We start from the raw sequence: 144,179 nt of genomic DNA, 5'->3' as shown, positions 1-144,179 counted from the left end.
AGGGGAGCAAGAAAGAAATGGAGTGAATTTCATAAGAGTCCAACAATACCCATGTTGGATGAAGAACAGAGACGATTTTTTAAAATTTATCTTGATGTTGCTTTTGAGGGAATTTTTGGGAATATGTAGATGAAAAACACAATTTAGTGGCATTTTTTGGATGTATAAATAGGAAAAGTGCAGCAGCATTAGTTCTTGACTCAAAAGGACGGGGACCTGCTCATTCTGTAAGTTATCCTATGTCACCTCCACCAGACACCCATGAAAAAGCATTCCCAGATTTCCTGGCTTGATCAAGCCTCCAAAAAAGGACTTTCACATCAGGTTCTCTGTTCTCACAAGAGGACTTGGCAGAGCAGGGAGTGTTCCTGTTCCATGTGGGTCAGCCGTGGGCACCATCATTCAGTGATATGAAATCTTTTGTGACAACTGTGCTGTAAACACATAAAATATGGAAAGAAAAAATGTTCTGATGAACACTAAATTTATTAATAAATGGTCAAACAGGGCTCAGAAGAAAAGGAGAAGGTAACTTATGCATCCTTGTGTATAGAGAGTATAGAACATTCAAAAGAGTAGAAAGAGCATTGACCATTCAATAAGACTTCCACCCTTAAATAAGTAAATATCCTGCAGGTACCTATTATGAGAAGACAGGAGAATATTTGTGTTTGACAATTTCTCAGCTGTCAAGTAACTAAATCCTATATATTTATGACTGCCTCAGAAATATTTCTGAGAACTTCCCCACATTTCTACAGCAAGTAATGGATTCTCCTCTTTGCACTGCAGCTTATTCAGAAGCAAAAGCTACCCTATAGAGCTAGATAGATTGAATTTTGTGGAATTTCTCTCTCAAATCCATGATAGGACTCGAAACAAGATCCCCTTTCATCATTCCCCTGCTTACCCCAGGCATGGGGGTCTTTTACACTGGAAAATGTGACAGAAGCCATTATATATCCAATATGCTGACTTTACTTGCTTTCTGAAACCCGGTTTTGTGCATAGCAGGGAGGATATTCCACAGTGGCCAGTTCCATGGGCTATAAGGCTGCTTTTCGCTGCCGCAGCACTGTAAAAGAGCCATGGTGTAGCTGGGAATTGTGCCTTGCAACTGCCTGTGCCACTGGGATGCATCCCTTTGGAGGGATTAAAATGCCTAAAATGAGGGATGTAATGTAACGAGAGAGCACATGGAAAGACAAGAAATATAAAAGGGAGAAAGGGAAGGAAGTGATTTTGAAGAGGACTAATAAAGTATATGTCACCCTGCTGATTGCTTTTTCTTTTCTTTTTTTCTTTTTTTTTTTTTTTTAACTCAAAATGCTTCCCACTCTCAAGTGTCTGACTTGTCAGCAAATGTATTGCATTGAAAAACTCTGTTAGTATCGCATTAAAAAGGTGAAGTTTTAAAAGCATTTTGTCCCATTATAAATTTGAAGTGATGAAATATAAAAGTAAATATTTTTGCCAGTCTAGTCTGCCCTTTACAGTCCTGCTTTCCTCTAGAGAAACAAAATCTGCCGGCTCTGGATTACATCCATTTGCAATTGCCAACAGATTCTCTCTGATGAATCTTCAAGCGGTTGAGTCAGGTTGGACAGGCAAAATGTCCATCTGTACCATCCCTGATGGATGTAACAAAGTTTGGAATGCATTCACAGTACAAGAGCAGCAATCAAGGAAGCAGAGAACTAGTAAAAATCCTGATCTTTATTTTATGTTATATATTTTTTAGTCTTATTCTATTTTAATTTCATTTATCTTTTAATATAGATTGAATATTTTCTGCATTTCTCTGCGTGGGAAATAGAGAAGTACTTTTCCAAAGCCCAACAGACAGGAAGCTTAGGGGAAAATTTTTTCAAAGCAAAGGCAAGTGTGGGATTTAATCGATCAGCTTCTGTTGATGTTTCTGAGAGTCATGCAGCTAAAACTCTGTATGCTGCTTTGAAAAGATACCCCTAAAATGTCATAAATCTGGTAGGCAGACAGCTGCAGGAGATAACAATGGTACATCCCTGTCTGTCTAATTTTAGGAAGATTACCTTAATTGTATCTAATGACAGCATTTTTTGGGGGAAAATATTTCTATCAAAAAAATGCTGTCTGTCTAACATTTCCTTTAGCAATGCTACAATTTTTTTAAAAAATCTCAATGTATATCATTTGTAGGAAAATTTTTGCTTTCCTATTTATATTTATATTTATATTTATATATCTATATATATATATTTATATTCATATCTGGAGCATAAACTAAGTCAAATCAAAATTTTCAAATATAATGGTTCAAAGCACTTCCCTTTGAAGAATATATAGAGTACAAAGAAAGGCTTAGTCAGGGAATAACACTGTGGTCTGAAATAATTCAGACTGAATTTGACCTTTGCTGTAGGTTCCTGCTCAGCACGACTTATAAAAGCCATCCATGAGACCTCTATTTCTTCTCCATGGGAGATGGAGGGGACACAGAGCTCCTGCAGAGAACAGCAGAAGAGAGACAGCCCATGAAGCCAAAGAGAAATAGGAAGTGATTCCATCTTTACTCAACCCAATCAATATGATAAATCTGGAGCAAAATCGTGATTGCAGTTACACCGTGAACTGTTTGAATAAACTGAATATTCCGAAAGTAATGGTGTCTGAGCTTGGACCTGTGTCCAGACAGAACCCTCTTTTGGTTGTAGGTCTGGGCCCTAGTTTCAGATTGGTTATCATCTTGCTGCCTATAAATGACTTCTTATAATAAGCTAGGCTTGTTTTAAAATGTACTGTAGGAAAATCCATAAGGGACCATCTTACTGGCAGCTGGCTGAAGAAAATTTGAGTTATTTTAGTGAAGCTACCTCACCATAGATGATGAAGTTGTTTCCCAGAAGTGTTCCTCAAGGTGGAATTAGAAGAAAGAAAAGGTTTAATGACAAATCCACTTTTTCTGTCTTACCCCAGCCTTCCCTTTCTCTTTGGACAAATGCAATCCTTGTCCCGTTTATAGCACTGTTTATTAAAACTGATTCATATGTTGAGTCTGAGCAACCACTTCTTATCCAGGCAACGATCCTGCTGAGTTCAAAGATTTCCACTGATTCAACATAAGGTGTTTAGGGGCGTCTTTTCAAAGTTATGTATCAGTTTAGTCACATCGTTCCTGCTAACATCAAGGGAAGTTGGCTGGAAAAATCCACCATGCAAACTTTCTTTGAAAAAATTACCCCTAAAGCATCCCGTCTGCTGAGGTTTGAAAAGGGACTTCAATCAATATATTTGTTAAATGAAATGCAAAGAAGATTCATTATTTGTGCTCTGGATACTCTTGCTTTATAAAGGCTGTAACAAAGTAAAGGTTAAAACATAAGGGTTCTTATTCTGTTTGAATTAGTCTTCAAATGTTTGTCTAAAATACTCATATCTTTCACTTTAAAAAACTGGATATAAAATTTCATTGGAAGAACTTCTGTCAGGTGACTGCTTTTTAAAGCCTTTTCTCCAGCCAAAATGAACACATATATGTTAGTGAGGGCAGGTGTATATTTTTATGTACTTCATTAAAACTCCTATCAGTTCTAAGGATTTTGAACCACAGAATCAAAATTTCTTAAGTGCTTAATGAGAGCCACCTCTTCTAATTTCAGATATTTAGAGGTTTATTGCCTAATTTCAATCACAGTCTCAGACTTTTCAGTATTTAATGGAAATTAAAACTTTAATAATTCCATGATAAGATAAGATATATGATATGATTATGATATGATATGATATGGCATGATATATATTACAATCAATCCTTAGTCTAATATGGCAGCAATTTTTTCTAGGCACTGACTTTGTAGTTTGAGACCAAATGTAGTTTTACAGGTGACAGCAGTAAATTTCAGCTGTGGTTTAAGTCATCCTAAACTAGACACCTAAACATACTGAAATGCATCACACAGTAATGCCTATTGTTCAGGTTCCTGTTGATTATAAAAGCAGCTTGGTTTGTGATAGAGACACATTCAATTTAAACTGCTGAAGCCAGATAATATTTATTTTGCTATGAAATTTATTCTCTCAAATTTATTCTCTCAACTTTCCCTTTAACTGTAACAGAAACCCAGGTAAATTTGAATACTAAGGTTCCCACTTTCATATAAACATGTACCTTAGTCTTTTGTCAAATATAAAATAGAAGCATCATACAAATCTACTGATAAGAGAAGGAAATTCTCTTCTGTCTCATCACTCAGCACAGAGAGCAGAGAGATTCAAAAGTTAACCTGGATTTTTGAGTGAAAAAACTGTGACAATGCTGAAAGACAGATGAGCAACATAAATGTGTATTTTTTGTCCTCTGAGTTACTTTTCTGGTATCACGACTTCGTTTCAGAAATACAGCAGTGATATTTCCTGCAACATCATTAAAATCAGAAATGACAAAAAAGAATCATAGCATGGTGTGAGTTGGAAGTGACCTTAAAGATGGTGATGTTTCAATTTTTCTGCTGTGGTCAGGGAGACCTTCCACTGGACCATGTTCCTCAAAACCCCACCCAGCCTGGTCCTGAACACATCCAGAATGGGTTTTCTGGGAAACGTGTTCCACTGCCCCATCACCCTCAAAGCAGATATTTTCAGATGACATTTTTAACTCAAAATGAAAAATTTCTGGCGTCTTACGTTATTTTATTTTCATATGTGAAACCTCATCAGATAATGTTCATCAGTTTACCTTTTCAATATTTCAGATTCCTAAGTTACTCTGCTAACTTCTCATGCTGTTGCCTTGCTGAATGATCTCATCTAACACCAGCAATTTTCTGGTGAAAATCACAGTGGTGTGACCAGTGTGAAAACTGGATCACAGGAAATTTGGTCAAGTCAAGGTGCTTGATCCATATTACGGAGTGCCAGCTGAATAAAGTGAAATGCAATATTAAAGAGTCTTCCTGGGAATTGGAATGGGAATGTGAATAGGAATGAGAAGGGGAAGGGAAAAGATCTGTGGCCTGTTTCCCCTAGTATCCCAAGAAGGTTCAGCATGCAAAAATGACCTTTTGAAATGTGCTACCTGATTCACTAAATTATGATGGTCATGCTTATTAATAAGTTGTGGTTCTTGGGATGCAGGGCCAGGAGTTGGACTTAATGATCCTTGTAGGTCTCTTCCAGCTTGGGTTATTCTATGATTCTACAATACTATGAATACAAATTAAATGTGAGACTACCATACTGCCATAAAGAATCAATCTCTCAATCCGATTCTCTCATTCAGAACCTGAAGTGCGAGCTGAGGATGGAGATGACCAAGACAGGACACTGCCACAAGCACCACAAGGTTTTGATGTGGCTGTTTATTTATTTTGTTGGTAGAGCTCATCATTCCTCGTTCACATTCTGCTTCTCTGCCTTGCCCACACATCCTCCCCCCATTCTCTCACTTAGATTCACATCTCTCCTTTTTTTTTTTCTCCTCTCCCAGTCTCCCTCATGTCAGAGACCTGTGCAATATCATTTTCTGCATAATGAAATCTAGAGTGACATTAATGTAAGTGTAATTTTATAGTGGGGAATGGGCCTAGCTGATTGTTTCTACCTGCTGTGTTTTGATGATAGACATTGGGATGTCACCATCTGTGTAATGAAATTTCACCTCCATAATGGTTCAGATTATCAAACATTCTTCCAAGCTGTCTCACAGAAATTTATTTTTTTATTTATTTATTTACTCAATAAGGATGGTGAAGTTGCTCATCTCTGAGAAGCAGAAGGAGGGTGGGAAGAGGCAGGGGTGGATGGAGAGGGGGACAGCTTCTGAAAAACAGCCATGACTGGAAAAAATAATAATAATAATAAAAATTATCATCATGCCAGGGAAGAAAATGAGATTGTGTCATCTCTGTCCTCAGTACTGTGTCCATATTCTGTTATTCCCCCTTCTCCCCTAGCAAGAAAGAATAAGACGCCAAAACCATATTCCAAACAGAATCCTGGCAGTCTAAAGCAGCAAGTATTGATTCTCGAAATTTTACAGCTGTGGTGTGTCTTTGCTTCACTCATACCCAACTTCCCCCGACATTGGTAGGTGCTGCATACCGTGAGAGAGTCAAACTTTTCTTCCTTCTGAATGTCTGATGTTGTGATTACGAGGCTGAGTGATTTACATTAAGAGGAATCAGAGACGTAGAGCCAACATTTCAAATAATGATAAAAATAATTTCTGCATGCCTTACTGCTTGGGAGCAAGAGCTAGTCCAGAAGATCACTTAATCCTTGCTGATATTTCTGTTCTGTCACTTTCATATCTATCCTTCAGAGGGTCTAGTTTCTAGGATCTACCTTTTCCTCCCTTTCCTGCTGAGAAAAAAACAGTGTTCTGGAGACTAGAATCAGAAGTACTGTGTTTCCCGATGAGAAACTTCTATGGAGCAATTGCATACCTCTTTTTCATTGCCCTCTCCCTCCTCCTGCCTCCCAGCCCCCTTCTAATGTCCTGTCACCTTTGCAGAGAGGAAAGACACAGGTTTTTAGAGAGGAAAAACAGAAACACAGCCCATCAGAGCCACAGCTAGAGCAGGAAACCTTTCTCTTTTTCCAGTGGAATTTATAGCCTATATTTACTTTCAGGTGTGTCACTGTCTCAGCAGATCAGATGCTTTTAGATGCACTTTGTGCCTTCAGCCTGAATGCCAAACTCCAGAAATCCCACAAAACAGGTGCACTGCAGCTACCTGGGACATAAGTTTGAGAAACTCCAGAAATGTTATAAATATGAAATGCTGCACTTTGACACTGCAAATCTAAAATGCCCAGGGAACAATGGGTGGATCAAGTGTGCAGACACTTCCCCAAATGTAATATTCTCACTGTATGCTCTCATGCACAATATGCTCTCATGCACACAAAATTTTTGCCTGGAAAACCATGGGTGTTCATGCTCTAAGAGATCATTCCAAAAGATGTTAACTAATTTGACTCCTCTATTTCTAATAACACATTAAATCAGCTGTAACATGTGCCCGTGATAGTAAAGAAACACAAATCCCTACATCTGGCCAAGTGGAGTGTGAGAGCTCACCAAATTTTCATAGATGATTTTGCACTACAAAGAACTGGAGAGTTACAAAAATAATTGTTTTTTAAAAAGATTTTTTTTTTTACATCTTCAGAGTGAACAGAAAATTCCTCCTCCAAATTTTCCAGAAGATAATTTGTGTGAATATTCACTGTTTTACGTTTGTCTGGTTCCCCATTTTCTGAAAGCCCAATAATCATGTGGAGCAGACCTTTTCCATGTTACATTTTCTTCCTCCAGTATAGGACCTTTCTTTTTATGTAGAAATGGGATCTCTTCATGTCTCCTATCTTGCTTCACGAGACAAATAGGCCTGCAATTTTTTTTCTTAGAAGGAAACAGATTAAAAAATAATATCAGCAATAATAATAATAATAATGACAATAATCATATTATAAAAGCACTTTGTTCACTTTAACTGTAGAATTTTATTTCCGTCACTGACTAGTTAACATTTTATCCCAAACTTATGCAGAGCTGACGTAATGGAAAAAGATGCTGGAAGGGCTTTTTTTTTTCTCCCAGCAAATCTTGTCTGAGAAAGAATAATTATTCAATTCTAAAAAAAAAAAGTTTACTAAATTGAATAATTCTTCCCCTGATATTTTTTTTTTACTTCCCACGATTATTTTTAACTAGTCTAGATAATGACATTATTAGCTAATTAGTAATAAATGTCAGTAATTTTATTTTACTGAGACCATTTGAAGTAGTGTGTATTTATGCAAAATGCAGATTGACTGAAACTTAAAGAGGTATCAAGTTCGTTTATGCTCCAGAGATCCTGCACTGAGCCATTGCAGCACTTAGACCCAGCTTCCACAGATGGAATAGGGACCATGGATGGGTAGGCTCCCAAAAGAAAAGTAATTTTTCCCTTGATTAGAACTCTTTTACTGTAGTTCTTGGCATATGGAAGACAACTAAGTTTCCTCTAATCACAGATCATTTTGGGCAAAGAATTTGGGAAGTGAGTCGGGCACTGCCAGTCCTAGATGATTCAAATGGAAAAGGAAGTGAGACCAGGGCTCCTTTTTTCCTTTGCCACTGGACCTGGCCAGGTGTGGCTGGAGGGAATGTTTAAATCAAATGCAGATATCACAAACTTATTCCTCCCACAGCAGCAACCCAAACAACCACCACAAGTACCTGCTGTCTGGGTCTTATTCCTCTAGGAATTTTGATCTATCTTCTTCAGCTTAACAAGGACACACAGTGATAAGGCAAAAGGAAATGCATTTTAAGACAAAGAGGATAGGTTTAGATTAAATCTATAGGAAGAGACTCCTGAGGATGCTGAGGCTGCCCTAGCACAGGCTTCCCAGAGAAGCTGTGGCTGCCCCATCCTGGAAGTGTTCAAGGCCAGGTTGGATGGGACTTTAAGAAACCTGGTCCAGTGGAAGGTGTCGCTGCCCCTGTCAGGAGGTTGGAAATTGATGACCCATAAGCTCCTTTCCAATCCGAACCATTCTGGGATTCTAGGAGTCTATGCACTTATTTTGAACTTAACTATGAACTTATGCACCAAAAATAGTCTTATGCTTTCTAGCCCAAAATGAACCCTCCATGGGGGATTCCTATGATTTCCTTCCTGTGAAGAAGGAAATCATTACAGAATTTCTTGGTTCTTTACATGGACGTAAGACAGTAGAAATGTTCTTTTGAAGTTCCCAACTTCTTTTTTTTTAAAGAAGTGACCTGCAAAGCAAAATATTGCTTTCCCTTTAGTAAGCGTTTTAGCTTTGTGTCTTAGGTATTTATGAAATGAAAATTCTAGTGGCAAATCACCATGTCTTCCACCACCAGTGTACAGCAGACAGGAACACTGAAGGCAGGAGGAATTTCTGAGGTCAGAGGCTTGTGAGGTTCAGGGCAGTAGAATCTGTTCTTGGTCAATTACTCCATCCCTACAGACGTGCAGTCACCATTCAGCTCTCCTGGGCGAACCCCAGCAATTCCTTCCCTGTTATGTGCGCAGATCATAGAACCATTTAGGCTGGAAAGAACCTCTGAGATCATTGAGTCCAGCCTTTGACTGATCACCACATTGTCAACTAAACCAGAGCACTCAGTGCCACATCCAAAAGTGTTTCATGAACACTTCCAGGGATGGTGACTCCATCTCAGCTCTGGGCAGTCCTTTCTAATGTTTAACAGCCCTCTACATGAAGAAATTCCTCCTGATGTCCAAGCTGAACCTTCCCTGATGCAGCTTGAGGCTGCTTCCTCTTGTCTCATCACTGGTTGCCTGGGAGAAGTGGCCAAGTCTCAGGTGGCGGCATTTTTCTCTCAGGGAGCTGTGCAGAGCCACAAGGTCACCCTGAACCTCCTTTTCCACAGGATGAGCCCCTTTCCAGCTCCCTCAGCTGCTCCTGGTGTTCCAGACCCTTCACCAACTCCACTCCCTTCTCTGGACAAGCTCCAGACCCTCAATGTCATTCTCGCCAGGAGGGTCCCAGAATTGGACGCAGGACTTGAGTTGCAGCCTCACCAGTGTCATGCACAGAAGGAGATGCGCTCCGCCAGCAAGTGCCATCAGGAGAAATCCATAATTCAGAATACTCAAACAACCATTTGTAACAGTTTTCTACTCTCTGTCATCTCGAGTTCTTGTTTTTGTTATTCCTACTGCATTAGCAGGAAATCTGGGCATATGCCAGCTTGAAAGACCGAGAAGAGACCTATCATGGATGGCTCGAGAGAGACATATGCAACTTGAGAGCAACTGTCTCCCACCTTCAGCCCGAAGGGAGAAAACAGGAATATATTAACCACCAGCAACCTTTAACTAAAGGGCTCTGCATTCCTAATCAGAGTAGCCTGTGACAAATCGGGGAGTGTGTCTGTCTGTGTATAATTGCCTATATTTTTTGGTACATAACAAGACTTTAATAAATAAAATATTTATAGGAAATAAATGAAGGGATAATTCTTGGGCAGCAATTTTTAAAGCTGTCAATAACTATTGTAAATGCTTAGTGCTTCCTTCAAGAAGTAAATTGTACCATATTAACCATGTATGTCATGGTTTGAGTCATCAGCCTCTAAACCACAGATTTGCCAGAAGCTCAGAGACTAAACCAGGGGAACAACCATTGCATATTTGCCTGGTTGCTGGTTGTTTTTTTTTTTTCCCTAAGTATTTTTTCTTTGACCACTTCCATCAGCAGAACATCAGGCTGGTGAGACCTTTGATCTGACCCTGCAAGGCAGGTCCTGCCATCCTCAACTATTATTACCAACACTGATTTATAGTCCTCTTGCTTTTATAATTTTAATATGAATGTTGTCCCCAGTTGCTATGCAAACGTACAATCACAGCTCTACTGGATTTATTTTTTCTGCGAACGTGTTGAATAAACCCACAGCAGAAGTTTACATTAACCCTTTGGTCATTTAGTTGCTGTTGATAAAACAGAGGTCTGGGTACTTTCCATAACAATTAAACTTCTACTTGCTATTGGACGTCCACCAGAAGGGAAAGTGTAACATGAACAATAGAGAGTGACATTGATGAGGGCTTTGAAAAGGCTCAGGTTCACCTGGTCTAGCTTTAGGTGTTTGCCTGTGTCACACAGTTCAGAACACAACTGAGTTGACCTTCCTCAACAAGCTGTGAAGACAGGTCAGGAGTTAACACATTTCTCAGGCAACGTTGTACGTGCTTCTTTTTGTGACTGATTATAGGGCAATTTAGGATGATTGCACTCCTAATTTGGATCCCTCAGTTATTACTCAGGGGGATGAATGGGGGAGTCCTGAGACCAGCAGAGGTCATTGCATGAATTTGCAGTAATGGAAACAGTGAACCCAGATATGTAATACAAGTGCAAAACTAAAAACACATCAGAATAAATCACACCTTTTTTTCTGTCTTTGAGAGAATAAAACTAGCCTAATGTCAAAACCAAAACCGACAAATTTTATTAAAATAGGGGACTCTATTATTTCATACAATGGGTTGTTGGTTGCTTTTTTTACACCAGAGTTATAAAATTGTATTTTGTTGTTGTTTTTAAAGTGTTTTTTAAGGTATAGCAGTGATAATAATGAAATAAAATATAGAACACTTGTTGGGTTTTGCTTTCATGACAAATAGGCGCTGACAAATCCATGCCACATTACCATCCTTGATTGCTCTGATGGAACTCATTTTCATCTCCTGTTCCTCTAATTACATGAAAATTGCATACTTTTTATGCATGACACATTTTCTGCAGCTTTAGAGAAAGGTTTAGAAGGGAAAAAAAAAACATTTATCAGTTTCTATCCCCCACTCATAAAGGCTATATGTCATTTAACCAGCGATCAATCCGGCTTTAACAGCCAGCTTTCTATGCTATTGTTATAATCAGAAAAAGAAAGTATATAAAAAATATGGTTTTAGGCATGTTTTTCCCCCTTATCTCTAAAGAATGGATATTTGGAGTGGTCTTGTCACCAGTCTGTTATTCCCTTTCCAGCTCTACCTTTGCTGATTTCAGATTTCAAAGCATGGATGAATGGTTCAACACTGGAGTAAGTAGAAAAGATTAACTTTAAACAATAGTACCTCCTAGGCTTTCCCCCTGTTCCTCAGGTTTTGTTGAAGATTTATATTAATAGCCAGATGAGAGAGGTGAAAATCAGCATCATCGCTGCAGAGACATTAAAAAAGTAAATGGACAGTACTAATAAATTACAAATACAAGGATAAATTAGATGACGCAAACCTGTGTTTTAGTTATTTGTTTGCTTTCATGATGGAAAATTGAGGGGTGGAGGGGAAATAAAAATTGATGTGGTCAGCCGGTATTTAACTGGAATGGGTTTGCACCAAGGGGGTGCATTTTCTTCCTTCCATGGTGATAAGTTATCTGGGTATTTTTATGCTGACAGTAGCTCTGGTGGACAATACAAGCTCCAGTCACTTGCAGGCCCCTCTGTGGCTTTGCTGAAAATCCTCATACAAGTTGTGTGTGTAAGCAGTGATCACCCCTTGAGCTTTGAAGACAAATGTGTTTCAGGATGTTGCTGTTTTTTTGGGGTTTATTTCTACGTTACTCATTATTCATGCTAATTCTTACGTGTCAGAAATATCTAGGAGCAGGGGCAGTACACACAATTAAACTCAACAGAATGCTCAAGCCCCTTTATGAGTCAAAGGCTTGCTTGGACCTTGGATGTTCGGAGTACTCTACCTTCAGGCACAGGCTAAAGCTGAGAGTCTTGCTAGAATAAGTGGGATAGACCCACGCTGGATAATGGAAAGCAAGCATTGAAACTCTCGTGCTATTCCCCCATTGTATCAGTTCCTGCAGAAACAAAATCTGCACAGACAGAGCAAAGTAAGGCTGTGTGACCTGCGGGGCTGTCAGTGCTGGCAGGCAGCGAGGGCACGTTGGTGCGTCCGGTGACTGACGTGTCTGACTGTGCCCTTCTGCCTACTGCTGCACGCAGAAAAGGCTCTTTTGTGCAGGGAAATGCCTCTCTCAGGAAACCCACCGTCCTTATTCGAGCTTCACATTCAAGAAAGTGCAAGCCTTTTAAACTTCAGAAATGAGACTCGGTTCTGCAGATTTTTTTTATGAGTTAAAATGAAAAGGCGATCTTGGCGATAAGAGCGCAGGGAAGTGAGAGCTTCCTGCAGCATGCACAGTAAAATGGCGAGTCAGAAAATGAGGCTGGTGAGATACATCCTGAAGAAAGAGTGCCATGCCATGAGCTCATTCTTGTCTGATCTGCATGCAGTTTATTTCCGACATAAATCATTCACAAATAAATAAAGTACCAATTTGTCCCTCTTAAATACCCATCCACATTAGAGTGAGACTTCTTTCCCCTTTCCCTCAGATTTGTTTATTACACCCACTGGTTACATCATCTATTAAATTAACCCCAAATCTAGTTCTTAAAAACCTGTGTAACCTTGAGTAAAGTTATCACAGATGATAAAGGCATCACAGACAACTAATCCAACTTCACTTCAGTCCCTGCAATGCTTTTATCTTTGTAATTTGTTCTGGTGCTGGGGATGAATAAAAAAGAAGATTTACTAATCACCTGAGAAAAATTATGCACACTGTGTTTGTGCAAAACTGGGGACTAAATTTTGCATACTCTTCAGAAGAAGGACTGTCTCCATCCAGGGATGAAATTTTCAGTGAACTTGATAGAATTATTGTTCTCATTTTATCAGAGCCAAGATTTAATTCTGTGTTTTGTGGCTTGTATAATGTTTAGTTCACCGGGGCCCCTACGCACTGGTAAAATATTGTCAATTAATAATAATGAATTTGTTTATTTTCTTTTTCTGAAGCTATGAAATGGAACCTTTAAATAATTAACATCCACTCTGTTTTTTAGAAAAGTCTGTATTTTCTATGTGTTTTTTATAATGACAATAAGAGAATTAACTATAAATTAATACATTCCAGAATGGAAGTAGCAATGAGGTTTATTTAGCTTTACAAAGAAAAAAAAAATCATGCTTTTGTTTTTATGTCCTTGCTATTAATGTCCTAGATATTGATACATGGAATTTCTAGTTTTATAATGACAATTATTTAGCTAGTGGTGTTAGTGTTCTTTGAGGAATATTTCAATTAGGAAGTCCATACTGAAGTTGGGCTTGCAGTCTTTTTCACATTAGACCATACAATTGACCAGTAGACATTTACAAAAACACCTAATGATCCCAGAGTTTCATAAATGAGATATAAATCTATGCATATTTGAAAATTCACGCACCAAAAAATGCCTGATGCAAGAGCTTCCCCTAACTAATCTCTGGAAATACTAAATGAATACGTATTTCAATGTCAACAGGAGTATGCAGCTTTGAGAGTGAAGAGTGTGACAGCAAAATGATATATTTTCAGAGAAATATAAGCAATGCTGTTTCTGTTACCAACAGTAATGATTTGTTTGATCTCTGATGAATTCCACTGTGTTTCTATGCCTTAGGATCCCTGCCTATAAAGATGGGTTCAAAATTCTTGATGTGAAGACATGCAAATGATTCTCCTTGCGATGAGGAACAAATACAATTATTTCTGAAGTGGCATCTCAAGCAATTTTGTTCTTAAAATTTCTCAGAAAGTTAAATAATATATAATTATAGGCATTAAATGTGAGGGAACAAGGTTTTTAATGCTCTGTAAAAGCCACATGCACCTGACCTGATAATGTCAATCCTGTACTGTGAACTCCTCTAATCCAGAACCATCCTCTGGGGGTAGGATAGAAGGGTTTTTTTATTCTTGTTAAAGAAAGGGTATTTTCTTCCATGATGGAGAAAATGTAAAGCCTGATGAACCGAATCAGGTACATATCATTTGGCTGAGTTGAAAGAAAATCTACAATTGTGCAATTAAAGAGATTTAGCGAGAAGATCATGGGGGGTATAATTAGGAATGATGGGATGAAATCAAGGAAACAAAAATGTGTTAAAATATTACAGCGTGCACCTTACTGTGAGATCTATTAGATTATGGAAATATTTATTGCTGGAATGGGTAAACCTCTGGGTCTACCAAGCAATGAGTAATGAGCCTGAGTGCTGGGCAAGAGCACCAGGACACGTGAGCTCTTTCCTGATTCTCCATCTTTGGCAAGCTGTGAGGTCCTGCAAGGGCCAGATATGTACAACAGAAACTAAAGTCACAGCAAAACTGCTGATTTTTTATTGTCTTTTTTTTTTTTTTTTTTCCTTTAAATGAAATGCAGAGGCATAGCCAATGCAATGGACAAGAAAAGCAAAACATGCTACTGAAACAAGCCATGGTATAGAGACACATCTGAGCAAGCATTTAGTGAGTATCCAAAAACTGGCTGACTAGAAGTCATGAAACTTTGATCAGAAGATCCAACACCTTTCTGCAGATCCCCTTAATAAAAAGGAGTAGAGCTTTTTCCCAAACCTATGTCTAATTCTGCAACATAGTTCTTTTATTCCATTGTCTGCAAAAATTGACTGATTATTTATCAGCAATTCAATATTTGACATTTCTCAACAATGATTAAAAATTCCAGCGAAAAAATAAAGTCATATGCCTTCTACTGAGGAAATTAAATAGAAAGGTATCTCATGAGGTATCACTGAAACTGATGAGAGCTTTATTTTCCAACATCATCATCATATTCAAGATAATAAAGCAGTAAAAACATTAATAGTGTATCTCAGCTCTGTTATAGGAGCAGATTACTTCTGAGGCAGGGTCAGCATGTGTTATGGTCAGTGAGGAGTGATGGATGGGACCTCATGTGCTTAACTGTGGGCTTTTTAGTTATGGTAGTAAAACCCTGCCCAAGTAGGGCTGTGCTGTGCAGTTGTTTGTACACAGCTGTATAGAAAATCAGTGAACAGCTCCAACAGAAAAATAATTTAAGATGACATTGCAAACAGCAGAATGCTGCCCATTTCATGTTTGCGTCTGTTGTGACTTTCACTGAGGGCAACAGCAGATGAAGGTGCACCAAGCCTTGCAAAGTCATCACTTTAAAGAAATTAAAGACTAAGGAAAATCTTTCTATATCTGGGGCCATAAGTCAAATACTCACATTAAAAATTAAGCCTCTGACCTCAGAGACTGAAAAACCATTTCTCCCTCACTCTCTCAGGTGCCTGAGCTTTTCAGCCATGCTGTTTTATTCACAATAAGTAAGGTAGAAGGGAGGCCTCAACATAGCTTAAATATCTCTGTTATTCATAGTAATAATGCATATTCTCATGGCATTCTCTATGCATTATAATTGTAATTATTAATAGTAGTGGTAGTAGTAGTATCATCATCATCATCACTACTGTCATCATTATTGTCTTCCTCGGTGTGTTTTTTCTGAAATTCTTATGTGACACCAAAACAGAGTACTCCTGCAACAATTTTATCTAGTCCCAGCCACCCAACTATTCACAGCATTCCCACAGATAATGTCACAAGTGTGTAATCGTTGATGATTTAAGACAAACCTTTTTATGGTTAGGAGAACCTTTATTAGAAACAATTTTCTGAAAGCTCTGAGTATTATTTTGTTTGGAAAGTCAGGGAAAATAGTAAAACAGGCCAAGAGCTACCACCTAAGTGCACATTATTCAGGATATCAATAGACTCTTTGTTATTCTTCAAAATTGTCACTGGTTTTATCTCACTTGAAACACTCTGCTCTTACTTCAGTGCACACAGGGTCATCAAATTAAAATTATTTATTATTCATCTTTTTTTTTGTATAAGAACCGACCATGTTTTTTTTTTCCGGAGCACTTTTAGACTGAAGTGGCTATACATTAAAAAGGTAACAGTATGAAAAGAAAGTATTACTCAATTTGCAGGTATATGAAAGAATGAGAATTGATGTCTGAGCCTTAACTGAGCTCACAAGGCCTGAAGTGAAGTCACTTGTCCTGAAGGCCCATACAGCTGAAAGACTATTTAAGGTATTATTTATTTTTTGTTATATGTTTTATGCTTACAGCATTGGCAGTAAATAAAAACACTGAAGAAGAAAACAGTACTTAACGAGGAGTGGATGAGATTGAATGTGACTGTTCCAGACCTGTACAAGAGGCACTGGCCCATTAAATGAATGTGTAGAGCTACTTCTTAATGTGTTAGCCAAGTAATCAATTTCTGAAAATACCAAATAATTTAAAAATAGCCCTGTCTGACCTGAACCAGTGCTGGCATCAGACCAGGCATTTCTCAGGCACCTACTTCTTCCCTTAATCAATCAGTTCTGACATTTTTCCTTTTTCCTTTTATTCCTTCTTCTCTCTCCCTGTTTTATAAACCTTTGCTTGTAAAATTATTTGTCCAGCCAACCTCAAGAGACAAAATTCTTAAGCTTCTTTTAATATTCCATTAGCTTTGAAGCCCATTAACACGTTGGAGTGGTTGTAAAGGGAGAATCAATACAGCAGGCACAGCACGACTCTGGAAACCAGGACCCTGGGGGTCTGCCCGTGGTGTTGGAACAGCTTTGCTCCACAACCTTCAGCCAGCCACTTAACCTCTTGATGCCTCAGTTTATTCAGCTGTAAGCAAATGCAACAACATTTGCATATTGCACAAAGGTCTTGAGAAACGTAATTTGTAAACCTTGGGCGATGCACACCCGTTCATTCCCACTCAGACTTGCAATTCTCTTACACGTGTCAGGTGAAAATCTGAGGCAATTTCAGAAAATATTGCTTTTGATATATGCTATCAGCTTTGAGATCTTTGAATTAAATAAGTTTTTCATGTCCAAGAGTTGAATCCAGTGAAAATACACAGGGATTTTTTTCTTCTCTTATAAAGGAACTGCATTAGAGAAAGAAAAAAAATTAGAAAGAGTGGTGGACCAGATACAAAGATCTTTGTTTCATGGTGGAATTTATTGCCACTAGAAGTTACTTGGACTAGATTTTAGCAACTACAGAATACACTAGATATGTATACACATCATAAATATCCCTTGACATCTGGAGTGAAATTTCAATTCACATTTGAAAGGGATGTAAAAATTCATTTATATATTCACAAAGTAAGCTAGTCTCTAAAATTAGTGATCACAACATAGGAAAGTAACCATGTGGAAAAATGTTCCATCAAACTAAAACCATTAGTTTTGAGTGATTTATGGGTCTTAGTCAATACAATAGCCAATATAACCCTACTATGTTACTATATTCCAATCAATGCAATTGAGGCCCTGTTTTTTCCCTGAACCATTGGTGTGTGTTGGAAGGGATTTCCCTGCACAGCTATTTTAGAGACCTATGTAGCTCTACTAGAGTGTTTTTATTATTTTGTCTGTGACAGACCACATGGAATCAGAGCATCTGCTGATGATTGTGTACACTTCCATAATCTGTGTTTCCTTGTTGATTGTTCAAATGCATCACAGAATCATAGAAAAGTTTGGTCGGAAGTGATCTCAAAGATTCTCTATTTCCAACTCACTGCCCTGAGCAGGGGGGCCACTGACTGAGTTTAGATTGCTCCAAACCTCATCCAACCAGGCTTTGAGCACTTCCAGGGATGGAGCAGCCACAGCTTCTCCAGGCAACCTTAGCCAGGGTTTCACCACCCTCACAGGAAAGAATCTCTTCCCGATATCTAATCTAAATCTCTCTTCTTTATCATAAAGTCATTCTCACTTGTTCTATTTTTCTGTGGAAAAATCATTCTCCCACATTTACAATTCCCTCAACAATAATTCCTATGTAATCCGGGTTCAGCTGACTTCTAAAGAAACAAGCAAGGCAAAACCAGGGTTTTTTTTTGTTTTTCAATTCACCTTTCTGAGAGAAAGAGTAATTCAATTCCTTCTAAAAGTACTAAAAAGGTTAGAGTTGAAGGATGGTAAATTTTTACTCTAAGAAATATTTGAAAGATTTTATTTTGTGGAAGATGACATTTAAGAAACTGAGACTTAAGAGAAATTTTCTGTAAGGATAATCTATAAACTTGTGTTATTTCAAGTAATTAAACTCAAACTCTCAGGCTGAAAAATTTCATACCTCTTGTCTTCTGTCATGTCAGGACAACTGGAAGCCTAAACATGGCTTCTATCAAGCAGAGAAATGTTAGGGGATACGAGAAGAAAATGTTAGGAAATGGATTTTTTCTCTAAAGATGCTGTAGCCTGAATTGTCCACAGAAAGATGGAATATTGACCCAAAAAGTGGTCGCAGGAGACAAAAAAAAGCTAGTGCTTGTACCTAGGGGATCAGTTCACAGCGGAATTGTGACTCTTGTTCAGTGGGTGATAGTTGCCAGCTGCTTCTCTCTTGGACCACATCAGCTATCTTTGATATAAGTGAAATTTATTGAGAGAAGGAAAGATTTTTCTTTTTTTTTTTTTTTTTTCCTTTTTACGTTTTCTAGACATCTATTTCAGTTTCTGTCTATGGCTGCCCATACTTCCATTTTGAAGGGGGCTGAGAGTTTGTGCACTGCCATATCCATTATTTTTCACTTTGTTGGTTGCTAAGCAGTCCCTTGTTGCTAAGTAGGGTATGAGCACTTAATTTACTACATTCTTTTTTCTCGTACCAGATTTCAGAAATTGCAGATCCTGTTTAATCAATGTGTAAATGCATGCTTTTGATGTATTTTTCCTAAGAGCAATATTTTGATCATTCTTAATGATACTTAATGAAGTCACCGCATGATTTCTGATTGTACCTAATTGAAGCTTGTGACTTGCATTTCAATGCTATCATCTTACAGTTTTATGTCTATCAGATGAAACTTTACAAGGACCCAAATAAATTAAGAAATATACTGACTTGATGCATTTCTTGGAATTAAGTTGCTTGGAAAAATACGTATAAATTTTCAAATTAGTTGTAGGGCAAAAAGTGTCTCTTATATTACAAGTGTGATGTGGAAGAGGTGCAGGAAATTGAGATGTTTTATTGTGGTGGATTGTTAGCTTACATAAAATGAGCTAAAACTGTAGGACTAGTTCTTAACAATAGTGTTTTAAAAAGCTATAAGAACACTTAATTACATAGAATTTTAATGAAAATGTAAGTTTTTTATAATGCTGAAAACAGATTGGCATTGTAACAATATGACAAATATATGACAGACATGTGACAAACACTGCCCTTAAATGCTCGTAAAGTAAAATACTGATTGCACAAATATTTGCTATCAAGAAGTAGTCCCACAAATTTGGTAAAGTCACCAGATCTATTTTTGTGACAAAATTTGGGAGGTCTTCATTATCTGATGAGTTGAGTGTCCAGTTTAACAAAGATAAGAAGGGCAAATGAGTATTTTCAGACTAATAGAAAAAATAAGCATCATACAGACATGTCCCCTCCAAACTTAGAGAAAGGAAAGAGCAAGGTCCTGGAAATATCTTTCCACAGAAGAAATATTCCGGTGTTCTTTGACATCTTTCAGTTACCCAGCTGATTATAATTTTTAAGAAAATTGCAATTATACATGGCATTGCTTTCAAGTCTCCTGATTTGTGCCAGTATTTGGGTTGGGGGAGCCCTTGTGGAGCCTTTCTTTAATTTGCCATCTACAGATAAGCCACAACAACTGGTTTCAAGTGGGAAGAAGTCTATTCTTCTTTATTACATCAGCAATCAAAGTCAGTGGAAGAGATCTTTCTCCTTATCCTATCATCACTATTCCTACTTCTATTTGCCCATGTTCCTGTTGATTATTTTTTTGGTTTGTCTCTTCTGCTCTTCTACAATTGAGAGTTACATAGTTAAAAAGGTTTCTTAAAACAAACAGACCAAAAAAAATTTAAAAGAGAAAGTGCTTTAGCAGGAAGATTGGAAAAGATAAACCTTTGTTGTCCCTTCCAATCTGACCGAGTCTGTGATTCTGTGAAATGTTCAACAGGAAAAAAAAAAAAAAAGAAAAACGAAAAAATAAAAAATTATGAATGTAAGAGAGGATCATTTCAAATTTTTAAGAGATGTAGTCTTTGGCAATGGAATTTACAGACTGAGACAGCCAGAAAAATACATAAAATGTCCTAAGTAACAAAAAGCATTTTCAGGCTTTTTAATAAAGGTGCTGTCTAAGAGAAAGTGGTAAAAAAGAGAGCAGTTAAATATATGGGTGCTCTTAAATCCTGTAAGTGACTTCTGACTCACAGTGCAAGTCAATGGACTTTGCAAGTTACTTATGCTCGAGCCACGTGGCAAATCTCAGCACTGCATAACGCCACATTTCAAGCGCTCGGTTGGCAGGATGAGTCAGAGCTCTTAGCTGGGCTGTGACAGGGCTGCTGCAGAGCACAGGGAGAGCTGACTTAAGAATACGGCATTCAAAAGCCACCAGGAGTCAAGAGGGTCTGCTGCCTGCTAACTTCATAGTCAGAGCATGCTTGTGGGTCAGCTCAGTGGAGCAGAAACTGGAACCGTGTTACAAGAAATGTCTAGATCTTTCTGCTTGTTCAGTTTCTTTATTTTTTCCTTTTTTTTTTTTTTTTTTTTCAATTAGGACATGAAAGATCATTAAGGGAAGAGAAAAGAGATATCTATATCAGGCTTTATGCTTACTTAAAGATGCAAAGTGAAATAGGTGTCCTTGTCCATCCAGACTCACCTCTGCTGCCACTGCACAATGGCACTGAACTTACACCAATCATTTTTCAAATCAGTTATTATTTTTCTCCCCATTGTTTTTGTAGGAGTGGTTCTCCAGAGAGGTTTCTAATGGGCTAAATATAACTTATTCATGGTCATTTTTATTGATTTATTCCATGTAAAAATTACCTTTAGCTCAAGCAGCTGCTTTTCTTCTCTCCCACTCTATTTCACACCAGCTTTAATTTTGCTTGGTTCAACGAAAGAAATTCCTTCAGTGTTGTCTCAGAAGATGAATGCTGCCTTTTTTCTGACCATCCTAGTAATTCTGTGACTTCCTCAAGGTATTAGATCAAATTACTTTTAAATTAATGCCCACTCTGAACGGTAAAATTGAGATACGACACCAGATCACTTTAAACATTGAGGAGAACATAACCTCTTTGGTCTATTTGTGGATAAATAAAGGACTCATCTGAGTTGCTTTGAATTCACAATGCAGTTGATAATATTTTGGCATTGCCCCTGTCCTGGCCAAAGAGCATTGGTCAATTCTAGCACCACTGATTCTACATCAGTGTCTCCATCCACCTTGTTCCATATTGCATTCAAAATGAAAGGAAAAAAAATCAAAGATTGGGTTCCTGCTAGTACTATCATTTCAGACATTTTCAAATCACTGCCTAATCAGCTCCCTTCTTGTTTCAGATTGTCAAACTCCTGAGCAAGCTATTACTCTTCCTTACAATACTAATGTTTCTTTCCAGATATACAGCATCAGCAAATCCTTGGATGATGTGAATCATTTGTTCTAAGACATGCGTGTGGAGAATATGAATAGAAGACTAAATTGTTTTTATTCTGCCCATCAGAAAATAATATTACTTAAAAAAAGAAAACAACAAAACAAATAAACAAACAAACAAAAAAAACAGAATAAGAAACAAAGGAAATTCATAATCTGTGCTACACACCAATGTACTTAATACTCTGCATACATCAAGCAAAGTCTGGAAGTCTTTCTGATGGTTATGAAGGAATTAAGTTGCAGAGCAGGAAGATTTTTTTTGTGCCTGGCCTTAAGATGTTTACACCCTTTTTATTTTTTTCCTAGCATTTATCACAGCTAATAGATGGAACACTAAATTATGGAAGAAAAATGAAAGTCTAAGACTTTTGAATCTTTCTGGGAAGTTTGTGGGGAGTCCTTGAGTAACACAAGGCAAGCACGGGAGCAGAAAGGAAAGGACAGGATGGGAGGAAAGAGGGGAAATTTATTGGTTAGGGTTTCTGTTGGTTTGTTTGCTTGCTTGTTTGCTTATCTTGGTTTGTTTTTCTAACAGCTGAAAGATCTTCAAGAAGTAAGTCCATTTTGTATGTGAAGAAGGGAGAGAAAAGGACGTTGAAGTTTGCTCTCTCCCCTACCCCAGTCCTGAATATGTGGTAGTAGGCACCAGGCGAATGTTTCAATCTTCCTGTTCATTAACTTATGAAGCTCTTTTAAAGACATGAGTTCAGACTGTGCCAAATATGTGCTGGGCTTGTAATGAAGACAAATGCCCACTTGAAGCTGAGTTCAGACTGTGGAATTCATTTCACTGTGGAACTTTCATCGCTGTTTAATTTGGTCACCCTTGTTAGATCTGGATTCTGACCACGGACTTAGAGGTGGAGCTTCAACAAATTCTCTGCTCAAAAGCTGATAGTTAAGGTTTTAATTGCTGTGCTACTTTTACTGTCAGCGTGTCTTGCTTTACTGCTAATGTTTCTTTGGTTTATCATCTCCTAGAATGAATTCCACATCTTGTTTTTAGCTTCTGTGTTGTCCCAGAACAGCTGAAATGTCCGAAAATTATTAGGATCTGTGCATTGTCTAAATAAGAGCATTACTGGAGTAGAAAATTCCAGAAAGAAACCCTCAGGGCTTTTGGGAAGTTATTAGATACTTGAACAGGATGCACAGTTCTCTTATGGCTGTAATACAACAAGGAACTGGCTAGTTCACACACTACTGATTTGAAGCAAGATTGCTTAACACTGATAGCTCTTAGTCTAATATCTCTGAATCTTGAATTAAATTATCTTATTTTTCTGGTCTCAGGCCATTGTGATACATGACATGGAAAAGATAAAAGAAGCTACTTCAAACAAGGATTTACTTAATCAGATATAAGTTATAAACAACTTTATCTGAACTACTCAATTACAAAGATCCTTGTGTAATCAATGGAGAAAAATAGCCACAGCTCAGATACAACTTTACTATTCTGAAGTAGATCTACAAAACAGATGATATGTGGGAATTCAGAGTATTTTATTCCTCAAGTTTTTTAGACCAAGGAGATGAGCTGCAGATTTCTACACTGTAGACATATAATGTAAGGAAAGCTGAATCTCTCTTCCTAGGTAATTTCCAAATGAACTTTTTTCTCTTTCAGGGTAGTATTCCAGCAAAAAGGAAAGTAGAGATGAACTAAGAATTTTTTTTTTTTTTTTTTAACAGAAATAATCACATCTTGAAGCTCATTACACATGTAATCAAATACATGGAAGGAATCAAGAATAATTGAAAAGATATGGAGGTGAGTGAATAAACTGGGCAGAATCAGTTAATGCATTCCCTAACTATATCTTTGTTTATATTATGGAAAATACAAATAATTATTTTGGTTACTCAGCCAGGTATTCCAACATCTGAATGAAATAAAAATCTTTACACCACGATGTGAGGGAGTGTGTGCCAATTTTCGGTCACAGATTTGATCTAGACTTCAGGCTAAGATACATAAGCAAATAAAAGTTCTATTATTGCATTAAAATCTACAGTAAATTTTAAGTTTAAAAAGTCACATAAAAAGCACAAAAAACAAACAAAAAACCCACAAAACTCAAAAACCCACCAAAACAAACAAACAAGCAAAAAAACCAACCCATGAACCAACAAATTAACTAAACCCCAAAAAGTGTGTTTACAAAATAACAATATATTGCTTAGCAAGATCTCAGGCAAAATCTATTTTCTATAGAACCTTAAAAGTTGTCTTAGCAATAAAATTCTTTACTCTGTCAATGCTTGCTCAAGCCTGGGAAAACAGGTAGTTCTGTAAATACAAGTCTACTCAGAGTAAATTTAATGCTCTTATTATAGCCTATCATTATAATTAGTAGAGCAGTACTTGATACGTTCTGACAAGGCCTGATTCAAGGAAAATGGGTAGAAATTCAAAGAAAATTCCTCTTAACAATCTCCCCAACTTTACAGAGCATATCTGAGAAATTTCTCTAAATAATGAAAAGTATTAAGTATTTTAGTGTTTTGTTATCTGCTCTATCTCAGGCATTTCCTAGAACAGAGGATGATATGAACTATTATCTAAATTTACCTTATTCTCTTCAGTAAGTATAAGGAAAATCTAGACAGCTCTCAGTGAGATAAACAATATATGTAACCAGTCAGATGAATTTCGCTCCTCAACAAAAAAAACAAACAAACAGATTTAGTGAAGCACTTAAATGTGTTAAAATTTCACCATTCAAACAGTTGTAAATATGGATACAGACATGTTTTAAATACGCATATATCATTCATATCAAGTAGAGTTGCTTTAGACAGTTTCCAGTATAATCAAATGCGTAGCAGGTGTAAACACATATTTTTATAGCTCTCTTATTTCTTGTCTTTTTAAAAAATCAATTTATTTTTAATAAAATAATAAAGAAAATGGTTTCTATTACAAGAGCAGGGAAATAAGTTCAATAACTTAACCTTTCCCTTCTCCCCACACAAACTCATAAAAATGGCTAGGCAATGCAGTTAAAGACCTTGCAGACTACTCAGAATATAAATAATCACATCTAGTACAAATAAACAAGCAGTTGCATTGTTTAACAATTAATGCCCAACTCATGAATAAGAACACAGAACTGAGACAGAAATATTTAATTTTGTATTATGGAACATCATTAGGAACTATTTGATAAAACACAAATGTGATAGAGTCTCTTAAAATGCATAACTTTCACATATGATCAGTTCTCTCATCAAAGCACTTTATTCTTATGCAAGGAGTTTGATAATGATGGAACTGATGACGTGCAGCATTTAAAAAATGGGGTTTATAATAGGTGTAACTCAATGGCGAAATTTCTTTTGTTGTCTCTTTTACTGTTTTCTTGTTGAAGATTCTTATTGTGGGCTCTGGCAATTTATTGCTTAAGCTATTTCTTCTGCACACAGCCTGTGTGAAGGAGGAAGTGGCTGATAAGAAAAGGAGGTGGCTGGTACACTCTGGGCTAAATTACTCTACCTTTCCAAACAGGATAGGATGGTATCTCTTTACACCCTCCTTTTCTGTTGTTTACAGTAAGAGAGAGATTCTCTGCTCATAAGAAACTTCTTTTACTTCTGTTCGTTGAAGATCCAGAGAATTCTCAACCCAGCTGTTTGATGCATTGGAATCAGACCCTGGCAGGGTGTAAATGCCTAGTATGTTAGCATAATCCAGATAAATGTTAGTCTAATCCAGAGGCTTCTCTGTCTTGGACCGCAAGAAATGTGTGGGGAGTGCACAAAACTTGATTCATCTGATGGCTCAAGGCATTCCTCAAATGTTTTCCTCAACCCTCATCTTAATGATTTTGTTAAAGATCTTTGTAAAAAAAAGTGACTTGCTATGTGTATTCACCAGAGGCACAACATGGGAAGGAACTGCAAATGCAAATGGAAGCTGGAATGCTGCAAAGAATTGTGTCCTCTCAAAAACCTGATCAGTTGAAACTGGAAAAAATTGGAACTATGTCACAACAATGTGCAATATCAATGAAAAGATCTGGTATAAGGAAGAGTTAAGATGTGCTGAAAACCAAAAACTTAGACTACCATGCCTATTTCAGGTGAACAGAGGCACTATTTTACAAGAGTAAATAAGAAAATAAAGTCTTTTTTTCCATAAAATACTGAATGAGGAAGTGACTCCCAACTAAATATTGATTATCTCATAATGGTGGCAAAAAATGACTTTGCATGGGAAATCATAACGTTTTTTTCTGAAACATTTATAGAAACAGAATTTTAGGCAGAATGGTCCAAAGGCAATAGAATTGAGATTAAATTTAATTAATTGCAACAGAGCAAAATATGTCCTTCCTGGAATAAGATGTAACCAGCACACCATCCCAAGGAAGATTTAACAAGAAGTGATCACTCTTTATATTTCCGTTCTCCTTCACCACAATGGTGAGACTTTGATCCTGCACAAAGAAGTTTCAATTGCATTCATTAGGTATATTTGTAAAATTTGGATTTTCCATTAACTGAAATACCAGAACTGTTTTTGTTGGCACAGTAAGACCCAGCAAAGTGTGCCTGCAACCCAGAACACCATCTGTGCCTGGATCTGTTGGAACGAGTCCAGAAGAAAGGCACTAAGATGGACATAGCACTGGTGCATTTCTCTTGTGAAGACAGGATGAGAATTGGGGCTGTTGAACCTGGAGAAGAAAAGACTCGCAGGAGACATCAGAGCCCCTTACAGTACCTAAAGAAGCTACAAAAAAGATGGTGAGGAACCTTTTGTGAGAGTGCGTAGTGATAGGATGAGGGGAATGACCTCAAGTTGGAGGAGGGCAGGTTTAGATCATGTATTTGGGGGAAGTTTTTTTACTGTGCGGGTGCTGAATCACTGGAGCAGGCTGCCCAGTGAATTAGCCATCCCTGGAGGTGCTCAAAAACAGGCTGGGTGGGACACTTAGATACCTAGGTCAATGGAAGGGGGCTGGAATATGACGACCTTAAGGTCCATTCCAACCCAAACCATTCTATGATTCTATGATTTGTCACAAAACGTATAGCAACGACAACCAAAAATGTTATTATTATGCACCCTGTGTGCCATTTCAAAGAATAATTACACATCCTCTATTTAGGCACTCTTTGAAAAAGCTTTTGAAAAATCCCAGCTTGGAAAGGAAAAACTTCTTGACCTCTTCTAAACAAACACACAAGAATCCAGATTTGGAGCAATCATCCTCATGTGTCCCACACATATGTTTATTGAAGCTGGCTTTATCAGTTAAAATAACACCAATAGTTTTATGCCAGCAAAAAATAAAAAACAAAAACACAAAAAACCCAAAAAAACACCAAAAAGCAACTGGGAAAAAAATCTCCAGAAAATATTTCCCCAAACTCTCATACTCTTTGTTACTCTTCAGTATGCAGTTTCAGCCTCTTTTGTTTCCATTTTATTTGCTTTGATTTATAAGAGTTTTTATTACACAGATATTTAAAGAAATTAATGTTTAATGTTGTTTATACAATAACTCATGGGGCTGATGCAAATTCTATTGAAATAAAAAGTGAATCTTTTCATTATTTCAGATTGTATTGGATTAACCTTGAAATCCCCATGTGTGAAGAAAATTTATTATTTGTTATTCTTTTTTGTTGTGTGTGTGTGCTCAATATTTGTTGTTCTTTGTGCATTATTGAATTCAAATAAGAAACTATAGCCATACTATATGACTTGTCTAATCTCTTGCAGGCATCATGACTAATCAACACAGTATGTTGTGTGATTGCAATTTTCAGTCTCTAGATCTTTCCTGAATATAAGTTTATTCTTAACAAACAAGATAACTTTTTCTAAGAAAGGTGATTTTCTTCCCTAATGTGTTCTAATGGCATTTTAGATTGTTTTAGAGTTTAATAATAGTAGTAATAATATTCTCAAAATTTAGTGAAAGCAGTTGCTGGCACTACCACCAGTGAATTTTAATGAACAAAGAATTCAAATCTGACTTCAGGTATTCATTCTTGCACATAAAAGCAATGAATGGAAAAATAAATTTTCTCTTTTATTCAATTACATTAATAAAAGTACGTTCATCTGGATATTACAGAAGTAGGAATAACTTCTTCTTACAAGAAGTCCAAGAGATCCATTTTGAAAGCTCAGAACTGAAATATTGTCATTTTGCACAACCAGAAAATACTGATTACAGAGCCGCTGTAAACCCTTAGTAAAATCTTACCTGGTGTAAAGGTATCTTGTGCTAGGGGCACAACAGGATAGACAATCTCGATTCCTAAAAACAAACATTTCTCTTTGAGAGGAGAGTGACAAGAGATGGAAGAGGGCAGCAGCAGTCATAGCCAATGTCATAAGCCAGTGATGTGCAGAAAAAATTTGCATGACTGTTAATTCTATAGACAAAAACTCCAGTAATGATGAAATTGATTAATATTTATGACTTAGCCATACAAAAACCTTTATCAGAATTAATGTATGAAAAATAAGCAATGGCTATTTTGTGTAGGTCTGAGTTTGTTTAAAACGAAATAAAATGGAGAATACTTGAATGATTTCACAAATTTATTTAAAAGTACTTTTTATTTTGTTGTATTTCTATGTTTAAGCTGTATTTATGTAGAAATTCAACACAAAATATTTTAATATATTTTGTAAAAGAAAAAAAGAAAAAGTCTTTCAAGCCAATCTAATGTTTTCCATGCTTTTATTTTGTCCAGGAAAAAATACCATTTTGTTGATAGGACAAAATGATTGTCTCCTACTGAGAGGGAAAATTAGCTTTTCTTCATTTCATTGTTGTGTGAAAAATGAGAGCGTTAAACATTGTCTGAGAACTTTAATTCCTAAATTAAAATTATTGTACTGCACTCCCTGTTGTAGTGGATACCTATTCCTCCTATGCTGTCAGCCGTGGTGGTGGAGCACATCTCTCCTTTAATGCCAATGCACACAAAATGTGAGTTTTTAGAGAGTCAGAAGGTGGATCTTTAACCTGTAGTTTTGGATCCTGTGTTTATTCCACTAAAATATTACAACGGGAAGTTGACCGACTGAAATACACACACTGCTGAATGCTTCATATCTTTTCAACATCTTTATAAATACTTTGATTGTGACCAACAATTCAACGAGATGCCAAAGGTAGAATTATGTCCTCTGAACATCTGCTGATTTTGGAGCAGATTTGACAAAAACAGGTCTGGAGTGAAAATGTCAAGATCCAGGACTATTCACATACATAACCAGCCTTGCAGAGCTCCATAAAGAACTTGAGATCCTCCTTGATTTAGATGCAGCAGGATCAGGTTTATATTACTGCAGAAGACATAGTAAATACTTTATATTCTTCACAAAATATCAAAGATAATTCACCACCCTAATTTTTTTTTTTGTTTGCTTGAGCACCTACAAATTTACCTACCTGGTAAATTTGCAATTTTTAACCTACTTTATTTGAAATCTAAAAATTCACTTCAGAGATACAAACTAAAACAGTCAGGAACAAAGGAGAAGGGGAAAAAAAAGCTACTGGGATCTCTGCAAGGAATATTTTATCCACATTAAAGAGGCATGGTTAATTATGTCAAAAGAAAAATAATGCTTCTACTTTATATTGGCAAGTAGACCTGCAGATGAATCTGCTCCCTCTGACAGTGGATGGTCCATAATTTGGGGAGACACGCTTGAGTGCTCTTCATTGAGCTCCTGTGAGGAACACGAATCAAGATTATCCCAAGAATTTATACCACAGCAGAAAAACTGAGTAAGATTAACTATGTGGCTTCTCCAGGCATGTTAGGAGAAAACAAAACAAAACAGACCAAAAAGACCTGAGTGTTCTGCTCAGATATTACAGATATGTTTGGCATGGATCTAGTAAGTGCAAAGCACAAAAGGGAGCGAATATATTGAATTTGTCAAGCTCAGGGAGAAAATTCTGGACTACTACCCAGACTAGCTAAACCTCCAAGGCAGATTTTCTGTTTTTTCTGAACATATCTGACTGCACTACAGTCTAGCCTAACATCAGAAAAAATAGTGCATTTTTCAGCACCTGACTCCCTTTCTCTCTAGCTAAGGTTGCCCTAGTGCCACACCATCTTGCACAATATTCAGTGATTTTTTTTCTTGCTTTTCTCTGTGAATTGATTTTAATCCCAAATAATCTAAAGAAGGAGGGATTATAATTTCAGCCACAGGTTCATGAGTGATGAGAGCACACCATAGATGTATAAGAAAGAGCTGTTCTTTCCAGAAATTGAATTTTTTGAGTGAGTAACTTCAGTTTATCATGTAATTACCATTTTGTCATTTACTGCCCACATGCACACACATAAATATACATATCCACACATTCATGGATATGCATATAAAAATACACATCCACACATGCAGGGATATACATGAATATGTTCAGATACAGAGTCTAAGGTTTTGGTGGGCATCAACAAACCTCAAGCTCTGGACAGAACTGGAGTTTACACTTGCTGCTCAAGCTGGGAGACAGAAATAACAAGATAATTATCTTGTGATTACACAATGCTTACCTTGCACTGCTTATATAGCACGAAGCTGACAGATAAAATGCAGCTACTCAAAAAATATATGTAGCAAACAATGTGCTTAAAATAAAACCAGACCCTTTCTTCTGGCCTTTGCGTTTTTTTTTTTTTTTTAGTTTGCATTCTGTTTTCTTTTCTTTTTTTTTTTTTAATTTAGTAATTTACCACGCCATTCCCTTTATCAGCTCTTTGTTCTGCTGACTTATGGGCGAAACAGAAATTGGTGCAACAAATTTGCGGTTTTAACAGGTTTATTATTACATTATTCCTTTATGGGGTCTTCTACGTAATTGCACAAAATGATGTTATAAATTCCCACCGGAAATACTGATTCTTCTGTAGCCTGATGTCCGATGTCTAGAGGACATGAGCAGCGAGTCTCCCTCGCCTGCTATTAGCATGCCCACACGTTCCCTTTTGGTGTATTAGAGGGCAAAGCAAACAGGGGACAAGGACTAAGCCATCCAAATGGATGGAGGGAAAGGGAGAGAAAGGAGAGAGAGGATTTGAAAACAAGCCAACAAGCACTTACAGCAAAACTAACTACCAGCAAAACATTTCCTTCACAACAAAGGTTGAATCAAAACCCTATTCCCCCAGCATATGAATTAGAAGAACAATCGTGTGATTATGATTAAAAAAAAGAGCATTACATTTTATGTTCAGCTATAATTGGTATTTATGACAATTTATGTAAACAGTAATGAAGCCTATGTGATTTTTGCAGGGAAATTGCATTATGACACCAATGATCGTTACTGTTAATTTTCCTGAAGATGATGGCAATCAGCAGGCATAGTTTCATTGTAAATAGGTTAATTTAAAATTCAAACGCTGCTGGTATTTCAAAATGAGTTCACATTTGATTTCCGAAAGCTTTGGCCCTGGCTGTCAGGATGTCAGGGAAAGAATGTTCCATTACAAAAAGAAAGAAAGAAAGAGAAAATGAGGATGAGAAAGAGAGACTAAATAAGCTTTCTTTCAGAAATGTGTTTTCCCCTGCTAATTCAAATATTTTCCTATATGTGATGTGATCTGCTGTTTTTTACTGATTGTTTTTCACAAGTTCATAGTGAAAAGAGGTCTCACCACGTCTAGAAATAGTGGGAGAATGTAATAGTTTATCCAGTTAAGTTATGATGGCTTTGCAAAAGGTCAGTATAACGGCATCCTCCACCTTAAGTGGAGAACAGAGGTATCATGTTTCTTCGCACAGAACACCAAAACTCACCTAACAGCATGTCTTGCCTCGTGGCAATTCATCTCAACACCTAAAAATACCCCTTTTCTAAGCACATTGATCTTTCCACTACTTGTGAGTAGTAGGGTTAAATACACGTGAGTATAATCAAACTCACAGCTCTGCCGCGAGAGGAATTGCAATATCATCTCCTGTTTCACAGAAGGGAAACTGAAGTGAACTAAAGTCTGACTTTTTAGTGGCCAGTACAATAGAGAAAAGGCAACTGCACACTCTGTGAATTCGGGTCGGAGAGAAAATGGGGTTCCAGCTACACTTAGAAGTCCTGAGATAAATGATTCCACATCTCTCTTCATGTGAAATATCACCAGATCCTTCTCTGCGCACATTTTGATAAATTATTCCAAAATGCATTTTCTGTGTTTTCAAGCCCTTCTACCAAAGCTGTTTGAAAGCATTGTATTATCCCGGATTGATTTGAATATGAGTACCTAAATGACAGATTTCTCCAGAAGAAGGCAGAGAGTGAGTAAGCATGGAGAGATCAGATAAAGACTGCAACCTTCCACTCGTCTTCAGCACAAGGTCACTTTCAAGGACAGCCTGAACAACTTGTTCACAATCTAAATGACTTATTTAGATTAGAGTTTGCAATGTACATAGGCAGCTTTTATTTTTTTTTTATTCTCTCTTCATTGCCAGGTAAAATGTTTGATAGGGATTTCTACTGTAACCTTTCATATTTCATTTATTTAGAAGAACTAAAATAATGAAATGCCAAATGAATTAAGATGGTATTTCTTATAATATCAAGTGAAGACAATTTAAATAGTCCATATTCACAAGCTTGCAAAGATGAATGATCTGTTCATTTGTTAGTGTAAATGGGATGCATTTGTTAGCTATTATTTGTTGTGTCTTGAGAATTTTTTAAGAGTGAAATTTAGTCAGATGCCCAAGATGGTCCAAAGAAATATAAAATTGCACTTTGAGAATTACAACTTCTTATTTTGACCATCTTCCCAAGTGTGAAGCTCTTGGTCCTCCTGGTCACTTCAAGGGGAATTAGGCAATTTTTTTTTTTAAACTCTGCTAGTAATCTCACTCATATTTTTAGGGTGAGAGTTTCATATATTTTTTTTTCTGGAAAAGGTAATGTCTGGGATTTAAAAGGAATTATGGTATCAAAATATATATCCATTTGAAACAGATAAAAAATAGGTCTTATTCCCTTCTTCTCTTTAGAAATTCTACATCACTCACCAAAAATGATCCTCTGATTTTTTTATTTTTTTTTTTTTGTAGATGATATTTTTTTGGTCATATGATCAATAGTCACAGTATTCATCTTGTAGAACCCTCGGGATATTAATTGTAGTTTCATTCTGTGTTCTCAAAATCACAGTAAAAGTATCTGAAACACTATAGAAAAATAGCAATGGGTGATGTGGAGTTGTTTCAGCCAATATTTTATTAACAAATTTTAAAAAGACAGCAATTTTATAAAACATCATTATATAATAATAGTTGTTTGGATTAGGGTAGCATTTAGGGCCCAAAACCAGAATATAATTCCATGAAAAAAAAAAAAAAAAGATTTTTTCCTCAGAGGAACTTATTATTTATGCAAGTAAACAAAAGAAAATATAAAAAAGCAAACAATGGGTAGAAAATGTAATGGAAACAAATCAACTTATTAAAAGCTTTCTGCTTCCATTAGATACTGACATTACTTCTATTATTTATTTGTCAGATATAGTACTTGTGACAAACACCATCAGAAGACGTCTCAAGAAGGGAAGATTTATTCAGTACAGAATTAGTCTGTCAAATATAGAAACAAAAGGAGGCAATAAAGTAGGATGGCAATGTTTCTCAAAATCCTATCCCATCCGCTTGCTTGCCTAAAATTTGGGTATGAGCTTCTTCATCTAATTGACATCCAGATGAGTTGCATCTAGTGCCTAATTATACAAGACAGGAAATAATTTCCTGCCATGGTCAACGGAAACAAGCAGAAGGCCCCACATCCTGACCCATCTCAACTTCTCACTAAGACATCGCCATAGAACTGGATGAACTTCATCCTGGATGTCCCTAATCCTCTCCATTAGTGGCTGAGTAAGCCTACACAACTCCTTGAAATTACAAGCCTGGCTTTCACGTGGCATTAACCCCATTTTTTTGCTCCAACAGCAGCAACCTAGCCATGTTGTACTGACATGGCTGAGAGCAGGTCACACAGTTTGCCATGAGTTTGCAAAGACTTAAGCCTGGGGTTAGCAAGACCTCTTGTGTTTGATCTTTTCTTGACCTGCCTACTGATCTGTTTTACTTGGTTTAGCTATGAAGATATTTTCCTGTAATTGACCAGGTGTCTGTGGACGATTTGCTTTGCTTTTGTTTACTCCCGTTTTGCACAACCAGTTAAATGCAGATAGCAGGAATAAGTAATTTTGCTGTGTAGAATGAGGGATTTATGACTATCACAATGGCATAGTGAACAGAAATCAAGACCTGGTATCACAGCAGAGGGCTTGAGAAGTGGGGACATGGGTTGTACAGCAGAGAAGTACAGACATGGATTGATAAGATATAGGGCACATGCTGCCTCTTTTGTCCACATGGATGTTAACAACTTGTTGATGCCAGTTAATGACAAACTGACCTGAAGCTGCAAAAAAACTAGCTTTAGGGGTAACAAAGAGAAGAGAGAAAACGCATACAATTTTCATTGGAAAAGGGAAATATATAGTACATTTTGCTGTAGCATGGCATCACAAGCAAAGAAGAATAAGGTGTAAAATATCTTTAGAAAGATGTAAAAATAACTCTACGTAGATCCTAGAGGGAGGAAGAGGAAATGTAAAGATCAGGATGATACTTTTCCCAGCTGAGGACTCAGGATGCTGAAGGCTCACCCTAACCTCTCCTGCCATCACCACCATACCCAGCAGATTAAATCTCTGACCTGGGGATGCTCGGGAAGAAGGTAAGTGTAACATGAGGAAAAGGATTGAAAACCCAGAAGTGTTTCTTACAACCAAATATGCCATAAAATTAAGGACTTTTAGATCTGATAAATGATAGAATGTGGTATTTTAAGTTATAATTGGTGAAGGATTCTACCAAGATCAATATTGAGTGTTGTAGCCTAAAATCCTATGAGGAATTGTTTATATTGCAGTAAAACATATCCTAGGGTTGTGGCCAAAATTCTGACATTGTTAATTTCATTGGCCCTTGATTTTCACCTGCCCATCCTTGTTTTAAACAACTTAAGCACAAATCTTTATAAGTTGCTGGAAAAGAAAATGAGACTTTACCCCATAATGTAATTGGTATTGAATGTTGTGGCTGAATAATGATCTCCAACAGATAGCAAATATAAGTATTCAAGCAAAGCAGACATGTTTATTTTCAAAGCTGGAAACCATTTTTCAATCACAACATTCAATTTCTTTTTCATTAATTTCATTACAGCAACATGGTTCATTGCCAATGAAAGTGCAGATAAATAAAATAGATGAGAGTGACCCACAGACTCAGAAAATCAGATGCTGGTGGTACAAGTTAAAAGATCAAATAATCACCATACAAGCTTGGATGGGTGGAAAACTTTGGTGATTAGGTAAATTTTACATGGTTATGCACTACACTTGTGTGAGTCCAAAGACCATCATCTGGACATCAGAATTTCATCAAGAGCAATATGACTCCTAATTTTGTTCAACAAGTTACTCTTTACCTTAACATTGACAATTTAACCTGAGTAGACTAAAACCCACCTGAGCTGCACAATTGGCAATGGGCTTTTTGGGCGTGGTTCTTGCCTGCTGATTATTGCTACACAGGAGCCCATATGTAAATAATAAGCTGAAAATATACCTTTTTAGAATCTCAGCAGCAACTTAATGAAAAAGGCAATGGAATATCTGGAAAGGAGTGAAAGGGAGAATAGTTTATGTTTTACTAGTCTTAGTAACACCTCCCACTCTTAATTTTTTATCAAGTTTCAGTGATGTCTGGGCTTATCACTGTAGAATCTGCAGTGAAACGATCTCATGCTCTGTTCTGTCCTCATTTTGTTTTTCTCTGCCACTGCAAAATGTGGCAAAGGGAAGCATCGGTATTTTGAAGATGTACCCTGTACTGACATTAAAATGAATTCTAGTACAAATTCTAGCACTAATTCTCTTTGTGTGAATCCTCCTCTACTCACATCCTGGCATTTTGGAGTTCACCCTCAGTACCTACCATCCACCCAGTGTGAGCACAGGTGAAGGAGCACATACGGCTAAAAAACAAAAAACAAAAACAAAAAAAAAAAAGGAACTTTTATTTATTATTCATCAATCTCCAGGGCTTCTTTGCCACTCACAGTTAGCTCACTTGCAACAGACACCATTTACCATTTGACAGTTCAATTCAGGTACATCTAACAGAAGCAGTGCTTGTTGCTAGCACTCATGTATACCAGAACAGTCAGTATCTCTCAAGCATGACATGCACATTATAGAGCAAATGCAAATGAACAGACCCTGTTGCAAAGAGCTTACAATCTAATATGAAGGAGAGAGAGAAAGAACAGCAGCATTGGGTGTAAAGAGTGGTAAGAGAAGAGAAATATTGCTAAGCCAAAGCCTTTGCAAATCACTTCTCGCACACTGTGAAACCCTGGAGTGCCTTAAGATCATTGCACATGTGCATGGATATCACTAATGGATACAACTATATCTTATAAAGTCGGTGCTAGGGCTGGAAAATTCTGTAAATTCTAAAGTTTGGCCGAGACAGGGATATGTGCTGTCATAATAAGTCAGATTACCCTCCTTCCCCATCCACATTGGCAAACATTTAGGGATGTGACACAGATGAATTCAGATGCTGCAGTAATTTGAAGGCAGGAACTTGATCCACAAAAGAAGATGAGACCAGATGTGCAGTTGAGATAATTGATACCTTTGCAAGAACCTCTGTATCATCTGGGAAGGACTGTAGTGTTCAAGTGAATTTCTCAATGACTGGAGAAGGGTAAATATTGAATTTATCTTTAAAAAGGGCCAAAAATATGACCTAGATATTTACAGGTTAGTTGGCCTTACTTTGATCTCAGGAAAAGAACATAGAGCCAGTCCATTTTAATTGTGTTTTTCACAGTTAAAAATCTTTTGATTTTCTTTGAGGACAGAAAATCTACTTAGAGATTTAGGAAGATCCACAGAAAATTCTCATGTGATATGAGGTCCTGTTGCAGTAATGCTCAATAGAAAGTGAACATTGTAAAATATAAAATGTATAATGCTTGTCTTAGCAAAAGAGGGGGAAAAGGGGAGTTTATAACTGTGGTTATTTTCTGGCTCCTTCATTACATTCCAAATATTTTAAGTAATAGAAAGAGAAGTGTCAACTGCAATTCCTCATGAATTAGTAGTTATTTCTCACAAACATTTTTACTCAGACCATGTGTTTGTTCTTTGTCTTTGTACAGCTTTCCATCACAGCATCATGCACATTTAATGAAGAATTTCAATATTGGCTAGGGCTTCTGAATGCCAGACATCTCCATTCTGTGCCACTCACTATTACCCTGCTTTATGGGTGTTCGGTCAGTGTTCAGTTCATGAAGCTGAGTTCATATCTGAGCCAATTTGAACTAATTTTTTGAGACACTGTATCAAATGATTTACTAAAATCCAAATATATTATGCCAAATGCATTCCCTTCAGCCACTAATTTTGTAATTCTGTCATAAACAAGCAATCAAGTTCGTCTGACAAGATTCGTTCTCCTAAAGCCCTGCTGCTTATTTATAACAACCATCCACAAATAAATGAAAGATGCATGCACCAAAAATGGAATGAGGCCGGATCCTACAAGATATGGGAAGTTGAAGTTCAACAGAGAATAAAATGTATGGTAAAGCAAGCCACTGGTTAGATGAGGAGTGCTCTGAAACAGACACTGCAGAGGAGATTGGTAGTCTTGCCAGCTACTGAAAGAATTTAGATTTTAGTCAACATAATCTAGCTTAAACTATCTCTTTATTTTCCTATTTATATTTTCTCCTTTCTGCCTGTAAAGACTGTATGTATCGCTAAAAGCTGTGAAAGAATAAGATAATCTTGTTCAACTGATGTTTTGTTGAGGGATAGGGGAAACAAAATTAAAATGAGAATAAAAACAGAACCCACAAAACCAAACCAAAACAAGAGCAGTATGAAAATATATGAAAGCCTAATTTATTTTTTCAATTTGTTTCATAGTCTAAAATGAAAAGGTAACAATGAAAATGGTTATGTATAATATTTTACTTGGAATGGGAAACATTTTTTCTACGACAACATCTGTAATGGCAATAGAGAAATTGCACTTCAGCTCTTTTTCACAACTGGTATTATTTTCCATTACCACCCCTATATATTAAAGCAATGGTGGTCTCTTGATATGATTCTGTATAAATACATAGTGATGTGTATGTGCCACACACATAAATATCATGTTAGTTTTTGTGACTTTGGGAGTGATGTCAAGTAACAATAGACTAAATCTGGATCATATTACTGTGTTGGTTATAAAAGAATGAAGAGATGGGAAGAATTCCCCTTGTTAGTTGCTCATAGTCTAGAAAATTATATTAGAGTAGACACCTAACCCTTTTCCAAGGTGTAATGAATCCTGCTCCTGTGTGCAGAACAACTCTGTCTCTAATAGATAAATTTGCTATTATTCAGAGGTGCATAATTTTCTATTTCTTCATACAATAAGTATACTGCTTATCCTTTCCATGAAGTTACCAAATTATGAGCATGCACTTACCTTTCTTGGTGGAATAATTACACCCTGGTTTTGATGAGTAACTCTTTGTTACTTATAGTCTTAGTTTGTCATTTCAATATTTTCAGCAAATAGAAAAAAAAAAAAAAAAAAAAAGAGAGACTTTTGTTCACTTATTTCTTCAAATCATCAGAACTTCCAGAAAATTTACATATCTAGTGGTGATACACCAGAGAAAGAGTTTAGAGGTCAGGAAAGCATGGCAAGTTGTGATTGACAAATAATCAAAAGTATGGATTTGAAGCTAATAAAAATACAAAGGACCTAAATTAATCTGAGAGCCAATCACAATTTTTGAAAGGGAAATATTGACTTCCTTTGAGCTTTTGAAAAACTGCTCTGCAAGCTGTTAATAACATTTCAGCTATTTCTCCTCGTCTCACTTAGGACTGAAAATATTCACACCATTATAAATAGGAATGATTTGCCCAAATTTCCTCTCAGTAAAGCCATGACTGACCAGTCGATGGGGTAATGGGAAAAAAAATCTCTGTTTTCTCCTAAAATGTTCCTTATGACTCAATTTGTGCTTCAGTTTACATAATGGTTTGATTAGCAACTTTGAGTTGTTGTGTTTCTTTTGGACATGTTTTCTTTCCCTACAGTATAAACATAAACTTCTGGCTAACAGCTAGATTATTCATTTTATCATCTATATGTTAACCACTCCATCCATTAAAATTCATTAATTTGCCAGAAGGATCTATAGCAAATACCCTACACTTCTTTACTGATATGGTGATCACTGATTTTACAGTGTTTCAGGTAACTGAATCTTGGGTAAGGTAATGAAAGCATGTGCAGTTCTGGGATTAATTGCTGCTGGCTTTTTTTGTGGCCTTAAAACCACAAGCTACTTCTGAATTCACACAGTAAAATTGCTCCTTTCAATTGTCAGAACACTTTAAACACATTTCATGCTTCATGTCACCCGTTACCACATAGCAACCATCTCTGTACTGATAAATAGTAGTTTTAACAGTTCACAGAATCATTACACCACAAAAAAATAAGGATGAGATTCACCTCACCTAACTTTAGCCATCTAAAATTTAGGTGATTTATGTAAGGTAATCACGCAAACCCGTTATGTTGCAAATACAAAACCATCTTTAGAAGGCCATTCATCTCATCCTAAAGTAGTGTTTAAGATGGCAGAATGACTTTTCCAGGGAGAGATTTGTGCCTCACCAGTAATTTAAAGGGTGGTATGATGACTACCGTAGAAAGAATTTTGCTTAAATTGCCTAAATGTGGGCAAGTAAGTGTTAATCTACATGTCTCTAAGCAGTAAGAAAAAATTAAATATAAACAAACCACCTAAATTTGGTCACCATTCTTGTGTCTTCATTATTATTATTATTATGATACTTCACACATTCTCAATCATTTAATGCAGTGGGTTTACGTCAACTTTTTTTTTCTTTTTTCTGTTTCGTTGAAGCTTTGATTTGTAACTGAAGAGTGAATATTTACTGAGGAGAGTGCCACTCTAACAATGTTCCCCCAACAGGATTGCAAAGCGTGCATGAAAATATTTTCTTTCTTTCTGGAGCAATGTTAAAAAATAAATGCAAGTTAAAAAAAATAATAATAAAAGGCAGAACTGTGAAACAGAGAACAGCATTGTACTGTGGGAATGAGTAGCTCTGCTTTTAGGGGCTACAGTGGGCAAACAAGCTGATGCAAATCCTCCCAGCTGTGGCTATAATGTGACAAGAACTAATGCAATCCCTGGCTGTCTAAAGAGATCAGTAGGAATAGGGACTGGTTTAACATTTATATATGAGGAAGATAAAACAGATTTAGAATTTCTTCTATTTTTTAATACTGTTAATGCTCATCTTTCAAAAGCAATGATGAAAAAATCAGGCAAGATGCAGGAAAGAACCACAAAAATGATTTAGGAGCCATGGAAAATGCCTTATAGTGAGACACTGAAAGAGCTTTACCTATTTACCTTATCAAGAAGAAGATTGAGAGGTGATTTGATTAGAGTGTCTAAGTACCTTCACAGGCAGAAAACACTAACTACTAAAAAGCTCTTTAATCTAGCAGAGCAAGGCATAACAAGAGACGATGTCTGAAGCTGAAGCCAGACAAATTAGAAATAAAGCACAATATTTTTTAACAGCGTGGGTGATTAACCACTGGAACAAAGTGCTGAGGGAAAAGTGGATTCTTTTTTGTCTTGAACCAAGCCTTTGCCTTTAAATCAAGCTTGGATGCCTCTCTGGAAGATTAAGCATCTCTTGAAGAAGCTAAGTTTTGAGTGAGTCTTGAAAGAGAAGGGGAATGTTTGCATAAGGATTGTAAGATCTTTCAGTGAGCATGACGTTGAGATGTTCCACTGGAGATAAGGACCTGTGGTATACAAAAAGTCATTTTTAATGATCTCATTGCTCCCACTGCCTTTAAAATCTGTGAATCATATGAATTGTAAACAAAACCATTAGTGGCCTCAGCCACTACTTCATTGAATATGATAGATGTCCATCCTGGAAGCTGAAGTAGAATTAACTGATCTATCAAACATATTCATTTTTTAAGTAAAGAAAACGGGAAATATCATTTGCCATTCCTGAATATTTTCTAGATTTCAGACAATATCCTGTTCTGCACAGGGAAAAATGTATAACATTGTCAGTTCCCTTAGACTTGTCAGCATTTTGGGGAATAGTGCTTTATGCACTGATTTTTTCCTTGTTGGTTCTCCTGCAGACTGACCTATAGTGAAATTACAATCACCACAATGCAGCAGTTCAATAATAGAAATCATTGCCTGAGAGTCATCAGGAATTTGGTTTTGAAATGACATTTTAAGTGTTCTGAAGTGTGTTTTTGCCTCATGTTGTGATATTATATATTTGCATTTACACTGAGTGCTTCGACATGAAGGACCAATATAATTTGTCTGTATGACATAAAAATGGGGTTTGGGAGGGAGAATAATCATTTCATGGCTGTTGCAGAGAGCTGGGGAGAGGAGTGACCCAAATGGAAGAAACAATGTCTCAGAAGGGCAAAGTTCTTGTAGAAAATATGTTATTTGCATTTGAATGCGCTCCAGTGCCGTGTCCAGCTGGGCAGAGCACATTCAGCTGCACATTGTGCTATTGTGCACTGGAGTGGTGTTCATTTGGATTATGTCCCTGCACACTGCTGTAGCTGCTTCTGCCTCTCTGGGTATGTGATATGCTGTGGATGCATGAAGGCAGAGATTTCAAATACAAACACGTGTGCTCGTGAATGATTAGATGAATAATACTTTTATTGCTATCTGTTACAAAGAATTTTTCTTTCTTGTCCCCTCAAGATATAACTATGAATTAAAGAGAGCTGGCAATTACAAGCTGCTGCTGCTGCACAAGAGAACAAGGACAGCAACTGTTTTCTGAGCATTCTTTCTTCCATCTTTCTTTTTTTCTTTCCTTTTTCCCTGCCTTTCTTTTGGCTGAAGGAAAGTTTAGAGGCCAGTTTTTTTCTCCTCTGCACTCCACTGGCTATTCCAGCCTGGAGCTAGCTTGTTATAACCTACTTAGTCAGTTGGGTGCTGTCAGTCACTACTTCAGAATCAATGGTTGCAGATGTGAGGTTGGATATTATGCTATTTCCCCCCACAGTAACAAGCAGTTAATAGATTTTATTTTAATTTTTCTAACTGCTTTGTCTTACAAGCAATTGTAAAAAAAAAAAAAAACTTTGGAGATTTCTTTATATATATATATAAAGAAGGTCGCAAACATAGAAACGTGGAAAATCAGAACCTTTTTAATTGTGTGTTGCTATTATTATTATTATTATTATTACTACTACTACTACTACTATTACTATTACTATTACTATTACTATTTCCTACAGAGAGAATAAAAATATTTGATCCTTCCCTTTGCTTTGGAGGGATGGTCATGACCAAAATTTGTCCTCATATTTCCATGACTTTGCACACCTTTGTTATTCCATGGAATTGCTCTCGTGGCATTCTCCCAGATGCTGCTGGCTTTCAGGGAGAAACAGGAGGCAGACTGTGGGTAGTTACTTGTTCCAGAGCCAGTGCTGACTTTTCCTGATGTTGTCAGATCAGGTTACCAATGCAGCTCTGAGGTCTTAATTGCATTCCAGACAGCCTCAGCTCCAGTTTTAACCCTACTCCTTAGGAAACAGCAATATTTCAGAGTGGCAGGTTTTAAGCTCAACGCAGCAAAGGATCCTTGCAAGCTATATATGCTCAAAATTGCTTTCAATAATTGGGACAGTTCTGTGTGAAGAAAGACAGAGATTCATCTCACCTCTCCCAGGCCCTCCATGGACATGGCCCAGGCTCCAGTGGCTTGGACATTTGTGTTTGATTCCCAGAAGACCCAGCAAGGAAAATTGTGGCAGAAGACTTCAGTCCTGTCACTTTTCTGTGAGGAGATGGGATATAACCAGGCAACACTGACAGCCATATCACAAGTTGGGCTATCATTCAGTGGCCTCACTCCTGGGGGGGAAAAAATATATATCTCTGTTATCTGCTAATTATTTCCCCAGCTTTTCATTGTGAATGCATATGAGAAAGTGGAAGAAAAGTCCTTCTTTTACTGTCAAATGAGGTTAATGTATAAAAGCATGATGGTACTGGATTCTTATTTCTTGTGCAAAATGTTGCCAAATGAGGATATGAGGACCCAAATCCCATAATTTCTACTAGGTGATGACAGTTCAGGTTAGGTCTTCTCATATGATTGTTCTCAGAAGGGGCAGAAAATTAGTACCCTGAACATTTTCATGGAGCATTTTGGGTTTCAATGGAAATTAAAAATAAAGAACAAATATTTTAATGATTTTCAGTCTAGATTCTCTTATGCCTTTCCTGAGATTGCTGTTTGACCACATCAGAAAATACAAAGAGAAATCTTGGCTTGGAGCAGAGAATAGTTTCCCATCACCCAGAAAAACTTCCAAATTGTCCATCATGTGAACTGTGTCCTTTTCTCTGAGCTCATATCTGAAATTATCCTCACTTTGCACAAATAAAGACCAGAATAATGAGTTTGGAGGGCAGGTATCCCTTCCACCAAGATTTCTGACCTTAAGACTACCATCTTAACAAAACAGGAAGAAAAAAACCTCCCCCATCCTAGTTCTTTAAGCTGAAGACCAGAAATGGTAACCCTCAAACCCATAAAGAAATGCCTCCCAGTTTATTTTTCCATCTCTGGAAATCATTTGCAGAACAATTTTGAAAGTCCAAATATTGCTACCGACAACTTAACTCCCAAAGGATTCATGAATCCAATTTTAGCTACTTCCATCATATATTTGGTTTTTATCTATGAATATGGATATTTTGAATATAATCCTTTGTGTGAATACGAAGTTTCAAAGACTTTCACCATTGGAAATTCAGCACATGCATTTCTTAAGGGAAGTGACCAATGTAAAAATAATATGGACAGGCTACAAAAATAGGAAAAAAAAAAGGACATGAAAGCTTTATGAAGCAATATCTATCTATAAATTTAACATAGAGTTTAGAAATATGTTTTATATACTGGAAGAAAAATTTTTATTACTCCTAGAATATTCCCTCCTCCAAACCCTGGAACCCTCAAATAGCTGAAATTTACTCAGAAAGGAAAAACCTGCCTAGAGCTGCTAAATACCTCAATGTTTGACTGCTCACCCAACACAGTTACCCCTGTTTCAGTGTAGAAGTGATGCTCTGCAACAGAGTTTACTTATCATTCATTTATTTAGATTACTTTCTGCAAGGCCAAGTGGGTTCTGGGAAATGTACCAGACTCTGATCCCCAGAGAATCAACTTCTATTCAACTTAAAAAAAAAAAAAAACAAAAAAACACCAACCAAAGAAAAAAAAACAGAAAGAAAAAAGAAAGAAAGAAACAAAATCAACCCCTTCCAAAAAACTCAACAAAAAGAGTACAAAGCAAGAAACTAGAAAGAAAACTTAACAGGTCCAAAATATCATAGTTCCACCTCCCCTCTCTGCCCACACAAAAACCCCTACAGAGAACTGTAGATAGCATTTCCTGGAACATTTCAGTTTCTAGACTGAAAACAAGAGTCACACTGATTATGTTCTGCTTCAATTGGAACTTGGCTGAAATTTGGGAGTCTTTTCTAAGAAGGCAATTAGGAACACTTGCTCTCTGTTCCACCTGTTCCTGGCAGCACTTAGCCCCTTTTAGGATAAAATACCAATCTACCTCAGACTGAGCAGTCCTCAGTTTTACACTCACATATAGAACTGGAAACATGTATTTAATCACATCCTGCTTATATTAAGTACTCATTTTCTTTTTTTGCCCCCTTCAATTTTATTGCAAAGAAAATGCTCTTTCAGAGAAATGAAAGACCAATCTGGACTCCCTGTTCAAGTTCTTTATTTTCTAGAAAAATGTTTTAAATATTAAGATACACAAAGAACCAGAGGTTCCTTTGTTCAATTTATCAATTTTGTATTCCACTGTCAGTGGATTGAAATAAAATTTTCTTCTATACGGTGCAGTTTACAAATCAGTGGACTAAAAGCAATCTAAATATAATCCTGGGTGATTTACCTTTATTTAAAAAAAAAAAAATGTCACAATGGTTTTTGTCCTTGTCCAGCTATCCTTCACTTTTCAAATGTTTCATTTACTTAGGAACACCACTATTCATAATACTAAGTTCTTGAATTTAAATGTAATTGGGGCTTTTTTGCATTTACTCCAGCTCATCCTGGATGTCAATCTCCCCTATCTACCTAGAAACCAAGCAAAGGATTCTGACAAAAAAAACCAACTCCTAGTGTGATTTTTCTTTTTAATTTTCCTGTGAATCAAAATCTTCTCCTTTCTCTGTAATGAGAATCACAAAATTAAAGAGTTACATGCATTTTATCCATATACCTTAACAGGTAATGTAATCCTTACTGTAATGGACAGTAAGGATTAAAAATATAGATCTATTCTTCTGCAACTTTTTATCTGCTCATTATTGTTTGAATAAGCATAAAAATTTCCTGAAGGTTACAAAATCACTGCAATTTTGGAACCAAGTGTATTTCTGCTGTCTCTATTGAAGTTTCTGTCTTCCGTGAGCTGTCCATACCTAGGACAATGAGGGCTTCCAGACAAGTATTGCTTAATGTACCCAAAATCTGAAAAGAAGAAGAATGCACTTAAAAAAGATCCTTTAAAAGTTTTAACAGGTAGTACATCAGCTGCTTTCACGTTCCCTGAGATAAATATAAAAAAGAAAGTGTATCTTTGCAGAACAGGGTATCTTTCATATGCTTTTAGCTATCTAAACTATGTATCTAAACTAAATTAAACACTAGTATCTAAACTAAATTAAACACTTGTTCTCAGCCCTTTTTAGTGTGAGGAAGGATGTGCAGGGCCCAAGTCCAGCCTTGTTTGACAATTAACCTGACCCTTTCATGGCTGTTGCAGGAGCCTAGAGAGATAATGTAACCCAGCTACGTCTAGCAAAAAGTTAGATAAAGCCAGTTTATATTAATTCTTGGCCTAATTTTATTTCCTGCATCTCAAAGGCCATATGCTCACTTTGCCTCTCGAACTAAAGAGTAAACCTTGGGTATGACCCATGCTTCAAATTCCTCCTTCCTATAGGCCTCTTAGAACAGAATTCTTTTCTTTGAATGGAGATCTTTGCTGCTAATTAAGTAATCTATCGAAGTTAAAACACCTCACTGCAATTTTCTGCATTTTCTGAATATTTTAACATTGATCCTCTCTATTTTTTTTTTTCTTTTTTCACATAAAATTTAAGAAACCATGTCCAGTTAAACATCCACCACCACCACCATCACCACCATATCCTTTTTTGGACTTGGTCTTCCTAAATATGGATCCTCAATGAATGGGGTAAAGACTGTGCTACTTCTTTCTAGATTTCTTATTTTCCACTGGGCTTTGTTGAATGGAGGCCTTTTACTCACTGAAAATCTACACCAAATTTAATAAGACGTCAACCTTACCCTAATTTATTGTGCTTTTATTTCTTCTCCCGTATGTTATGACCAGCAATATTATATTGATGTTTTAGACTGACTTCAGAATAATTATTGGAGATAATAATTAATGGAGATAATAAGGCCTTACCTAGTAATATTCTTCTGAGGAATGGCATGGGTGTTGTTATTTTTTGCCAATGCTCAATTGAGTGTCACACTTTCCTCTGTTCTGCTGAAAGGCAGAAGCACTTGCATTGTCTAGCTGTGTTGGAAGAAAGTTAAACTACAAAAATACAAGAGGATGAAACTGCAGTTTCCCTGGGATGTGCTAATTTAGGAGAGTATTCTGGAGAGTAGGGTATAAAGAAAGTGGTTTACCTGCAGGCAGTGCACCTCATGAAATTTACACGTGGTAAAAACTTGGTGCTTTCTCCTCCTTAGTCTTGGGCATTTAGGGATTAGTTTTATGTATTATGAGACATGTTTTATCATTCCTCATCTTCCTACTTTCCCACAGATTTGCTCACAAAGCTGTCGTTTTTTTTGTTAGACTGTTGCCTTCTGTGGTATGAATTCTTTAGGTTCTAAACTACACAATTGATGAGGTTATGCTGAAGCTAATAACTGGTTGGAACAGCCATAGTGGCAAATTACTGCTACAATTAATGAGCAGGTTAAAATAAGCTCTAGGCCAGCCAAGACAAGTCCAGGCAGAGCCTGACAGGTCCTGAGGATTTATGTTGCTCTGTTAATACAAGCCTTAACCTGTTATCAGCATGTAGTTACTATAAACCCCATGGCTTCTTATTAGCATTGGCATTACTGTATTTACTGGGCTGCTGAATCAGAGCAGAGGCAGAGGAAGAAATGCAGCAGCCAGAAACACAAACACACTTCAGACAGGGCGGTGAAATGAAGGTTTTCTTTGGGACTTGCTGCTTGGAGTTGGTCCCTGCAAAGGATTGTCTGGAGGCACCAGGGACGTCCCCGAGTGCCCTGCCTGGAACCCAGTGGTGCTGCAGGGGGGCACAGCCGCTTGTGACAAACCTGTGTGGATGCACTGCTACTCCTTTGAGACATCTCACACAAAACTATGAACAAATAAATGAGTAATTTAGCTGAGCTCTAGTTTTCTATAGATTTTGATTTTTGAGTTTTTCTTTTTGGGAAATGTTTTTGGCTGATGCTGTTTTGATATGCTGTTTTGATATGGGCCATCTTCAAGCATCTATTGTTTATACTGCTTTTATTTAAAATTTACTTTGTAAATTTAACGACACGCTTGCTTCCAGCTGTGGTAAGCACCAAGGTGTGTGGATGCTCTTTTAGAGTTCAGTATCTGAAGTGAAGGTGGTTCAAATAGTCATTTAAGAACTGAAAACAGAGAACCTGAGTGCCCTTTATTAGTCAAGCTGAAAGAATAAGTTCTTTTAGCATTTTGTTTTCCATTCCTTTGTAGAATTAAGATGAAGGCAAAAAAATAGATTTATTTGGTGGGTAAATTTAGATTCCTTAAAGATGGTAGAAATAAAGATTTTAATTTATTGGTGATCAAATATAATTTTAAAAGGATGCATAAAACAGCATATTACTCAAATATTAGGATCAGAAAGAAAAAGAAACCAAACCCAATACATTATTTTTATGAAGTGAAAACACAAAACAGTTTCTATCTGTGGTTCTCCTTGCATCAGGAGGTAACACTGAAAGGCAAGTTACAGAAATTGTGTGTTAGTGTGGTGAGTATACACAGGTAAAATACCTCATGTAGGGCGCAACGATTTGACCTGTGCAATGCTGGGGTTGAGATACCAGCTGTTTTCTTTTGTCTTTAAATTCCAACAACCTTTTCATTTATCCAGCAGATCATAGGGAGATGTGATGGAATGAGCCCTTGCTGTGAGATCTTCAATGTGATATAAAAGAATATTAGCCACGCTCAGAGAAGAAAATCTCCCTCAGTGTCAGCTTCTCTCCTTGAGCTCCCTGCGAAAATCAGAACTGGGGGTTGCCAGCCTGTGCCAAACCCCTGGCAGTGTGATGAGAGCAGCTCTCCACCAGGAACATGACACTGGAGTTTCTTTCCCAAAAAAGTGTCAAATGCCAGGATTTAGCTACTTTTGCCTCCTTGTTGTTTAATTCCATATGAACTGATGTTCTGGTGCTGAGAAATTGTCTAAGTTATTACCAGTTCTGTGAATTAGCTTTTCCCTCCTTGCTGAAAGATAGTTTTGAATAAATTTTAAGGAATGATTAATTAATTAATTAATACATTTTCATAAAATAAAATTGGATAGGAAACCCTAGAGCTGCAAAATTCAAAATAAGGTCCAGAATCCCAGGCCATCTTACCCCATCAGGCATATTTTAGGAAAGGGAGAAGGAGAAAGAAAGAAAGAGAAATAATATTTTTCTAATACAAAAGATAATTTACAAACAACATCCTGAAGTCAATAACACATGGAACCTTCTAGCAACTGCAGGTACAGAGTAAATATTTTGCTTAGGCATGATTTCTTCTGAGATAGAGATTTTTTATTCGTGCTGATATTTTAAAAAGTCACCAGAAAGGAAAAAAAAAAAAAGTAATTAAAAGATACTATGTGCTTGTACTTATTCTTTCTTATTCCTGTAAAAAACAGTCAGTCTTCTGCTTGGCTTCTTTCCATCTGCTGTCATTGCCTAGAGCTGGTGAACAGCTTCTCCATTTGTCTACAACTCTGGAAAGAATTTGAGGTTCTGTAATACTCCATTCTGATTATTCATAAAATATTTGCAACCCAGGAGTCCTTCTTTAAGTTTCTAACAAACCTGAGTGATATCATTAGAAATATTTTTGGAAGCAAGAGAAAAATGACACAAAAATATTTAGGACACTATGAAATATGCTAAGGTTCTGAATTATTAAAGTTTTTCCGCTCCCTCTTTTTTCCTGAAAAATGTATTTATTTTACTTTACAAATCCATTAGGTTTCCAGCAGCAGATAGAGGTAATTTAAGTCAATTTGCAATAGGAGACAGACATTCTAGCCAATGAAAAATCAAAGAAAGTACAACCTTCTCTTGTTCTCTTTTTGGACAATTGTCTTCACAATAATCAGCATCATGAGAAAAAAAAGAAAAAATTTTCCAAGGCCAGATGATCTCCATGCCTTAATGCTGACAGAAGTAGCAAGAAATACCGATAAAGAAACCTGTTCACAGATCTATTTAAAATCTTTTTGGAACAATAAGAAAACTGACAGGCATAGCTAAAGTCTGTCTGTATTACAACAATCTAGAAGTTCTGTTAAACAAAACACTCATTTTTATTAAATCAGGACTGTGATGGGGATCAGCACAAGTAACAACTGACTTTTTGTGTGAGCTGGAGTACAGCAGATCTATCCTTCCTAAATTTAGATAACTGCTCAGGAGCTTGAACAAGAAGAAGCACCTCCATCTCAGGTTCTCTCTCTGTTTAGTAAAAAGAGATGAGAACCTCTGTCCAATGACTCAGAGATCCAAAAATCTGAGTTAACTTCTCATGGTGACGATAATTTTCCTGTGATTATAGTATGAAACCCTTCTCCAAGCAAATGAATAAAAAGTATAGTGAATATGGGCTATAATACTGTTATCTGTCTCCTCTTTTCTGCGTGCAACAGCATAGAATGAGATACACTGCTACAAAATATGGATTAGAAATAATAAAAGTATTCATCCTGGCTGCTAAAGAGCAGAATCTCCAACCCCTGCTAGACCATAAAAAATAATGCTAAGCAAATAACTTGTCACAGACAACACTGCACTTCCATTTAGCTATTCAAAGGGGCAATAGGACCAATGACTTCCTGTCATTGCCCACAACATCACAGAATCTCCTGGAAGTTGAGACATTTTCCCCTGGCAGATGAGACCCCTCAGGCCTCCCGAGGATGGAATTACAACTTCTGCTCCCATGCCTGGCTGGCTGTCAATGTTGCTGCCTTACAGATTGTTCAGGTTTAGAGCAAATTTGGGGAAGAATCCCCCAAAGGAGCTCCGGTGGGAAAAGCAGATCCAATCGGCCCCTCCCCTCAACTGGTCCAGGAGGAAAAAATACCTCCTTGGAGAAAGGTGGAAAAAACCTGTTTATTAAACAATAAAACCAAAACAATATCAAACAATAAAACCCCTTGCCACTCTAAAAGAGATGACAAACTGAGAAAACCCCGTCCTCGGGTTGCAGCTCACTCAGTCTCTGATCAGTCCCTCAGTGCTGGAATTGTCGCAGGCCAGGCCGGGCCCAGTGGGCCACAGCTGCAGCTGCCGGTGCTCTCCTGGGTGTTCAGTCCAGAGCAGTTTCAAGAGGTCCAAAGAAAAGGCAGAAAAAGAGTCCAGGGAACTTCTTTGCCTCAGCTAGCTAACACTAACTAAAAAGCAAAAGAAGAGCTCTGTCCTGCTGTCTGTCTGCAGAACAACACAGTCCAGGAGCAGGAATGTGGAGGAGTGAGTGCAATGTCTGAAAACAAACTGCGCGCTTCTTCTCTCCCCACCTTCACTCTCTGGAACACTCTTAAAGCTACAAAACTTATTATTCAACATAAACAGAATGAGACGATTTGGGATAAAAGCATCATATAGTCAACCCAGGACACAGATGTTTCTGTAATCTCATCTCCAGGGCTGTCAAGGGTGGACATGGCACAGCTTCCGCAGACAGCCTTTCCTCATGCCTGCCCTGCCTCACTGCCAGCAGCTCCTCCTAATATGGGAAGTGAGTTTTCCCTGCTGGCTTTTAGAACCTTTTTGTCTTTTCCAGTGTATCAAGGTGATGAAAACTAAGGGTTATTCTTTTCTCTGAAGACTGATTGTGTCCTCCCACACGGTGCTCCTAGGCCGAGCAGCTTACATTCCATGCTCTGTCCTAGGTGATGTTCCTGGGATTCTGATTTCTGCCTTCATTTTTGTTAATATCTCCCTAATTAACCAGAAAGGAAACATCTAAATTGGACAATGTCCTTGTTGAACCAAAAGCTGAGTAGGTTTTGTAGGGAAGAATTTCAATTATACATTTCAGCATGCTCTTTACGTCTATTAAGAAAATGTCGTATGACTGGTTATATTCATCTGATGATTCATTAAAAAAATCTTTTTTTTTTCTTGCTAATCTGCTGGCAAAGCAATAGATTTCTATCCTGTATTTTCACAATCATTGGCTTTTAAAAAATTATTTTTCCTTCTACTTGTAGAAAGTTCCTTTTTTGAGCTTTCTCAAATTCATTTTGAACTGCAACTATGTGCCATAAAATATTTGCTGTCCCTCATGTTCTGATTCTACCTAAACAAATTAAATATAGTCATCCAGATCAAGAAGAAAAACATTGAATAGGACTAAGCCCACATAAATAGGAAGATAGACACATTTTTCTGCAGCATAAAGATGAGAAAATTAATAAAAACTAACTCTGGATGTTACTTTTCCCTTTGTATCCTTATTGGATTAGTTTATAAGCTCTGGCCATATTAATATTAATGTATACAATACCATTTGATGGTATTCAGTGTTATGTGGCATCGTTTCCAGGTTCTGCTGGACTAAAAAACCCTGATATGCACTGTGAGTGACTTTCTCCACACAGTTCTTTCAACAGCTCTTAACATTCAGTATATAAATTACACTTGTTTATATTGCCAACTTACCTCCTATTTAAACCACATTGGAATTTGGCCTATTGAGTTTCTGTTAATCTGCCTGGCAGGATTTGGCCTACATTGGACAGAAGGAGGGAGGACAGATGAGGAGAGAAAGAAAAATAAAGTAATCCTCAAACATTTTTGCACATTAAAAAACATTAACTAAGATAAGCTATTTAAAAATATTCCTTTAAATTTCTTGTTCTTTCTTCAGTTTAAACAGGTACTTCCAGAGGGTTAATTAGTGTTCAATTTTTCCAGCAAGAAGAAAATATTTTCCCACTGAGCTTGAATTTGGCAAAAACAATCTATATCACATTTTCATTACAACGGAATGCATTTTATTTTATTTAAGTATGAAGTATTTAAAGCGTGGGAGGTGAGAGGATAGAAATGAGGTATTGAAGGCTTATGCTCATTTTTTATCCATTGTTTATGCATAAAAGTACAAATACATTAAAAATGCCAGCTCATACAAATGCTTAAGATGTTCTATCTTGCTAAAAAATATGTCCAAAGTCTCTAATTCAGATAGGTTGCACTGAATGATATTTACTATATGTATGGTGGACAAAACTGCTAGCAATGCATATAATCAAGGTTTTCATTTTTCTTCAGTTTTTCACCCTCCTTTTTCACTTCTATTCATCTTATTCATCTGCTTCAGGCTTTTGTGGTTTTTTTTTTTTTTTTTTTCTTGTTTGTTTTTTGGCTTTTTTTTTTTTTGCCCCAGAACTTATACCTCATTTTCCTTGTGCTAAAAGCAAGCCAGCAGACAAAGACAAGAGGAACCTGTCATATCATTACCTACATTGCCTGATAAATCTCTGTGAACTGGTCATTCTTCTTTCCCTGCATGGGATCTCCATGTAAACAGAGGTGCATGGATTAGCTTTATGAAAAGTGGTGGACAATGTTTGAGCTATCTCCTGCTCCTGCCCTTCCTTCTGATTGCCTGAAAATGCTTTCCATGGGGTCAGATCAGTTGGCAAAGGACTGGAATCAGTACTTCTTTTGGCCTCAGACTAACTCAAAGGCAAAGAGGTATAGTGGAACAGAGAGATGAGAAACTGGAGAGATCACAGAAAATTATTAAGGTGTTGGTGAGTAGAGAGAATAAAAACAAACTCACATCATCTGTTTCCAGACGTATAAACAGGAATCTCACACATAGGGATCTCAAAGCGATTCTATTTGTCACCTCCCTACTCACTTTTGGACAGAAGAGTAACAGTAAGAATTACAAATCTAAAGGTGGTGATGAGATTAAAGAGAAGGAGAAAATGAGAACATAAGGCAGAGGGAAAAATTATCAGAAGATAGAAGAATAATAATAGGGAAATTCTAAAGAGAGTGATGATTTTCTCGATAAAACAGCCACAAACAGAAGTGAGGAAGATGAAAACAAGACTGTTGGACAAAATTAAATGCAAGACAGGTTGTAAACATAGGGATGGTGACAAGATGGTTTTAAGCAGGGGTGATTTCCTTCCAAAACTGACCAATAGTCGTCCATTCACCCTTTGTGCGGAAGAAACATAAGAAAACATGAGTATGATTTTTAACAAGGATAAAAATAATAATCTGCTTTATGACTGGTTACTTTCTCAGCCCAAACGAAAGCTATCTGAAATTTTTATAAGTATATTTGACAGAATAACACAAGGTGCCATTGTGCAATGTAGTTTAATTCTGGGAGAAATGCTGCCTTTTTAAATTTGTTTTATAGTTTTATCTTACTTTGGGGTTTTATTTTGGTTATGGGCTTTTTGTTTGTTTGTTTCCCTTCTTGGGGTTTTTGTTTGTTTTTAGTAAATTTAATACAATAGCAAATGAAACAATCATCAATCTTGCACAGTTAAATACTGCAAAGTTATGAAATGCTGGCATTTACTATCTTCTCTGTGACCTTAATTTAGCTGCTTTGTGTTGGAGATTCCCTCAATTGCTTATTTGGAAAGATTATAGGAATAAGCATCAAGAAAATTGGATCTATTATCTTCCCATACACATGCAGTCATACACACAAACATCAGCTTGTCTTTCCCAAGAAATTCCAGCCAACAATCTACACCTTTACCATGTGTGCAAAGGTTTGCGAGTTCTGTGTAACCCTGAGCTTAAATATTGATATCCACCTTCTATAGGTACATGTGACAATGCTAACAGTAAAGCAAAAATTACCCAATAAAACCTTGTGTACTGGTTTAGTGGCTTGATATTGGAGTATCTGCAATGCAACCGTGATGTATTCTCAGTTTGTGTCAGCATGCCAGGAGCTGCAGGAGTTCAACAAAGAGTAACCTTCAGTTCAGAAAAGGCTATCTGCATCTTTTCCACATGATGAATTCCCCCACAGACTGGCTGGTGGGGCACACACAACACATAAATCAAACTTAACTCAATTTCCACTTTAGTTTTTTCAGCTCACCTTTGAAAAGAAAACAGCATATTATCTTACTTAGTCTAAGGCCACCCTAGCAATTCAAGTGAAAGAAGAAGGGGAAAAAAAGGCAATATATATTTTTTAATGAAAACTTGGTAACCTGCAAAAATAAGCTTTTTTTACTCTTTAGAAAGAGTCTAAAACTGCAGTGTCCACAATTTTGGGGTAACTGAGGTTTTCAAGTGTCCCTTGTGATAACAGGATCAGTACAAGAACCAATTGTGTTCAGTTTATGTACCAGCAACTCAAAGGTAGGCATAAAAATACGCACAAAGGACATGAAATTTGCTGATGAAACATAACGGAGAAAAGAAAAAGAGTTGATCAAAAAAAAAGAAGTCCAATGGTATATTTCTAAACACTCAAAATTAAAAAAACCACATATGTGGGCATGAGGTTTGTGTGGTTTACTGTGGAGAGGGGCTGGGGAGTTGATATTAAAAATATACAGGACAAAGGAAATATGACAAGGGAGAATAACTCCAGTGGCCACTAGAGTACTAATATAATAGGTAAAGGAAAAGCTCCAGAGGAGAGAGGGACTAAGACTTGAAAGCATTCAGAGCAGTTGGTAAACCACAGTAGAAATTGCAAGAAATAAAACCAGAAAAAAAATATTAAATAAATTTATATAAAAGCTCTTCTGAGTTCACTGTGCAAAAAGCACCAAGGTTCCCTGCAGTTTCCATACCTGGGCTGGATGAATGCTTCAAGACACAAGGAATATGCCAGATAACAGTTTTGATCTATTTCTTGTTCACACTCACTCAAAACCAAATTTGGGAAAAAAACCCCAACTCTTTAACCACAAGAAAATAGATGTGCATGTTTCTGCAGGCAAATTGGTCTGGGTTTTCTTATGTATGTGCATATATATATATATATATGTATATGATGTATATGTACTTTTTTATATATATATGTACATGTACTTGTACTTCTTGTACATGTACATATATATATATATACTATATGTACATGTACTTCTTGTACATATGTATATGTACAAGAAATAATCTGGTGTGCTATATCTCTATTGTTTATTTTGAGGGAAGAGTTTTATAGGTTTGCACATGTGAAAATGAGTGCAATAATAATAAGATGCAGCACCCGTAAAGGTTTTTGCAATTGATTTGAAAAGAGTAGTATCCCTTCTTCCATCTAAATACAACTGCAACCTTCTCCCCTGGAAAGGCTGGAGGGGGCTCTGTCTCCACTTTGCATACAAGAATGAAATGGATAAACATACCCAGACTCACCCAGCCACTGATCCAGCAAAGTAAACAGCAGCAGGGAGGTGTCTTGACTTCAACAGTCAGTCCTTGACTCCATCCTTTGCCAAAGCTGTGCTCATATGTAGGAGGTGTAGCCAAGACCTTTCTTGATGTTCATTTAAAGACATTTTTACCTGGATCAATTTCTGTCAATTTATTACATGAATCTGAAGTGCCAAAGGATGCCTGATCCAGTGTTTGTAACAGACTGGGAAGTGATATTAGGCAGAGACCTCATATAGTTCACTGAGGGTCCTGCAGTCTATCAGGTCAGCAGATGCAGCCTGGATAATAAATATAGTCTATATTAAAATAGGTAAATTAAATACATACATTTTGAGAAAGAGCAATTTATTCTGGCAGTCAAAATTTCTAAAATATTTTTAAGCATAAATATGCATTAATATTAAAGCAAGGTTTTCTTTTACTGGACGTCTAGGTCATGATTCATTTATATTTGTTACGCATTTCCTACTTTTCTTCCAAACTACCATTATTTCAAATAATTTTACAGAAGATGAAACTTTGATTCCTGCATTTTATAGGGCAGAGAAGGGGTAAACATTAAATAAATTGTACAGATAATTCTCATAACAGTATTCAGATCTTCTTAGTTCCACCTCTGTGCTTTTTTCTCAATGATGAGCAGTGCTAGGTTCAATTTTGTTGATATATTATTGCTAGTTCAATTAATTAACTCCATACAGATTTTTGTATTAAATAGAATGTTTACACAAAGGAACTGTTTCATTTTACTTCCTTCTGAAGAAATCAGGAACAGCATCAAAAGGGAAAAAAAACCAAAAACAGAAAGTTAAATACAGTAATTCTCTTTCCTGGCAGTAGCGAATACTTCCCTTCCTGGAACTTCCCAGAACTTCCCTTGTTTCTCTGAGTTTTGTTTTTTCTTTAATGACATTCAGGTAATCTCTTTATTTTTTCCTCCACCTCTAGCTCATCTGTAACATAGAAAAAGAAATTGTAAATATTTTGTTCCAAATCTGTTTCTTTAACTCTGAAAGTAGAATATGACCTTTACCTTGGCAGAGTTTGATCACCAGTAAATTATACAAAAAAAAAAAAAAAAAAAAAAAAAAACCCCAAAAAAAAAAAAACCACAAAAAAACCAAACAACAATAAAACAACCTAAACCCCCTCTGGCAATAATCAGTGTCCATACAGATTTTGACAAGCACAGCAGAACTGTAGCCATTGCTGAGGGTAAATTCTCAGTCTTGTCAATTCCTTTACTGTCTGGGAGAGAAAGGAAAACAAAGCAAAAATAGATCTAGGGGGAGGAATACCAAAGGAAAAGAAAAAGAGAACACAATGTAAAAACAGCTGCAGCATCTGTAATGCTGCCATTCTTTTCTTGAAAGATGTTTCTTTCTTGTCTTCAATATGGAACTCCGCCCTGCTTTGGATGTAGAAGAAAAACCAACTTAGCTCAGGTAGCCAAGACCAATAGATTTCTATCCAGAGATGAACATGACAAAGACCATTTGATACTGAAGATATGGGATTGTTATGTGAGGAATTGTTAACTTCAAAATTGGAAGTTATTTGAGAACAAGCAGTGAATTCTGGCTTTTAAGTGTGTGAATAAAGGCTGTTATCCACTTTATTCTCTTGTAAATACCTTTTGGGATGCTACATTCTCTCCTCAGCCTTCCCAAGAGACAAATTACCCCCTTTTACTCTGTATCATAATGTAAATATAATTGGTATCGTATTGATAAAAAATCCATTAGAAGCTTTGTGAGATTTGTAGATGAACTTCGTTTAAGAGAAATTGCATACTTAACCTGCTCAGGCACTTTCAGACAGTTAGTCATGTATTTATAGCCTTAGGCATTTAAACTTCATCACAAATCTGTTGGAATGTGCACACCAATCCATATGCGACAGAGGATGCCTTACTTGAGGCGGTGAAAAAACACAGGTTTCATCTGCTGGTCTTGCATCAGAAACATCTTTAAAGACTTCAGATCCAGAGTGGTGGAAGGAAACATTTTGATTTCTGTTATCTAAGTGCCCATGCAGTCCAAAGAGAACTTTACATTCCAGGAAATGCAGCCACAGGGTCTCATACTCAAAGATTTTCTCTACATTGTCCATCTCTGCTGGTTAGTGTTTGAAAGGAGAGAATTATTTATTTCCTTGTAAAATTCTGGGAATCTGGGGGTATTTTATGTTTTTGAGGGGGCATGTAGTTTTGTCTTTCTGATTTTTTTAAAAAATATTTTAGTAAGGAAAACATATTCTGATTTAAATATTGTTATGCAAGGAGAACAAACCAACAAACAAACAAACAAAATCCTGCGATTTTAAATATAGCAGTCTAGCTACTAAAAAAGCCCATAACAGTTTTTTTCTTGCCCTGAAATGGAAATCAATTTTTTTTTCCAGTCAAAATATTTCCAAATTATATTTCTTATCAATTTTTGAGTGCTTCAGAATCTCAAAAGAAGCAGCAAAAAACTCTAATTGAAATTTTTTGAGAAAGAAAAAAATATGAATTTATTTCTTCATATGTTATTTTAAATTATTTTAATAAAAAAAAAAAAACTAAAAGTATTTATGTACTGTTCAAAGAACAGAAGAAAACTGACACTAAAGTTGCCTGTAGAGGGAAAAAGTATGAAAATCTTCAATTAAGTACAATATCTCCCTTTTTAAAAGCTTTTTGGCCCCAATGCAATTTACTTGAGCCTGTGAGTCAGAGGACCGTAATATTCCCTGAATACTGACTCTGACTATCACTTAATACTGATTTAACAACCACAAGAAGAACTTTGCTGTTTAAATATTTAACATTCCATTCAAATGTGAAACAGCACAGTGGAAATTGGTTCACAGTCTCTGACACAGGGTCCCTTATAGGAGAAAAGTAAGGACATGTAAGAGCAGAAGTCAGAAAGTCAAAGGCACAAAATGAGGTGCTATTAGCAAAGGAAGTAAAATGGATCAAGAAAAAGTTCTCCAGGAGCCTAAGAAGTGAAGCGTGGACAAAAGAAAATGTTAAGTCTGCTACTTAGCAGAAGGGGAAGAAGCAGATAATAGGTGGCAAGGAGAATTCTGAAATGCTTGATGGGTTTGATGCTTGAGCTGACAGTGAAAAGGCAATGATAGTTAACAAAGGGAGAAAGAGGCCACAAGGTAGAATTAGGATAGCCCGGGTTAAAGAATATGGGATAACCTGAACATTGTCAAATCAGCAAAGGCTGATGAAATTTAATCTACACTCTTAAAGAGTCTGCCAGAAGTGTGAGGGAACATTTTGCATTCATTTTCGAGAACTCATGAGAAAGTCCAAATGAACTCAGAAAGGACAGTTATATTCTGGGATTTGGAGGAGGCATATCAGTGGGACTCCAGGCCAGCAAAGTTGTCTTCTTTAGTACTGTGTTAATTAGCATTACACTTCAAATGCATTGGAATGCTCTTCTCTGCCCCATAAAAAATTACAAAATTATTTTTTTCTGTCTTTCAGAACAAGGAGCAGAATGAATCCCTGGCAGCCTGGGCAACTTATGTCCTGATTCAGTGATCACTGGTGTCAAAGGAAATCTCTTCTGTGGATTTCAATGGACTTTCCATCAGCATGTCTATGAGTGCTCTGAATGAGAATGAGAAGGGGATTACAAGTGTAAACAGAAGCTGAAATGTTTTAGTCTATTTTCCTAGGTCCAGCAGAGAGGATTACAGAAAGTAAAGAAAAAAGTATGAATACATTGATTTGGGGGCTTAATAACTTAAAGCTCAGCACATAGCATAAATATATATTTTAATTTTCTTCTGGCTTAAGCCAGACAATGCAGAAAGAAACAAATAGCTTAACAGGTGATGGTTTCAATCACATTTTAAACAGGATTCCACTTTCTATTTCCATAGTACATCTAAAATTCAGAGATTGAAACTAAAAACTGAGCACCTGATTCTACTCAAACTTAAAAGACTTTTATACAGTTTGTGAGAATTGTCATTGAATGAAAATGTGCAATCTAGACTCTCACAAGCGAGAGTAGAATCATAGCAATAGCATAATTATTACAGTTTGTATGCCTGACTTTTTAGCTAGATGAGTGTGAAAACACATTCAAGTAACTTGTAGATGAAGTTGCATGCCTAATTTGCAAGCATTAAGAGGGTTACATGTGCAGATTGGATAATTATGTACACACACAGTTATCGTTTGACATTTGCCCAGACAATTATCTAATCTGTGCCTGGAATTGTGGACCCAACTTGACTGTGTCTGACACTTGCTGTCAAACAGTGTGAAGTTCACAGGCAACTTCCCTGAGGTCCTGGGCTTTGGCTAGCAGCTTGGGAAACAGAATGCATTAACTTCCTCTAGAGGTAATTAATATCTTCCAAGAATCTCATCTGGAAAGAAAATGCATTGCACTCTTGGATATGTGAAGGAGCAGCATTAAATCAGCAAAAAAAAAAATTTTAAAGATAAATACGAGGTAAAAGCATTAATTACACTTCGTAAAGACTAGTTCAGCGAATGCTACATATGGAGTACTACGGCAAAAAATCATCAAGAGGATCCTAGGAAAATAAGATTTCCATTACAGGCTAGGCTTGCATGCTATATTGGCCCAGGAACATTCATAGCCTTTCTCACATGGTGGATGAAAGGCCCAGAAGAAGAGCATGGTTAATTGGTCATTTATATTAGGCTTTGCCAGGTCAGACCTCACATGCATTACTTGAGACATTATAGAAACTGGGTATAAAAAAAAAAAATTACATAGATGAAATAATCTGCATATTTTTAATCATTGAATTATCACCATACTGATTTCAATCACATGTATACTATTTTCATAAAAGTTAAGTCCTGAAAATTTTCAGGCACATTGAGCCCATGCAGTTAAATTGCACTTTTGAACTCCCAAATGTTGACATGTTCCTCTTTCTCATTTTTTTTTCTCCCTCTTCATTTTCTAGGAAACCGATGCCACAATGGAGCATTATGCACTATATTTCAAAAAGAAAAGACTGATTGGAATGGATTATGAGAAGAGAAAGAGAATAATAAAAGGGACTGGAAAATAATGCCTCCAGTTTGAGGAAAGGTTAACAGAGCTGGCCATGTTCAGTCTGGCAAAAAGGAGATTGAGGAGAGACATAAAATATCTGCCCACAAATATGTAAAGGGACATTGTAAAAGGAGAAAGAATGAATTATCCTCCCTAGTCGATGAGGAGCAAGGGGTAACACGCTTATGCTACAGAGAAAAATATATGTTTAAAATCAGTTTTGTTGAATAATGGAAAAATGTGTTTGCCAGTATGTTTTCTAAATCTGAGAAAACATTATCTATCTACTTTTTGTTTGGTTTAGTACGAAAACTCTGACAAGCATTTTCTCTTTATATATACGTTAGTAAAAGGGCAATTATTCTCAGGAACAGCAAATGTACTCAAAAAGCATGATAAAGGGTGTGCTACTGAGTACACTGTCAGACCGATTGAAAGCATGAATTTGTGCTCAAATTAAGAAATATTTATGCTGAAACTTTGCTGCAAGTTTGTGTTTAAAAGCACATAACTTCTTTTTTGAGATGTTCAATACTATTAGAATGAGTTGGCTCTCACATGAAAATTGAAATTAACTTCTCTGTTCCAACAAGTAACCCTTTTTACAAAAAACAGGGTACACGTCTGAAGTTAAATACAAGAGTCTTCTTCCTGAAGGCAGTGAAGTAAAATATTTTGCTTTTGGTCATATTTGCCACGTGTTAAGCTGGTCTGCATTGAAAGATTTGATCCCATTTTTTGTTTCATGAGGGTCACAATCAGGCCTGTGTCTTTTAATCTATTAGATTTAATCTTCCAAAGGGTGAAAATTAACAGAACTTTATTGATTCAGGTGGAGCCATCTTGGTGTGCTCTCTACATGCATTTCATACTGACTATGATACCATAACTTGATAAGTCTGTCAGCAGTCTTGCCATAACTTGATATCTGTCTGTTCAGCTTCTCTCCTATTGTCTCCTGTAAGTGTGTAAATGCAGGGCTATTCTTATTTTAACAACAAGCAAAATACCACTAATTCCATGGTGAAACATGGCATCATCAGAGGGGAGGAAAAGAAGAAGGATGTTGCCTGCAAGTCAAAGTGATGGGAGCATTTTAAGTAGATAGAATGTAATTATTCCCTTTGGAATTTAGCCAGATCATCTGGCGAAACATGCTGTATTTGCATGAGGTGTATGGGGGAAACCACAGATTTCTAATGGTTGAAATTTGTCAAGCCCTTGGTTTTACACCCCATCCATCTGAAAGGAGTGTAGTCGCACTTCGCTATTTTCATTCAAAACCACTTAAAAAGGTGAACTCCTATATAATTGGAATTTTAAAGGAGTTCATGTTGTGTTTATGAAGCAATCACTACTAAATGATTTCATTTAAATTTTTCATAAGCTACACTTTATGAAAAATTAAAAGAAATAGACTCTTCAGAAGCCTTGCTAAGAAATAAAGTCTCTTAAAGGTGTACACATACCATCTAATCACACATATTTTCAAATGTCGAGTTTTCTGCATACAGATAAACAGAAGACAGCATTAATGGGGAGAAAGATGCAGGCACTTTTTCCTTACTCGGTCAGTAGTTTTCATTCAACTAGAATATAAGAAATGGGCTGCAGCAAAAAAGGGAGATTCAATCCAGCAATGAGAATTCTCAAAAGAATGGAAGGAAAATGGTACGTCAGTGAATAAGAAAGGCTATTCTTCGTCCTTTCAGTTGACACAGGTTTGTTTTTAACCAAAAATGTATCATACACAGGACCAAAGACAGCTTGAGAAAGCAGACCTAGTCCTACTGATAACTAATTAAAACTCTGTCTGAATGGGAACCCCTGGTGCTAAGTGTGTGTCCAATTTTGAAACCCCAGTAGTCATTGTTTCAGCCAGACCCCTGCTGGAAAATAAGTGATGGACTTCTCCAGGGAATTTAAGAGCAGACACAGCATCAGTCTGAACCTCTGATCTGTTGTCAGGGCCTCAGAGTGAGTTACAGGTAGAGAGCTTGGTCAATACCCTCTCTGGGAACCTGTGCTTTGACAGCTTCCAGTTCAACTATTTTGTGATGCCCAATCCATGGGATTATTAGTAATTAATGCTGAGTAAAAACCCTTTAAATTGCAGCAGAAGTGCTTACAGTGTTGTCATTGTCTAATCCATATGGCTTTATTTATGCAACCCAACCTGCATATCCCAAAATTTCGGGAGATTTACAGAACTCAAGTATATGTTTTTAAGTATACTTCCATTTGAAACACCAACCGGTCTATTTAGATTTCCAATGGTTGAGCAAAAAAAAAGAAGAAAAAAAGAGAGAAAATTAAAACTTTCAAATTTTCTGGAAATAAGATGTGAAAGTTCATGGATTGAATTTTTGGGGAAAAGACTGAAAAATGACCGTGCTCAATCAATGAAAAGTTTGTTCTTTGAAAACTCTTTAAAATAAAAATTAAAAAAAAAAGAAAAGTGTCTCATTAAAATGAATCTAGGTTGATTTACAGTAGCTGTAATCAAGGGTTACCCGACCTTATAAGCTGTGCTATTCCATTTATAATAAATCTCAGTAGTTAAAAATAGATGAGCTTAGGACAGATAATGAAAGGAACAGTTTTAGAAAGTTACATGATTATTACAGAGAGGCTTCGCCATGCCATCTGTCGACAGCAACCATGGTAGCGCAGTGATGAAGTGCAGAGAGGTTTCTGAAAGGTGTTTGAAACAATCCAACTTCTACCTGCTTTTCTGTCAAAATCCTCACCAACCTAATATCTTGACACATGAACTGAGGAGGAGCTGCAATTTCTTCTTTGAATAATGTATTGAGAGCAGCTCTGAGTGGAAGGGACTTGGAGGTGTTGGTTGACAAGAAGCTTGACATGAACTGACATTGCTCACTCGCAGCCCAGAAAGCCAATAATCTTTTAAGCCTGTGACTTTGTTAAAATGATGCTTAATCATTGCCTGTACCATGTCTATGTCAACTGTGAGAGTTTTGACCTCTCCTCTCCTCTCCTCTCCTCTCCTCTCCTCTCCTCTCCTCTCCTCTCCTCTCCTCTCCCTCTCCCTCTCCCTCTCCCTCTCCCTCTCCTTCTCCCAATGCCAAGAAACAATTCACAATTAACAATATACCAGACATGATCCAAGCAATTTAAAATTATATAGGTGAGCTATTATTTAAAAAAAAAAAAAGATGTTTTAGCTCAGATTTCCAAAGAGTTCTGTTTATTAAAGAAGTGCTGGTTTCTGAAAACTTGAAGAGAAATTATGGTATATAATGAATGGGAGGGGAAAAAGCAAAACTGCTTAAATTTGCTTAGCAGTCCTAAAAAATAAAATAACGAAAAAGTCTGATGCTTAAACAAAAGTGTCACAATGCCAAAATCCTTCAGAGGCTCTTTGTCTAGAAAGACTTCTCAAGATGTTTGTCATGTTTACATGCACATGCACACACACATGCACACAAATACTTGCTGAATTCTTTAATTTACATACATAGATTTTTATAATTTCCCCACTACTTCCTTATTAATTTAATTGGCTGTTAGTTATCTGAGCTTCCAGTGGGGAAAAATTAGCTAAAATCTCAACCATTTATATTTTAGGATACTTTTTTATTATTTTCAATATTGCAACTTTTATTTGATGAAAGTTACTATTAACATATTTTCATAATCTTCTCAGCCTAGCAACAGCAGGAGTAAAAGGTGTGAGGGGCATGCAATATTCATGAAATTAAGGAGAGTTGAGATGAAAGGGAGTTCCATTAGGGAGACCAAGTGTGACAATATGACACATATTTGCATATTTTACACTTTAAATCTTTTCAGCACATCCAAGTTGATATATGGATGTAAACATGCATTGCCAGTTTTTAGCATATTATAAGCCCTCAAGACTTTGCATGCATTTTAATATGTTTCATTATTGCTGCAGATTTTAATTTCGAAACTGCACAGCTTTGATGGAAGAAAGCTGGAAGTCAAAGCATCTGGCCTCTGCTTCAGGCAAGCACAACCTTTTCCTTGAACACTTTTTATATAAGCAATTCTATTTATTTATGTGTGCGTGTAAGTTGTGTGTATGCGTGTATGCAAGGGGTGACAAATGTGAGATGCACTTTGTTTGACACACATACTGCTGGGAAAGGGAAGGGAAGAAAAAGGAAGGGAAGTTGCAGGTAGGGAAGGGAAATGGAAGGGAAATGAAAGGGAAGGGAAATGGAAATTTAAAGGAAGGATAACCATCTAGATTCTGTCGGTATATAGATATTCTAACCAATCTAATTTATTTATAGCTGCTATAGTTTTGTGATTGTCTACCAAAACAGAAAATATTGCAAGATTCATGACTGTGTTTTTTTGGTAATAATTTTTTTGTTTTGAATTTGTTTTTTGTTTGTTTGTTTGTTTGTTTGTTATTTTTGTCTTTTGAATTTTGTTTGTTTGGTTAGTTTTTTATTTCCTTTTAGCACTTCATCATCTGCTTCATTTTGTCATTTAATTGTATAGGAAAGAGAGTATGACTCAATGTTGTGAGGAATACCATGAGTCATAATAATATTCTGGTATTTATTTCTTAGCTTTTGATCTTCATATCATAACACCTTACAAATACATTCATCCTTTATATTTTCTTAGTTAGGTGTACTAAAGCCATCTGCCCTCAAAAAGTATTGTTAAATAATCACAAAATGTCACTCAGCAGAAACAAGCACGTGCTACAAATAACTGTTCAGGTGAATCTGACCTATCTTTATTTCCCTTATTCTTGAGAGAGAGAAAGTATTTCAAGGGATGGTGTTTTGTGGGAAAACTGTCTATTAAGAGTATTTTTATTTCTGACGTTGCAGAATTTAACTTAATGTAATTTATAAGAGAGAGCTGCCTTATATGAACATAAGACACAACTTTGTCTGCTCAATCACCAGAACCACCCAAATTACGTACAATATAATTATGTAGCTCAGAAATTGCAACACAACAAGGTCCTTAGGAATTGGAAATCCTTTCTGTTGCCACATTCACAAAAGACTGTTCTAATGGGGTACCCACAAGTTATCTAGAGCAAACTGCTCTAGTATTTCACTACCCTTACAGTAAAGAATTTTTTCTTGTTATCTAATCAAAATCTTTCCCCTTTGAAGCCATTTGAAGTCAGATTGAAGCTGTTTCCCCTTGACCTATCACTCCATGCTCTTGTCTCTCTCCAGCTCCCTTGAAGGTTCAAGAGAAGTTGGACATGCCTCTATAAACCATATTCAAGAGAGGAGAAACCTAGGAAAAGTTCTGGTTTTATTTCCTGTTTTTTGCAATGAGACAGCCCCCAATACTTTTGACAGGAGGTCGTGCTGGGCCCAGCAGAGATAACATGACCATTGCAGGCCCAGGAGAGAAATTAACTTTTTCAGTGCACAGATGAAACTTACAGACATCAATCCTCTCTCTAGTAAGAGAAAAGGGTGAAGGCATGTAGAGAAAACAGCATAGAGACACTGAGGTCAGTGAAGAAAAAGTGAGATTTCAGATGGGAAGAAAATTAAGAGATGCAGTTTCAGTTTTGAACTGAAATTATTTTGTAAGGCCATGGTGGTAGAGTATGATACACTAAAACATCCCTGTAATTCATGAAAACATGGGGAAATGGAATGTTCAATCTGCAGACATGAGCAAAAGCACTGTGCTGAAACAAAAAGATGTTGAAATTGTGATTCAATGAGAAGCTTGAACAGAGGCAGATAAGAGTGATGAAGACCCTTTGCCCCCAAAGAAGAAAAAGAAAACCTCTGTTCCTAGAAATGGACGAAGAAAATTTTTTTTCTATGCTTAAACAACTCATCCTTAAAATTGCACCCCAATAAGCTGAGATGACTCGTGTTTGGTGGTTGTGGGAAGGCTACCAAACCATGGCAGAGACTTCATGGCTGGAGATTTTCGGGACTGCTGCTATTCATGAAAATTAAAGCCATGAGAGAACAGTTTGTTGTGGAAAAGTCTCCATGGCATGGCAAGAGAGACTACTCTCCCTAAGTGATCCGAAAAAAATACTATTTTAGGGGTGGCAAACTGACTGAAAATATCAAATTTTTTCTCTATACATTATCAGTGGGGAAAAAAAGAAGAGTTGGGGGGAAGAAGTCAATCTGTTCTCCATTCACCCTGTATTAATGTCCTTTATAAGTAATTGAATTGAATTTTATTCTAGCAGTACAGATTACAAATGGGATTTTGCAGAATCTTACTTTGTGCTTTCATTTTCTTACATGTTTTCTGAGAGTGAGACTCTCTAGCAGGTAATAGCCTAGAATGTGCTAACCTAAATGACATCCAAACTGTCCAATAATAAATAATAAATAATAGAATGATATTTTTCAGACTTAAAAATCTATAAAACTGTGCTGCTGTGAGGGATGAGCACATCCTTCTCCTGAATTAGGGAAGATGGAGAGTAGGGAGCTGGGAAGTCAGTGCATGTAATGTGCTACGGGGGATGAAGTTGTGCTAATGAGTGGGATACAAGCCCCAGTAACTGCACTGCAATAAATAGTTCCTATTGCATTTGTTGCATAACAACAGAGTAGGTTTGGAAATATCACAATCATCTTATAGAAATGGCTCTGTTGTTTTGCTTAATAGTTCACTGTGGATTGCACTGAAAAGTGTTTTTAAGAACTGACAATGATATCAATTCCACAGCATTATTTTAATTTTCTATATTTTGGTATTACACAGTGTTCCCAGGCACACCTAGAAATTATGCAAGTAAACAAGGCCTTAGCCTAAGTAATACAACATCAGGAGGGAGATGTTATAGCTGTGACTGGCTGGTGGGGCTCAGGAGCACAGAGACCATAGGGGAGGTTTCTCTGTTAAGGAAGGCAGTTTGGCACTTCAAAATAGAAGTTTAGTGGCTGCCTTGCGCAGATATTGTTGATGTTCCCCTAAAATGAATAACTGTGTGGCAAAATACTGCTTAGCCAGAATAAATGGTGGAGAACCACGCTTTGAACCAAGCACAAGAGAGAAAGTCAGAGGAAGAGTGAGAACAATAAAGGTGAAAAAGCTTGATTCAGACTTGTTATTACCTAGCCGTCATCACAGAGGTGTTGTACAGGTTAACAAATTAAAGTCCTTGAACTTTAATAAAGGGCTGTAGAGATGGATATTACTGTTATTGCTGTAATCAGTGCATAGTGACAGCAGAGGACAACATAGATGTCATCCTTTCCAAGTTCACATTCACCCAAAGCTGCTGCTTCTGGCACTTATGGACTTCTGTGTGTGCATAGAGAAGCAGTCAGACACATTTACGCTGGCAAAGGCAGTGTGGGATTCCTGAATTATTGCCACAGCTCTGGTGTTGGATGGCAGGTTTTGACTTTGCACTCCTGAAGTTACATGATAAGAATCTTATTTGTTTCTAAGGGCCTGCAAAATATCTGATCTATTGGCGGCATTGCCCAATAATGTTTTTGAAGACATTTCAATTTTGATTAATTGATTTAGTTTTTTGTAAAATGCTGCCACTGAAACAGTCAATGATAAGGCAGTGAATGACAACCTAGCATGCAGGCTGAGTATAACCTACATAAATGATGAACCATATGCACAAATATTTCTCAGGGTAGTGGCAACTTCCATGCAGTTTAATTATAAAATATCTTACTGCTTGTACTTCTTTTGCACCTCCCTAGGCATCTTTTATGGTCACAATTAGAGAAGCAATAGAGGTAAGGTGAATCCCTCATTTGAACCAGTTCTGCAACTCTCATGTTTTGCATTTTTGATATGAATATTTGAATAGTCAACACCCATGTGTAGTTCATTTCAGGTAAATGACCAAGCTCTTATGATTCCACTAGTAACATCCACCATGTGTTCCTGCGACCTTGTTGTGATGGTTGAATAGTCTGAGCTGCAAAAAAATACCAGACATAAAATAAGAAAAAGCAAGCTGCCTTTCAGCTTTAATACACGTGAAGCCCAACAGAGCAGAGATAAGAGCTGTCACAAACATTTTGATATTGACATTTCTCACCATAAATCCATAGAAGACACATACTTCTGCCAGCACTAAGTACACCATTGGGTGTTAAGAAACAATTTTTGTTGCTACTTATTCTCAAATGGGACAGGGATGGGAAGAGGTGAAACACTTATATTTGTGCAAAAGCTATTTCCGAGCCTTGCTTATCTCAACTGCATCTGTTAAAATGTGAAAATGCCCTTGTTTATATTTTCAGCCCTCAAAAAAACTCTAAAAGTATTTCTATTAGACCTTCTAAAGGAGTGATCTTTGCAAAAGCTTAGAAAGTATTGCTTAACAGTAGTTTGAAAGTCAAGGTCAGAACAAGCTTTGCTAAAAAGAGTGAGTTGCAAACCCAAATCTTCCTCAAGCAAAATGGTGCAATTTGGAATAATAATTATTACTGCTACTACATAATTTAAATTTTATGTATTGCTTTCAGGTATAAATCTCTAACTGAGTTGGGGAATTTTGATATAACTTGTTTTTTCCATTTTTTTTACAAAACTACCTCTATGCAGTGTTGCATGCACATTAAAATATTGTAACCTCAATACAATAAAAAAATACAGAGGTATGGATAAAAGAGGGAAGTATCCTAAGTGAATCACATGAGAAAGGTGGTGCCTTTGGGTAAACAGGAGCATGATTATTGTGGTATGTTTTGATACAGCATTGGCTAAAATTTGCCCATGAAAGCCTAAGCAAAATGCAGGTAGTATAGAGAGAATAGGAAGGGCAACTTGAAAACCAATGAAAAACTGGGAGTATTTATTAAAAACAAAAATAAAAACAAAGAAAAAAGCAAAAGACAAAGAATAAGCTCTTGTCTGCATGGAAACCAAAGAATATTTTTTCTCTTTAGGTTTTTCAAGATAATCCTATTGATTAACAATTTCAAGGGCCATGGGTGGTTCCTGGATTAGTTACTGCTCTTTTTACTCTGGGACCCATCCAATTCAACTGTAAGCAAGCTTGAACACTGACAGCTGTAAGCAAATTCTTTTTTATACACACATGTACATATGCCATTTTGCATGGATACTCACATGGAGATAAAAACAAGAAAAGCATAAATAAATTTATTTCATTTATTATGGGTGATTCATTCTGAACAATGCTGAGACTGTAATACTTGTTGCTGACCCAGATCTGCTCCATCCATCTGTATCCAAATACAAATATATATATATATATATAGATATATATATATACACCTAAATATGTCTGTATGTATACATATATAAGTATGCATGAATATATAGAAATAATTTTTATTTATATATATATATGAATGTACACAAGGAAGGAAAGTAATAGAAAAAGGTATAGAAACCACAGTAAAAGCTTATCTCACAGATTTCTTAGCTAATTTTCATATCCTTGGAAGACAAATGCATTTCTCTCTGCGAACGAGTATTAAAATGCATTGATCGTTCAAGAAGATACCTGATGACAACTTGAAATATAGATAAATTATAATTTCTTCTCTCATTAACAAACTATAAACTGTCAGCATCTATGGACACTAAATTTGTTATTAAATTTTGCCAAGATAGATGCTGCTAATAAGAAGATGTTTTTCTTACTGCTATTATCTACAGACAAACTGATTTAGAGTTTTCTTTTCAGTGCTTCTGCTTTCCTCTAAGAATTAAATTTACACTTGTAAAAAAAACCCCTATTTCCAAGGCTTTAAAATATGGATTTGATTAATGGGTGGTAATTGTATGGTTAATACAAATCTGTAATTTATAAAACTAGTATTACAATTTTGAAGACTTGAGACAGAATTAAAATGATTAGCTTTTTTGGTTTTTTACTTTTCCTTCTTATTAATAACAAAGGCTAGATACTAAAACAAAGGAACAGGAGTTCAGTGTGGTTAATATGATCATACTAAGAAGAATTAATATAACTTTTAGAGAAAAGAAAGCTTAAAGACATTTACCCTACTCTTTCACTTTGGAAAATTGCTCATGTATTTATTTACATGAGTGATTTCCAGCCCTATAATAGTGATGTCCAGCCTTATTCTTTGACCTGAGCAATCTTTTTTTTTAAATTAAAGCAAGAACAACGTAGTAAAGCAGTAATGTGCTCAGGGCTTATGCTTCACTTAGCCTTCTTAGGGATTCAATAGTCACTGGGTTATTTCACAAATCAGTGGAAAGGAAAACTTATCTTGGAAGTCAAAAAATATGTTAGATCAAAGAGTATTTCTACTTCTCTGGATCTTCTGAATGATAGTAGGCAAAAATCCAACTTCATTCCAAAAGTCATTCTCAAAAAGAGTATGTAGTTCAGTATCAACAAACCAAAGGACCATGACGAAATTTGTTTATATATGTGTGTGTTGTATATATGTTCACTCCAGGTGAATTTAACTAAATGATTTTCAAAAGTCTTTTCCAAATTATTCTATGATTCTATGACTCTGTGTTATACAGTAACTGTGTTGAGGCAATGCTGAACTTTGTGTTCTGTAAAACTTGAGGTAGAAATTTGCCACATGTCTTCTAATTCAAGTTAGGATCCTGCTTAAGATCCTAAAACACTGCAGTGAAAGGGCACATCACAGAACCAGAGTTTTGAAAAAGCACATTATTTTGGTTACAGGAAAATGTCTCTTTATCTTTTTATCCCTCTCTCATCCTTCATTGTCAATGAGCATTGTAAACTAATGATATTTTTTCTCATTTTCTGACCCTATAAGGATATGGCACAGCATGTTTAATGAATATTTTGGTTTATGCAAGATTCAAACCTTCATGTATTAAAATTATTGGATCAGGACAACACAGTCCAATAAATCAGGTTGTTTTGTTTTAGCACAACCTGGCTTATGCTTAAGCATTAAATGGCCCATTTTTTTTTTTTAGAAGCTAGCAAAAAACATTATCTAAAAGGTTTCAGAATTTCTATGTTCTTCTTTTTAGTGTCATAATGTCATATTAAATCAAATTGTTAGTTCCATATGATATTACAAGGCTCAATTCTTTTTGGTATAAGAGGAACTGGAAGAGAAAAACAAGGTACTTGTGTGCCTGTGAGTATGAGCATCTATGACTTCATCTGTGTTGGAGTGTGAGGGAAAGAGAGAGAGCAAAAGAATGAATAAGGAGGGAAGAGAGATTTAATGAAAAATTTGGATTATAACAATGTTTCTCAATAATAAGTCCACCCCTCAAAGCAAATTACATTTCTTTTGCAACTGTGAAAGCCTTAGTATTATTTCTAACACTTTAAAATATGCTTGCATGGCTGTGCCGCGTTCAAGCTGCCAGCTTTGTAACAGCCTCAAAGCCAAAGCAGGAGCATAAGACTTAAAGACAGAAGTCTAATTTTTGAGCACAGGATCAGTAAAGCATGTAGACAAAATCCTGGAAATTAAAATGGGCTAGAGCTTGAATAAATATATTCTATTCCTCGTCATGCCTTCCCTCTTGCACGTATTCTTTGCTGCAAATATTATCCAGAATTTCCTGTCCCCGAGGTCCTGCCAAAATCCACTTGGCTGGGATGAAGAACATATAAAAAATGTTATTTGAACTTGGAACAGTAGCAGACAATGCATGAGATTTGGGGACTGAGAATATGGAATCTCTCTCTCACCTTATTTATCTGGGATATAATCTTAATAATCACATTCTAAACAGAACTAAAGCCAAAACAGAAAAAAAAATTAAAGACCACTGTGTATAAAATCATTAAATTAAATGCTTTCTTAACTGTGAGAAGGTGCAATATCTATCTACCTCAGCACCTGTCAATGTAGCTTGAAGTAGGTTGAATTTGTTTCTATTTCACAGGAAAAAAAAAAAAAAAAAGAAAAACAGAGAATAAGAAACAGTAAGGTTGTGTCTTTCAAAGGAGCTTGGTAAAGTTCACTTGACACCAAAAATGTCATTTATAATGTTGAGCTTGCTGTTGTTGCCTTGGAGAGGGAACTGAAAAGAAAAATTTTTCTACAGTAACATTGGTATCCATGATGCCCAGTACCTATCAGTAAAGGTATATGTGTGTGTGTGTATATATATAGATATATATATATATGTATATGTATTTTTTTTTCCCAAGACAGAAACTTTTACTTCCCTATGTTCATCTGTAGAATCAGTAACTTCTGTTTGAAGGCAGTGTTTCAGGATATAAACAAAGGTAATCTTTTACTGCTCCTCATCCAGAAATAATTCAACAATCTTTGAAACTCAGGGTTCTTCACAAAAGTACCGGGTTTTCAATTACAGCTCAACAGGTCCATACAATCCAAAGTAACTCTCGTGGCTTTGGCGTATCATTTCCAGATTCCTCCTGTGAAGCACCTTCCATGAGACTCTATTAAAAGTAGTAAAGGTGAAGAATTTGTAATCTGAATCTCTAGGAAGATGCTGAATGTAGCCTTGAACAACATTACAAATAATGGAGTTCTGTGTATGCAATGTCCTAGACAATGCTGATTTATAAAGAAAATGGCCTGAATTTCTCTCTAAGATAATAACCTTATCTTTTAATTGTTAATATATGGCTAGGAACTGATAGCTGGATGATTTGTTCATACATTTCTTATTTTTTGCTGCAAACATCTTGTGATGTGCACTGATTCATCCCAAAAGAAAAAAAAAAAAGAATTTCTCGTTTCTATGGTAAATTTTAGAAATGGGTATGTCTTTTTATATGCAATCCAATCAATATAACTGAAAAATCACAAAGTCCTTTTCTAATCACCTTTACTTTTTTTGCCTTTCCCTCCCTCCCCAGAGACTAGTAGTATAAAGTTAAAAGACTAAATGGAACAGATCAGATTTTGTCTCTAATTTCTAATCTTTGGAACTCCTAGTTCATTCCTGCGTAAAGACTATTTAAAGTGTTTAGTGCTGGGTTTCATCTCTTCTAACCCCAGATATGTTATAATATGGTGTATATGTCTGAGCCAGTTGTGTTAAATCTGTCTATAGTCAGTCAAGAGAAAGAGGCATGACTACTGGCAGCACATCCATTGTCTCTCTCTTACAGTGGAATGAATGGTGTCCAGATGTTATCAATTTTCCTATATTAATCTCAAAAAACTGATGATGACCACTCCAAATCCAAACTCAGAAGGTTAGATTGAGGCAGATGAATCACATCCTTAGTTATTCTTTGAAAGGAGCTGAGAACTTTTAATTCTAAATGTGGGGTTTTTTTGGAAAATATTTAACCAGATAATTTTAATCTACATTATGTAGAATCTTGTATTATTATTTTTTCAGCATACAGCCTTCTTAGGCAATGTATCTAAAGTTGTCAAGTAGGAGAAATGAGTTTATTTCATTCCAAAATGTTCCTTTTAACACCCCAAATTCTTTCTTATCTCATATCATAATCATACACAGAGTGAAATGTTAAATTTGGCTCTGCAACTGAGTGTGCCCTTCCTAAGAGCCTAATTTGTTATACAGCTACATCTCTGTGAGAACCAGTATCTTCATTAGGCTCACTTCCATTCTACTTATATCAGCTTGCTTAGATCAGTTTCACAGAGATAGTGACTTTTCGGGCTAAGAAGGATTTGTGTTTAGCAAGTTGATGTTCTGTAGTGGATGAAATTCCTTGATCTCACCCTGCACAAAACAAGCACAAACAGCTTCAAAATGTTCCATTGTGTGTGGCAGCTGCAGTGTCATCTTCATTTTTAGTCCATTCTTGCAGCACTCAGGTGCCTCTTAATAGGTAATGCTACATGATTGCAGGCAGGTACTCCAATTCTAGGATGAGTGGTAAGGGCTGCAAATAAGAACAAAAATAGAAAATACTCTTGATGCTTTATGATCTTTTCACACACGGGAAATCAAGAAACTCCAGTTGAAAATTGTTTCAGCAAACGTGAGAAACTGGAGAGGAAAACTCACTCTCTGCAATCATACCACTGCATCACATCTCTTCCTAAGAATTCACTAAATACTTCACAGGCATGGATTACTCTGTTTTTGAGTCACATCAGTCTGGTTAGGGAGTTTGACTGAAGGCAAGTGAGCTGATGCAGAGGAGGTTGGGTGACTTAAGAGTGAGTTATGGGCGTGCTGAGAAGGCCAAAATGTTCACCTCTAATGCCTTACTTAGGCTGGTGAAATGCACTGTTTTTCATTACTTATTCTCATATGCTTCTGTCTCTTTTTGCATGGAGAGAAGAACCCTTTTTTTTTTTTTTTTTTTTTTTAACATAATACCAATGAGGTGAATTAAGCCACAAGATCAGTAACATGCAGATCTAGTGGAAGGTATCCCTGCCATGGCAGGGGGCTTGGAACTAAATGATCTTTAAGGTACCCTTCAACTCAAAGGGTTCTTTGATGATTCTATGATTTAGCATGGGCCTAGCCCCTCTGAATACCCTTTTTCTCTTACATAAAGACAACACAGTCTTGCCAAGCTGGATTACAAAGCATCCACAAGTCAAAACTAGGAGAATATCCCTACTCAGTTCTTGTGTTGCCAACTGTTTGCTTATCTGTGTAATGGAAACACACTGTGCCTACTTAGATCCAATGCTGCAGAAGTCAGAAAGAAGCAATAATTTTCACAGGAGGAGTGACTAGCCAGTGGAGCAATTTAGGATTTTTGTAGATTCACTAGAAATGTTTTAATCAAAATATTCTAAGAGATATTAAAAGAGAATGAATTCAGGGAAGTCCTACGACTTCTGTTACGAGGGAGGTCAGATGAGAAGTTCACAATGGTCCTTTCTGGCTTCATAATCTATGAAGCTACGAAGCTATATGAACCTCTTTCAAGAAATAAAGATGATGGTAACTGTCTATAAATACTTGATAACATGAAATTGCTGGAGGAACTATTTAAGGTGGTTAATGATGGTATCATAGGGAGTAATGTCTTCAAAATGAAAAGACCAAGGTAGAATATTTAAGAAAGACAGTATTTTCTAGAAGTGAGGTCAATTGCACAGTGGAGTAATTTGCAAAATTAAGTTCTATAAAAAGAGATGTGCAAGAAGAGAGTGAATAAAGCATGTGATTAGTCTATGAAACAAGTTTGTTTTAAAGATGTATAATTCAAAACTAAATTGTTCAGAAACTCCATCACTGTATTATTTAATGATTTTAGAAAAAAGGTTTATTTGCTTGCTTGCCCCCTTTTTTGTTTATTTTTTAGAATTGATTAAGAAACAGTTTACTGGCTAATGTTTTCTTATCTGAACACAAAATTTCAGGCAGTAATTTTTCCACCTAACATAAGATAGATCTTAAGAAGAAATAGCTGTAGTCCATGAAAAAAAAAAAAATTTCCCCTCCTGACTTTGTTGGTTTGCTCCTCAAAAGTGAAAATATTTCCCTTGGAGACAAATACTTAACAACACTGAAGCATACATCCTTCCACCTCAGTGCAAACTGGCTCCAAGAGACAAAGTTGTGAATATAGAAGGGACTGACATTTTTTGCTACTGTGGTCATGTTTCCTGTGGTTCCCCTCATCTTTTTTTTTGCATACTGAGGTGGTTTGTCAGAGCTGTGCGCACATTCTCTGTCTAAAGGAGCCTCATTACTGGTCTGTGCAGAGACAAGCGAGGTGGAGAAGGATGACAAGGTTTGCATTAATTGCACAGCTATCTGTTGTTCCAGGGGCCATTCAAGCATATAATAACTTAAGTAGAGTTTCAGTGAGTTGGAAGTTCTTGCTCTTTGGAATATTTTGGCAAGCTGATTTCTTATTATAGCACAGTGGGTATTTCTTTTTAAAGTCTTGACAGAAAGCTGTAGGTGGCCACATAGCTTTTGTCCTGATAGCAATACATTTGCAAGATTCCATTAGTCAGGAAAAAATTTGACCAGTAAAAGTGGATTTTATCATATTTAATTTCTTGACAAAGTAATCTCAGACAGCATGGTTCAGATGTGAATTTACCTGTAAATGCTCATGAAGCGTGGGGATGGCCAGTACTTCTTTTGGGCTATTAAATACACATCAAAAGTTCATCTCAGTAATCATATTCAGATTCTTTTAAGTCTGGAGTATCTCGAGATCTTAATCAACAAAATTTTCCATGAGCTCAAGCTAGCTTTCAGTGAATTTGCTTAGATATCAGACATTAGGTTGAGATCTGCACCATGTTTATTCTTTCTGATCGTCTGTAAAGAAATTTTTCCCAAGTTGCCCAATGGTTAGAATTTTTGTGTGTTTGTGTTTACTTTTCAAAATTTTTTTTGGATTTTAAATCGAGCTGGTTACTTCTGCAGTTTTAGATGTTAAATTAATTGATTGAATAAACCAGAAAAATTTAGCAAGGAAATTTAATGCAAGGTGAGAGTTATGTTAAGTTTATATTAAATTGAGTTGGAAAAAAATCTGGGAAGATAGCCTTTCCTAAAAAATTTGGAATGATGGAGACTAGATTCTTTTGCAACATCACTAGAAATGTAATTCTCTTTCTCATTGCTTTGGCATTCTCAGACCTAGTCACAAGACTAAATAGCTCTCCTGTCTATTTCAATCTTAAAATGTATCTATACTTGAACTTTAATTGAACTTTCAACCAGTAAGAATTTTAGCAACTGGGGCTATTTCAGTAGGACTACCCAGAGAAAGAAAAATGTACAAAAATATCAACATGGGAAAATAAGGAAGGCAAGATGCTTGGGTTTAAATACTTTTAAAAAATCTGTCCATTTCAAAATGCTTGTTAAAGCATGCACATTTTTAGATTTTGAGAAAATGCTCACTATCATTTGGCCACTTAGTCTCAATCTCTTTTAGCACCAAGCAGGTAAAGGAAGCACCTTTTTTGGGTGTGCTGAAGTTTCCTTGTACCAGTCATTCTCCTCTCCTAGAGGGCCATACCACTGTGCCTCAGGTCAGAGCAACCTTAAATCACTCTGGAATTTGTAGGTGACATACCTCAGCCATAATGCAATCACTATTGGAAAGCTAAAAACAAAAGATTAGGGCACAACCTTTTTACACTGTATTTGCAGGTTTTAGTCTGATTTAGTCCTTGTCATCTGCCATACGCAATCAAACATATGAAGGAAAACATCACTGCCATGTTTCAATCAAGCATAGTATGAGATGCTCTTCCCGTCACATAGCTTCCCATATAAGTCAAAATGCACAAAATTATGTTTTTAAGATTTAAAAGCAGTTGATTATAATTTACATCTCATTAGTATAACAAAAAAGGTATCTATTACCAAATGTAAAATTAAATGATCATTAAGATAATTAGCCAGTTTGTTGCTCTTATTGAGTTTATTGTTTCCATTGTGTCTGTGCAAATTAGCAAAGACCTTAATTTGTACAGAAATCAATGAATTGTTTAGTTTGTTGTTTTCATTGGTGTTGTGATAATACATTCACATATTTAAATTGTCTCAGTATAAAAGACTTTATGAGAGTTTACTTTGGGCATTGCCAAAAAATCATAGTTCCTGATCTCAAATGCATTAAAGATCCAAATTGCTGGTTTAAAAATATCCATGGCCAAGATTTGCTAGAAAGTTTCATGTGCTTGGGGCCTGGCAACCCCCATCCTGAGTGTGTTTGAAAACAGAATATATTTGTCTCATGATTGAATCATGAGAATATTGGCAAAGTGTATTTATGGATATAAGTTTATGTGTTATGCCATCTATGGATATATCCATATATGGATCCTTCCTGTGTTTCTTCAAGAATATGCGAAGCATATTGGATTAAAAACCTGTTTTCTCAAGGTAATACTTAAGAAAAACAGAACAAAAGAGACTTTGATTTGGTAAGAGTGAATCAAAGTGTGTAAGTTTTAGCTAGTTTATAGTAACTCATAATTTTGTGTGTAGATTGATCAGGTCAAGATTTATCTCATTTGTCTTAGGTAAAGATTCCATACATTTATATCTGAAGTTTCTTTATTATAAAAAGCAGAAAAAAAAGAAAAAAAGAAGGACCAACAAAAAGTAAAATAAAATTACCTAGAGTATATGGACACTTATATATTTTTAATGACTGCATTATGATGAGCAGTGTAACCTTTAAAATTGACTATTTTCCTCCAAGGATTACAAGGGATTATTAGAATGATGAGATTTGATGACAATATCTACATGGTGGACATCTACATCTGAGCAAAGAAAGTACATCCTCAGAGTCTATACATAATGCATAGAAATACTCACCTCAATTCCTGTACCTCTCCCCCGGCAGGATAAAGACTAGGGAGAAAAGCAGTGAAAAAAGTCAGAGGACCTTCAGTTTGCTCTTAGAAAAGGAAGTAAATTAAGTTTACCTATCTGATAACAAAAGAAGAAGATAAGTTTACTAATTGCTGAGACATGGTAGTTAGAGTCTTTCCCTCTTCCTTATTTGTCATAGTAATCATTAATAACTATTTGAATTTTTTCCTATGCTCTGATAAATTCCTATTTTGGACAGAGTGGCTTCTTCCTCTTCCTGAATAGCTACTGTGTAAAAATATTTAGGAACTATATCCTAATGATTTCACTAAACCACTCAACCCTCTCTGGGGTGACCAGGGTTATTTTCTGCGTACACAATGATTGTCATTACACCCACTGCTAATTCCAGAGGGCTGAACAAGGTAAAAAGAAGAAGCCAAACAAGCAAACAAATAAATAAATACTAACACACACACACACACACCCCAAAGCTGGATCATACAAGCTACAATAATTCATAAACAGGGGAGGAAAGGGATAAAAAACAACAGCAACAAAACACAATTCTCCAAACAGCTGGCACATAAAACAGCCCAGAGGCAATCTCTCTTGTAGCACACCAGACAAACCCATAGGTATTTATGAGCAAAACAATTCAGTTTACTTTCCCTAATCCTCCTGACTCCTCCCTCCCCTGAAAAAAAAAACCTGCGGTGCTTATTACAGGAAAGCTGGTACTTTGCCTTGTCACTTATATAGCCCTTGGTTATGTACAGCCTTAAAGGAAACCCAGGTATGCTTCCCTTTGATATTTCGTAGGGATAGGGCAATAAGGGGCTGAGGAGACAAACAATGACAAATTTATCTGTCAGAACAAAGTGAGATTTGAGTTCACAGGACTAGGTGCAGCTCAATTGTCTCATACTAATATAACTCAAATAAGATTAAGGGTCACATGCTAAAAAAAAAAAAAATATTTAACTCCACTCATTATAAAGTAAACCTAACAGCTAGATTATTTTGCTAAGTGATTAGCTGAAGAATATACGATTTTTGGTGCTATATATGAAACTGATAAATGACAATGTACTTTATTTTGATCTGAGGGACTTTCTAATAGTTCTTCAGCATGTCCTGAAAGTTTCCTGCTCCAGCATTACTGGGTTTGCGTGGCAAGGTTTTGGTAGTGAGGGGTTGCAGGGGTGGCTTCTCTGAGAAGCTGCCAGAAGTTTCTGAATGTCTGGTCAAACCAAGATTGACCCACCACTGGCCAGGGCTGAGCCCACCAGCAGTGTCAGCAGCGCCTCTGGCATGGGAAGGGGGAGAACAAAATGGGACAGAAGAACAAAACTGCCCAAGAGCCCTGCAGGCAGGCAGGGCAGTGCAGCAGGAGGGGCAGGAGCTGCTCCAGGCTCTGGAGCTCAGGTTCCCCTGCAGCCCCTGGAGCAGCCCAGGCTGAGGCAGCTGTGCCCCTGCAGCCCAGGGAGGGCACGGGGGAGCAGAGATCCACCTGCAGCCCCGGGGGAGCCCAGCCTGGAGCAGGGGATGCCCAAAGGAGGCTGTGATCCTGTGGGAAGCTGTGCTGGAGCAGGATGCTGGCAGGAGCTGTGATTCCATGAGAGAGGAGCCCAGGCTGGAGCAGGGGATGCCCAAAGGAGGCTGGGACCCCATGGGAAGCCGTGCTGGAGCAGGATCCTGGCAGGAGCTGTAGCCTCATAGGAAAAGCCCACAGTGGAGCAGGGGAAGTGTGAGAATAATTCTTCTACTTCAGAAGAAGGACTAACAGAGACAACGTTTGAAGAACTGAACCTTATTTCCTTTCTTCTTCCACAACTGCTGCAGGGAAAGTGGGAGAGGAAATTGGAAGTGAAAGATGGAAATGGGAACACCAGAAAGAAATGCAAAATGTGTATTCTGACCATACAATAACTGAAAGGGTGCCTAGGAAGTGATTTTTGAAAAGAAGAAGATAAACTAGTCTGAAAATTAGTCCTGGAAAGGTTACATAGCCCTCAAGGATATTACAGAAGACTGAATCTTACCAATTTAGTGACTGAAACAATTTCCTCTGAAGGATAGTCCAATAGGAAAGAATGAAATCAACAAAAATTTACACTTGTATCGTGGTTTGAAAATAGATGAATATCCTATATTATAAATATTATTTATCAGGTCTTAATAGATATAGATGAAAGCCTCTGAACATAAACTACAACATCATTGATCTCATAAGGGATCTCTTGAGATTATATAGTCCAGCATGCCTACTCAAAGAGGATCATCCAGAACTGGTTGCTTTAGAGGACATTACAATTACTGTGTAGACAAATCTTGGTATCAGGAGACCGCATGAGAACATTTACCAACTCCATCCCTCTGACCTCATGCTTACAGAGTTTACCTCAGGGAATTTTTAAATTCACAAAGAACGATACTGGCTGGAAGAACTGACAGCAATCATTTCAACCACAGAATGTCAAAAACAGTACAGAATTATCCCTGCCTTAGATGACCAACTTGGAGATGAGGAAATAAACATCTGAGAAAGCACTGAAAGTAAAAAGTTTGAAATTTGGCTCTTCATCTCTGTTTCTCTACCATGAATTTCTATCAGCTAATAATTTTCACTGTGGCAATTGTGCTACAGGAAATAGTGATTATTGGGACAATGCTGTAAAATTACTGAGACTGTGTTATTCATTATGTAATTAGAATTGCTCGTCCAGCTTCACAAATAATTACTCTGCATGCTCAGATGAAATTATTTTATATTACTGCAGTGCATCAAGGACTAACAGGGCTTTAGCAGTGTTAGGCATCATACACAAATCTGCAAGATGAAAATCCTTACATCAGAGAGTTAATACCCTAAATAGTGGGGAAAGGTGAAGAACTGAAGGGTAGCCAAGGGCATGGGAAGATGAAATGACACGTCCAAGGCCAAATAGCAGTGCAGAAGTGCAATTGGCAGTAGAAATCACAATGCCATCAACAAACCCATCTTTATGTTACACAGGCTTTTGTATGGAAATCTCTTCAAGCTCAAATTCTCAAAAACTCTTGCAAGTCTATCTAATGCACACTTTTCTAATTACAAGTAAAAATTACTCTGTTGAAAAAGAAGAAAATTAATTTCAAGATTATTTTAGAAAATAACACAGGCATCAAAACTTTGAAATGAATTAAAGGTGAAAATGACCAAGCTATTGGGAAAGAAACATTACTTGGTGATCTATGTTTACAGTAACTTGACAGATATTACTGAGTTCAGAATATTTTTCCTGTAGAGGAAATAAAAAATTAACCTTTTAAATTTTTTTTCAAAGAATATTCCTTATGATATATGTTGGTCTTGGACTCTCACAAAAGAGTCCAATATCACCTTTTTTGTGATATATAACGTAATTACAAAGGTAATTGATCTTTGACCTAAATCTCAACAAAATAAGTAGCTAGGTGAGTACTGAGGTTGCAGTTAAGATATTAAAGAACCTTTTCATCCATTTAATACATATCACACAGTTTTACTCAGCTCTGTATTTTTACTTATTCTGTCTTGAATGCAGCAATACAGTGTAGATAAAAAAAGTATGTGAGGAAAAAAGCAAAACCAAAAACTATCACAGTAGCTGTGTAACACCTGTTAATACAAAAAGTGCACAAAATTGAAAAGAGTGTGTGCTATGGTCCAACACATGACTAACACACCAGCATTGACAAATCTGTAAGATTTCTTGGCAAAGAAACACAAAATTTAAAGCAAAATGTTGGAAGTTACCTACAATACCTCTGCCTGGGGCAGTAGTTCCATTGGAATATGCTTCACCCAAGGCCACCGAAGATTATGCCTTGCTGTAATTGATGGGTGAATTTCTTGGTCTGTTAGAAAAGATGATTCTCCCTTCTTTAAGGGCTGATGAGTCAATCAATAGAAGGCTTTTGCTTTTGTATTCATGCCTATGAGGAAGAACTGGAAACAGAATATTTGTTGAACCAATTATTCTTGAATAATCCAATTTCTTGTTTACTATTGAGAACTCTAATTTTAAAAAGTATTTCAAAAAATGTGGTAATTTTAATATCTCTTCTAAATATGTACTCTGATAGTGATGGCCCATTTTTTCGAAGTGCTGTGTTTTACATAATATACTGGGTAATGTGTACTGAAACATAATTATGAGACTATAATATTGCAAAATAAAATCTCTATTAAAAACGTCAGTGGAGGAAATACAATCTGGAGATTAAAATTAAGTTGATGAAGAGGTAAATTCAATAGAATTGCAGCAAATAGGATGCATGTGACTGTAAGCAAGTTACCGAATATTTTAGTGCCTGAGTTCATAGTCTTCAAGAAAATAGTTAATATTTCATTGTTTTATTTTACTTATGTTTTCTTCTCACCTACACAGGAAAGGAAGTTCGTATAACAGCCTATACCAATACTTCTAGCAAAAGCAAAACATCTACATATAAAGGAAACATTCCTGAAGTTCAGTAGATACACAGATACTTGGATAGGAAACTCACTCCTTGAGACAACTAAACTTCCAACTACAGTGTCTCTCCGGCAATTTAATTATCTCACACTGATTGGAAATAAAATAAACTTAGGATAAATCCTGCGTTTAAATTATGATAAATACTGCTTTTAAATATTAAACCAAATCAATTTTTGGAAAGAAATGTTATGTGTATCCAGCATGAGAACTCTTGTACCTTCTAGTCAATAACCATACCATGAATTTTTATACCCAAAGTAGTTTTCTCTCCTCCTTTATAGTATAAGACAACTGCTATTCCCAGAGAAAGATTTCCTGAGTATTGTGCTTTGACAGATGCACAAATGCATTAAACGAATCATCTCTGGTGATATCATACTGTTGACTGAAGAGAAATCTATATGAGATATCTTAAAGAGCTAGTATAGAAACAGAGGAAGCACACTTTCAAAGCGCTTGGTCTTTTGCTCTAATTGAAATGGGAAATTTGACACCTTCACTGTAGAAAAGTTGCATCAAATTTACATCCACTCAGGAGGAATTCCTGATCCCTCTGGTTTTTATTACCATCTTTCTGATAGCATGAATCTCTTGGTGTCAGGAAGGAAGACTCAGCTCTTTAGATCCCCAAGAGGATGGATGTTGGTGTTCTGCAATCCAGAATGAGGCAAGGAAGAGACAAGTTTCACACCTGTCAATGTTTCTAAATTATGTTCTGCCTTTGTTCTAACCCTAATTATTGTCATGGAGAGCTACTGTCAGTCCTTTTCTGTGAAGTTTCCCTCTTTCTATTTGTTGCATATGAAAGGATAAGCATTGTATGAGAGCTTCTGATTCATTAAGTTATGTTGTTCAGTGCTACTCAGTATGTAAGAAATAACATTTAACAAGAAAAGTGATAAGTACACAGATACAGAGAGGTAACAAAAACATAACAATGATGACAGTAATGAAGACCTGAGCTCTTCAGCCACTGGCTGATGGCCACTAATGAAACTACTCAGGCTCAGAGAGGACCAGCCCGAAAAGGAGACTCCTAACATGACTTTTGTGAGACATCATAAGGGGATTATGGAACTGTGGAAAACTTGTCATGGGATCATTTGGTGAAGAGCCAAACGTGGAGGAAGCGAGGGCTGAGGAGGGGTGAGAGGAAAGGCAGGAAAATAGAAAGCAGGGCAGATAAAAGAGGCAGCTACATTCCAGAAAGATGCCAGACTGTGTTGATCAGATGCTTGATCAACCTTGTGCATGATCACAGCAGACTGCCCTACCTTCTTAGCAAATACTTTTCTTGCCTTTTTGCTCTTGTGCATGTTCTCTTTTTTCTGTCATACATGTGAATGCAGCAAGACCTCAGCGACAGAGACTGAGGATCTAAGTGTCCATGGGTCTAAGTGTCAATATCCAGAGAGACAGCAGTACAGACAACAGAGTTTTTGTTAATTTGAAAATGAGCCAGTGGCCACAGGGCTCATGGCTTTATGTGTCAACACCTCTGCATCTGTATTATGTTTGGTATGTCAGAATGTGCACCAGAGACCACACTGGTATTCAAGCAAAGGTGAATATGAATATTTGTGAAATGAGAGATTGAGGGGGTTCTGTGAACTTCAATCCTGTGCCTGTGGGATATCCCCTCAACCTTGCTGCTGATCAAACCCCAAAAGAGAAACATTAGTAGTAGCATCTATGGAGTGAGGAGTGAGAGATTTTCAAGTTCTGAATGTGCACTGGATAAGTATGTAACATCCAGGAGTCACTTATGTGTTGGCTTTCTCACATCCTTAAGCTTAGAGGCAATTCAAGCTCTTCCCTGAAACTCCGTTACATTTCAGAGGCCAAAAACATGAAGGTAATATTATTTTTTTTCATTTTTTCATTTTTTATCATTTATATCTATATTATTCTGTATGTCTTCATGTGTTCTATAAACCACAGCTCCTTCCGTCTTCCTGAGTTCATTGGCAAAAGCAAAGAAACCTCCAATAAATAAATAAATAAATAAATAAATAAATAAAAAGAAGATATTCTCTCTCAGTGGCATAAGAATCAGAAATTTACAGAAAAGTAACACAGCTCAAGAGGTAGACAAAAATTACCCATCTCCTCAGCACTCCCCTTTCCTGTTTCCCTCACACCCATTTTGATGCATCTTCTAGTTTTAGGCTTGAAAATGAATCTGAGTTCCCCACAGTTTCAGACATTTGCATTTTAAATAAAGTAGGGAAACAATTCTATTTTGGGAGGATAATGATAATTTTGTCAGATTTCCAGGCATGCTCTCTTATCTGATAGCAGTTTCAACCAAGCAACTGGTTGTGAGCTGAGCGCTAAAATGTCTCTATCAAGACAGAGGAAAAGCTAAATAGTCTCAAAAGCTTCTCAGAGGCAATCAGGAGGGCTTTGATACAAAATGAGAAACTAAAGGCTTAATGAACATGGACTAGAGGTTTTTCAGTCCTCTGGTTTGGACTTTTGGTATCTAAGTCCAGTCTAGGTGTCAATTAAGGAGCCTAAGTCATCCTGAGACTAACCTTTGAGTCCAGGGCTTCGCCTAATTCTTGCTTATATCCCTTATCCAGGTTTTCTAGTGCTAGTTATCACCCTTGATAGATGGCTCAGGAAAGAGAGTTAGCATTGACTCCTGGGATTTACGCAATCCTTTTGGTTTGTGTGAAGTAGCATTGGCTAAATACATTATCTAAGCCTGAAAAACATAAACCAGTATGGAAAAATCATGGACTTACTGTATCTGCCTGTCAGGGTTTAACCAGAGTGAAAGTGAGAAAATTTGAGATGAAGGTTGTCTAAGAGGTAAAGAACAAAACAACCAAAAAACAAAACCAAAAATACCCAAGACATGTAAAGCAAGAGCAGGCACAGAGCAAAGCAAAACAAGGGATTCCTCCCCACTTCCAACGGGCAGACAGGGGCTCAGGGCCATTCCCAAAAGAGCAGGGCTCCATCACGGATAAAAGTGGCTTGGGAATACAAACACCAGCACTTCTGATGTCCCCATTCTTCTTCCTGCTTCCTCCAACTTTGTATGCTGAGCATGGTGCTGTATTTTATGGGATATCCCTGTGGTCAGTCTCTGTCCTATCTGTACCCTCTCCCAACTCCTTGTGCAGCCCCTGGCTAGTTTGGGTGAGAGGCAGGAAAGGCCTTGGCTGTGCAAGCCCTGCTCAGAATAACAAAAACATCTCTGTATTATCATCAACGTCTTCATCAGAAATCCAAAACACAGACCTATGCCAGATAGCATGAAGAGAATTAACTCTACTGCAGCCAAAAACGCTACATTGCCACACATTTGGGAAACAAAATGGACCAAACAGCAGACGTTTCCCAGGAAAGTTTGCTGTCTTTTCTTTATGCCAGTTGGCTGATGAATAAAAAGCACAATATAATTTTTCATGGCTGTGTGAGTGTTACCTTCACAAAACACTGAGTTCTGACCATGCAGCCCTTTCACTTTAATGGTAAAATCAGTGGTTTTGTTCGAGATTTTACAACAGATCTACTTTAGCACGTTTGCAACCAAGCTTTGCCACTCCCTTTGCAGCATATCTCTGCTTTCCACCTTTTCATCCTGTACTGAAGAGTAGCTTAAAGAGAAGCAGGGGTCAGCCCAGATTTCATAAATCAATATTTCACTTAGCAATACAGTCATGGATCAGAAGTGTAGTTGTATCCCAGCAAAGGAAATCAGGGCTTTATCCTTCCCCCACTGGACTTATATTTAGTGAAAAAAAAAGCATGAGTCAAACTTCTGAGCCAGGATTTGGAGACACAAGCTACCTTGTATCAGGTAAGCCAATTCCCTTTGATTATACAGTGAACTTGTACTTAAAGCATCTTCTGATATGAGACTGGCATAATCTAGTTCCCAGCTACCACACCTGCCTTGGACAAACCACCTGACCAGAAAGTGTAATTGGGTCGTTGCAAGTATGAAAAACAAGGGAGAACTAAGGAAATTAATGATATTATGTGCATTGCCAAAAAGTGTCCCTTTTCAGTTTATCTTCCTCCAGTTTCACCTGCTCATAGCTCTGGAACAGTTAGAACTTCACTAGCATTTCTATAGCTAAATTTTAAATTAAGCATATTATCATTACGAGGGTTGTGTTTCCCATACAGGCAAGTCACATTCCTGTTCTCAACAAAATGAAACTTTCAAGAACATTTTTCTAATTTTGAAAGTACTTTGCAGCTGCTCCCTCTTTACTGTGGATTGTACCAAGGCCCTGAAACAAATTAAATTTCAAATCAACACAGCAACTAGAAAATCACAGTGCAATTTGCTGGTTTGTTCTGCTCTTTCACGTTTTCCAAGTCTGGATTTTAGTTAGGCTTTAAGTTTTGATATCTGCTGATGAAAAAAATAGGCATGGACAGTCATATGGACTCATTTGGAGTCAATAGTCTTTCTTTTCTTGAGTCGTGCTTTGTCAAGGAACCATTCCACCTTGGCTGTAAAACCAAATAGAAATACATTGATTACCTATCCCTTTTCTTTCAAAGCTACAGAATGAGAGACTACATATATATTTCATGATATACATATATATTTATAATGAAAAAGTAAAAGAAAATTTCTATTTCCCATCTGCATTGAGGTGCTCACTAACTCAGCCTAAGGAGGAGAAAAATAATGCTGAGGTTGAAGAAGTCATAAGCCACTTCATGCTGTAAGACTTGACAACAAGTTTCCATCTCAGAATTCCAGGGATGTGAAGGATGATAGGTGTTTGTAAGGAACTCTCATTATTTTCAAGGCTACTCTTCAGCTATAGAGTTATCTGCTTTACACAACATGTCCCAGTGTATCAGGGTTCTCTGCTACGACAAATTCCCCGTTTTTACACCAATTTCAGAGAGCGAACTGCATCACACGGAATATTCCCAAACTCAGATACAAGAATAAGGCAAGATGTTACTGTTAAATTGGAATAACATATAGCCAGAATTTGCATCCCCTCACCAAAACTTTCCTTCAGAAAGTTTTGATTTTGTTTGTCTCTTTCTTCATTTCTACTCATGCCTTGATGTGCCCTCTGCTTCTGCTGTATCTGGATCTCTGTGTAGGATTCGTTTTGAGTAAGGAAGAGCCCAACAGTCACTGAAGAAGTGAAACCCGCCCCTAGTCAGCTGATATGTGGTTTTTTTTCAGGACTTGCAAGGTAAAGCCATGTCTGCAAATGTTCAGAAGTACTCAGCTATTTTGAATTATCATAATGCTTCTATCATTGAAATCTCTCTTTAATTCCAAGGAAGGTTAAAATGATGAAATAAACTTCATCTTTCCCCAAAAAAAGTCTTTTTTCCTAGTAAATCACTTGAATTCTGTTATTGCCTGTCAACTGTGGATATTATTAAAAGAATATGACATAATTTCCTAATTTTCTCTAGGTGTTATTTAGTAAAAAAAAAGGCATCAAATTGAACAGAAAAGGATCTTATATCAAAGTATTTATTCTCACTTGTCTACATATATATGCAGAAAGTACTTTGTATGTGATAAAACATCACTATTCAAGTAAAGCTTAGAAAGCTTTTTAGTATGATACCGAAAATTTTGATTGAAATCAAACATTTTCTTGTTAAGGTTTAAAAAGTCTGTGAAAAAAGAACTTCAGAATATGTTCGTTCAGGGGTCAAATACTTGACAACATTTCACAAACTACTTGAGGATAGTAAAAAAAATACAGACAAGCATAAGGAATCCATAGGGTCTAATCCCCAAACCCACAGAAGTCATTAAAAGTATTTCTGGACAACTCATAATTTTATTTGAGTTACTAAAATAATTAAATTTAACATTAATTTAGTTAACATTATACATGTGGAACTAGACACTTTTAAGACACTTGCTTTAGCTCTGTCTCTGGTGAATGGAGAAAGCTAAATGCTAAATTAGATGTCTAAGATGTATGGAGTGAGACATCTTTTGGGAGAGCTCATCTTTCTGTTTTGACTTTAAATGGGGCACAAATAATAAGTTTTAACTTGACAGCTGGCATGTGGATGGCTATAGCTGAGGCAAGGACAACAGTACTGATAAATAAAAGATACAGGCAGCCGAAGCAGGGGTTTACTTTAATTCTGCTTCAGACCATCTAAAAACACACACAAACTAGGGACTCCCATCCCAGCTGTCCTGCACTCATTTAGCAGTATCTTCACAAACTGCATACTGAGATTAATTTGAACCAATGCAGGGAAGGGGATCTACCTTGTCAGTATTGGATCTGGTTTTATCTGCTGTGCCTACATGAATTCTCAAAATTATAGCCAAAAAGTACAACAAAAAAGCAAACAAGAGCAAACAATCAAACAAGAACAGTAAACAAAACCCACAAAAAAATCAAATCAAACCAAAAGATAAACAAAACCAAAAACAAAACTCCCCGAAAAACCAACCAAACAAAAATAAAAAAAACACCCCAGAAATATGTGAAATTGGAAGCAAATATAAGAGAATCAGCACAACAGTCATGTCAAACCCTTAAGCAGCAATATATTTCTCATTCTCTCTCCAAGTCTTGCAGAAATAGAAAAGATGGCATAAAAATTAAAGCATTTCTGAATGAACAAACACTCCTTGAGTCTCTTCAGTGCACAGCCAGCATAGCTTTGAAATATCCATCTCCAACTCTTCAGTTTCTCTTTTGTATCATATCTTTCTGCTCCTATGCCCATATTTCATAATTATGGATAAATATAGAGAGTTTAAAGAAAACCTTAATTGAAGGTTAATCCCCAACAGTTAAATTCGAGAGTTCCCTTTGATACAGAAAGCCCCTTAGAGGTAAAACACACAAAATTTTGATTAGTTTTGAGTCTGTTTGATGACAAAAAGGTAAACACATTTCTCTTTAAACTTCTTTTATATTTGTTGGTTGTTCTTCTGAATGCCTTCAGCTTAGAAATAGCCCATGAAGAATAAGCAGAGCAGTGACACCTCTCACTCTTTTGATGTGTGGGTGGGGTGTACATTTTGTGACAGCTGCAGTGAGTTCTGACCACACCGCAATTAAACAAGGAGAGATTTCAATCAAATTTCACAGAAGGGAAATTCATTCAAAGGTTACAAACCTCTGAACAAACCACAAAGACAGAGCCACCTAAATCTTACCAAACTGAATTATACTACACTGTTAAAACAACTCAGGAAAAAAACAGTGATTTTCATCACCACAATACTATTTTCTGGTGATTTCTGAATCATGTTTCTGATAAGCTTTTTATGATCCATAATATTTATAAACATGAATGGTATCCTCAGTAGCCCCAACAAAGTTTCTTTAATAGATTAGACATATTCTGTGTCTTTAATAGAGATATATTGGAAAAAGCATAATGCTGAGTTATACAGATGCTTCTACAGAAAATGCTGGGAACACATAAATTTATGTTAGAAAATATTATGAAACTTGGAAAGTCAAATGAGGGAAAAAGGGAGACAGGAAAATATTTAATATCTTTAACTAAAATTTTACTCAGAGATAATGACTGTGAAAGAGCAATATACTTGAAAATAACCTCTAGAAAATTTCAAGTTATTATTTGTATGCACTTAAGTTATTTAACCCATTCCTTGTGTTCAGTGCTTGAATTTTTGAAGAAATCAGAAGTATTCATTAACACCCGTGATACAAAATGTTAGTGATACACAATGGTAAATATGTCATAAAAGAATTATTTTTCTACTTATGACAGAGAGAACCACAAAATGTCCCAGAGCAAAGGCAATGTTTTGACCTATGTAAAATGTTCCATTACTGGTCAGAAAGCCCAGGGCAGGGCCAAGGGCAGAGATTGATATGCCAGTGGCCATGCCATGAATAATTACTTCAGCAGACAGTCAGGGATTTTAGAGGCACATCCTGCTTTCCCTCTGAAGATGGCTTCAGCAACTTTGCTAACATTGTTCTCATTTTTCAAATACTTCTCCACTTCTCTGGCTCATTGGTCTGGAAAGGAGAGACCAAGCACCCTAAAGGTACAGACTGGATGGAAGTTTTGGATCCCCTTCATGCACCAGGCCTGTGAGAGCAATGACTTTCTTCCAAGGGATTGTGGCTTCAGTTTGCAGACGAGGACATGCAGATGTGATTGGGTGAGACAAAAGATTTTATCACTGGGGAGCTTCTCTTATTGCTAGAAGCAGTCATTTCACCCTCACTTACGTTCCTGTTACTAAATGGTGATGGGAACAGTAAAGAATGACTACAAGAAAGATGGAGAGAGGCTAAGGGTATGTACTGACAGGACAAGGGGGTGGGATTTAAACAGAGACTAGCTTTAGATCAGATATTAGGGAGAAATTTTTTCCTGTGAGGATGGTGAGGCCCTGGCACAGGTTGCCCAGAGAAGCTGTGGTTGCCGTGTCCCCAGAAGTGTTCAGGGCCAGGTTGGATTTGGGTTTGGAGTAACCTGGTTTAACAAAAGGTGTCCCTGCCCATGTCAGGGAGCTGGAACAAGGTGATCTTTAAGGTCCCTGACAAACCAAATCATTCCATGGTTCTGTGATTTACTGAAGGCACTCTGAGGATTTCCCCATAGACTCTGACATTAATCACTGGTCCTCGTTATTCAGATATAATACAGAATATCTTGAGCACATCTGAAATCTAGCCCTAGCTCTTTTCAGACTGTAGGTGACATGACACTTTTGGTCATTTTTCCATCTGTGGAAAAAGAGTAAAGTATTCAGGATTCATGCTCACAATTCCTGACCCCTTAGGAAAGTCATAGATTAAATCCCAAGATAAGTTATCTCTGAACAAAATATATGAATTTAAACAATGTATAGAAATTATCACAAGCAAAAATATTTACAATTCTTTAAAGATGTTCAACATCTTGAGCATCTTGGCATACACGACCTATTAAACCTCATTGTTTCAATCTCTAATACAAAAACTAAATTAACATTATTTCAATACAAATGTAAACTGTTGGTTTACAAACTTAAATTCCTTTTTAAATTAGTGTCCCACTGAAATTATCTACTTCCGCCATCAGTGTTTAAATTTACCTACTTTACTAGAAGAAGAAGAAATTCTATGGAGTCCTGGTTTTTAATTATGTTTTTCGGTTTGTTTTTTTTTTGTTATGAGTAAATGAGAGTGAGGAACACACTTTCACACTGGCAGTTACTCAATATATGTCTTGGGGAAAAAAAAAACAAAAACAAAACCAAAAAAAATCCAAACCCAACAACAACCAAAAAAAACCAACAACAGCAACAATTACAAATTCAGCCCCAAAGAAACAAACATAAAAACCAGCCAGACAAACAAACAAGAAAAAACAAAAAACCCAAAAAAATAGTAATAGTAATAGTAATAGTAATAGTAATAGTAATAATAATAATAATAATAATAATAATAATAATAATAATAATAATCCAAACAAGTTTGTTGGAGTAACTCTAGAAACTTCTTGCAAATATGTTTTATTTACAAAAAAGACCTTTGGCAGTGTTTTTACTCCTGTCATTTTGTTGGTAGATGGCTTAGAGTGCTGTTTCCAATAGAAACACCTTGTTTTGCTATATTGGGTGAGAATCTACTGATTCTGACTCCCCAGGACCCTATTTCTGGCATTCAAGTTTTGTTGGGAAAGTGTACAATTATAATAAAATGTGTAACTATTTATATGCCCAAAAGGCAATTTATGTTTTGCCAGGCTTATACTTATCACTAAGAAAGTATAAGCATAACTTAAGAAATTAAGTTATAGTGACTCTAACACCCTAAAGTGAATGTACTGAGGAATAATTGCATTTTTGAGGCAATCTGTTGCTCAAGAAGATTTTCAGTACAAACTCAAAGTCTGTTTTGAACTTCTGTCTGAGTGAATGCAACACAAAAACCCAGCAACTTCCACAACCCCAAGAAAAAAAGAAAAAAAAAACAAACAAAAAACCAGCAAACCAAACTGAAAATAATTTCATTCAGGATATCTATGTTTAGCAAACAGATTTCTTTTCTACACTGTGCAGAATAAGCATCAGATAGACAGATTATGTGTTTTCTATTAACACCTTTTTGGGGAATCAGGGGTCCAGTTTGATTCACCTGGAGATTTATGAGCTTCTGGTTGTTCTTTTCAGGTAAAAAATGGGATTTTCTCATAGGCTAAGGACACTTCAAGAGCCATGAATAAATGAGATAAGTTGTGCTTGTTCCTGTGGCACCTCTCAATGTTCAGATATCAGCAAGACAAAAATTATTTCAGAAACAATGTCCCCTCTTTCTGCCCCTGCAGGAGGCTCCAGGGTACCAATAAATGCCCACAAAATGAGGGGCATTACATCTTCACCCAAAACATCTCTGTGTTTCTCTAGAGGATGAACCCACGAGAGGAAGCCTGCTAGGGACATTCTGAAGACAAAGTAACAGTATTCAATATTCAATAATAGAAGGCTAAATTCCTAATCAACTCAGAAACACAGCAAGAGAGATTGTAGGCACTGACAACGTCGAAGTTCTTCAATAAAATTTTCCCAACTTATTCCCGTCTGAAATAATAAGTTAATAAAGTTCTAGGTATCTGAGGATAAGAACACATGTTACGGGGAAAGTTAAATCCTTACCACACAAATCCTCAGTAAGCTGGCCCACCCAGCAAGTTGTTTTTTACTCAAATCTTAGAATTAGTTTACTTTAAGTGCAACTTATAGGTAGGTAAAGCAGAAATCTGAGAGATTTAAAAAACCCTGAAAACTCTCATGCATACTTCCTGGAGACTGTTTCCAACGTATCACAGGAAAACAAGAAATAAAAGAAAGCATGCTATTATTAATGAGTGGGCTATGAAGGAGGAAGTAATTTTAGGCCCTGCTAGGCAACCAGCAAGGGTCCTGAGGCTTGGCATTCGCAAAATATAAATAATGTGAAAATAATAAAAGACACAGATTTCTTTCAGATATAAGAAATGCTCAGGAAGTCACAAGACAAATAATTTTGGGAATTATGGGGCAATTTCTCATTGCTTTCCATTAAAATCAAAGCAGAGTACTACTCATAATAGATAAGTAGAAATGTTAAAAATTTTTATCTCCTTTTAGTAATCTTCAAGTCTTAACTTTTTCAATTTTCTTAATTATTTTCACCTTAAATAATCTTTCTGTCATGGCATCTATTGGGAAATTTTGGTTTGTCAATTTGCTCCATTCTATCCCTCTGAGTACACTTCTAGACCATTCTACACCTGTTCCAGCTTAAGTCCCTTGATGAAACCTGGAAGCACAAGGAATTGCTCAAAGTATTCCCTGTAAGAATTTATCAGCGCCTTGTACTCCAATATTAAAAATTCAGGTTTTGTATGAAATGAAAAAAAAAAAAGCTGCTCCATTTGTAGAACTTTGGCCTTTCCTGCCACGTTCCACCAGGCAAGTATGTCATGGTTGTGTTGATATCAACACATTTTCAAAGATCTTACCTATATTTTCTACCTCCACAAACAACAAAAGCTCTTTTGTTTCCACTTCTTGTCACTAAAAATATTTTATTTTATAAAGTTGCTTCAAGTCTCAATATCCACTGAAAAGTTTCAGATTAATGCATGAAAACCTTAAAAAAAAGCAAACTGTTCTTACTTTTAGCTACAGTTGTATGACATAAGAGGCAAAATAATATGAAAAATGCTAATAATCGAGTATACATTATCTTTTCAAAATGTATTCTTTTGGGGCTCAGTGGCATATCGCAAGTGCAAAATATATGGAAAACCAGAGCATTTTCCTGTACTGAGAGTTGAGATGTGTTATTTAGTCCCCTCTCTATCATTTAATGGCAATATAAGAGTCTTACAGCCACCACCTGCACCTTCTGTATGCAAGTTTTTCCGTGCAAAAGTTTATCTAATTTGTTTTTAAGAATCAGAAACATTGCATATTTCATGCTAGATGAAGACTTTCACGGTGCTGTGATGTAGAAAGCTGCATGAAAGCAGAAATAACAACTGGGAACTGTATCGCAACTGAATGCGGAAATTAAGCTGAAATGAAAGGACTTATTTTTCCATTTGCAGAAAATAAATGAATTGTTTTTGGACCAAGATAATAAATGAAAAGTCATTATTTCAAATATTTCTAATGAGCAGAATGGAATGGAGATTTTGCCTGAAAAGTGTGGCCTGAAAGAAAAAACAAAGCAAAAAAAAAAAAATCTCATTTTAAAGTTTGATTCATAACATCATCTCTGGAGGTGGGTAAGGTGCTGGCCTTTTGACTCCAGTCATTACACAAAGGCGAGAGAGAAAAGCCAGCTACTGACTGAGAGCAGGAAATATGATGGCCCTCCTACAGAGTAAGCAAGACTAAGAGGATTGTGCGATCAGACAGCCCCTAGGAAGCTGCTTTTAGAATTGTCTACACAAAATTAAAAAGGTTTTAAAAAAAAAAATCAGGGGGGGGAAAAAAAAAAATAACCAAACCCCAACAACCCCAAACCTGTTGCTGCCCTGACGAGCCTTAAAAAGGATGCATATGCTCCATGCCGTCAGCAGTCTGGGGAGAAAATGCTCCTCCTTTAGTAATGGGTCACAGCCGGCTCCAGCAAAGGGCTGAAAGCTTCAAGTTTGGCATGACTGAGCACTCATGCAGCTTAAGCAGAGGCGTTTGACACTAGTGATGGCAAACTTGGATGGATTAAATGCCTGCTTTGAATACCGCTACAAAAACATCTACAGGAGTAAACAAGTAAAACTTGTTTGATGGGTAAAGCAAGACCATGTGAAAGTCTTAATCTAAGCATTGAGGGGAATGTAAATAGGAGAGGAGATATAGCATGCAGAAATTGCAAACTCTTGTGACAATTTTGGCCTGAATCTATTTTGCTCTGCATAGAATTGCCTGTTTTCATTCCACATTGAATACATGAGAAAGATTTGACAAAGAATTAGGATAACAGAGCATTTGCTAGAGACCAGTTCTAAGCTTCAGTAGCAAGAGTTCAATTGGTATTAAGATTTAAATTAGGACACAGACTCTTGTCTTTAAAAGTCTTGTACTGTAGGGAGATTCACAATATTCAGGAAAGGATTATTTTCACTCAACTTCTTGAAAGACTCTATCCACATTTTGCTGAAAGTGATGTAAAGAATTCAGACAATTTGAGTTGCAGAAGAAATTACATTGTGAAATAATATTTACAGTTATTATTAATTTTTTTCTCTTTCTGTTAAACATTGTGAAATCACCAACCAAAAAGAAAACATGTGAAGCATCTTTCATGGTAAGGATAGGGTGATGCAAATTATCTGAATTCAGGAAATGGCAGAAACTTGACTTCACAAGGACATGGTGTGAAAGTTTTTGGGCTTTTTTTCCTTCTAAATTTGCCACCAATTGTTACTTTTTATTCCATATGAAGAACAGGAAGATGTTTGAATTCACCCAAAATTTTCAGAGTAAAGGTGAACCCCAGCATCACAGTGACGTTCACAGCATTCAAGATGGCACAGAATTGGCTTGAAATCTTTTATTGAATTTGCAAATGGGTATACCCACTTCAAAAAGACAGCTTTCACTACTATATGCTTTGCAGTTACGCTATAATTACTTATTTCTATGTCAACAACACAAGGTCACTTAAAATATGTCTACAATTCTCAGGCATGAACAATTTATCACCAAAAAAGAAAACATCACCAAGGTTTCAGGAATTTCCCATATTAGAAAAATAGAATGGTCATTCCCCATAATTTCTTGAGTCCTTTATGGAACATGAGAGACCTAGATTTACCGTTTGCATCTGCTTGCTGATTTTAGCAGTAAACAGCCATGGACAGGAAATGATCAATGCTAAATATCAATTTTTTTTTTTTTTTGCCACATAAATGGTTTAACACGAGAGCCTGTTGCTTACCTTAATTTAAAATCTGTTCCCAAATTAGAAAATTTTGACGAAACAAAACAAAACAAAACAAAAAACAATGAAGTACCAGGACACTTTCTGAAAGAAACCTTTGTTTGAATTTACCTTTACCTGAAATTTTTAAAATAATCCTTCCTTCCTTCCTTCCTTCCTTCCTTCCTTCCTTCCTTCCTTCCTTCCTTCCTTCCGCCACTTCCGCCACTTCCGCCACTTCCGCCACTTCCGCCACTTCCTTCTGCCACTTCCGCCACTTCCTTCCGCCACTTCCTTCCACCACTTCCTTCCTTCCTTCCTTCCTTCCTTCCTTCCTTCCTTCCTTCCTTCCTTCCTTCCTTCCTTCCTTCCTTCCGACACTTCCTTCCTTCCTTCCTTCCTTCCTTCCGCCACTTCCTTCCTTCCTTCCGACACTTCCTTCCTTCCTTCCTTCCGACACTTCCTTCCTTCCTTCCGACACTTCCTTCCTTCCTTCCGCCACTTCCTTCCTTCCTTCCTTCCTTCCTTCCTTCCTTCCTTCCTTCCTTCCTTCCTTCCTTCCACCACTTCCTTCCTTCCGACACTTCCTTCCTTCCTTCCTTCCTTCCTTCCTTCCTTCCTTCCTTCCTTCCTTCCTTCCTTCCTTCCTTCCTTCCTTCCTTCCGACACTTCCTTCCTTCCGACACTTCCTTCCGCCACTTCCTTCCGCCACTTCCTTCCTTCCGCCACTTCCTTCCTTCTGCCACTTCCTTCCTTCCTTCCGCCACTTCCACCACTTCCGCCTCTTCTTTCTGCCACTTCCTTCCTTCTCTTACTTTTATTCTTATTCTCTTCTTTCTGTTCTCCTTTCTCCCTTTCTTTCTCTCTTCTATCCCTCATTAACTCCCATCCACACGCATACCTCTTCTGCTCCCCTGCAGTGACAGGAAACTGAAGAAAATTGATGCACTAACGGTTCTAATATGACATTCTAAAAGTGACTTTTGATTTTCAATTAACCTTGCACAAAGAGGAAATATTGAAATTCCCCTCTTTGTTCCTGGCTGTGTACATTAGCCGGGCTGGCGTTGGTAGGAGTGAACAGGAGGGGTTGGGCTGGGGAGGGGGAAACTGGCACCTCATTCAAGCACTCCACTGCTATTTGCACAAAACGAGACAAGACTACCCTGCAATAATTACTCTCTGAAGGGGGAAACAGGTAGGAGAGAGAGTGCTCTTGTCATTTGTTTGACTTAATTGTATGCTTTTATGAGCCGTCTGGCTGGAAGGATTAAAGTTACTTTTAATAACACTTCTTTTCAAAAGAATTTGATTTGAGATTTCCCAGCAGGGCTGCCTACCAAACAGCAGGACCTTTTTCTTCCCTCCAGACCCCCATTCCTTCAGCATTCTCATATCCTCCCCCCTCTTCTTCCACCTGTGAACACCAGCATTGTCCTATTTGTCTAAGAGAAGCCAGGATAGATACCATAACATGCAGCCTAATTTTAAATTCACTTAAATGAAAAAAAAAAAAAAGTAAACAAATAAGCCTATGAAAAAAATATGCTGAAAACATCGTTTCCCAGGATGTTGGACATAGGGAAAATGAGACATCATCACATAGTCTGGTTTTCCTTCAGTTATTTTAGAAATGTTCTTTGCACACCTTCAAAACAGTCTGCAAAATTGGCCAAGAGTATTTCTGCAAAATATTTTTAATGTTAGAAAATAGAAAAATATAATTAGTCACAGTGAAGCAAATGAAAGAGTCTGGAAAATGGTTTCTTGCTGTCATGGGGAACTGTTTCTCAGAGGTAAGTTTTCAAAGGTATTTGTTGTGAACACATATTAATACACTTCACTTTAGTTTATATTTGACCAACAAAGTATGCATAAAGTATACATAAAGAAAAACAAAACAAGAAACACAACCTCTGCGGGGATTAAATTATCTCTTTTCCTAGCATAGGATCCAAGATCCTCTGTCTGTGAATAATATGGGTTAATGTGATATTAACAGTCACTATCCAGCAAATTGTGAACTTATAGATGGGGGTCAACCAGTTAAACATTCTCTCCCTCATTAAATGTGCACTTTTAAAATATTATTTAAGAGTTTTTGTAGAAGACATTGCTCACTTGCACCAGAAACCCCAGTAACTTTAAGTCAATCATCTTCTATTAATATTATTTAATTTGCATTTCTAAAATCCACAGCCTAAATTTTCATAATTTTCATTTTGTCAATTTTCCTTCTGCCTTAGGAGTAACAATAAAAAATAAAGCAGTTACACAGGGAATATAGTTACTCTTTTACCTGAAGGATATTCCTCAAGATAGTTAAACCTAAAGGGGTTTTGTCTGTTTTTTTTGGTTTTTTGTTTGTTTGTTTTCAATTTCACTGTGTATTTGCATAGGCATTTACAAACTCTGTCCATCATTTATATGCCTTCTCCTCATTATGTCAAATATATGAGCATCCTTTCCATAACACCAACAGAATCAACCTTGCTTGATTTTTCAGCTCTCTGGGAAAGAAGTGTGATTTTTTGCTAACGTTCTAATGTACCTTGTGTCAAACTCCTAGCCTGCAAACATTTCAAACTTGGCACATTAATGCATTATAGGTCAATTGCTCTTCTGATTCCATTAAAAGGAAGAAGAGGCCCTTTCAGACATGCATGTAAATCATAATATACTTAATTTACTCTCACATCCCAATTCCAAAGTCCAAACCACTTTTATGTCCACAGGAGCAAATAACAAAAAAAATGTAACTGGCATTCTTGAAGCCTAAGTTGATTTCTACTTCTGAGTCTCCATGGTCATTAGCAAAAACAGCCTTTAGATATACTTGAAACTAATCAACACGATGCAGCACCTAAGTGATTGTGACACAAACATAATGCATCAAAAATATCTGTGCTTCATCTTGATCACTAGTTGGAAGTTGTTTCTCTTGCGTCTCAAGTGAGCTCTGCTCCTCACCCCACTGAAGAAATGTTTACTTGACAATAACTCATTTCCCATTGTTAACTTGATATAAATGTACATTTTCTCTCTATTTGATTTATATATATATAAATTAAGTAGAGAGAAAATAAAAATTGAACTCATGTTACTCAGTTGGGAATTAAATGATTTGGCGTTGCTTTATTTTCAAGGGACCTATTTGCTAATTTACTTCATGAAAAGCCTAAAAAATTCAGAGGTAAAGAGCGAAGTATCAAATTATCTGTATATTTTTATGGTTTCTCGCTTGAAAATCTTGAAAGGTGGGAAGTGTGCTTCCTTTTCAGATCTGTTCAAATCATACTTTATTTAGAAAAATCTATTTCCTTACATTTTCATCATTCACTTTATGCAAAAAAAAATTGAGCTCATGCCCTGTATTAAACAAATATAATAATTTATTAATTTCCTGAATTTAATTTTTCATTTTAGCACAAAACCTCAGTCTTTGAGGTTTATTATGCTTACAGAAACAGTTCCTGCCCTCGTAGCTTCAGACAGCTGTGTAAGGTGGATGGAAGCAGCCTTGGTAGGAGAGACACAGTTACTTCAGGATGTCACATCACTCAACACCCAAAGTTTTGATCTGAGACAGCAAGCTGAACCCTCTACCTAGCCTTCTTTTCTCCAAACAGGGAAGGTGAGGTTAGAAATTTGAAAAACCTGCACACCAGTGTATTTGTTCACATTTATATATTTTCCATGGAATGTTTATTAAGCAAACACAATCATTTGCATCTCTAAGTGGCCTGAATGCATTAGCAGTATAGTTCAAACCCTGACAGAACAATGTTTTTGCATGAGCTACCTCTAGGTAGGAAATTAAGCAATAAACAGATAATCAACAGTAGTGGGTAGTTTCTTCCCCCATCTAGGGAATACCTACTTTTGTTCTTTTTCTTTTAACAGAGAAATAGATGCTTATACAATACTGTATTTTGAAAATATTGTCTGAGTTATTTCCCCAGTCTTGGCTGTATGAGGAATTGTGAGGAATTTTATAGAATAACTGAGTGGATTTAAGCTATCAGGAAAATATTTCTTTATTTTTCAAGTGGAAATATCCAAGAAATATCAATTCACTGCTAGGGTAACAGAAAACAGAATATCTTGTGTGAGTCACATTTTTAAGCCACAAATTATGAAACAGTTGTAAAATGACTAATTCTTCTATCAGCCTAGTAGACAACAACAAACTGCAAAGTCTATCTAGCAAAATTAAGAAGTGAAAGAAGACTGAAATATGGTTGGGTCATGTACAAATATTGACCTTCTAACTTCCACATTTTGCAGGCACTCTGAAGATTGCAACACACTTTCCTTTTAGTTATGCAATAACTCCTAAAAATACTAACATTTCATATTGCTTTCACCAAAAAAATATACATTAGACTCCTGTTAATTTTCCTTATTTTTGCATTATCAGTGATCAAGGACTAAACCTTTCTTCATAGTTTTTGTTAATATATCTACACTTCAGAAAACAAAACTTAAAAAATTACCAAAAATGAACCCAAAAAAACCTCTCAATATCTTTGGCAAGCCTCATTATTTTTTAAAACCAGACAGATGCTCTAAAAAGGCAGCCAATACATAAACTGTTTCTTTCTTCTATAACTGCAGTTAAATAGGATGAAAGTTCTTTTTCTTGCTCTCTCTCTCTAACCTCATGCAGCAGGTCACTGCAGTAATGATCTCTCACAGCTGGTTCCCTCATTAAGCTCCTTAGTGATTATATCTTAATAGTTCCTTCATGTAAAACCCAGAAGTTACACACATGATGAAATAACCCCTTGATTCATATCCACATAAACATACAGTTCAAGTATGACACATGTAACTTTACAGGAGATTTTGAAAGAGTTTCAGAAATAAACATGACTGACAATTTCACCATAAACAAATCTGGGAGTCATGCAGAAATCTACCTTCCCTATTCATGGTGGAATAGTGAAAGACATAAGCTGCTGCGCTGAGGTTAGTAAATTAGACAGAAGATATTGCCACTTTTGATCTTTTCCATAATAATATATAGTATGTGCAGACAATCATGTTAAATCTCCATGTTGAATCTCCACGCTGAATCCTAGCTCTGACTAGAGCTGGAATTTTTTTTCCTTTTTAGTGGATCTATCAAAATATTCTTGATCCTTTCCACATGAAAAAAGTCAATCTCCTTGTATTGTATTAACATTTAGGAGTTTCTGGGCTTCTGAAGTCTAGTGTTATATTTACAGAGTTAAGGCAGTTGTCCTTAGCTCAAGAACTGACAGCACTCATAAAACTAATTTCTTTACTGCTCTCTAATCATGACTAGTCCTGAAATCTGAGTGTTTGCTCAGTATGCTTTATCTCCTTGAATGAAATATTTGCTTCCTTTATTTTTCCTGTATTGTCAAAATAATTTTTGCTTTCCTGATTGTTTCATTCTACAGGAATTAGTCTTTTCTCTCAATTAAGAAAAGACAAAAAAAAATGTTGTGAAAAATTTGCCTACATCACATTTCTGTAGAATTAAACTACCTGCATTAATGAAACCTGTTTTGAATGCTTAAGATGTTTGAATCTTTTTTATTCCATGAACTCCAGCTCTTGGTGAAACTATATTCAAACTTCCAACTTTTGTTTGCAAGTGAATTCCTTTCTTCTCCAACACCTCATTAGTCATGGCTGGGCCTATATCCCTTCAAATATTCCAGTAATTTTATTGATTTACTTTGATAATGATTAATCCTAGGTGCAGCTATATTCATAGAGTGTAGCATCAATGAATTTGTCATTCAGCAGAGCGATTAAAGTAGTCAAGTCTTGCATATTTATTCTGTAACACAACATGTGCACTTTTCCAGCTTTTCCAGCATGAGCTCCACACTCCTGCATCTCCTAGTCTTGGTCTCAAGCCAGTGGTGTTTCTTTGTCTGAAATGTTTGAGTTGCATCAGTTCAGCCAATTCCAAGCTATGTATGTAACAAAAAGTACAGTGGTGTTTCCATATGTTCCGTTTGGGATTTGTGTGCTTGACTAACTCCAAATGGCTGAAACTGGAAACATCAAATCTAACAAGATTATAAAATTCACCAAGAAACAATAGGCAGCAAAGCCTCAAAATAAACAAGATTTTTAATTCTGAATATTTAAATATGCCATATTTACTGGCTATTTTTCATTCTATTTTTCATTGTAGTCTCAGTCTAACACCATTTAGTATACTGGGTGCACATCAGGTCCCTATAGATTTTAATTGTTAAATACTAAAAGCTATACAGTGTTAAGTAACAAAAAATTCAAGGCCTGTTGGGAAAAATAGTTTCTCTTACACTTTTTGGGTGAAAATTTGGCCCTCCCAGAAATAAGAGGGGAAGTCACATTCACTAAAATTGCAATTTCAACTTTTAAGAGATAAACAAATGAATAAATGAAATAATTTTGTGAATTTTCCATAAAAGGAGGTGAACAGTAGTTACAGCTTGGGTAGCTGACAACCCTGGAAATTATCTTTCCTAAAATGTATTTGGTGTTGGATATTCAAATTTAAAATCAAATTTTGACTCTTCTATTACAGTATTGTACTGGCAGTAACATATAGACGAACATTTTTATCTGTAATTGAAATTTTTAATGGCTGATGTTCTCCACAAACACATGGAGACACCATTACCTTTCTCCTTTCCTTCACTATTTAGAGAATCAAGAAACTTTCAGGGCCATCGAGAAACTATCTGTGTATTTAAGTGCATAATTTGATGTTATTTATACACTTAAAATTCAGCGTTTTAACGAAAGCTGTCCACTCTGACTTAGCTGTAAGTTCAGCAGCAAGAAATGGCCAGTTTCCAAGAATGATCGATCACATAGCAAGATGGTCTCTAAAATAAGGTGGATGTATCCTTTAGAAGATACTTATTTTTCTCTCTGGGCAATAATTTTTATATTTTTATACAAGCACGTCCATATATAAATATATGATTTTTTACAACAGTCATGGAAAGTTGATTTTTAATGGAAATTTAGTAACTGGATGGCAATTAAAAGGTTATCCATTTGATATCTAAAGTTAGGTGAGTGGAGCAACATTTTTACATTTGGTGGTTTCACCACATTATGAAGATGAGGTACATTTTGGGCTGTGGTCTGTATCAGGTAGCAGTTTTTGGTATGACTATCAAATGAGCACAAGTATTTTTAGGTCTTTTAGGTCTTTTCTGCAGAGCTGATTGTGACTTACTGAATTGCAGTCAGACAGTACTCATTTTCATTCTTTTATACTCATCCTTAAACCTGATATGATTTCTCCTTATTTACAAATGGAGTAGGTCAGGCACATCTGGACCTCAATTTGTGCTTAATCTGTCTGATTTTCAGCCCTTAAGTCGCATATGGGTATGATCAGAATTGCCATAAAATTGTTTTCTCCTTAATGGTCTTTTAATGTTCACCTGAGATATGTATGGGGTTTGTCTTGATTTGCTTTGATTTGACTTTTTGTTTGTTTTTTTTTTCAGCTTGGCAGGTTGCTTTTTCTTTTTTTTGGTTCTTTGTTTGGAGTTTAGTGATGTTTTGATGGGGGTCAGTTTCTTTCTTTGTTTGTTTTTTTAGTGCTATAGGATTAAAATATAAACATCAGAATGTACACAGAAGAAATCACAGAAATTACTCCAGCAGCCATGGAGCTATTCCAGTGCAGTGCCTGCCCCTCAAATAAGCCTTTTGCAGAATTCCAAGTAATTCCCTTCAATAACTCTTCCACAAGAGCCGAGCAGTTCCAGGCAGCACCATTGGCTTTAGCCACAGGCAAAGCTGGAAGTTTCCTAAGGCAGCAGATTGCCAATGGGAATAATGCAATTATGGTATTAATCTCTTTTGTTGGCATAATGAAAAGGCAGATCTGAAGTTACTGTCCCCGAGGGAGGGGCTGGGGGAGAAGTTTCTTCTCTTTCAGAAGGAAAGGTGTTTTCAGTCAATAGCAGCAATTTTTGGCATTTCATCAGGCTATCATCGCTTTCCAGGGATGAGTTTCCATTCTTCTGATGGCATGAGAAGCAGCAGTAATACTTCTCTGGGTCTTAATCTTTCTTTTCTTTCATATTTCTTTTCTTTGTACTTTTTTCTTTGTTTATTTTTACCTTCCTTTTCCATAACAGAAATATCCCAACTCTACTTACTGACTAGAAAGATTAAAAAAAAAACGCTTTCCCCCAACACTGTTGAGAGCTCTGGTGTTTGCTCTGTCTCCATTGTCCTGTAATTTTAGGTAATAATTAAGGCTATCCCATCCATGCTGGACTTCTGACTTTTCTTTTCCCCCTACCAAATTTCAACTGCTTAAAATAGAAATGTTTAACAAGGGAAAGACAGAGATTTTTGATGCTACCAAACTTTAAGAAATCGAACTCATGGCTGTACTAGCCTGAGCACAAATGAACCTTAGTCTAGGAGCTTCATGATCAAATGCAGTTAAAGAAGAATTTAGGCCAAAAGAATATTTCAGTCATGAAACAGAAATTCAATCTGAGCACATTTAAAAGTCTCACTCATCACTTGCTCCTGGGAGCCAGGTCCCATACAGATGTGTAAGCTCCTGAACAAGATTGGAATAAATTGTTCAACTTCATATCACTAGCTGGGATTGTCAGCTCATGCTTCCCAACCCTACAATATCTTACAAGAGTGACAGAATGTGATAGTTTCTGGAAACTTGTACAGATAACTAGCATATAAATATCCAGACAAAAGGTAGTCTTTGCTGAGGGTAGGTTATTACCTTCTGGGTCAACGGCTCTTCTCTACCTATAGTGTTCTTATTACAAAAGTACTTTTAAATGACTAATAACATAGCAAGAGATCAGAGGTCACAATAATGACCACTGTAGTGTCTTCAATTTTGTGGCCCAAATGATTGGACAGGGGATTGAATATCAGAAACCATATATTTTATCTGAAGATTAACCTATGCCCAAGTAGAAGCCCTAGATGTGTTATTTTATTGCTTCATGTCTCAGATATCAATAGACTGGGAATAATGACACTTAACATCTTTAAATGCTGCAGCATGAAAAAAAAATTAAAGGGAGTTTATAAATGTGACAGCATTACTGGTAAAAAGACTTAGAGTATTAATCATATTATTTCTTTCCACTGTATTTTTAAATTCTATTGCTTCCCTATTAATTTTATCTCTGGGTAGTGATATTTCAAATCTTTAAGCAGCTTTGGCAATGGTCATTTCATTTCCCATTGGAACCCAGATACTTCAACAGTTCACAGCTCTCGGGATGCTGTATGTTTCCCTACAATTAGTACTGCCTTGATAGGCATAGCCACTGGGGTTGACATGAGTAGGCTCAGCAGTTATTTGACACAAGAAGCCAAAAATTGAGTAGATGGCTTCTTCTTTCCCTTCTTTTCCTCCTCCTATTTGGTGCTGTACTCTCCATATTCTAAAGGAAGTGGAAAGAGAGATCTAATCTTCATCCAACTTCCTTTAGCATTTCAGAGGGAGACTTGCTCTCTTGCTCTACCTGACATCTTTTCTGCTTATTTTATACATAGTTCTTACTTGATGATTATACTGCCTGAACTTGTACGCTGCTTGTTTAAACATCCCATATGGGGTTTTTGCCCTTTGATGGTTACATATTTAAACATTTATACCTACCTTTGTTAAATATATGTTGTTTCCTGTGTTATAGTGATGCTATGTATCAGCATCACAGTGTTATAAATGCTTATTTGTAACCTGTGGGCATTTTGGTACATTTGCACTTTCTTTTAAGGCAAATATTAATTCTTTCTTGCTTAGTATATTTCTGCTTTGTGGATTCAGCAGGACCCTCCTAGGATAAATCTCTAAAGCAAAATAACAAAGAAACACCAAAACTTCAGTCACAGCACAACCAATATGGTTTGACAGATTTACTTATTCTACAATAAAAGTTAAAGTTTGTTTTTTTATAAAAGTTAAGAGGTAGTTTGGGGTAACAGATATGCAAGTGGTGGATGGTGGACATGGGAAACACTCAACGTAAGAGTGTTCATGTGTGAGCCCACTAAATACCGTCCATTTTAGTGTTAGATCCTTTACTTTACAAGTGTTTGTTATTCTTAGAAATACTGCACAAAACAAGATCCACAAAATGAATGGATGCATAAATAAATAGACAGCATTCATTTATCCTCTCCATTCTTTTATGGGAAAAAAAAAAATTGAGTGCATTTTCAAGGTGTCCTTTATGTCCTGTGATGGAAGGCACAATAAAGCCCCGTGATGCTTTGGCTGATGTGTCACAGCTTTAATGGCAGGAAACTTCCTGAAAGAAGGGATTCGAGTCAACAGAGAGGTTAGCTCGACATTAAAATAAAACAGTTCAGTGATTTCAAATTAAATTACTGCGAAAATTTTTGTTCTTCAAAGGATTGGGTTATTTTGACCTTTCATTTCATTTCAAGATTAAAAGAGCTGACAAAACATAAGGATTTTTGATGAGCAGAAATTCTGTATTCTGATCAACTCTAATAAGGCGTTTTCCACAGAAGCACATCACTAAAGCTATCCAAACCATCTCAATTACTATTGATTAGAACATATCTCTAACAGGATGATGTTACCAACTAGTTTCTGAATCTATTAAAAGAGAATGAGTTAGAAAATTATAAAGATCCTTATCGTTATGAGTTTCTCCTCACTGTATCAGTTACTTGTTTAAATTTTAAAACAATGAAGTTAATATTTTTTTACTTCTGTATCTTTTTTTCTTTAATACATATTTTCTCTGCTGGTTTTTGTAGAAGTGCATTTCTTTAGAAAAGCTTGCCTCATGTTTAATGCATTTTTAGCTTAATGATATTTTGTGCCACTGAGCTCCACCAGCCTATTAGTAAGTTTAATTTTAAATAGCTTTCCTTTTGATCATTTTTGATCTATTGTCTTTAAAAAAAGGCTTGTATTTTTAGAGGCATGTGGAAGAATATTAATGAATACCTAATATATTTCTATAAAATTAATTGCTGCATATACAAGCCTGATGTTATTTTTATTTCTTTCCAAACCAAGCAGTCACCATTGTTTTTATGTTTCCTAACTAGCTGGTATTTTGAGGCTAGACAACCAAAACATGCAGGTTCCAAAGCAACATTAAATAGACTGTTTATTTAAACATCCTCTGAAATCTGTTTGTCTACTTGAACTAACTGTTGGCTTAAATGCAGTAAGAATGCGTTTTAACACCATTAGCATCTGGATTCCAGCCAAAGAAAATCTCCTTACTTTATGCAGCCCTTTAGACTGCATTGATGAAACAGTCTAAAAGTAGCTTTGGTGTTCGTTAATTCAGTTTAAATGGGAAGGGATCTCACAGATTGTGTAACAGGGAGAGGAAAAATTGTGGTTCTGAAGGTTAAAGGGCCTGTCCTTTGTTGGACATTTCCTAACATATGTAACGATATGATTGTTTAGTTCTACACAATTATAAAAGAATTCAATCCTATGTGGTATGGTGAGTTCAGACAGAATATGCTTTTGAGATTGTGTTGGGGAGACATTTTTCTCCTCTCTCAGTGCAAGATGAGGGTTGTTTTCTGTGATTTTTTTTCCCTCTCTCTTGTGTTTAATGCCTTTAGCACAATGAAATTAAGCAGTCCAGATTTCTAATGCAAACTGCTCAGGGACAAGATGCTAAGTGATTCTAAGTGTTTTGTGGAGAGCCACTGTTTAAGTAAACATTACAAATTATGGTTATGTAGTATATAATGTAGATTGAAGCCCTTGAGCAATGTATTATTCAAAAAATACATCACTTTATCAGTTTGATCATGTATCTTTTCTTTAAAGAAGAATATGACAAGGATTTTAGTCCTGCTCCTGAGGCAGCATTTTTAATGCCAGGAAGGACAATTCCTTGAAAGGTCCACTTTTTTTTCTGATCAGGTTTTGAATATCTGCAGAAAATGAGTGGTTTTCTTGAGATTTCCTTTCATATGATATAGCAGATCGAGCACTCTTCGGTGTTAGAAAGTAAACTATACACTATTTTCAACAGCATAATTGCCAACATCAGAATTTTAATTGTCCTCACTTTGTTTATATATATATATATATATTTAATATAAATTTTATTTGCTTTTTCATATTTATTTCATTCACTTAAATAAAAGTAATTCTGCAATTAAAAAAAAAAATAAAGCTATGGCAGCATGACTCTAGGAAACAATACTGCACTATATCAAATAAAGTTCAAGAAGCAGCCTTACAGGTTTAGATCTATTTATGTAGTGCTAGATTCTTCCATCACTCATAGCTTCTAACTGTGGTTTAGGTTCTCCTGTAATTCATACTGGCAGCATGAAGAATAAAACCAAGGATCTGCGTGAGGAGAACTAGAAGCACAAAAAGATGAGGATCATGAGGATCACTGTTTAAGATAAGAACAATTTATAACACATGAATTTATAACAATTTATTACAAAAATATTAGCAACTAAATAAGAAAATGAACAGCAACACCAACAATGTTCAGAGCTGAGTGTACAAGAGAGGTGAATGGCTGGAACCCAGCACTACCTCACAGCAAACCCCAGAAACTGAAAAAACCACCTCCTTTTGTGCCCCTTGCAAATGGCCCAGGGTCCTGGCCATGACCCTCAAGGCTGCTGCAAAAATCGACCAGAACCCTGACAGTCTTGGAATGCTCATGAAACACAGGAATTTCACAATACACAAGGAATCAACCTCTGTCCTTGTGCTTACGTGTCTTTATGTTGTATTCCTTTATGACAGGTCGATGTTGGCATGGATACACTTAATATCTGTTGGAGTTATCAATATCTGTTAGGCACACTAATAGGCTTATTAATATCTGTTAGGCATATCAAAAGAGAAAATCTTGAATAGTGTTAAAATGGTAAAATGAAAAAGCAGGCCTTTATTGGAAGCTCCCAGGTGTCTCCATAGTTATGGGTTGTGGGTAGACCTGGTATCATTTTTCTACAATTTTTATAAGTTTAACAAATTAGCCTACCTAATAAATATTGTCCAATTAGAAGAGGAGCTGGTTAGGTAATTTCCCCCTGGGTACTGCTCCATTGGAGTTGGTCCAGGGTTTCTATGCTCCATTTCTCATTGTGTCTTCTCAGATTCTAGCTGGAAAACAAAATGTCTTCCTTGTAGGTTCTCTTCTTGAAAATAAGACCAAACAATATTTCAGGAATGTGTTAGAAAGTTAGCCTATTACTCTAAAATCTAGTAGAAGGGGTAGGCAAAAATAGCAGGAGCTATATAACCAGATATTAATAATCCACAAAATTACAAATATATGAAAAAAACTGAAATTTTTAGGCATCCATATTCAGATGTATGGGCACGACTGAGCATTTTGGCAAATGTCTAGATACTTTGTGTGAGGTGTGTTGTATCATGCCTGAGGAGGGTTTTTGGTTATAGTCTGTACACTGCTTCACACACATTCACACTGAAGAAAATATTTTGGGTTAAGAAGGAAAAATTAGAACCAAAATATCTTGAGGATGAGTATACTTTTTCAAATATTATCACAGACTATACAACACTGCATAAAGTATTTTTTAGATTTCAGTGCTGCCACATATAATTTTTGAACAAGTTTTTGAAACAGACTTAATTCTGGTTCCTCCACTGGGGCTTTACAAACTCTATATTTTTGTATTCCCCGCTTTGAATAATGTTTCCTTTAATATTTGCGCAATCTTCCCATATTGTTTCCAAAACTGTTTTTTTGTTGTCCAATTCTACCCTCCTCCTCCTCCAAACTCTGAGTAGAGGTGTGGGAAGGGTGAAGTTACATTTTTTTGCATGACTTCTTTTTTCCATTTTTACTAAAATACAATAATCTCTGGCTGACTGCCTCTTGTTTCAGTGCTCCTATAAGAGGACCATGGGGCCTCCACTCAACATCAACTCAGTCTCCACATCCCTCACAGCAGCCTATCAAGTAAAATATTCAGTGTACACACTCATAAGGAGGGGTAGTCAAGAAGTTTCCATCAGGCACTGAATATTTTACGAAATTTTATTAGTCTAATGCAAATTCCTCAGTTTGGCACATGATTTAAATGTTCAATTTTATAAAATACAGTACTTTACCACAATAATTCTTGGCAACGAAGTGCACGTAACAAATTGTAACAAACATTACAAGTTCCCCCAAATAAATTTATTTTCTTGGTTGCTGTGAGAGACTATCAGGAATGTGCTTCCTACCAAGAGTGCACAGTGTGACTTCAAAGATCATATAATATGTTCTGAATTTGATTCTCATCAAAAAATGGAATTAATCTAGCACTAATGTGTTAGTATTAAGATATACAATTAGATCTTGAAGAATGTGAGAAGGAGAAGGAAATGTTTCCAGGCTTTGGGAATATTCTCTGGTTTTTTAGGTTCTACAAATTAATTTGATAATACCTCCACTTTCCTTCTTATTCCTCTTCTCTCCTTCTGACCATGTTATTTTACATTCAAATATATCTGTGTGAATTTTATTATCTTTGGTTTTTTTTTGTTTTGGATTGTTTTGGTTTGGTGGGGGTTTTTTTGTTTGTTGGTTTGGTTTTTTGTGGTTTTTTTTGTTTTGTTTTGTTTTTTTAAATTCTTGTGGCATATACATTGCATTAGCTGTGCAAATCTGGTCCAAAAGAAGACCACACTGTGATAAGTGGGCAGTATGGTCAACACCAGAGTGATGAATAAAGAAGCTTCATATTCATTACATCTTAATTACCCTAACAATTCTTTGTTGGGAATGAGATAGTAGTTTTGTGAGGAGAGGTTAACATTTTTGATTGAAGAAACTGTCTATTGGGAATATCTAGGCAGTCCTCAAATTGACAAAACTGATTTGTTTCACTTCGTTGATGAATTGTTTTTTGGGCTTTCATATTTTTGGAGCTGGGCAGGCAGTTTTCACTTGTCTCTGGCACCATGATATGATACATGCTCTGTACAATCATATATTTTCCTTTTTGTTGTTGTCTGTGTCCACATATATGCTCTTACTGAAGACAAGGAGTGTTTTCATCACAGCTGAGTTTCCACAGTGAAAGATGGTTAAGCTGTGGCAGACTTAGTAACTCTCACATTGCAATTATCTACTTTTGTTGAATGTGAAATCTTCAGTTCATTCTGCCATCAGTACTAAATGCTAGATGAGTCACAGATACCTTGATTTCTGATTCGGTGATCTGTAGCGATATTGAATGGCGGGGATGTGCAATGCCTTAGTAGCTGTTTTTTTAACTGAGTTTCCTCTTTGGAGACTTCCTTTTCATGTATTAAAGGCTGGTAGAAAAGATCTCATTCACATACGTTATCAGAAAATGTTCTTCATCTTCTCTACACAGTTACCAACAAGGTCTAACAATTCACTATTATGTGATAAATTGCATAATTGTTGTTTGCTGTGGGCTTTTTGTTATCCTAAATAATGGTGTGGGTGGGGAAACTGTCCATGAATCATGCAAGTTGCCTCCTACCAGGCCAGTAAAATTTTCCTCTCCACACTAATCTCCAATATCATTGACCTTTGTCATAAAACTTGGGTCGTTCATATCTATATCCCATTAGAAGTATCATCCCACGACCACCTCTTCGGGTCTATTAAAGTCATGTCAGAAAGAATCATTGACTTGTTGTCAAACACATCCAGCCTTCCACATTAATATATCTACAGATGCCTCACTAATCACTCAGCAAACAATGCATGATACACACCAGGCAGCGGGAAGTGTGGGAGAGATCTTTGGAGGACCCTGTGCTCCTCCTGGAATGGACCTGACGGTGACAGTGACGAATGAGGCAGGATACACAATGTGCCTTCTCCCCCTTCATGAGTTGCAGGGATGGCTAGACATTGCTGCTCACTTGTTTTCTCTTTCTTCCTCCTCTGCTCAGGAGCAGAGGAAGAAACTCAATTAGAAAAGTGATGTTATACTTTTAAGTGTTTTCTTGTTTTTTACCCTGAGTTCTACTCTTTGCCATTGCACCTTGCCTCCTAGACACTTAAACCATACACCATCCTCTAGTGGGTGAAGATGTGGTCACAATAACTTTTTTTAAACTAAAGTTACACTAAATTTGAAAAAATGCATTTGATTGAAGCCCAAGCCCTCACCACATTTTCCAATGTCACACAAGCTATTCAAACAATGACGAATTGGAAGAGTAGATCCTTTAATATTTAGGTCAGCTATAGCATCACTGGAGAATAGCTCCAGAGACACTGGCTCTATTCTTAGTTTAGTGAAGGTTACCAGATTGAAATACCTATTGGACCCCTGTTCCAGCTTCAGGCTTTTACCATTGTCTGAAATTCTTTGCATTTTTCTATTAAAAATGTAAACTCCTCTGAGCAGGAGCTACTCTACCCTCAGCAGGAAAAAGAAGAGACATTGCAAAACACCATAGTGGTGTGAAAAAACACAATGGAAATCAGGAATAGACAGAAGATTTTCAGGGGTTCTCAGGCTCCATTGCACACTAAAACTTCAAAGACCTTCAGTGTCTTCATGGGGAAGTAAACTAAGTTGAAAATGGGCTCTTTGGGTCTTCAAACATTAAATATCCTACTCTGAAAAAACCTGACCTTGTCTCCATTTTGTGCTAATTCCTTTATGGATGAAATGTTGATATTTACTCAACCCAAAATAGATGTGCTGAAGCTAAATTTAATAGTCTTTGGAAAAACTACTTTAATATCCCTAAATGGGTGCAATTCTCTAGCTGCAAATTATAACCATTATTTCTGTATTACATCCATTAGCAAACTCTCCAGGGGGAAAGAAAATGAAAAAGTAAAGGAAAAGAACTGGACGTTTCCAAGACTATATGGTGATAAACACAACATATTTTAAAATTATAAAAATAACTATAGAAAATAGAAACAATCATAATAATAATTAATAATTATTATTATTATTATTATAGCAATTATAATATATAATTTTGGAAGGGATGTAAGTTCATTTGCTTCAGGGCATAAGCTAGTTTCTACCTACAAGGGCTTAAGAAGAAATTTCCCCTTTGGGCAAATTGTACTATTCATCTCTTTCTCTGAAGCATCTGGCGCCAGCTGGTTTTAAAAGCTCATGCCCGATCTCTCTGTTTCTTGTGTGCTATGGCAATTTTTATGTTTCTGTGAGCTGGAATAAAATTGTCTTTACCTAAAACTAATTTCAAGGTAGAGATACTATCTGTGCCAACATTATGCTGGCAGGGCACTCTGTAAACTACTTCTGAACCTGGAGCCAAATGCAGCCCTTTTGAAGATCTGCAGGCTTAGTCTGACAATTTTGGCAGATGCCTGGTGTACTTCAAGGGCGTTGAAGTTTGTGCCAGATTTTCTTCTTTGATTTCCCCAGATCTGAATGCACACATCTGGTTGTGGGAGGGGTTATCACACATCTACATCTGCCAAATATGGCCATGCTCTAAGACATGCATATTTCTTTAATTCCTGCGTACCTTCTTGCGACAGGCTGGTTCCAGCAGTGAGTTATTTCAAAATCACTTAATGGAAAATGTTCGCAAAAAGGCGAACAAGCTAACAAGCAACAAAACACAAGAAAAAAACCCCAGATAAATAGAATAACCCACAAACCAACAAACCAAAAAACAAGTGAAAATACATCTTCAAAACAGTGATGTGGAGAGGGAAAAAAACCCAAAAAAACTGAGGATAACTGGCTAAAATCCCATTGGATTCTTAGGAGTCTATATACTGTTCAAAGTTTACTGAAAAAATATTCCTAAGAGTTAACCTGGAAGCCCTGCTGCAAAAAAAATCAAAGTCTGTGAATTCATAATAAATCTTAAACCAAAGTTATTAAATATAGATTGACATGGAGAGGAATTTCTGTAGGGAAGTAGAGAGAAAAATAAAATGTAAACATGAGGATATTCAAAGAACTTGTGAGGAACTATAAACAAAATAATGAAATAATAATTCTTAAATCTGAGCTAGTAATTCCCAAGGAATAACTTTCTCTGTACATATTTTCCCTTTCTTAATCACACAAAGCCCAAGGACCTGGTTGTGGATTGGATTTTTTTTTTTTTTTGATTCACTAGTAGGAGAAACAGACCTGTATTTCAACATTTTGTTTTATTTTAAGTGTTTGAGATTCCAGGAGTATCTGGTATGCAAATTTTGGCTTGTTCTTGCTCTAATTAGGCCCAGGGGTCACGTGATACATTTGTTTTTTTTCTGACTGAAGCTCCAAACACAACTGAGGGAATCCTTGGAAGAAAGTATCACTGTTCTGAGACTCTTAAGGGATAACAAGTGTAAATAGCAGGAAATTTCAGAGCCATCAAAGCTTTGCACAGTGAAATGTTGCTGTAAACATGACCAAACTTGTCTCTACATGCACGTACAAAACTGCAGATACTAAGGATGCTGAAAATTCCAGTAAATTACACCCAATAAAAAACCAAATTATCTTAGATTAAAAGATGCATTTTTAACGTCATCCTCGTTGCCCATCTTTGACTCATGCTGGATTTTAATTGCTTTTCTTAAGTCCACTCTGTCTTACAATAGAACAAATAGAGGACAAAAATTGAACATATACATTGTAAAGAAAAAAGAATGGCTGAATTATGTCAGTAGTAATCAACACAGTTTTTTTCTTTTTGGCAGTGCTGAATATAAACAGAATTATTCCTTACATAAACTGAGGATTTTCTCACATATAATGAAGAGAGAATAGGAAAAGAAATCTTGTTAAGCATCTGGATTATGGTCAAAACCCCACTGGGATCACCTGGTAGACTCTTGATAGAGATAGATCAGTATTTTTTTGAAAGATAAGAGTTTTTTTCATTACATTCTGTGTGGCAGTTGTTGACTTACATGCTCCTCTTCTCTGCATGTTAAATGCACATAAATCTGATTATCTTAAAGGAAACACAACAACTTTAAAATATCATTGGGAGAATACCAAACAGCTGTTTGGAAGTTAGGGTGGTAGAAGATGCCTAGGTTATTTATTTTCCTTTCCCAATTTTAAACAACTTTGACAAATGACAAACCAGAAGATGCAGACACCTGGAATTTGCTTTTCACCTTGGAGCCTTTTCTACCTCCTTATTTTCAAAAAGTAGCTAATCTCGCCTGAAAGTTCTTCTCCAAGGGTGGGTTCCCAACTCTAAATCCTAAGCTATGAGAGGCATGTTTTGTTATCCCACTATGAGGACCTTACCTTCGTTTGAGCGAGCAGTTTTAGCTTTTCAATTCCTTTACTGTTTTCCTGCTAGACTTCCCTGAGTTCCTTTGCCGCACAACTCAATCTCTGCATATGATATTTCTAGGCACCTTGGGTATGTAGGCAGAACGCCTAAAATATGAGCCTTCAGTCACAGATTATAATGATGGCTGTTGGAATTCCCACGTGCAGCCAGAGAGTACAGCTCGAGTATCCAAACACAAGTGATGGGTGCTGCATCCATGTCTGGGTGATTGACAGGTAAAGTTGTCTGAAGTAGAAATCAGCGAGGCACGGGTCTCAAAATATAAATGTAAAAATATGCGGATAACAATGTGAATAAAACCTAAGGAATGCCAGAGGTCAGATCTGCACCTGGTATAAATTGCCACACATCTGCAGCTCTTTTATACCCCTAATGAAGATCTCATAATGGAAAGTTTCCCTAAGCTTAATGATTCTCAAATTTGTTTCCCAGAATACTTTCTAAACTTTGTGAATGAGCAAAAAAAAAAAAAAAAAAAAGAATTCTAAAAATATACATAATTCATATCCATATTTTCATTTTGGTGTAGATTCTCAAACTGCCACCGAATTAAGGAAAAAAAAAAAGAAATCAGAAAAACCTGAATAATTATAGGACCTAATACCATAATACCTATGGTATTAGGTACCATACCATCTACATCATCCTAAACTATGAGCAAGAAAATCTGCTATGACCAGAAAATCTGCTACTTGAAATAATGCTATCAGTTGCTATTAAAAGTAACAAATACTTGTACTATCTTTTGTGTCTTTTAATTTCTTTTCTCGTGCACCCTTGGCAATTCTTTCTTGGAATCTACTCTGTTATCAATATTAAATGGCTTTTATTTCTTATAATTTTCTTCCCCATATAATTTTTTTTTTTTTTTTGCAAAGTGAGGAGGTGATTCAAAACAAAGAAGTGAAAACAAACGAGAAGTCTAGACAGCATTGTTTCTGGATATCAGCTTTACTTACACTGTGCCACAATGGGTTTAATTCTGCTAAATGTTGATTTTCCAGGGTGACTTGTGCTGTGGCAAACCAGTGCAGATCTGCAGCTGATGACAAATGCAGAGCACTGGCTCAGGTACCTGAAATTCACTGTTCCCTGGTGCTCTAAGATGAAAAGTTGAATATCTTATCTCTTGGGTGGTTAACCCAAATATGTTAAAGGAAGAGAATGTTATAATTTCTTGCTGATAGATTTACAGAAACGGATGCAAAATTCAAATGTGTGCAAACTGAGCAGGTCCATCTAATTTTGGACATTGTAATATTCAGATTAGTGGGTTCAAGAAGAATTTCAATGTCTGCTTAATACAATACAGCATCGTGACTAAATAAATCTACCCTTTGCCATAGATTCAGTCTAGACACTCACCAGCTGTTCCCACCTGAGAAAAGCATGGAAGCTACTCTTATTTCTGTCATAATTGTGCAATAGCTGTCTTTGTCAAAAATGGTGATTAGTCTGGTGGCTACTGATTGTTTATATGAGCTGTATATTATACGTTGCTCTTAGTTATTATAAAAAAATAACATAAAAATATGGCAGCAAAGATTGCAAAGAAGACAAGAAAAGGGAAGGTAAATATAGGTATATTGGTGACTAAGACCATGAACTAAGTATTTTTTAATTTTATTTTATTTATCCATCCATAAGTATTAAGTATAATTATCCATAAGCTAAAGTATTACAAGTGGATGAAAACTCTGGTCTCGAATACCAAATTTCACTCAAACAATGGACTGTTTTTTGCACTTGACCAAGTTTTGAAATAATGTTTTCCACTAAAAAATAGTTTGAAAGTTTTGCAAATACATGACTTCAGAGTTATTACTTTTTTCAGATTCAAGAGGACCTTTTTGGAAAACAGACAAAAGTTCTCTACTTTTCCCTTTTTTAAACTTGATTATCAAAGATCTGATGATTTAACTAGTGTTATTATCCATCAGTTAAGTCTCTCAAGTATCCAGAAGAATAATTTATTTCACAACCTTTTAGAAATACTATGGAGAACTGTTTGGGGCTAGAGATACAGAATTTAAAAAAATACTGTTGTTCATAGAGCATTCCACACAAACAGAATTTTTTGAATAAATAAAATGTAACACTATTTACGTTGAATCCATATCAGGTAGGTTTTTATGTCAATATTTACAGATACAACACAAAATATTTTATTTGATGAATAGGACAAGTAAAGGAAGAGTGAAGATAGAGAGATGTCGCTGTAAAATAGTACTGTGAAGATACCTACACTGAGCAGATGACAATTCATTTGGGGATGAATGACACACATAAAGGACAAAGATTATAAGTTGAGTTTTGCTGTGGAACATAGTAAATAAAGGAAAAAAGGCTTGAAAGAATTCTCATCATAAAAAAATAAACATAGAGTTCTTTCAATAGCAAACTCAAACTTTTCTGCACAAGTCTTATGGTACTTCTCTTTATAGAAATGAAACTATGAGCAAAGTAAAATGACCAATAATAATTGCAATTAATGAGTAGGTTAAAGACTGCAGAAAGGATATAATTGCATATTAAGAACCCAAACTGATGGACATTTTAAGCATGTGTTAACTCTAAGTACAAGCTGAAGTTCCCCTGTTGCCTCTGAAGTGATATTAAATACTTTCATGTGTTGGCATTTCAATGAAATGGGATTTAATTGAAGCTGAAAACTGCTGTGTTTATTTTTGAAAAAAATCTGATATTTTCATCCCTATTGAAATTTACAAGGTATTTTGTAGGCATAAAGATTCTTTTGCAATATCCTGTTGTATCTGTTTTAGATTAGTTTTCCTCCCAAACAAATTTTTCTTTACAGATGACTTTCTGCATACCAGCAGACATCAGGAACAAATAAAGCTATCATATACATATCACAAATAGCCCATATGCCCAACAATGGATTAAAAAGTCTTCAAGTAACACCCCACTTACATCTCTGAGCAAAGTTCTATATCTGGTCAGTATTTTTATTCTATGAGACACACAATGTCTCCTTAAATTTATGTGGTTTTTTTTCTTTTCCTTCCTGTGTAATTCTCTGATAGACTAGTGTAATATTTGAGGCCAAATGTCCTGACTTTATAGACCAGTCATGACTTCATAAAACAAATGATTTTGAAGGATGAATGAAGTGGAAAACAGAAAGAACAGAAACTCACGTGGCACAGAACAAAAACTGGTCTGTGGCATAAAGGAGCTATAAGCTATGGCCCAAGCGAAGTCCTGTGTAATACACATGATGTGAAGAGCCTCAGATTTCCACTAACTCACAATATTGTGTGTTTATTAATTTCCATAGGGTTTTTTTTTAAGGTTTATTTGATAAGGAATGAATAGAAGAGAAGGGACAGAACTGTAGAGGTTGCATCCCTGGGGAGGAGAACTACAGCTGGTGATAGAAATTATTTCCTTCAAGAACAGCTGTGAGTGCCTTATGTGCCAGTAGTTGCATGTGAACCCTTTATTTCTGTAGTATAAAAGCTGACAGGAAAGTGTAACTCTGGAGAGAGTATTTATACGTAACCAAACACAACCACTTTGCATTAAATATCCTTGTTAAGCAGGTTTATGTGCTCCTGTCTGCTGTCAGTCAGGTTTCTGCGCACTATCAATCAGTTGCAATCACCTGTTTTTTCTTCCTTGGGTTTAGGTACACTGTGCATAAATTGCCAGTTGTAAGGTAGCTACAAGCCCCTAAAAAGGGTGGAATTCATCAGTTTGTCAGACTGTCCAATATTCTGCTTAATTGCAAATTATTAGCGCTGAAACAGGACATTTTTTTGTTCTTCACTCCAGCTGGAGTTCCCTTGAAAACCCAACAACAGGTGTGCAGGTCATGAGCAGCACCTTCCACTGAATATGTCCTTTAACCCTCCAAAACCTCTGTCCCAGACCAATTCCCCTCTGCCTGTCTTTGAATGTCTGCAGAATCCAAGAATGCGAGTTCAGTTCTGTCTTCAGTAATTCCAGCTATGACCTTCAGAAACTACCTTAAATTCAGCCACTGATTATCTTCTCTCTTTTGTGAAATGAGATGAATGTTCTCTAAGCCTGTATAAAATACAGTTAAAATTAAAGATAGTCTCCAAATGCTAATAAATGCAATCCCAAGCCTACAGAATCGGTGTCAGTGGGAGTTTTGCCATGGAATTCAACAGGAGCAGGGTCAGGACCTGATATAATTGAGAGAAGTTGTTAATATACATCACTTACTGCCTGCCTGCAGTTCTTGTCTAGCTAATAAAGTCCCTCACTGACATAACAATATAGAGTGCAGGAGCAGGTGACGCACTCTACTGTGTGCTTATGAGGTCTTTTATAGCACACCTTTCCCTTCAGTACATAGTGGAGGGTATATAAATATACTCCATATGCTTTATACTACTATATTGAGTAACTTTCTGAATGTATGCTTTGGCAGCTCAGCATATCCCTTAGTATGTGACATCCATAGCAGATTAGCAGCTTCAGTGCATTCATGAAAACACCAGAATAGTCTAACACCAGTAGCTGTTCAATATACCTAATTGGCTTTTGGAGAGCACTAGTAGGCTCAGAATTAAGAATTGATGGGTTGTTTGTTTGTTTGCTTAAATATTTTTCTTTGTCATCAAAGGTTTATGCTCGTGGTATTCCAAATGTGTAACATTAAAAACAAAATTATATGCAATCAGCATTTGGAGCCACCTGTTTTTTCAGGGGGGCTGTGGCTGTTAGATGAAATCAGTGACAGCAGCAGAAGCAGCTACTAATCACACATTCTTCCCCTGTCTCTCAGTCTGAGTTACTATGTTATTTATGTTGATAACCATAGAAGATTCTTAGTTATGCTGTAGACCAAATTTTCCGTATGGTCAGGAAAGATTATAAACCAAGGAGCAAGATTGTGCCAGGTAATAAATATTTATGAATAAAGAAATATTGCAAATCATGGTATAGAATATTGTGTTCTCAGTAACTTTGACCTTAAAAAGGATTTAGTTATTAAAAAACTCTGATGAAGTTACAAAAATAAGGACTATTTACTGTCCCGGCTTAAAAAAAAAGAAATTGAGTTCTAAGCAAAGTGAAGAAGTTTTGTATCTCCATCTGAGGTGGTGGAGAGGTAAAGATGGAAAGAATGAATTTGTATTTGATGTTGATCATTGTAAGAGAAGTGTGAAGAAGAGGAAAATGTCAGTCAATATCTTTTGAAATTATTTGATGTTGGGAGAAAAATGTCAAATTTTAGGAGATCAACTTGTTTATTTTATCAAAAAGATAAGAGAATGCTTCTACTTAAACATCAAAGTAGCTTAAGATAAGAAAAACTCCTGATGTGAAAGCACTATTATCTTGCAGAGAAACACGGAGCCAAAATTCATGGCAAACATGTCGTATTAATATTAACAAAAATTTGGAAAAATTAATTTGTCTTTGTTTTTTTTTTTGGTTTGGTTGGTTGGTTTTGTGGGGTGTTTTCTGTTTGTTTGTGGTGTTTCTTTTCTTTTCTTTTCTTTTCTTTTCTTTTCTTTTCTTTTCTTTTCTTTTCTTTATCTAAATTACCAGGAAAACTTAACTATAAGAATGTCAGTAAATAATGAGATTTATGATATTTTTTTGTCACTGCCAGATTAATTTCTAACGAAATGGTAAGCAAAGTGAAAATAATTGTAATTAACATACCAAAATTACTAGTTCTACAAAATTTAAGACACAGTTGATAATATCAACTGGATCTGGTAGTGGTACCTTCTTATCTGGAGTACTCTAAAATTTTGAGATGCTTGTCAAAGAAAAGATCATTACTTTCAGAGTAAATTGACATTAGTTTTTTTGAAATACGAAATTTCATTTTTAATCTTTTTATACCTATATAAATTTATTAACTTCAGAGTGAAGAATGTCTCTTTCAATAGCAGAATTTTAGTGTGCACAGAATGGGAATAATTATTTTAATTACCTCTGGTTGTCTAATTGAAATTCAAGATACATTACTCATTGTTGAACTAGGAAGTCTCAAATATAAAGAGAAGGATCTTTCAAAGAGTCTCAGGTTATGCCCATTTTAGGTGCATACATCTTTAATTAATATTTTTAAATAATTTAAAAAAAAAGGAGAAAACAACAAATCTCCAAGTCTTTAAATTGTTCTGAAATGTAAATATAATTCATGTTTTACTGTTTACTTAAGGGGTAAAGTACTATAACTCTATTTTGTCAACCTTCCTCCCCCCGCCCCCCTCAGTTTTAAATCTCTGTTGATGGACACATCCTTTTAGAACTCACACCATGTCTGGCTGCAGTTGTCACTTTACATTGAATTGTAAGTTGACAAGAAAGTCCTAGCCAAATGCTGCACTTTAACAAGACGACACATGAGACAATGAAACCTGAAATGACATGGTTTTCTTTTTTTTCACTTTTTTTTTTTCTTTCTTGACATGCAGTATTTTCCAGAGGAAATAAGAAAAAGAAAAAATTAAAAGTATGGGTGTACTAGAATTCTCCACTGCAATGACAGCATCCAGTTACCTGTCTTAAGCTATGACCCAGATTCTAAATATCAGTATTGAGGTGGGATAAAGTTAGGCCAAAATAATCTAGAGTAGTAATACAGTGGTAAGAAGTTTTTTATTGAAAGTCTTTTTGTGGGTTTGTTTTTATTCTTTAGGGAAAGGGGAAATAAAAATAAACGAGTGGATAAAATGTTTTTTGTCGAAGAGTGTGGGGTTTTGTGTTCTCTGTTGATTTTCGTCTAAGCTATATCCTCTCCTATCTATAACTTAGTTTCAACCTCATGTACTGAGTCTGTGAAACCAGCCATGGATAGCTGCCCACATATTTTCTTATATGCTTGCATATTTGCAGCTCTTTTGATGCAAAGTGTAACTCCCTCCATGCAGCAAAGCACAAAGAAATAGAAACAGTGCAAAGGCAGATCTCGGGGTTGTGACCTGGTAATGGAGATCCTTCACCTAATTTATTTTTATGAAGGAGCATAGCATTTGTGCTGTTTGGGAACAACTCTGCCATCTGCATAAGCTGAACCTTGAGGAATTACTTTAAAATGAAGGTTAGCAAGGGAGGCTTTCACCCAGGTCAGATGGAATTATGGTGTGTTTTGGCATCTGGTGACCCACGCTAATTCAAGTGGGCAACCCACAATAGCTGGGTTAACCAGCAAAAAAGGTAGGCTATTAACTCCATATTCCATCAAAGAAACCAAAATATCTTCAACTCTGTGGTTTCTTTGAGTCCTGGATATTTTCAGTATGGCTTACCACAAAATTCAGCAATTGATTGAACCAAACCAGTTATCAAGGCAGAACCTCATAAATCCAGGTCGCATGTGGTGACCTCATCTGCTACTCTTCCCTACTAATTCATCCTCAGTATTGCAACTGATCCTCAGTAACTTAACTATCAGCACCTAGAGAACCATTACAGAACAAATTTTCTATTTACCGTTTTTTCAAGAGCAAAAAAAGGAAAGAAAAAAAATACAAGTCCAAGAAGGCGTCTTCGAACACAGCCTGCCCAAAATGCACCAGGTACAGCCGATGCCTAATGAGGACCAGCTAGTTTCAGGGCAAACACAGAGCTCTGTTTCCAGTCCCCACTGGGAAGGAGAGGAGATATGCAAATGGATGTCTGGGAAGATTCACGGCTCCCTTTTTGTCTGTAGCGCTTCATTTGCGAAGCACATCTTCCCCAGGGGGGAGCACGACAAGATTCAATTCAGATTTCCCCTAAATTAAATTAAATGCAGTGGCCATAGAGCCCCAGGGGGGTGGGGTGGGGGTGAGCACACTTCAGATCCCAATAGGATGATGACTTATTTTGAAAGCAACTAACTTTTGAGCAAATTTGAACTGCGTGTGACAGGGGCACAGGGTGGTGGAGTGAATTAATGTGAGCATTTAATGAGCTATATTATTACTGTCCTACTCTGAAAGACTAGGGCTTTCTAAAGCACTTAGGAGCAGTTTGAAGTGAAGACATGCTAACTAGAAATTTGAATTTATATTTCTTTGATATTTTCTAGAATTCATTCATTTAAACTTTTGCTCATACCCTTGAGATGGTTGGGATGACTATAAGCACTTGGCTGTTAGAGTCACAACTTTTAAGAAAGGTTGTCATCCTCTAGGTTCTTAAAGTTAGGGCATGCATAGAGGAAAAACTTACTCAAAATCATTAGGTCAGAATACATATTTACATCATATTCCTCATTTGTGAACGTCTCTAAGGTTGACGCTAATGGAAATTACCTGAAGTTATTTGAAATAAGGATTAAAACTATTTTTAGTTTATTACTTTCTGTGATATGGTATACAGAGATACAAAAGACTTTCCCAAATACTCCACATGAGAAGTAAAGCAGTCAACCAAAAATATGGGAAAGCAGAAATGGGAAAGATGCAGTGATCCAAGATAAAAGAGCATCATATAGCCTTAAGTGATCCAGGAAATTATACTAAGGCAGATCACTCTAGGTTAAATTAGAATAGATTTGAAATTTCATAAAATATGTTATTTATAATTTTGTAATACATCCAGTGCTGCAGCAATGAATTTGCAAAGAATTGACAAAGAGTAGAAACTCCTGTTTCCACTCTAAAATTAATGAGCAGTACTAACTGATCCAAGATAAAGGTTCATTGAGGAAATATGTAATTGCCCCATCGCAAATTTTAGTGAAAAATGTGTAACACACTTCTACATTTTTCTTATATAGTTGAGATTTTGCCACCTGGAGTGTGCGGTTCATATGCTGCTTCTCTGTGTGATCCAAGAAAGTTTTGTTCTGATGAAACTCTTAGCAATTCTCATGCTCTGTTGTGATTATAGTAATCAAGTTCCAATTAAAAATAAATGTCATAAAAAATTGTGGGTAAACAATGTAATAACTCACATGAAGCCACTAAGAAGTATCTGCAGAAGGAGATGCATTTGTAGAAATCTCCTCTCTGTGTCTCACAGTGTGATCACTCCTGCAACAAACTCTTCTTCTTTATAAATATTTAGAAGCAGAGGATACAACACAGTTCTCAACATCATGTAAAAACAAAATTCTGTAAATATTAGTACAGAAAGAAGTTAAAGAGAAAAACAAGAATGTCAAAATCTCACAAATATTTTTTTTCAAATGCCAGATTTTTTCCCCAATTAGTGCTGCTTTAGGTATTGCAATGGTTTTGAAAAACATATCTTAAATTCTCTTTTGATAGTTTGAATGGTTTAAATTTAAAGAAGGTTCCAGAATTAGAGTTGTACACATAAATATTCACTGACATAATATAGCATCTCCCCAGGGAAAACACGAATGTAAAAACTATTGGAAATAGTTTGATGATGCCATTTGAAATTCAGTGTTCCAGAAATGTGTGTTTTTAGGATTCTTGTTAGATTTTAAATGATCAAAAGGAAGCACAGAAGATATAGATATAATTAAATCCTCATTATTTAATATTCTAAAATGATACAATAAGTTAAATTATCTTGTCAGCATATATTTAAAATACACAAAATAAACAAAGAATATGATAAAATAGAAAGATATGTGTTCTGTTTCCAAGAAACATGTGATTAACAGAGAAAAAGCTGTGTGATATACTGTTGAGAACATTAAACCAATTTGAACAAATTTTATGAATATATGGATCATATATTCTCTTCCATAAATGCTTTTTAGATAATAATATCCCTCAGCAATGACAAAATGATTGCAGCTGATCTACAGTATATTTCTCATTATCTGCTTTATATCCAGAAAAAATAAAATAAAATAAAAAAGGCAAGAGAAGAGAAAGGGAGAGAAAGATACTGGGAGCATAACAGCATTTTCTTTTTCTGTTTTTAAGCCGAAACAAGTTTTACTCATTGTGCAAAAACAGAGAAACTCTTCCCTGTGGCTGTCTTATGGGGTCTTGTTTTAGAAGCTGTGTCAGTACTTGAAACAAAGATGAGTGAACCCCCAACTGGTAACTGGTGTACAGCAATGTCAAGAGCTGATACAGCCCTAAAACATCTGGTGAGAGAGAAATTCAGCTGGTTTTCATACACGTGGCTGAGACTTTTCATCTGATATTAAATATTCCCCTACAGTATCATCCTCTTAGCAGTCAATGGGTTTGCTATTAATATGCGGATGCATTATGAGTCACGTTTCACAATAACCGGGAAATTGAAGCATTAATGAACATGGCTTTAGCAGGTATTGCATTAAAAGTACTCCATCCTCCCTATAGCACATTTTTTGTCCAGCATGTGCAGAGAGACTTGTTTTGGGAGCAATATATCAAAGGAAATAGAAATGGTTTCTGACATCAGCACCCATTCTAGCTTGATCATTTGAAGTTGATTTGACATGAAATGGGGCAGGAAAAAGCATAGGGTGGAAAGGAAACAAATTTCTTAAGCTGTTCCACTTAAATCCTCAAATGTGTGGTGCAGTGTACTGGCGTTCTTACATAGAAAATAAAATCAGAAACAAGGAGAAAATGGAAAATAAATAGTGAATTTTGCAACTCCACCTCACTCCAGCATTAGAATGGTAACATTTTTCTGATCTTGAGCCCAAAAAATTAGAAAAAAAGGAGAGAGTTTAACTCTAGTCTACATGTTATCCAGGTGCATAAAGTAAGTCACTGCTCAGGCTTTGACTGTAAACCCCTTGAAAACATCACAGTGGTGAGTTGTTGAGGTGGCTGCATTTTGTCCAACAAAATGGAAAAAAAACAGGAGTGAAATCACTTTAAGTCTGGGTGGAGAAAAAGGAAGACAAGAGAGATGCAGAATGGTGTTTGCAGCACAGTTTTTTCACTCTTCTTCTGTCAAATACAGCCACACTGGGGCAGACCCAGTTTGGCCCTCTCTGTTCAAAAAGTTCTTTGAAGCTGAAACATATTTTGTACATGCTAAGTAATATTATTAAAATTAATTGATAGGGGGACTGTATTGTGCAGCTGCCTGCGAGCTTAGATTGAGTTATGCTGCAGGATATTGTTTGTGTTGTGATGAAGAAGGCTGTGGTAATACTTTCTGACTGCCTCTCCCCTGGGAACTCTCCCAAAAGCAAAATGTGCATCTGATGAGAGTATCCCAGTGAGCAACGATTTAAATACATAAATAAAATTAATAGGAATGAGGAACATGTGCAGGAGGTAATTTGAGGTCTTCATAAGCATCAGTCTTCAGTTAGGATAAAAACTTTCAGTGGTCTTAATTTTGGAGGTAATGAATGGTGCAAATTTGACTGCAATACGGAAAAGAAGTCTTAACAGAACTTTTAAACCTGTACTGAGACTGATTTCAAATTCAGGTCATCTCCCATTCACTTTCCAGGGTCTCTTCTTGCGTACTTTGACAATTTACTAAAAATGAAGCCAGTTTGCTTTTTCAAGGCATCTACAGAGATATCCAATTCAGGAACTTCAGACCTTCTTTCCACTCAGTGATGAGGAAGGGTAGGGAGGGAGAGAGGAAAGTTGATAATTCAGGATGATGCTTAAATGGGCAGTCCCTTCTTTTATTGAAACTTCATGCTGAAACTGAATATAAGTGCCTCACATGAAGGATATTCATTAACTGGTATAGTGCCTGCCCCTGAATCTAAAAGACTCCGGCAAAGCTGATCTAAAAGACTCCTGGTTGAGGCAAACTGTCTCTGTTACTCATAACTCCAGTATTCACCTTTTCCTTTTTTATTTTTTTTGCTCTTTGAGTATGAATTTCTTGAATCCTTTATTTGTTTTTCCTGCTTTCCGGTGCAAACATCTTCACTAGAGTGCAGCTGTCTCATTCTGCATAGCAGACTCAAAACGCCAGCTCTCGCCAGTCCACGTTATGCTAACTTGCGATGGAAACATTCAGACCTGAACCCCTGGAATTTTCCATCTGCTTTTCATCTGCTGAGCTGACGCTGGAAGGGCAACTGCTGTGAGAAACCCCGCAGGGCAGGCTTTGCCAGTGGGTGTAATTGAGAAACAGTAGCTAACACTCTCAGACACAGGGCAAGGGGATGGTTAATAAAAGAAAATATAGATCAAAAAGATATAAACACTCATGACAGCGTGATCCAAATCAGTGTGTTGTTAAGTTGTGGTTTTGTGTTGTTTAGGTTTTTTTGGTTTTTTTATTTTAATAGACACACGCTCACACATCCTCAAGACCGTGTGCACTCGTGTGTCTTGTTGGAGAAAATAAAAACCTGAGATTCATTGAACACCACCAGCACTTAAATGGAGCAAAAGGTCTTATTGAAATTCAGGACAGGGAGAAAGGAAAACCGGGAGCCACTTCCCAGCCAGCAGTGTCACCCACTTCTTGGGCAAATCAAGTGAAAGAAATAGCCGATGATTTTAAGTGTTTGACAAAACTTGCCTCTAAAGTCCCAAGCATGCAAATCCAAGCCTGAAGTATGCTGAGCACTGTGACTGTGTTCACAGGGGTCCTTGGATGAGGCAAGAGATGAGAATGTTGATTCCATGTTCAGAAGGCTTGATTTATTATTTAATGATACATATATATTACATTATAACTATACTAAAAAGAAATAGAAGGAAAGGTTTCCTCAGCTCTCGGACTCTGTCTGAGATAGCTCCGTCCTTGATTGGCCATTAATTATAAACATCCAAGATGGGTCGATCACAGATGGACCTGTTGCATTCCGCAGCAGCAGATAACCATTGCTTACATTTTGTTGCTGAAACTTCTCAGCTTCAGCAGGAAAAACCCTAAGAAAGGATTTTCACAAAAAGGTGTCTGCGACAGGGCACTGCTAAGGACCCTGTGGCCTTGTTTAATCCTTGCACAGTGAATCTGGTGATAGCAGATATGCTCTCTGCAGTAAAAAGTGAAGCCATGCACAGCACCTTCTATATTGAGGGACAAGCACGGACCTTGAGCTCCCTGGCACCTTTATTCTCTGTAAAGTGCCCAGAAAAAGGGACTGCAGTGAGCACTGTCCAGGAGGCTGCGCTTCCTTGCAAGAAATATTTACAAGGCCAGTCATCAAAATGTGTCTTGAATAATCTTTAATGTTCCTTCTTCCTGCGTTTTGTCTTGGATTCGTTTTGTTTTTGATAGGAAAGAGAAATAAGAAAGGAAAAGGAATCAAAGGAAATGCACATAAAAGCACATGCACACATACGTATACACACTGAGAAATTGTTATATAAAATGACCAAGGAAAATCAAGAAAAATAATTATTGCAGCTGATGAAGCAGAAACACCATTATGGCTAGATGCTAGTTCACAATGTAGGGTCCTGGAGGTTGAGAGCTAAATGCATTTTTCAGCATCTTTAGCACAATTTATTAAATTAAGTTTTAAAATGAACCACATTTCTACCCACTCTATATTTTCCCTCCTCCTTGCTCTCTGCTTAGGGCATTTAAGAGTCTGTTTATCACTCTTGGTTTGCTTCCTCTCATTTTCAGGCCTGACGCTGGAGTATGAAACTCTCGTTGCATTTATGCTGGAAATTTTATTCATATAGATATTAATCCTTATACTTGGGTGCGAGGTGGGGATAGAAAAACATCTGGAATATCTTTTGGTGTCTTCTGATGGAAGCCTGGGGTGCCTCAACCCAGAACCAAATCAAAGCTTGAAGATGAAGCAATGTGTCCTGTTAAATCAATGGTAGCATCGAAGCAGGAATGATTTCCACAAATCAAATACCTTTCTAAAGTGGAAATCTAAGGGGTAAAATGGTAAATGCACTTTAAATCTGTATGCATGTTGCTGGCATTCATCTTTTCCCAGAAGGAGTTTCCAGCACTGGAGCTGCTGAATATATAAGTTTCAGAGCCAGTCTGAAGTAAATCTGTTATGTCCTTTTCTCAGATGTAATCCTTTGACCATGCAGTGGTGTAATCCCCAAACCCTTTGGAAACAGCTAGTGAGTCTGTACTGAAATTATGCTGCAGGTATCTTTCAAAAAGAGAAAAAAATATTCAAAATCTTGCAGCATATGGCACATGTTTTTAGGATAATTTTTCACTTGAGTTTCATCTCTCTTCTTTTGAACTTATTGTAAGCTAAAACCCAGTTTTAATTCCCATGAGATCTTAGTCTCCTGTCTCCTGAATTTTAACTCAAGTAATTCTCTTTTTCATTCCTGCACATTGATACTGGCTCTGTGTTTGCAAAGACAGGTTCACTTTCACTGTCAGTCTCTAATTTGCATGGAAATAATTAAAAAACATCTTCATCTTTTAGGTGAAGAAAGAAATGGGAAGAAGTAAAGTGAAAACATCAAAAGTGGCAGTTGCAAAATGGAACATGGAAGCCATAACACCCATCACAGAGGCACTTGCCATGGATACACAGCACCACAGAAATGGAAGACATGCCTAATTCCTTGTCTTTTCTGGCAATTGTGCACAATACTTCAAAATGACTCACAATATCAAAAAAAAAAACCAAACCTCATTATGAATAAAAACAATGTCAGCCTTTGGATTTCTGAGAAGGAATTGCAAGAAAGGAAATGAGAAAAAGGGGCAAAGCCAGAAATGCATATCAATTCCTTCTTCTGTTTGTAAAGCATGAGAATTAATTCAGGATGTAGTTACTGGTGTGGGTTTTAACACAGCGTCTGTTCACGTATGCACAGTATGAGTAGCTCCAAGTTTAACCTGGTTGAAGAGCAATTTAATTAATAACACTTAAACTATAAGCTTTCATTCATAGTAAGGCCTCTGGGGCTTATTTCTTTGCATCACTGCTGGAATAAAAAGGCGACTTAAAACTTGTGTAAATTACTTTATATGTAAGGTATACAAAGTGACATGTACAGCAGTTTCACACAAATTCATTTCTGTGTGCATCTGTGGAGGGAGGGAGGGAGCTTTTGAGGGATGTCCCTATGAAGAACAGCTGTATGATCAACAGATTTTTAAGGATATTTTTTCTTGATTTAATTTTTTCCCCTTTGTATAAAGAAGAACATGGCAAGATTATCTTTCACAGTTATTAGTAAAGATATATTTATACAGATGCTTCTCTAAATTATGAATTCAATCATCATCCCACAGATAAATGGTGAGTCATAAAGGCACATGTTGATTTAATAACAGAGAATAAGATTTTTGAGTCAAAGGACTGTATCATATTAGAAGTGCTGGGCTAGAAATGGTTAGGCTTTGAAACTTAATACTATAGCAAATAAATCTGGCAGTGTGTTTTAAAATAGAGAAGAGGGGAAAAAAATAAATTGCAGCCATGAAAGTATCATCAGAGCATTTTTGACCAAATTGCTGCATATTTCAAAGGTGTATTATCAAGGTAGTTTTCCTTTTGAGGGTCAAATGAATAACTTGTTTATCAGTCTAATAAAGAATGTTTTACTGCATGTGAACATATATGCTTTAGATAGAAATCAACAAACATCATCAATTTGAAAAGCTCTGAATTTTGTTTAAAGGTTAAAAAGTGCAAGAACCACCAGGACGCAATTATAAAATTTAATTATAAAATATGTTTTAAAGTAAATATTTAAAAGAAGAACGAAAGGTGATTTTTCCTCCCAGAGTGAAATGTACACAATCCTTCTAGAGATGTGGCTTCCCACATTTAGAGCCAAGATTCAGAACAAGATGGCAATACACTTGCATTTGAAATTTCCTTCATGCAAAGTTCTGAAAGCAAACACAACCATAAGGATAACATCCAAGCTGTGCAATCGGAAGTAGGACATATAAACCACTCTGAAACTGTTAGCTGTGGCTGTGCCACACAAATACTAATGTAAGGAACTGTGCCATATGTAAAGAGAGCTCCATACCCATTAGGCTATCTCTTTTTCTTATCCCCCTCTTTAATTGTGATGCAAGCTAACTCCCAAACCACAACCCAGACTGTTTTCTTTACTGCCTCACCTCCAGATTTGTTAGTCCATAGGTGCTTCACTACTCACCCTTTGAGTTCCTTGTATGCCCAGATGTAGATGCTAAATTGTGGGTGATATCCTCCCATGCTCAACTTCCCTTCAGTGCAGCCTAAATTTACAGGCACGAGCCACCAAGGGATTCCTCAGTGAGAGTCAGGATTCAGCCCTGACCTAGAGGTGTTTTGCCCTCTCCTCTGAGTGGGGATGCCCTTACTGGAGTGCCTGGAGGCTGATCTGCACAGTGTGAAAGCCATGGAATTAGCATCCCCCTTTCAAGGACGGAGAATGGCAACTGGGGATTGTGGCAGGGCTTCAAAGAAACAGCCCTGGCGGGAAAGGCTAATGCTCCATGAGCACTGAGTGAATCCTGCTGTGAGGGAAATCCATCCCTTGCGCAGCCAGTGTGGCCAGGGAGGAGCTACAATACATGGACCAAAAGCCTGTGATGGCTTTCAAAGGCAATTTCCTTTCATCATCTCCATTTCATATTTATGGAGCTCTAGGTACTTTGGATTAATGAGATACTGAGGAGATCCATGAGGCGAGTTCTACGAGTTCTAAGCTGGCCACATAAATTAGCTGGGTTGTGTTTTGCTGTGATAGAACAGGAGCCAAACAGCATCTGTTTTCTGCTTGGTTTTTCTCCCTCTCAAAGAAGAGCTCCTATCAGGAAGCATCCAGTCTGGTAGATCTCATAGGTTGGAAAGTCACCTATGTATGTGAAATTTTTCTGATTCTACCAAGTAACACCTGGTCCACCCACGGATTGGAGAGCTAAACTTAGCTGCTAATAGGTGCATTTCAGTGATAGAAACTTGGGAAATTGTTTTGGGTTTTCAGGATTTTGTTTTCAACAGACGTTCTGAAAATATTTTGAAGAACTTTTTCTGAAATGGCACCAATTTTCAAGATTCAAGGGCTGCAGTGATTCTAGGCCCAATTCCTAAGGAATTAAATCTCTAAATATGTTGATGAAAGTCCTGCAATCTCCAAGATACACTATGCTGTAGCATTTTATAATCTGTTGTGTGAGAAAGAATATCTGTGCAGTCATGATCATATTTTTAGGAAGCTTCTCACTTAAAAATCACATTTGTCAGTGGTCTTGCTCTGTGAATAGTCATTTTTGAGTGAAAAAGACAGTAATATTTTCTCTTAAGACACAGCAGATTTTTTTCTTTAAATTTCACTAAATTTTCCTTGGCTTTTACGTTTCTATTCATAGTGAATTCATAGTGAAAGGTGATGACCATAGCTCCCTTTGAAATACAAAGAAAAGGTAATAGTTGGTAAGGACTGAAAAATAAAACAAAAAACATCTGATTACAAATAAACAGGATACCTGAAAACCAGCTATGAGGGGTTTATTGTCTGTTCACTATGGAGAAATATCTCTTAGTCTTAGTTTTATTCAGAGCTTTGGCTTACCTTGATTCAACATAATAAGTAAAACGACACATTTGCTTTGCAAGGAACATTAGAAATTGTTCTAGAAAGGTCTTATTAGTTCTGCTTTTTCGGCTCTCAACAGTGTGACATTACGAACAATGATAGGCTTCACAGACTTAGTAAAATGTGTTATTGTCCTTGCTGACAAGCCCTGGCAAGATGCTGCGTGTGTTTTTGCAGAGCACAATGTCAAAACTTTCTCGCACAAAGCTCGAGGACCTGTACAGAATGAGCTACAGCAGGCAGAGATCAGCAAATTCCCACCGTAGCTGCTTACAGATTTGCAACTTGTGTATTCACTTGTGGGGCGTCACGGTTGTACACCGAGCGTCCATAAATCACAGAGCTCCCCGGCCTTGCTATGGAAATATGACAATTCTGCTCGGCACCTGCTCCGCCCTCTATTTCTGCCACCTGCCAGAATGACAGCGGGCTATAAACGTCTCCGTGTGCCGAAGCCTCAGCTCTGATTCCATGGAATTAAATGACCTTGGCCAAGATGATATTTTTTTGATGTGGAGAGCTTATCCCATTCTTCATGCAAAAGAAGCGGGGCTCTAAACTTGAGTGACAGAAGTCAAATCTTCTTGAGGAGAAAAAGAAAAAGCACAAAAAAAAAAAACCCTAAAAAAACCAAACAAAAAGCATTGACTTTATTTTAATATTTCTTCTTCAATACGCTCAAGTTTTACCAGGTAATTGCCCGACACAAATATTTATGAATGTCAGACCATGGAGTTTTATAGCATTTGCTCAGAGAATAACATCATTTAATGAATTCTACCATGCACATGGGACTCGGGTCTTTAATGAATAGGTCACTGTGATTTCTAGAGATGGCTGTCACTTTGAGATATGAGAATCATTTCTCTTTAGTGAAGAGGAGCTTGGATATGTGCATATTTAGGGGTTCTTTTTTGCACAACTTTAGACATCTCAAAAATGATGCAGAGCTGGGGCTAAGATTTAGGAGATTTCAGGTGTTGTATCACTGAGATCCCCAAAGATTAGGAGAGTACACACACACAATTTAAAATAAAAGCAAAAATACCCCCAATTCCTCTGAAAAAACAGTTATTTCTCTTGCTCTTTAAGTTCTGAAGCATCAGTTATATAGTAGTGGGCTTTGCATATTTATTTTGTCATGACTCACTGATGATTATTGATTTTACAAGCTTCACCCTTTGCTGAAATTTAATGTATAAATACAACAAGGCTACCATATAATAAAACTATTTAAATACAGTTAAATCTTTTGCCTCAGAGCACTCTTAAAGTTCTGTATAGGATGAGGGGAATGAGCATCATTCCCATGTATAGAAGAACTTGACCTTTATGTTCCAACAATAGCTTCATACACAGAGAGTTAACCACAAATTACCATCCAAAAATTAACCTTAAAAAAAATCAACTTTATATCAAAAGAGAAAAGTGGTCTTACCTTCTTTAGCACAGACAAAAAATGAGTTTTGATAGTTTTGATACCAGAGAGTATTGATATAATTCTCTTAACCAAGCAGTGGAGGAGGAACCTTGCTATCCATGACCCTCCCCTTGAAAAAAAGAAAAAATGTTTTTATTTCCATGTTAACTGTCCTTTTTTAAAAAATTATTATCATTATTTTACAGGAAAAGAAATACATTAAAAAGCATAAAGTAATATATAAAAGCACTTCTAAAATCTAATTTAATAGGCTTCTTGAACTACTAAAAGTAGTGCTTTTATAGAACAGAGGAACAGATGCATTTTCTAAGAAAAGGAAGAGTTTCTTTGTGTACAATGGAAATGAAAATGGCATTATAATCTACAAAATAGACTGTTTTAGTAGAAAAAAAAAAGATAAGCTTTATAACATATGGGGCATCACAGGATGAAGAAAAGAAATAAGCAATATCAAGGATTTTGAAGTTATCATGAAAGCAAAATTCTGGCTTTTTTACCCACTTATTTTTAATTAAGATCTCCCAATTCCTGCTGAATTAAAGGTACTGCAATATAACTGCAACAAAGACAAAACTTATATCTGTTGTCTAAAATTCAAATAGTTCAAGTTCAGCCTCTTGCAGGGTGAATTTGAAACAAGAGGTGATTTCATATTCAAGGACTTTATTCCAGAAACATCACCTCTATCCCTCACCAGAAAGGATGCTTGCAAAAATTCAGGTCTTCTCCAACCTAAATAATTCTCTGATTCTGTGATTCTGTGACTCTTACCATCTTTTATTCATTTTGAGGCTTTCATCTTTGCACTCTGCACACTTGCACCTATTTTAAGGTGATTGACCTGTGACAGAAAGTTTTATTGCCTGACCCTGCTGTATGATATTAAAATTGCAAATGCTTCTCTATGATGATTTTCCCTTCTAAAAGAAAAGCTTATCTAACATAACCATAACATGTGCAAAATATGTCTCAAGAACATCTACAGTGCCTTTACATTAATTTTCCCATTTCTAGGCTAGTTTACCTTTTGATATTATTTGGAAAATTAATGGAAAGTTTTAATCAAGGGGTTTGTAGTTATGTAAAATATGTTTCAAGTTTGGAGCCAGCTAATTTTATATATATTTTTTAATGCAACAAGTTTATAGAATTTGACTATTATATCTTATTGTGGATTTTATAACAATTTAGGTGTTTGTATTAAACATGTTGCTTATTGTGAGGCTACTCCACTATTTATTCTATTGTTATTTAATGGATCCTATATCAGTTTTAAGAATCTTTGATTTATGTACTTCAAATAGTTGTTTAGTCAGAAAAATTCTCTTTGTAACTTGTCCAGGTAAAACCAAATAATGGGGAAAAAACCCCCAAATTACCAAACAAATCAAACAATACATAAAGTTACTGAAAAAAAAAGAATTAAATGGTGTCAGAAATTAATATTTATACTTTTGTAATGAAGTGCTCTTAATTTAACAATCACTGGAAAATATGTGATGGCAACAAACCAGAAAATACTAACTTAAGTGTGGATTTCTAGTAAGGAAATAACTGTGAAAAAGAACAATTACTTCAATCCCAACATGCTTGCTTTACAGCTAACACAAACAGCAGGACAACAGCAAGTTATTGCCAAACAGAGATGGAACAGCCAACTTTGTCCTGAAATAATTTGTTCACTGCTGTCTGTTAGTCCCATGTAAATCTTGAAGTGACTTATACCAGACTTTTTAATATTATAAGTCCTCTGGTGGTCAACATGATCAGTAACACTGCTGAGGAGTTGTGCTCCTGGGTGTCAATGTGCTTTATGGGTTTGACTACAATGAGGCCACATCCTTCCATTTCTGCATGGGAATGAGTGGATTGTAGCAAATTCCTTGGGTGACTCAGTGCGCTAAATCACTCCCTTTCCCATGAGGAATGCTATTCAGCTTCTGCCTCCTCTCAGGAAACAACTCACATTTTGTAGAAGAGCTTTTTATTCAAATAAACACCAAACTATAAACTGGCTTTCCAAAAAGGATGCTCTCTTAAAGTGGCAGTGACATCCTGTGCCTTAATCCACTCCCCTGACTCAAGCAATAAAGTGACAAATGAAATCAGTGACTGTTGAGAAATAACCATGTTCAGTTCAACTGGATACACACACAGTCTTCACTTGAACAAATCTATCCTTTAGAAAAGGAGCCTTTAAAGTTACAGTGCCAGTCTGCCAATTGTAAAACAAAACAGCAAGAAAAAACCCACCAAAAAAAAAAAAAAAAAACCACGAAATCTTTTAAAACATAAGACTAGAGAATAAATAATAGATAACATTGACAGTTGATCAGCTGATATACCATATTAGTTCCACAGAAGCAGCTGAAAATGTGCTTCTGAGCTTGTCAGATGCATTTCTGTTCACAAACCCCATGATAATATTGTATGGTAATGACTCTAAATACTATTGGAAGCCACATTATTATAGCTACTGATGCAGAATACTGCAGTATTTGTTAATAATAAGAGTTAAGTCTAAACTTCCCTCCAGTGTGTTTATGTTTCCAAAAGCTAATCAATAGTTGCTTCACTTACTCTATTGAGTTTCAGCACATTAATTAATGTATCCCTCAGTTATCATAACAGACCTCTTCACTGGATCAAAGAGAAGAGTTTGAAATTGGTTTTGTTAACAATGAATTAATTTTTCCCTTTTTTCTTATGACCTTACCCAAGGAGAACAGAAGTGTAAAATGCTTCCAGATCAGAACAGTAGTTTTATAAATGCATATGGACCAGGCAAAAAACTATCTATCTTGATCTTTGCTTTACATTTCATATTAATAGATTAAATCACAATTTTTTAAAATGGTCTAATCCAGAGAGAATAAAGTCTCTTAATTAAAATTAACTTCTCTAAATATTTTTATTAAAAAATTGCATGGTGTGCAGCTACTGTTTTAGTACTGACAACTAAAACATACTAAACATACTGACAACTAAAAAACATACATCAGTCAGAAATTTGATGCTTGTATGGTTTAACATTCAACACATTGATGATTTCTAACATTTGCATTTCCTGAATTATTGTTTCATGAATTAAAAACACTTTTTCTTGACTAAACACATATAATGTGACAGCAGAAGTCACTACTACAGGTATATGAACTGGGATATAGTTGTAAATCAATATTGAAAATCATGGCAGTTTGCCACATTAATTTGAGAGCCAGACAGGATTTGCTGTTTCTTAAAGCAGTTCATGCCTTGATTTCAAGAAAAAAAAAAAAAACTAAAAAGAAGAAAGTCTGGTCTCTTTCATGAGCCATATTGGCACTGGATTGTCTGGCAGTAACTGATGTTGGGGGGATATTTATTTCAGACACAAGTTGGCAGAGCCCCTATGGGGCAGCTGTAGCCAGAGGAGAATTGGGGGAAGGCTGTTTATTTTAAGGATCTCTTCTTTTAGCAGTGTCTTTCTCCATCTCTTCACATGGGAACTGCCAGGGCAGGCTACAGAGAGTCAGAATTGCTGGGAAGAACCATCAGCTGCAATGAAATCAGAGATTCCTGCCAAGGGCAGGTGCTACCAGATTTTCATCCTGAATGCAATTGATCTGCTGACTGATATCACAGGCAAATCAAATTATTGAAATGGAAACTATGGCAGAACCCCATCTCTGTAAACCTATTATGTTGAATGACTCTGTACATAAACTTGAAAATCTAGGGTGTTTTTCAAGTTTCAGTTAACTGGATTTCCCTCTACCCATTTTTAGCATATTTAGGGTATAAAAATGCTAATTTTCACACTCCTGTGCATCATGTAGAGAAAGTGAGAAGATGCAGTTCTCAGATGAAGCACCCAAACAGGATATTACCTTTTAAGAAATCTTTGTAAACAGAGAAAAAAATTTCTAATTTTTCCTTTTGGTATCTCTGTTTTTAACTTTCTTGCTAGGCAAAACAAGCCAATGCTAAACTTACAAATAAAGTGTATTTTTTCAATAAGTTTCTGTGTAACTAAAAACCTCTGTTTCAAGAGAGTTCTCCAATCCACTGTTTCTCTTTTTCTTGTGTTATGCAACCTCCATTAGGATGCCTCATCTACTCACAGAATCACTGAGTTTACCACCTATGATTCATTACTCAAATATGACAGAAGTTTGCTGAATTTCCACTGCTCCTACTTTTCCTGTTTTGGATCTTCTGAAAAAAACCCTATTATTTGAATTAGTAGAAAAGTTGAATACTTTTAAGAAAGTATTCAACTCCATTATAATTCCTGAAGGTTCAAGTACCAGAAGGTCTACACTTTACACTTCAGAAATGACTTTGAAACACCTATTTCTATTAGACCACTGTCCAAAACAGACAAGAAACACTGCAAACAATGTTTTCTAAAATAGATTGCTGAAACATTCTTATAAAAAATGCTCACATTTCCTTTTCAATGGCAAAATTGTCTGTAGGAGACAAAGTAAGTACCAAGGTTAAATTTGCTGTGTTCTCCTTTGTTCAGCACTGAAGTGGGCACATTGTCTGTACCTAATGAAAAACTTGGAAAACAGCTGCCTTTGTGGTGTCCCTGTAAGTGAGGTTGCCATTTTTATCTAATCTGGATCGACCCAGGATCAAACCCTTCCCTTACTGGAATCTGGAATTTACCCCTCACTGGGACCTGGAATTTGCTTTGAGAGAAATAGACCTTCCTTTTGCCAAAATAATGCAATTTTTATATTATAAAAAAACATATAATACAATGCAGCTCTACTGCATTTCAAAACCTGCACATATCAACATTCTAAAAAACCCCAAACAATAGAAGACAAAGCTCTGAATGTCTAATGTGTCATTATAATGAATGTCATTAACTACAAATTAAACAGCATGCAGTACATCCTGATTTTTCTCCTCTGAATCACAAGAACAGAAAAATTAACGATTGCTGTTTTGTTCCTCTTTTCCTTTGTGTTTCTTAGAATTTTCTAACTGTTTTTCTCTTTGGTAAGTCACGGTTATTTCCATAATACAAAAGATATTTAACTAAGGAAAGTCCACTGCTTTGAACAGAATATACAGCTGAATGTCACTCAATAATAAAACAAGATTAACCTAAGGAGCTGCATTTATCTGTTTAGCCATGTGACTGAGAATTAGTTTATTCCCAAATGGAATGGGTACATGACAGTATTGCCATACTGACTTGAAAGCTTGGACAATGAAGGTTTAATTGCTTTCAGTGCTGGAAAATGCAACTTATGAACAGAAATTAGGGTATTTTGAACATATAAAGAAAATATGCATTGACTTTACAGGCCATTGCAATTTTTTGCATATATTGAATTTTCTTAGCTTACAGAAAAGACAAGGAATTGGTATAAAGCTCTCTTATATTTCTCATTTTTGGGACTAAGGTAAATGAATATATTTCTACAAAAGGAAAACTGTGATTTGAGATACAACTTGTCCAAATCCTGAATCCAGTATTTGCTACAAATCCAGGTTGCTGTTTCTACATGTAACTCTGCTGCCTTTTTGCTGTTGTGGTTAAATATATATATATATATATATATATGAGAGCTATATTTACTTTTGATAAATTAACACCAAATAGTTTTCACAAACAAACCTAAACACCCTGGTTGTCTATTACTCTACTCTTTTGCCATAACAATGTAAGAATAGCTGTAATGAGTCAAATGACAGATCAATTTAGTGCATTATCTCTCTCTGAAAATTGCATTACAGAATGTCCTGGGAAGAATATAGGCTGGTCCTAGGAACATCCCAGATATCTTTGAGAAAAAGGTGATGATGTGACCTACTCTCTATTATCAACCTAATTTTTTTCCATAGCAAAAGTAACTGTGGTGCCGTGGCATAGACAGGAAGCTTTGCTCCATCCAGCCAATTCCCAGGCAGAATAAAAACAGGACTAAGTATGCAATTCAATGCCATATGCTGCATCCATCCCTAGTGAAGACAACTACAATGTAGTTTTGAATTGTAAGTTTGAGAAACAAACTTGTGTCTCTTCACTGTTTTCCTGTATCTTTCCTAGGATAGGTTGGAGGGGAAAAAAAAGAAAGAAAAAAAAAAGAAAAAATTAAATAAAGGCTGAAAAAGGAAGGACTTCACAGCTGCATGATATGATGCCCTCACCACCATACCATGGATATCATGATCACCTGGGTTTTGGGCTGAAGACTTGATGATGGGCTGCACAAATTCAGTAGCAATCATTACCCTGGTCATGCAGCATCATGCCCTGAAAGCTTTAAATGAGTTAATTCTCTCCATGCTTCTTTGTTTAAACCATTGAGGAATAATGAAATAAATAATTGGACAAAAAAGTCCAAACAAATCCTTTCTCCTTTTAAAGCATATGCTTCTGGAATCTGTGTTTGCCATCCAAGTCATGTCTCATGAATAAGTCATAGGGATACCATAAGATGTTTGCCACCCAGATTGTGCATTACACAGCTAGATCTTAAATTTCCTTGTCACCTCTGCAATTTTTGCTGTATAAACTTTCTTATATCTAGAGCTCAATTCTTTGTGTAAAGGTTTTTACAACCTGGTTAATTTATGTGTAGTTTAGTGGGATATGTGGTACTACCAGTGAATTATTTGGAAAAAGGCTGCTTTAAAAGAAACCCTTCCAAAAAATTCTGTCACATCTCCTCTTATTTATGAGACTATTCTCATAACTTTTAAATGGCTCATGTTAGGCAGAATAAATTGCCCCCTACTCCAGTAAAACTTTCTTGAAAATTCAGAGATTCTTTTTTCTTGGTATTCTAACATGCTTCCAGCATGTGTTTAGGGAAATTATACCCAAGCAATGGGAAGCTCAGCTCTCTGTCCACAGACATCAAAACCATTTATCACTGATTTCTAAAGACACCTTTTTAAACACCAGGGCAAAGGCAGTGCTAATGGCTCTAGGGGATGGTCCTGTTTGGGTGTGTGGCCAGAAAATCTTAAATACCAACACAACCCGTGACAGCAAGAAGAACAGACCTTCCATGTGCACACTTGCAGATCTGTCTGTCCTGGAAAGACTGTCAAAAATCCCCATAGTGCTGGGCAAGCTCCAGAGAGCCCAGGTGGAGGAGAGCCACACAGACATCGGTGTGAAATGAAGAAACATCATCCCTTTTCTTCTACTGGGGATTATTCAGCTCCTTTGTGTGGCTGCTGACACTGTACTACTTAATCCCTGCTTTTTCTGCTTAAGGTCTGGTCCAGAGTTTGGCAAACTGCTATGGACTTCAATGGCATAGGAATAAACTCAGCTGGTAAGAGAAGCCTTGGGGCCAGGAGTGGCAAGCGCCCCATGGCAACTTTGTGTGGATACAGAACCACAAGTACAAGCACTTCCTCAGGCCCCTCAGTAACATTTTATGACATTTTTACCCCAAGTTGGCATCTCAGTTGTTAATTCTACTTTCTCATATAAAAGCATGCAAACAACAGATTTGATTTTTTTTTTTCTGAAATCCTCCCACACAGAGCATGCTTAGACTTTACACTCCTTTTAAAGTATTGTTCATCCAACTCACTTTGAACTTTAAAGGTTTTTACAGAGATAACAGGATCTACAGTGTGAGATCAAGCTTAGAAATCACAGCTTGAAATGCCCATCCAGGGGAAGTCATGCAGAAAATGAAACATATCTGGCAGAACAAGACTATGGTCGGAGTGACAACACAAAGTCAAAGAAAAGGGCAATGAGGAGAACCCCAGAAAGGAAAAGGCTCCCTGGTGTTACTGAGAAAAAAGAAGGTAAAAATGTGGAGAAAATGAAGAGTTAAAACTCACCTAGCAAGGCTGAGATTGAAGTGCATGAAAAATCCCATCTCCCCCCTCTTCCCACAAAAGGTCATCCTGTGCGAAAACATTTTCTTGTCTCTGCGTCTCTGCTTTTATTTTGGGCTTTATCTGGGGAAATTTTGTCTAGGTGCAAGTGTGTCTTTTTCAAAAATTTTCAAAATTTTCAGACCCTTAGCTAAGGAAAGGAGAAAGGGAAGGAGGGAGGAGGGAAGTGGTGGAAGGAAGGAAGTGGAGGGGAGAAAGGAGAAGGAGAAGGAGAAGGAGAAGGAGAAGGAGAAGGAGAAGGAGAAGGGCGGAAAGGAAAGGAAAGGAAAGGAAAGGAAAGGAAAGGAAAGGAAAGGAAAGGAAAGGAAAGGAAAGGAAAGGAAAGGAAAAAGGAAAAAAGGAAAAAGGAAAAAAGGAAAAAGGAAAAAAGGAAAAAGGAAAAAGGAAAAAGGAAAAAGGGAAAAAGGAAAAAGGAAAAAGGAAAAGTTATGTTCATGGCTGGAGCTGTACATGAAGCTGTGACTAGATGCAACTGGAATATGAGAACAAAGCTGTTCCCCCTGTATGACTGAGAGGATTCAGGGAGCACTAATAGGCAAGAAGCAGAACTTTTCCCTCATTTAATTAATCTTTTGAAAGCACAAACCCCGACTAATTTTAGAACTAATTCTTGCTGTGCTTTTATGTAATGAACTTCTTTGACCATAATTTATGTCACATTTCAAAGCAGTTTGGAAGCCTTGTTGTTTGGATACCATTTATGCTTAATGAAAAAAATAAAGAAAATATTATAAGTTTTTTTTTGTTGATGTTGTTGTTTTTGGTTTTTAACTCACAGTTTTTCCCCCCATATTCACATCTAATACACAAAATAAGCATAGGTAATGTGAAA

This window comes from Melozone crissalis, unplaced genomic scaffold (assembly GCF_028551555.1).
Source record: "Melozone crissalis strain CALT ecotype California unplaced genomic scaffold, PUWL_Pcris_2 ptg000036l_1, whole genome shotgun sequence".
In the NCBI taxonomy this organism is placed as follows: Eukaryota; Metazoa; Chordata; class Aves; order Passeriformes; family Passerellidae; genus Melozone; species Melozone crissalis.
The sequence above is the reverse complement of the archived record's forward strand: the minus strand, read 5'-3'. Positions refer to the sequence as shown.